This window comes from Oryzias latipes, chromosome 19, assembly GCF_053564925.1.
Source record: "Oryzias latipes strain Hd-rR chromosome 19, Olatipes_Hd-rR_3.1".
Lineage (NCBI taxonomy): Eukaryota > Metazoa > Chordata > Actinopteri > Beloniformes > Adrianichthyidae > Oryzias > Oryzias latipes.
Window position 1 is genome coordinate 1,107,961 of NC_136255.1, and position 121,220 is coordinate 1,229,180.

General features: G+C 44.9%; 6 protein-coding genes across 13 annotated transcripts; 4 read left to right on the forward strand and 2 right to left on the reverse strand.

Moving 5' to 3' along the window:
* The first annotated feature begins 7,346 nt into the window (after positions 1–7,346).
* Positions 7,347–14,961, forward strand: smim36 (small integral membrane protein 36). Of its 4 annotated transcripts, none has more exons than XM_078937713.1 (2): positions 7,347–7,888; positions 10,709–10,827. In XM_078937713.1, exon 1 carries the CDS (start codon positions 7,460–7,462, stop codon positions 7,787–7,789), a length of 330 nt encoding a protein of 109 aa, XP_078793839.1. In that variant the 5' UTR covers positions 7,347–7,459; the 3' UTR covers positions 7,790–7,888; positions 10,709–10,827. The 4 variants fall into 4 exon arrangements, with proteins under 4 accessions (XP_078793839.1, XP_078793838.1, XP_078793840.1 ...); XM_078937712.1 differs by lacking the exon at positions 10,709–10,827 and adding an exon at positions 9,721–9,858; XM_078937714.1 differs by lacking the exon at positions 10,709–10,827 and adding an exon at positions 8,005–8,184.
* A 7,817-nt stretch (positions 14,962–22,778) lies between these two features.
* Positions 22,779–65,049, reverse strand: stxbp4 (syntaxin binding protein 4). 5 transcript variants are annotated; one of them, XM_020712133.3, is made up of 21 exons: positions 64,871–65,046; positions 51,164–51,237; positions 49,551–49,646; positions 49,403–49,472; positions 48,697–48,771; positions 44,731–44,816; positions 43,271–43,379; positions 40,013–40,145; positions 38,912–39,018; positions 37,580–37,793; positions 35,909–35,990; positions 34,418–34,497; positions 32,562–32,658; positions 32,033–32,157; positions 30,891–30,980; positions 29,472–29,537; positions 29,027–29,227; positions 26,841–26,957; positions 25,830–25,879; positions 23,702–23,823; positions 22,779–23,564 (listed from the first exon to the last, which is right to left on the reverse strand). In XM_020712133.3, the coding sequence occupies exons 1-21, from the start codon at positions 64,924–64,926 to the stop codon at positions 23,551–23,553; spliced, it is 2,064 nt and encodes a 687-aa protein (XP_020567792.1). In that variant the 5' UTR covers positions 64,927–65,046; the 3' UTR covers positions 22,779–23,550. The 5 variants fall into 5 exon arrangements, with proteins under 5 accessions (XP_020567792.1, XP_011486861.1, XP_078793835.1 ...); XM_011488559.4 differs by having other exon boundaries at positions 43,271–43,424; XM_078937709.1 differs by lacking the exon at positions 64,871–65,046 and adding an exon at positions 51,454–51,676.
* Positions 65,050–67,722: 2,673 nt separating this feature from the next.
* LOC101172611 (chromobox protein homolog 2) lies at positions 67,723–75,656 on the reverse strand. The gene is made up of 5 exons (XM_004080794.5): positions 75,467–75,656; positions 75,348–75,391; positions 73,176–73,241; positions 70,940–71,009; positions 67,723–70,868 (listed from the first exon to the last, which is right to left on the reverse strand). Exons 1-5 carry the CDS (start codon positions 75,530–75,532, stop codon positions 69,603–69,605), a joined length of 1,512 nt encoding a protein of 503 aa, XP_004080842.1. The 5' UTR covers positions 75,533–75,656; the 3' UTR covers positions 67,723–69,602.
* A 2,399-nt stretch (positions 75,657–78,055) lies between these two features.
* cox11 (cytochrome c oxidase assembly homolog 11 (yeast)) lies at positions 78,056–80,635 on the forward strand. The gene is made up of 5 exons (XM_004080744.4): positions 78,056–78,177; positions 79,173–79,475; positions 79,543–79,698; positions 79,766–79,891; positions 79,955–80,635. The coding sequence occupies exons 2-5, from the start codon at positions 79,191–79,193 to the stop codon at positions 80,141–80,143; spliced, it is 756 nt and encodes a 251-aa protein (XP_004080792.1). The 5' UTR covers positions 78,056–78,177; positions 79,173–79,190; the 3' UTR covers positions 80,144–80,635.
* A 397-nt stretch (positions 80,636–81,032) lies between these two features.
* LOC101172363 (prolyl 4-hydroxylase subunit alpha-1) lies at positions 81,033–94,723 on the forward strand. The gene is made up of 15 exons (XM_023949095.2): positions 81,033–81,236; positions 81,822–81,907; positions 83,089–83,185; positions 83,294–83,445; positions 83,686–83,823; positions 83,917–84,165; positions 86,755–86,936; positions 87,007–87,183; positions 88,586–88,656; positions 91,713–91,812; positions 92,621–92,674; positions 92,780–92,845; positions 92,921–92,989; positions 93,735–93,831; positions 94,057–94,723. The coding sequence occupies exons 2-15, from the start codon at positions 81,835–81,837 to the stop codon at positions 94,125–94,127; spliced, it is 1,596 nt and encodes a 531-aa protein (XP_023804863.1). The 5' UTR covers positions 81,033–81,236; positions 81,822–81,834; the 3' UTR covers positions 94,128–94,723.
* Positions 94,724–100,652: 5,929 nt separating this feature from the next.
* Positions 100,653–118,310, forward strand: rab3gap1 (RAB3 GTPase activating protein subunit 1). The gene is made up of 24 exons (XM_004080742.5): positions 100,653–100,750; positions 100,829–100,884; positions 101,991–102,069; positions 102,149–102,281; positions 102,419–102,497; positions 102,755–102,874; positions 103,472–103,637; positions 105,025–105,124; positions 105,220–105,301; positions 105,539–105,607; positions 107,724–107,797; positions 108,712–108,804; positions 108,881–109,053; positions 109,591–109,692; positions 110,838–111,010; positions 111,201–111,255; positions 111,696–112,001; positions 112,079–112,216; positions 112,874–113,101; positions 113,425–113,521; positions 114,092–114,195; positions 114,611–114,723; positions 117,678–117,780; positions 117,994–118,310. Exons 1-24 carry the CDS (start codon positions 100,727–100,729, stop codon positions 118,198–118,200), a joined length of 2,874 nt encoding a protein of 957 aa, XP_004080790.1. The 5' UTR covers positions 100,653–100,726; the 3' UTR covers positions 118,201–118,310.
* The last annotated feature ends 2,910 nt before the right edge of the window (positions 118,311–121,220 follow it).

Below are 121,220 nucleotides of genomic sequence, written 5' to 3' on the forward strand. Positions count from 1 at the left end.
GATGTACAGTGCTCTAAAGGCAGTGCAACATTCATTAAAAAAAACAAAAGAATTTACCGCTAGTTTATTTGTAACTAATAAACAATGAATTATTTAGTCATTTTAAGAAAAACATGAAATAATTTGGAACTAATAGATAAAAAGTGATGTACTTGTTAATTAAAAACACAATTGCAACTAATTAATTTAAAACTACTAAAAGACGCACCAGTCATTAAAATCATGAATTTTCAATTAAAAGAAGCGCCAAAATATTGGATTGTTGATCTATTTTATCATACTGTTAAAAAGACTAGTTGTCATTCAGCAGGCCACACCCACCATCTGATCAACAGTGATCACCTGTGAGACTCAGCCAGCTTGCATTTCCCTCCCCCTCCAACCCCTACCAGGGGGAGAAGCTGTCCCAGCCAAATGCCCCCCACAGATCAGTCCATGGACGTGTGTTTTATTATTATCTTCAACCAAAAATGGATGATACATCATTCTATTCATTTGTTTCTGCATTAAATTACAGACATAGTCATCCACTAGTCAACTCAACAGCTCAACTCATAAATAAGAAGCCTGTGGAGTTTTGGGAGTTCAGTGTTTGAATGTGCCCCCCACCTAAGATGTATGGCGTTTCATCTCTGCCATAAAGTGAAAGGGCGTAAAGACAACTGAGCGGCGTGTTCAGGAACTGAGTGAACCTCACAACCACGCAGGCGCGATCCTGAACGAGTGACCCGGCATTTTACAACTGCAGGCCTCACTGAGCCGTGATCCAGCGCGGTCTGTTCCTGTTTGCGTCCTCACCTGGATTTATGCTCAGTGTTAAGGGGGCGTTTTGTCACTCAGGGGGTGGAAACCTGTCTGGTTGATCTGATTGGCTGCAATTTGCATGTCAAGTCCAGCGAGCCAGCGGGGCAGGACTTTCTTTTTTGGACTTTAATAGAAAAGAACCGGCGGCTCTAACCTGGATTAAAATGGTAACAAATGCAGTGATTTCCACATGAGAAAAACTTACAGCACAGAAAACCCCGCTGCACTTTCTGACCTTTGTCTTGGGTCGTTGGTTAACGTTTTAATCCACGTTACATCCGCGTTTTTTTCTATTAAAACCTTTTAACACTAACAGGGGTGGAGAACACGTTTGACATGGACAGACATGACAGATGGACATGAGAAGATTCCAAACACCCTGAAACTGTGCTGCAGCTTTAAGGACCATCCTGCCGTTTAAAAAGACCGGTTCGACTCAGAACAGGCGTTGCCATGGTCGGCCAAAGACTGAGTGTACGTTCTCGGACTCACGTCCAAAGGTGGTTTTAGAAACAGACATGAATGCATCGAGCATTGCTGCAGAGGTTAAAGGGATGGGGAGGGGAACTTGTCAGTGTTCAGACAATCCGCCGCACACTGCATCAAATAGCCGTCCATGGCTGTTGTCCTGAAGAAAGCCTTTTCTAAAGAAGAAAGCCTGGAAACAGTTTGAAGAGAAGCTGACTAAGGACGTGGATTACATGTCTTGTGGTCTGAGGAGACAAAGATAAACCCATTTGGTTCAGATGATGTTGCACACTTCTGGTGTCCAGGTGAGGAGTGCAGCTCAGTGGCCTTGTGGTAGAGTCACTCTGTGACAGATGATGGGACTTTAACTTAAACTTCTACAAAGACACGTGTGGGCAGGGCAGCATTCCAGCATGATGATAAGCCCAAACACATCTCCATCACCACTGCCTTGCTTAAGGGAGTGAGGGAATGGCCAAGCATGTCTCCAGATTGAAACCTTATTGAACATCTTTGGGATGTCCTAAAAAGGAAGGCGGTGGAGCGTCAAGCCTCTGTGAAGTCTTCATGGAGGCATGGAAGAGGATTACACCAGAGAAGGTCTAGGGAACGCCCAGGAGAGTTGAGGCAGTCCTGGACACACAACATTGAGCATTTTTGTTACCAGGGGTTTGGCTATTGAGTTATTTTGAAGGAAAAATATGTTTAAACTCCTTTAGATAAACACTGACTACTTTTATTGTGCCAAAGAGTAGTTTCTGCAGAGTTTTCTCGTGAAAAGACATATCTGCAGAAATGTGAGGGGTTATACTTTCATTTGTGAAGTACTGTTAGTTGTTTTGTTGTTGTCATTGTTTTCACGTTTGAGACTCATCTTCTGAAGACCTCATGAGCTCCTCAGTTTCTGTTTGAGCAGGACCATCTGGACGCCGGTGTTCACGCCGCAGTGTCCCTTATCTTGCAGACTCACCTTGTTCCTGCTCTTCATTGCTGCCGTCTTCGTCATGTCTGTGGTCACGGGGCACATCCAGTTCAACTCCTCGGAGAGGCAGCTTTCGCCTGTTCATCTCCTCAGAAGAAACCAGGCGTCCAGGAGATATCAAACCCCCTACTGGTCCAGAACTCCACCGGTAAGTCTGCAGGTCTAGTTTAGAGGCTGCAGAGTGGAGATGAACTGAATCTCTGTTTTTACAGTCTCTGACATCTCTGACTTTCTCCATAACCAGCAGCCTCAGGATATCCAAGTGGAGCTGATGACGCAGAGCGACCACATGTCTGCAGCTCCTCACAGCGCCGCCATCCGTGTCACTCGACCCAAAAAGGTCTTCATACTGAATCTGTCTGATTCTGACTGATTGCAGTTACAGAGGAGGAGATTCAAAGTGCAGACCTTTATTGCAAATGGAATGTGAAAAATAGATTTTTTTTTGTCTGTAGCACAGTAGTGTTTTTTTTTGGCAGGATGCTCCATCGTCTGAGACCCCGCTTCTCGAATTCTGTGCTCCTGCAGGACTTCCAGTACACCATGGCCTTTAACAGCACCACTCTGCACGCTCTGCCAATGGTGGTCAACATCCTGACCAATGCTGTCCTGAGAGGACTGAATAGAACCGGCCAGATCCGAACCTTGTGAGTGAGCTGGAGAGATGCACAGCTTTGAGATGAATACGGATTCAGACTCTAAAGCTCAGCTGCTTTTCCTGCAGAAAATCCTGGATGTCGCCTACCCAGGTCTTCATTGAGGCCATCGTGTTGGGAATGCTGGCGGGGGGGCCATTTCGCAGTGGATCACACGCAAGACCAAGAGGTCAACCTGTTCACGTCTGATGGATCCTTTTGAGCTGGACTTTACAGCTCAGCGTCATCACATTAGGACTGAAGAGTTGTCGGTTGTGGTGGTCTAAATATATAAGAGCAAAGAGCAGGACTGACCTGCATTGATGGAGGTGATGTCATCTGAGCAGCTCTGTGACCATGGAAACTAACTTGTGTTTCTTCTCCTCAGATCAAGTGTCGCTCCACACTCAGAGTCTCCGGTCTGCTGCCATCAGAGTACTGGTGCGGTAATTGACATCACAGCTGTTTTCAAACCCAGAATCAGTCAGTCTGCCTATTTAAAGGGAGACAAATAGTCACGTTGCTGTTTGGTGAGAAGGTGTGAACTACACTAAACATGGACAACAGAAAGCCAAGGAGAGAATTGTCCCAGGACATTAGAAACCAAATTATAGACAAACATGGTAAAAGCTATAAAACCATCTCTAAGCAGCTTGAAGTTCCTGTGACCACAGTGGAACATATTATTTAGAAGTTTAAGACCCACGGGACAGTAGCCAACCTCCCTGGACGAAGAGGAACATTGATGACAAACTGAGGAGACAAAGAGTTGGGCCTGTATCCAAAGAGCCCAGAACAACCTCCAAAGACATTAAAAGTGAACTCCTAGATCAAGGTACATCAGTGTCAGATCGCACCATTCCTCGTTGTTTGAGCCAGAGTGGACTTCATGGGAGACGACCAAGGAGGACACCACTGTTAAAAGGAAATCAGAAAAAAGCCAGACTGGAATTTGCAAAAATTAATGTTGACAAGCCACAAAGCTTCTGGGAAAATGTCCTTTGGACAGAAGAGACAAAACTGGAGCTTTCTGGTAAGAAACATCAGCTCCATGTTGGTAGACTCAAAAATGAAGCATCCAACCAAAAGAACACTGTCCCTACTGTGAAACATGGAGGAGGCTCAGTTCTGTTTTGGGGCTGCTGTGCTGCATCTGCCACAGGGTGTCTGGAAGTTGTAAAGGTAACATGAAATCTCCAGATTATCAAGGCATTCTGCCTCAGGTGGGAGGAACCCACCAGTAGGATCTGTCTGAATCGGTGTTTAAATTCACGTTGTCCTTACATAAAAGATAAAAGTCTTTCTGGCACCAGCAGCAGTTGTTGTCCCTCTGGTTCTGTCCGTGACTGGTCTAACGGAGTCTCTGTAGTCCAGACCGTCCTGATTGTGGGCTGTTTAGGCCAGCCTCTCTTCAATCCGGGCAGAAAGCTGCTCCAAGTTGTTATCCATTTTCCCCACAAGTTCAAAGGTCGCGGGCACTCTTCTGGATTGGGCAACCGAAGCCCAGTGCCTTTGATCAGCTTGGGACAGTTTCTGGCTCAGAGAGACTGCCCAGTAAATCAGAAATCCTGCCATCCCAATCGCGAGGAATCCAATGACCATGAATCCGAATAGATGCACATCTTCAACGTCTTCCACAGACAGCTGGGACAGACACACCAGCCTCCACTGGCCCCACGGGTCGTTGCTGTATCCAGCAGCGGGGGTCCCCTCTGGGCAGGACGGGTCCGCTTTCCTGTTCCCCAGCGTGGAAAAAACGTTGTTGATCGAATTCAGAGACCAGCTGATCAGATCCATTGTCAGAGTGTGAAATGTGGAAGGGTGCACCAGAATAAATGAATTCAGGTTTTGGGGGAAGACGGGATAGGAGCCTTGGGAGGGGCAGAGGAGGAAAGAGAAGACGAAGCATTTCTCCTCGGTGAGAGCAGGAAGAGATTCCCCTCCAATCTGATGCTACAAGGAAGGACGTTTACTTTTCAGGAAGACGTGATCTCAGACGCATTAGCTCACACATTCCAGCCCACGTTATAGATAAGACGCCATGCTTGTGTCAGCGCGAACAGTTGAAACTGACCCCTGAAGGATAAGTACTGAGCTTGGAGGCCGTGTCACACAGCCACTACGTACATTTAGTGCATTTTCCATGTATGAAATTTCGGTCCTTCGTGATCCATGCGTGATAAACATAATTCATGGGTGTGCGCTGATGTCCCTCGAGGGTTACAGCTGATGGATCTTTACATGAATTCAGTTTTCAGCTACTCAAAAGTTTCGGTTGGGTTGAGAATTGCGCAGTTTATCCCTTGTGCAATCCTATGGGGTCCAGATGACCCCCCCCCCTTCCATTGACGTGTTCTCCCTACCATGACAAAGGTGGATAAAGGTGGAAAGATTTCATGTAATCCATGGACACCAGTGAAGATCACAAATCATTGAAGAAAAAACGTTCAGAGCACTGTCTAGTGGGTCTAGATGACCCAACTCTCAATGTTAAAGTGCCTAGGATAGAACAAGGGTTACTTGTATTTTACGAAGTTTATATGCAATTATTACGTAAATCTGATGCAATTGTTCTTGCTTTTTGCAAGATGCATTCGCAAATGTGTAGCTTTCCCGGACCGTTCCTCCAAACAGGCTTATCAAACTTTTCTATCGCGTCTACGGCGCACATGTCACGTCAAAATGACGTAATTAATCGCTAATGAATGGCATTTAAACAATCCAATAATCACGCACAGTTCATGTTTACGGTGATTCATGTGTTCTTTCCATTATTTGCATTTTTTGAAAAGTCAACATGAAAAGAACCATTTGCTCATTTGAGCTGCTAATTTTGTTTTATACCAAAGCAAATTCAATGAAATGATTTTTGTTTCAATGAACAAACAAGTTTACTGGGGAAGGAACACCAAAATCTTTGAGGTGGGGGTCATGTGTGAAGAGCAGTGACATCTTCTCTCTGGAAAAATTCCCCAAACCAGCAAATCCCAGAACCCGCAGACCTGATGTGACAGATGTGCTGCACCAACCGCACCTTTGGGGCCACATGTGTGCATTGACCCCCCCGGTGAACACGTGCGCTGAGCTGCTGGGTGAGATGGAACCTGAAACACCAGCTGGTGAGATTTTCAGGGCCACGGCGGACTGGAGGAGGTTTACAGGACCTGAATGTCTGCTGGTTCACCAATCTTCATGGTTGAATGGACTGGAACAGCTCTGCTGAGTCAGACCCACCCAGGTTCCATCCAGACTCTGACTTCAAGCCCCCAACACTTAGCTGATGAACATTTTAGTGCTGAGGAAGAGATCCTTCAGGAGGTGGACTCAAACATTTGAGGAAAAATAGGAGTCAAAGAAGAAGTTCCAAGTTTTGTCTTCATCCTAAACTATCTTTAGGGTTTGGACCTTAACAGAGAAGAAGCTTCCAGAAAGTTCACTTCAATTTTAGAAAACGAATTACTTGAAGGAACTCTTGACAGCTCACAGACGTTCAGAGCTGCTTAAGGAACTACCATATTTTTCGGAATATAAGTCACTGTGGAATATCAGGCTGCTCCAATCAGTTTGCACAAAGAGAACGGATGTTCTCTTTGTGCAAACTCCACTGTTCTCCACTGTTGTCTACGACCCTCCACGGCCCGGTCAACCCAAAAACCTGCAGCGCCCATACAGGTGGATCTGACTAACCCTTGTGCTATCTTAGGGCTGAGGCTTAAGAAAACGGATACGTTTTTAAAATCCTGCTATGAAGCATGACAGCGGCAGCATCATGCTGTGGGCAGCTCTGCCGAATGGAATAAACCTCATTAAAGGAGAGCAACAGCATGTCGTTCAGAGGACGCCGGCCCACATTTATCCCACAGCAAAGCAACAACTCCGTGAGGGATCACAACACGCCACACGCCGGCAGAACCTGGCTGAGTTTTCCTGCTCGGTACATGAATGTCACACCGCAGACACCAATCTGTCCTTAGCAGGAATAATCCCCCATGACAATCTTTAATGATCTGAAAATAAATAAGGTTCTGACAATGGAATTCATTTTTGCTTTGGTTTGAGGTCATTGCTTCACCTTTTTAGACACGTTCAGAGGACTGAGGAGAACGGAGCCGTTCTCTGATTCTGGTGGGGCAGCAGAACGTCAGGAGGCTGCCGTGACATTGCTGTCATGGAGAGATTATCTTCTGGATTTCCGTTTGCTTTTAAAGTAATTTGATGTCCCGCGTGACGGTTTTCTGACACGTGCAGATGCGTGGGGGTGGGGGGACAGGTGTGGGACACGGAGCTCTCTATTTAGCTGAGTAGGATTTTGTCACTGGGAGCAAACGGCAAAAACAGGGGCTTAAGTTATTAAAGCTGAGGAGGTTTAGTCATTGGCTGATGAAAGTTAAAGTTGAATGGGGGGGCGGTCAGGATTAATGGTGGTTGGAGCAAAGCCTCCCCCCCACCCCCTGTGGTCTTTCTCTCCATCTGTCTGCTGGTCCCGCTTCTCTTTTCATGCCTCTCTCCATCGGGCCGCTCTCCGGTTTGCGTCTCTCCCGTGGACCTTGGCGAGATATGAAGCGGCGCCATGGGTTTCATGGAATTCTACCTGGAGATTGACCCGGTCACCCTCAACCTCATCATCTTGGTGGCCAGCTACGTCATCCTGCTCCTGGTTTTCCTCATCTCCTGCATTCTGTATGACTGCCGTGGCAAAGACCCCACCAAGGAGTACACCCAGGACGCCACCCCGGCGCCACCCAGTCAGTCCCCCATCCGCCTGGTGGTCATGCAGAACTCGCCTGCCTCAGGCCGCTATGAGCCCAACGGCCCTTCGGGTCACGGCGAGCCGCAGACGCCCGACCTGAGCCGGGACAGAGCGGAGAGGGAGAGGGAGAAGAGGAGCACTCTGGTCTGAGGAAGAGGAGTTCAGGGTCTGACCTGACTTTTTACTCTGGATTTTTCTGAAAACTGTCTTTCCCGTTTCTAGAAGAGGAGCTGCCAAAGAGCCTGCAGGGTGAGTGAAACGCATGAAACACAGGACGTCAATGAAAAGGACTAACATATGTGTGTGTGTCTGTGTGTGTGTGTGGGTGTGTGGGTGTGTGGGTGTGTGTGTGTGTGTGTGTGCAGGGGTAACAAGTGATGAAGATGTCAGATGCAGCATCAGAGGATTAAACTAAAAAAATCATCCTGGTTGCAAAGACGGGAAACAAAAAGAAGCACATGAGAAGGAGTGGAAGTTCTCCTCAGAGCATTTCTGCATGTTTCCACTGTAACGGTGGATTTACCACCCGGCTGCACGTTAACCAGGTTAACTAGTCCTTCATCGTTTGTGCTACAGAACCGTCACCATTTCAGTTGGCGGTGCTCAGCTGCAAGGGATGTTGAGGCTTATGCTACGTTCACACCGGGCATGTGATACATGATCAAGAACGCGCTGACCCTTGTGCTGTCTAGTGGGGTCCAGATGACCCCCCCCTTCCATTGCCGTGTTCCCCCTACCATGACAAAGGTGGATAAAGCTGGAAAGATTTCATGTAATCCATGGACACCAGTGAAGATTACAAATCATTGAAGAAAAAAGGTTCAGAACACTGTCTAGTGGGTCTAGATGACTCCACTCCCATTGTTAACGTGCCTTTGAGGCACGTTAATAATGGGAGTGGGGTCACCTGGACCCTACCAGTTAGCACAAAGAACATGCGTTCATGAAGATGTGTTTAACATAGGTTGTTAACACTGGGAAAGCAGGGAGGGGCTTCTTTTCTACTCTTTACTATTTCGTGTTGGAAGAGGCTTGGTGTGAAATGTCAAAGCGGTCCAAATCTCCTTTCACAGCTCCATTCCAATGAATATTTTTTTTATTCTTTCTCTGGGAAGCACTTTGAGATGCCATATATCATGAAAAGCGCTATATAAATAAAGTTGAATTTGAATTTGAATGAAAACCTTGGTGTCATAGGTTGTGTCCGTATTCCTTCCCTACTCACCATGTACCGCGTTTTCCATTTCTAGTGCTGTGTCCGGATATACAATTCCATAATCCAGAGCCCTCAAAATTTCCCAGAAGTCTCTGCAGAAAACCAGTGTGCATTGATGCACTAGATCGGTGAATAAAGACCACAATGCAATGGGTTTGAACAATTTTTGCTAAAAAAAAGGTATTTAAATTTATTTTTTTAACGAAACGTCAATGTTTTTATCTTTATAAGACAGTGGACTCATAATCGTCGCAAAAATCCTCATAGCAATTAGATTTTTCCTTTATGAAATCAATGACATCATATCTGCCTTTTAAAATAAAAATTAATAAAGTAGTGAGCGTGGTGTCTGAGTTGCTTTTAAAATTCAGGGCACTACATAGTATTCACACTGTATAGTTTTTAGTAGTTAGAGGTTAGGGCAAAAATCCAGACATAGCCGTAGATTTCCAGGCCGACACAAACCAGAATTATTCATTTCTTCTTCATGTGGAGATGAAGACGTTTAAACGGTTGGTACTTCTGTGAATTCAAGGTGTCATCATCCATGCGTCAGTGCCAAATGTCCCAGATTGGTTAAACTTTGACCTGGTTTCGCGCGTTTCAAACTTAGAGCCAGAAAAGATGTGCATACGTTGCTGCACGGAAGCCCAAAACGCGTTTATATAGATTTTTCATTGGAAGTGCGTTGCGGGGGCGGTGTGGACATATCTCCATAACCAACATGTAATAATTTGTTTATGGTCTGTTTATGTCAAAGAAAGCAGTTCATCTCCAGACCACACAGACCCTTCTATTGTGTGTGCTCTTCATCTCAATCTGAATGATCCGTTAAGTCACAGCTGACCTCTTCATCCTCTGTCAGGATTCAACTGGACCATGATGAGACATTGACCTGTGAAGCTCTGTGGCTCTGAACACAGCTCCAATGCTACCAGCCTGATGGGTGGAAGAAGAGCGACCACAGAGACCCAACGATCCACAGTTTGGAACAAATGTACAAACATCTGGACATGTTGATTTATCCCTTGTGCTATCTAGTGGGGTCCAGACGACCCCACTCCCAATGTTTACGTGCAGAATAATGTTGGGAGTGGGGTCATCTGGACCCCACAAGATAGCACAAGGGATAAAGGAACAAAAAGCGCAGATATCAGGGCGTGGCTGGAAAGAATGTTGCATAAATGTAGAAGCTGAACATTTGATTGTGTGTGCACGTGATACAAAAGCGCCCATAGTGCGTCTGTGGGATGTTCACACAAACAACACTCTGATGGTCTGAATTTCCTCATTTCTAGCAGTCAGGAGCGTCCACTGATCATGTGACCAGCACTAAAGCGGCTCTTTGTGCGTCTGCAGGGTCAGAGGAGGGTCGACAAAGTCTTCTTCACACTTCCGTGTTGTTCAGTGTTCACTATGACCTCCTGCTCCCAGCAGGCCGTAGACAAACTGTGCACAAACATTTCCTCTTTACAGATTCACCAAGCAGTCTGGGATCTGAACATTTTCATTTTCATCAGATCTGGAAGGGCATCTGTGACTGAGGTTTAAAGTATCGATGAAGAGATACATATATTTATTATATTAACTTTAATCCCATTTAGCAATAGTATTAAGTAACATAGTGTTGTGCTTCAGATATCAACACACAACATGTTTACACACTAACCAAGTACCACACACTCACTATTGGTTTGATTTGACCCTCAGTGGCATTTAAATTCTCTAGATCAGGACAAAATGTTTCTTTGTAGATTTTATTCCTTTATTTATTCAGGAATTGTTCTGTCTGAGCTCACCTTTAACCCATTCCAGAGGTTACTGAACTGTCCTTTGTGGTTCTCACCAATCAGGATTTAATGTCCCACTAAGACTTGGATCCAGGATTTTGGGAGCAGAAATGAAGCAGCTGAGATGACAGAAACTGTCAGACATCGGATGAAGGCAGAAGACGGCAGCATCTCAACACAGGAAGACTTTTTTTGAGAGAGAAATTAGTTTCAAGGATCTGTTTTTCCTCAAAATCCAAGCTTTTGATGAGAGTTTCTGCTTCTGTGGAGATTTTTAAATGTAAATTAAAGACTCATCTTTTTAACTTGGCTTTTCAATTCCTCATTCAATCAAATGATTTATTTATTTGCTGGTCTTTTAAGTGTTTCACAGCTGCTAAGGTTTGTCATTTGTACGTTCTTACCCCGTCTATTCCAAGCAGCGCCTCTCAAAGTTTTAGCCAGAAGGTTTCCTTCTTTTATTGTTGTTGCTTTTAATCTATTGACTTTTTATTGTTTTATCTAATCTTTACATATGTCTTTTATCTCAAGCACCTTTACAGCATGTTGATGAAAAGAGCTACAGAAATAAAGGGATTGATTGATTGAAGATCTCATAGGAATAACACCAACAGACAAGAAAACATTAAAACATAACTTATAAAAAAAAACATGGTTTCCAGATTATAAGACAATAATCTTCCAGGTGTGACCAACAGGTCCAGAATACCAGAACTTCCTCTCAGTCTCTCCAGACCTCATGGTTCTGTTTGAGTCCATGACAGCAGTTTGAAGAGAAGATGAGGAAGATGAGAACTGACTGCATCTGCAGTGACCTCTTGACTTTTGGAACAAGTTGATGAACTCTGTTATAGGTTTGATAAAGGTTAATGTTTTAAGCCCAGACAAGAAGACAACCATTTTTTAAATCAAATCTTTAAAGTCAAAGGTGACGGTATCTGTCCGTCCGTCCGTCGTTCCTACCTGGTCCTGTGTGGGGTCACAGGCGTTGCTGGAGCCTTTCACAGTTCACCAGTGATTTCCAAAACATTTACAGAAGAAAATAATACATTTTTGTCTAGAAACAAACAAAAATTTCCAAAAAAAATTCTGTTTTATCCAATAAGGCCTCCAGGTGAAATGAATATACTCAGAGAACAGAATCAGAGTCAGACAGAGAGTTCTGAATGAAACACAGCAGGTTCCAGCCACAGTTCACCCTGGGATGTCCATAGAAAGGAAACATGTTTCCTCTTTGTGAGCGGCTTGTTAGGAAGCTGTGCCCCCACCCCCCACCCCCACCCCCCGTGCCCTCAGCCGCCACTTCAGCACAGACAAGTTACCAACAGATTCCATCTCTGAACGCATCCTGTAACGCTCTTAGAGCCTCCAGATGTTGGAGTTCAAAGAGCTGCTGCTGCTGCTGCTGCTTCTGCTGCTGCTGCTGCCGCTGCTGCCGCCGCTGCCGCCGCTGCCGCCGCTGCCGCCGCTGCCGCCGCTGCTGCCGCGCTGCTGCCGCTGCTGCCGCCGCTGCCGCCGCCGCTGCCGCCGCTGCCGCCGCCGCCGCCGCCGCTGCCGCCGCTGCCGCTGATGAACCCAGACTCCATGAGACGAATGGCAGGGCTTGTGGCCGCCCACATATCCAGGAGTCACTCTGTATTTTGCTTTTTGTGATTCAACGAGGAAACAAAGGTTCTGCTTGAATTTCAACGCCTGAATTTGTGCACAGCAGTGATTGGGCCAATGATGCTCATACTCTCACAAAGGCCAAACTCCAAGTACCATTATTTCTTCTCGTTATCACAGATTCCACTATTTTTATGATTTCCTGTTTTATGTTTTAGTGGTTTCATTTTTGGAATGTTTGGGTTTCATGTTTCTCTTGTTCCAGTGTTTTAATGTTTGGCTGTGGCTGCCTCTTGGTCGAACTCCAATGCAAAAGAGGATTTTAATCTCAATGGGAAAATCCTGGATAAAGGTTCATGATGATATTGATACATTTGTAATGATCTACTAGAACGGAGTGTAGAAAAAGGCTGAAGAATGGTTTGGCCTGGATGTTGGAGTCCCTGTGGGATTGTGTTCTCATCCTCAATTCTCATAGTTTGAAGTGGACTGAATGGGGCTGCCACAGATTGGGCCACGCTTGTCCCTGCCATCTCTTGTTCCGGGTCCTGGTGTGCCCATGTTGGGTGCACTGGACCTGGGGGTTGGGGGTCTGTGGGGCGGGTGTTGCTGGGATGAGTCGTGCTTGTGCTGCTTAGATGCTGACACCCCGGCCAACAGGAGGACAGCGCTTTCTGGGTTCTCTTTTCTTTAGCTCTGTCATTTCTCTTTTGTTTGTTTTTTGTGTATTTTATTATGAGGGGCTTATTTAATTATTTTATTACATGTGTAGGGATTTCTTTTATTGTATTCTTGTTTGTTTTTTTATGGAAAGCGCGGTCTGTCTGACATGAAAGGTGCTTTATAAATAAATTAATTTGAATTTGAATGGTTGCATTGAAACAGAACCTGGATTAGGTGTCGTCACTCAGACTGTTTGGATGTGACCAATCGGATTGAAATGGTTTTAGCGTGCGGCGTGACGGCGGCCTAAGGACTCAGTGGTTTGTCTCACATGACCTTTCTGCTGTGTTTCCAGGGTTTCAGCTGAACTCATGACTTCAGGACACCCTCCCACTCTGAACCGAGGTGGACTCGGGAAAGTGGACTGATCGGGACCGACCGATGGTCCACTGGAGCTCCAGAGTACCAGCATCAACCCTCGCTCACAAAACCCTCACCATCCTCAGAACTCAAGAACCAACGGTGGCTCGACGGACCCAACAGGAGGATGAGCCGTGTGGCGTTCGCTGACGTCACGGGGTTCTGGCGCTTTCTCATGGAAACAAAGAAGACCCAACATCCGCTGTGGTCCGAGATGAGTTTAGATCAGGATCCTCTCTGCGAGGAGTCCAAAGGGAGTCAAGGCTTCTCTCTGGACTGTCAGAATCTCAGGTCTGGTTCACTGCAGGACTCGTGCACGACGGCCCTCTCTGGATCAAATCCCCTTACATAAAAATGAAGCTGGCTGCATCCGACCAATCATGTGAATTGCACAGCCCCCCTCCCCCCTTTTCATGTTTAGGGATTATACGCTGCCCGCTGAAAAGTATTAAGAGCTTGTGTCATGTTGTGTTGTTTGTGTTCCCTCTCTGCTGTTTTCGCTGTCACTGGGGGAGGGGGGTTATATAAACTGGAGGATGTCAGAGATCTTGTGCAGTTTTGAACTGGCAGTTCATGTGATGTCATCATGAGGTTTAGAGGCATGACTTTCAGATCACTGATGAGTGTTTGCTCACAAATGTCTGAGTTCCTGCAAAAAAAAACAACACAAACCCAAAACAGATTCACATCCAGAACCACAGATTGTTGTTCTACTGCTACAGTTTCATAAACTGGACCCGGGACGAGCAAATTATGGCCCGGCAGCCATATATATATATTTACATACACACACACACACACACACACACATATATATATATATATTTATTTTTATTTTCAGACAAACATGCGTGTTTTGTGAGGTGGACAGACATTTGTCCCATGATTCCGACACCGCATGAACACAGCATTTCTCTAATTTGCTCTTTTCCCTGAAGGACATCAACACATTGGTGCAATTGACACAAAAATATGAACAAAAGCCAAAGGTTTGAAATAACTCTCCATTACGTTTCATTTTAAAGGCTTAAATTAAAATCAAAGCATGCTTTACTCCCTAAATTTCTCTGATGAGGTAGATTACCAAAGCTCTCAACTTCTGGTAAATTTTACAAACTGCTAGTTTGCCCACCCCTGAACTAGACCAATGTCTGGCTGTGCAACAGCTTGCATAGCTATCTATTAGTTGCACTCTTATGTAGTTTGGGGCAAAACTGTTTTGTTTTTTTTACCTTTTTCACGTTTTAGCTGAACTGTAAAACTATCTGTGAAAGTTAAAGCTGATTACAATTCTTGGTTTATGATTTAAATGACCAACTTTCTGTCTTTTTTTTTTCTTGTCACATTTACAGAAACTGGCTTTGATTTGATTTTTCCTTTAAATATGTAATATCTAGTCAATGATGTAATGACACCGCATAGTTTCTTTTACACTAAAAGTCTGTGAAGTGACTGAAACCCGTTCCAAAGGTGCAGATAAATGGAATACTGAAGGTTTGACCGCTTTTTTTCAATAGGGACATGTGGGGAGCTGAATTTAAACTGAACAGAATTTAAAAAGAACACAACAAATTGTGGACTATCTGTATTGATTTGAATAAAATTGGCTGCTATTTTTACTGACATAATTATTTGTGCCTCTGTTCACCAGGTTGTTAGCTGTTCCTGGCTTTTTTACAGAAAGGGCAGGAAAATCAGGCATCCATCTGTATGTAGGGGTAAACAACAGGGGTGCTACGACTCATTTTAACACCGATTTGATTCACTTTTGATTTAGGTTCCTTTTGAATGATTTGATTCACTGACCTTAAATGGATCCAGGACGTCTTTGGCCAATACTTCAACCAGTGTGACTCAGAGAGAAATACCTGGGTACTACAAAAAACAAGTGGTGTATGTTTGTATACGCTTTACTACCTTCCTAGAAGGCCCAAAGCACTTCACAGTCACAGTCCCATTCACCCATGAACACACACATGTACACTGATCAACACTGGCGCCAACTTATAACAGGCAGGAGCACTGTGAGTTTGACACATGGGTAAACAAGGCAGGAACTGAACCTGCGATCAGAGGTTGACCGCTCTACCACTGCACCACAGCCACTTTACTCCACCCTAGGAAGTTGTGACCACATGCTGGTTCTTGGAGAACATGATGCTCATGGCCGTTAGTGTCAAAGAAACCTAGAAAAGCTGTAATCCTGAGTTTCTCCTGCTGGGTTTGACATGGTTGGCTTGTGGCGTCACCATCAGCCAAGCAGGCAGGAACCCCTCGTGAACATTTATGTTGGTCTACAAATATTGATAAACAAAAATCTAAGAAACTCAAAATTTCACTGCGACAGGATTAGACCTTAACATCTAGAGAATAACTCTAGACGAGGTGACGCTGAGGACACGGGGGGGCCTCCTTACATGCAAGGAGCAGGATCTGCAGAAGTCACTGCCAGCCACTGCCTGTATAAGAGAACTGGACTGAGGGACCCTTTCCCTCTGGCGTTTCAAACAGGAAGTGCCTGCTGGTTTCAAGAAGCCAAAATCCCATAGACTTCTATAGAGAAAGAAACAGCTGTTACTTCGTCATTCTATTGATCAGAAGAACCATTCTTTATATGATACCTTTTTATTTAACATGTTCTTGACAATCCTCATTTTTTTCCTGATATTTTATGTGTAGTGCAAGTATTCAAGTTATAAACTGACCAATCAGATGCCTCGTCACGTTGAATATTCTAAACGTTTGATAACCAAATTTCGTGTACCCTGGTTTCAACAAGGTCACTCCTGTGTGGCGAGACTGGTCGCCATCAAAACGTTGACTCAGACCCGCTTGGACCAATCACTGCTTAGTGATTATTTCTGGTTTCAACGTGGCAACGCCGCCGTCACGATTTCATTTAGTTGGAACCGGAGGTAAGTCATTTTCTGTGGGTGATGTCACACTCACTCAGTCCAATTCGTCTGTGCAGACAATGCTGCCAGTCAGCAGAGACCAAAGCCAGGAGCCTGACCCTAACTCTGTGACTCATTCACTGAGTTCTGAAGATGGATGGAGAATGAGAAACTAAAAGCTGTTGTAAGAAAAGTTTTCCTTTTTACAACTGGTCAAGTCAGACGTCCCACACTAGTCTGAAGTGAGATATTCTTCCTTTTGAAGCCTCCATCCACACCCAAAAGGTGACTGAAAGTCACTACAGGGGTGATGCGGTCCTGTCTGGAAATGCAGGTTAAAAGATGTGAATCTGTCCTCTAGACTGGCAACAAGAGGTTAATCAAACACTGATATACTCCCAAATAAAGAGCATTACAAGAGCTAAATAAATGAGTAGGACATGGATTGTTGGCTCCGGAGGGTTAGAATCAACCGATGGAAGATTGAAGCCGTCCACCCAGACATGCACTGACCACCTTCATGCTGCTCTCTGCCTGCTGGGCCAGCAGGCGAAAAGCTGCTCGGTCAGTTGTGACGTCTGCACTGCTGGATTACCAGAACACCCTGATCTGCTGCTGTGTCTGATGAAATGCTCTTACATAAGCACAATGTCAGCTCTGTGGCTGGAACGCTGCTTTCAGATCTTCAGCATGCTGCCTCCATGCTGGGATTAAACAAAGACTCGTCATTTCCTTCACGGCCCCATCAATGATCCTTGTTGGGTTTCCAGGCAGAAGCCAGGATTACATGGAGTGATCTTGAAAACTGTTCCCCCAGAAGTCTGGAAACCAGTTTCTAATTCCAACCTTTAGGTAAAATAGTATTTTAGGTCATGTTTGCTGTAAGGCCAGACTGCTGACTAATAAAGCACTGTACAAATCCTTGCCTTGACCATCCAAATGTTTTTTCTTTACCTGTGGTTATTGGTGGAGGCAATTGTTTGCTTCAATTTACATTGTCTGATTAAAAAATAAACAAGAAGAAAAACAATGAGGTGGTGTTAGTCTGCAAAAGGAACACATCTTCAATTCAATTTGTCCTCACCTGTTGTCTCAAGGCACTGCAGTGGAGGCAGCAACAAGAAAACTACAATTATAAAGGTTCATCATTAAAGTTATTACAAATCCTTGAAAGGAAAATCAGTCCAGGTGATTCCAATATGGCCAGATTGTCTTCATTGTTCAATAAGTCTATTAAAGTGCCAAACAGATCAAAGGGTTTGAGGATATAGACATAAAACAACAAATCATGTTCAACCCAAAAGGTAATTCTAGCCCTTACAGAACTCTTTGATTTGTGAAGAGGATCAGAACATTTGGAAAACACGACTCAGCAGAACTGAGACTCTCATCAAAAAGCAAAAAGCAAAAATTCACATAGACTGCATCACGGACTATGTGAATTTTTGTGCGGAAAACACAGTGCAAACAAAATCAGTGCAGTGTTTTTCCAACAACAAGCCCTGGGTCACTCCTGAGCTGAAGACCCTCCTAAATGAAAAGAAGAGGTCTTTTCTCTCTGGGGTCAAGGAGGAGCTACGCAGAGTACAGAGGGACCTGAAATATAAGATCAGGAAGTGCAAAGACGCTACAGGAAGAAGCTGGAGCAGCGCCTGGAACAGAACAATATCCGTGATGTGTGGAGAGGTCTGAAACACATCTCAGGACATGCTGAGGCTGGAAATGGTCGCCAGGTCACAGGTGACCAAGCCTGGATAAATGAACTGAACCTGTTCTTTAACAGATTTGATTCTGCCCAGCCCCCAGTCTCCACCCACACGGCCCCCCCTTCACACCTTTCCAGCTCAGGCGTCTCCTCCCAGCTGCAGCTGTTACCACCTCAGCACCAAACAGTCCACTCTCCCCTTCTTCCAACAGAAGCAAAGGGACCCCCCCAATGACTCACAGCACCAGACCAGCCACCGCCCACCCATCCTCCAACCCCCCTCTGCCTCACCCTGAATCAGGTTAGGATGGAGTTAAGGAGAACAAAGGCCAGGAAGGCAACAGGCCCTGACAGCATCACCTCCAGGCTCCTCAGGGAGTGTGCAGACCAGCTCTGTGTGGTGATGCTGTTCATATTTAATATGAGCCTCAGACTGGAGAAGGTACCAGTCCTCTGGAGGACTTCCTGCCTGGTTCCGGTTCCAAAGGTACCTTGTCCTACGGAACCGAACCACTTCAGACCTGTCGCCTTGACTTCCCACCTGATGAAGGCTATGGAGAGGATCATCCTCAGCCATCTCCGCACTCAGGTGAGCTCAGCACTGGACCTGCTGCAGTTTGCATATCGAACAGGCATCGGGGTGGATGACGCCATCATCTACCAGCAGCATCGGGCCCTGTCTCACCTTGAGGCCCCTGGGAGCACTGTGACAGTTTTTTGATTTCTCCAGTGCTTTCAACACAATTCAGCCATCACTGCTGAGGAGGAAGCTGGAGGTTGCAGGTGTGGACCAACATCTCACTGCTTGGACCATCAACTACCTCACAGACAGACCACAGTTTGTGAGGCTGCGTGACTGTGTGTCTGATGTGGTGGTCTGCAGCACGGGGGCACCTCAAGGGACTGTGCTCTCCCCATTCCTGTTTACCCTGTACACATCAGACTTCACCTACGACTCCCACCACTGTCATCTGCAGAAGTTCTCAGACGACAGTGCCATTGTGGGCTGTGTATCAGGGGGGGATGAGCAGGAGTACAGGGGGGTCATCACTGACTTTGTTAGCTGGTGTGAAGTTAACCACCTGCTGCTTAACACCAGCAAGACAAAGGAGCTGATACTGGACTTCAGGAGGTCCTCACCATCACAGTCACCGGTGAACATCCAGGGTTCAGACATTGAGGTCGTGGACACATTTAAATATCTGGGTGTTCACCTGAACAACAGACTTGACTGGTCCAACAACACGGATGCTCTGTACAGGAGGGGCCAGAGTGGCATTCACCTGCTGAGGAGACTGAGGTCCTTTGGCGTGTGCAGACAGCTGCTAAGGACCTTTTACGACACTGTGGTGGCCTCAGTGGTCCTTTATGGAGTTGTGTGCTGGGCGGGGGGCAGTGCAGGCAGAGACTTGAAGAGGCTTAACAAACTGGTTAGGAAGGCCGGCTCTGTCCTGGGCTGCACACTTGAGTCCATCGAGGAGGTGGCGGACAGGAGGATGTTAGCTAAGCTGATATCCATCATGGATAACCCCTCCCACCCCCTGCACCAAACTGTAGAGGCGCTGACCAGCTCCTTCAGCACAAGACTGTTGCACCCTCAGTGTAAGAAGGAGCGCTACCGCAGGTCATTCCTCCCCACAGCCATCAGACTGTACAACACCGTGTCACAGTGACACTCCACGGTCCCAGGGGTGTTTTTCTGTTTAGTCATTGATTCATTTACTTTTGTTGTAGTTGTTGTTTTTCAATTTTAAATTGTTTTTTGTTCCTGAACAGTTGTTTGTTTTTGTTCTTGGTGTGAACTTCATTAGTTATCTCTGTATTTTTGAAAAAAATTTGTAATGTTTTTTTACAGTTTACATGTTTTGCAGACCGCATGTTTTTTTAACCTTTTGCAGCTGTATTTATTTGATATTTAATATTTAATTATTTATTTAATAAGAATCTAATTTTTGATAATTTTTTCATAATAATTTTAGAAATATTTTTAATTATTTAATATAAATGTCATTTGTCATTTGTCAATGTGATGTCCTTTATTGATGTTATATTATATAGATTATTTCTGAATGTCGTGTTGCTGCCACAGATAAATGAAATTTCCCCATTGTGGGATTAATAAAGTCATCTATCTATCTATCTATCTATCTATCTATCTATCTATCTATCTATCTATCTATCTATCTATCTATCTATCTATCTATCTATCTATCTATCAGTGCTGAGAACAAATGAGTCATTGTTTGTCTCCAGATAAAAGAGCAGACAGAAGTTCGAGCATGATGGAGGTCCTTCCTATGAATCTGCTCAAAATCATTCCATATTTAGTAAAATGCTTTATTGCTCTAACGTTGTTTTTCCTTTTTTGTGATTTACATGAACAACTCCTTCAATCTGTGCAGGAATGGAGACTGGGGCTGTCCGTGGTGCTGAATCCTCCTCCAGGAGTCACTCAGTCAAAGTTCAAATGTAAGTGTCAGGTCTATAACTGCCCCACAACAAATACCAGAAAATGACATCTAGAGTCAATGGTGCCTCCACAAAACCTTTGTGGGGGGGTAGGGTGGGGGTCACAAGGTCACCAAACCATAGAATGCATGAGTCTACAGTGTACAGGATCTTTCAGGCCGTTCCTGTATTTCTTTTTTAAACTTTGTTTTTATTGAGTGTTTTCCAGTTGTCAGTTTTTACAAATATTGATCAGCTATGGATCAACAACAAAAACAAAAATAAATATAATACACAATAGTTGGGCTGGTTTTTTGTAAGAAGTGTCTGATATTACTTTAGTTATGCTGTCTCTTTTTTGTGTTACAAATTAGGTTTACTGTCATTTCCTTTGTATAAAAGTCTTGAATTTGTAGGTATCTAAAGGCCTTTCATGTATTTACTTAAATTTTCTCATCATTACCTCCTTTTCTTTTCTTTTAGTAATTTATTTGGTTCTATTTTTGTATACTTCTGAGTTCCATTTTCTGTTCAACAATTATGTTATTTACTAAAACCCACCATGTATAAACTGCAGCTCACTGCAGCAGTGATGATGCTTCAGCACCTCCTACTGCTCTCACGTTTTCCCCATAGCATCACTCACAGGTCACCATCAGGACAAGCTAGTGTAGCGGTTAGCACTGCAGCCTGTTTGAATCCCAGCTGTGTGTGTGTGCATGTTTTCCTCATACATGTGTGGGTTTCCTCCAGGAACCTTGGCTCCCCCCTACAGTCCAATAGCCGATACAGGACGGACCTCTGCTTCATTGGCTGCAGACCCTCCTCCCAAAAGTCAGCAACAAGAACAGTGATGAGGATGGGAGGTCATCACCCCTGATGTATTGCTTCCCTTGCCAGGCAGCACTCAGCTGCAATGCTCTGGACGCCACACAGAAGTCCCAAGGATCTACTCTGCCGGCCTCACACTGACTTTCAGCCAGAGTCTGGATCTGGGAGACCAAAGACCTGACTGTCCCTGGCACAGCTGTCCCAGCATGTGTGTCTGTTGAAGGAGATGAGAGCACTGAGGGGCAAAAGTGCAAAAAAGAAATAATAAATGTTGATTTTCTTTTAGCCTGAACATGTTTAAAGTCTTCTCATGAACCAGTATGCTTGAGGGATTCCATCATTTCATCACTATCATTTTCATCATGTCTCTCAATATGAAACATCACTGAAAGTCATTTTATTTAAACGTCATTGAGGGAAATAAGTATTTGATCCCTAATAATCATCCAAAGTTCTGGTTCACAGACCAGTTCAAGTCTCCTAATCAACCTGAACTGAAGACACCTGTCCACAGAATCAGTCCATCTCTCCCACTGGTGCCAGCCTCCACTCCCACTGTATTCCAGTGGTGGGATGGTTTTTGACCCTGTCGTGAACACTAACAGGTCCTCATTTGGATTTGGGTCTTTTTGGTCATTATTGAAACATTTACACCAGACTGTGTCAGGTTAGTTTTCAGGTTTTTTTTCCCCTCTTAACCCATTACAACCAGCAGTTGTCACATAAAGGTTATTGACAGATTTTTATTAGTTTAATGCTGCTAAAGTGAAGCAGCAGCAGCAATGTTGTTTCCTCAGGAGCACCTGAGGAAGCAGATAGGTTTTAGGTTTTACTGCTGCTGCACTGCATGTCTGCATTCCTTGTCTGACTGTGAAGACTCACCTCTGTTTTCTGTGTCAGGAATGGTCCGCCAGCAAAAGAGGTCCCTAAGGGAACAAGAACCTTACATTGGTTCCGGGGAGGGAACCAAAATCATTGTGAAGTTAAGAGGGGGGATTTAGAGTAGTAATTTTATTATTTGAGTGAATTATTGAAATGGTTTAGAAACAGTTTAGTGAGTTCTATTTTTGTACGGGTAAATATTTATTTTTATAGGGTTTGGGGAAACTTTGAATGTATGTAATTTAATCTTTTGGGTAAATAGGTTTGTCTGTGGGAACCTGGGTGGATGGTAGCTCCCAGAGGAGAAATCGTATTAAGGTGGTAGTTGTAACCATTTGGGGGGGGTTGGTTAGAGGTTAGAGCTCAGGGCATTTCTGTGAAACGGTTATTAAAGAAATGGAAAATAGAGATTTGAGCTAAACCAAAGTCCTGAGACTCCACTTGTGCTTCTACCATGATGATGGCCTCCGAGACGACGAGCTGAACGTGACACCCCCACATCTAGGGAGGTTCTTTACAGTTCCAGGCATGAGACACTTCTTAATAACACTACCCACCTTTGAGGCCTGGAATTTGATCTCCATGATCCAAAGACCGGATCCAAGTCTCCAGAGAGACTAAAAAATAAAAAGCAGTTTTGAGATTTGCTTTTCTCAAACCAGATGCAGCAGTCAACACTCAAGAGTCCCCCAAAATCAGAACTCTTTATTTCACATCCATTACAGCCGAGCCGGTCCAACAGACACGTTACAGACTGGACTCAGAAGGCTCCGAGGACGGATTATGGCGTGCTCCTGTGCTGTTTGATGCTGCTTTGTCTGCTAGTCTAGGTCACAAAGATGGCGCTCAGCCACTCCAACACAAAGCTACACAATGAGCAGAAGTTAGTGGTGATCTAGCTGTCATACGTCTATACTGACTTCTAAAGGCGGACACATGAAGAAGGTGTTGACTGTTACAGAGACGGAGGCTGGGAGACAGCTGAAGGACAACACCAATGTCCCTTTCACTTATCAGTCAGGCACCTTGCTGATATCAATTTAAAGACATGTCTTTCCTCATTTTGGAAAAGATTTCAATAATAGTGCCATACGAAATGAATATTTATAAAAAGGTTAAAAAGACAAATTTGAAGCAACAGTTTTGGTTTGATTTGTTTCTGATTGTCTGATGAGTTCTGATCATTAATTGACAGAAGGATTGATGTGGTCCATCTGCTTTTCAGAGGTCGTGCTTTTATTGGTAAGTCTCTGCTGCCTGGGGGGGGGCAGCCCTCACTTCTGCAGCGTAAGACTTGCTGCTGGCAGCTTCTCCAGGGTGCAGACACTGTTCATGCTGGTTCACCAGTCCGTCAGTGGGAGGGGTCGATGAGGAACTGGCGGGAAAAACGGCAGCGAGGTTGGAGATGCCCACCCGTGTTTGGCCTTGCTGACTCAGCGTGTCGGTGACATGTTTTTCTAGAAGGTCAGCGCTGAAAGTTGGAGGACAGTCACTCACAGCAGCAGACGTTGGTTTGAGCTTCATCTGCTGGATGTGGCATGCAGGGTGGCACAGAGACAGAGGAGGAAGAGGAGGAGGACATGCAGCCTGCAGCTTAGTGTCACTTACAGTCCACCTCCAGGAAAGCTCTGACGCTCCGCGTCAGCTCCCTCGCCTCCTGGGCCAGTGTGGCCGCCGTCCATGGACTTCTCCTGGGGTGAGACAGGGGGGCCACCTTGATGTCTCCAGAGCTGTAAGAAACCAAAGATGAAAACGAAAAGAAACATAAGACAGATGGTCTTTTTCCACTGAGGACCCACCTAACCCTTAAAACCAGCGGCATGAAGACCCATCCAATCATCCTTTGATCTATTTTCAAAGAGTTCCCAGAGGTCTTTTCGGGAGGATTATGGTGTTTTCAGCCAAAATCATCTAGAACATAGTTTCTGCAGAGCAGCAGGAGTTCATAAGAAATTCACTTCTGAGTTGTGGGCAGGACTGTTTGTGCAGAGCAACCCCACCCACTCTTCCCGTCTATCATAGGTTTACCTCAACTATGAGAGACAAAATAAAAACAAATCCAGAAAACCACATTGTCTGATTTTTACAGACTTTATTTGCATATTCTGGTGGAAAATAAGTATTTGGTCACCAACAAACAAGCAATATTTCTGTCTCTCACAGACCTGTAACGTCTTCTGTAGAGGATCCTCTGTCCTCCACTGCTTACCTGTACTAATGACACCTGTTTGAACTGGTTATCTATAGAAAGTCACCTGTCCACAACCTCAGACAGTCACACTCCAAACTCCACTGGAGACCAAAGAGCTGTCTAAGGACACCAGAAACCAGACTGTGGACCTGCACCAGGCTGGGAGACTGAATCTGCAACAGGTAAACAGCTTGGACTGAAGAAATCACCTGTGGGGGCAATTATTGGCGGTGTAGTAACACATTACACCACCAGGGACTCAAACCCTGCAGGGCCAGACGTGTCCCCCTGCTAAAGCCAGTACATGTGCAGGTCCGTCTACAGTCTGCTAGAGAGCATTTGGAGGATCCAGGAGAGGATTGGGAGAATGTCCTGTGGTCAGATGAAACCACAATAGAACTTTTTGGTAAGAACTCTACTGTTTGGAGGAGAAAGAATGCTGATCTGCATCCAAAGAACACCAGACCTACTGTAAAGCATGGGGGTGGAAGCATCATGCTTTGGGGTTGTTTTTCAGCAAAGGGACCAGGACGACTGATCCGTGTAAAGGAAAGAATGAATGGAGCCATGTATGGTCAGATTTGGAGTGGAAACCTCCTTCCATCAGCATTAAAGATGAAACATGGCTACGTCTTTCAGCAGGACAACCAGCCCAAACACACGTTGCCCGGGTAACGTAGGAGTGGCTTTGTAACGAGTATTGAAGGGTCCTGGAGTGGCCTAGCCAGTCTCCAGATCTCAACCCCATTGAAAATCTATGGAGGGAGTTGAAAGTCTGTGTTGCCCAACAACAGCCCCAAAACATCACTGCTCTAGAGGAGATCTGCATGGAGGAATGGACCAAAACATCACTGCTCTAGAGGAGATCTGCATGGAGGAATGGACCAAAACACCACTGCTCTAGAGGAGATCTGCAGGGAGGAATGGACCAAAACATCACTGCTGTAGAGGAGATCTGCATGGAGGAATGGACCAAAACATCACTGCTCTAGAGGAGATCTGCATGGAGGAATGGACCAAAATATCACTGCTCTAGAGGAGATCTGCATGGAGGAATGGACCAAAATATCAGCAACAGTTTTTTACCTTGTGAAGACTTACAGAAAATGGAATATAACAAAGTACTGAGTTGAACTTTTGTTATTGACCAAACATTTATTTTCCACCATAATTTACAAATAAATTATTTAAAATCAGACAATGTGATTTTCTGGATTTTTTTCCCCTCATTTTGTCTCATAGTTGAGGTAAACCTATGATGAAAATTACAGGCATCTTTTTTCAGTTTAAGTGGGAGAACTTACACACTTAGAGGCTGACTAAATACTTTTTTGCCTCACTGTCTTTTCTAAACCACAAATAATCTCTTTTCCAACTGCATTTATTCATCTTCTCCTCATTTTTTACAGTTTGAATTAGAAATGCAATTTTAAGCTTAATTTTCTTTATGTCTTCCATCAGAAAAATGCAACAAGAACATGTTAAAAACACGATTTCTATGGAAGTGCGTCTTCAGGGTGCATCACAACAGAAAAGACTTTGTACCTGTAGCTCTTGGGGGGTCCATGACTTTCTAGTAGAAACTCCTGAACAGTCTGCAAACAAACAAACAAGAGTTTCTAACTCATTTGCAGAAAACAGTTAAGCCTTTATTATTGATTTATTTACAGCGATGAAAAACAATTCATTAATGCTTTTGCTTTTATCTAGATGCTAAATGAAGGTATTTCTGGAGTCAAAGTGGTTTGATGCATATTTGATTCAACAGGCATCAAATTAGGGAAAACAGAATCAAGTTCATTAGACAATTCAGGTCTTTTACTTGTAGAACTGTGAATTCTAAATATAGATTCTGATTCTTGGTGGGGGGGTCCGCAGCAGTGGCTCGATGGTTGAGGAGGTCGGCCAATGATTGACGGATTAAAGTTTCGATCCCCGCCCCCTCCAGCCAACTGTTGTCTGGTCCACTGGTGTGTGAATGTGTATGAATGTCCCGGTGATGCTCAGAGGGGGGGGTCGTAGGCGCGTCCTGGGAGCCACGCCCCTGTCAGTCCGCCCCAGGGCATCAGTAGCTTACCCTCACCAAGCATGGATGAATGATGGACACACGTTGTAAGGAATTGTTTACATTTAGCGCCTCATGGAGCTCTGCTTGTCTTTTGACATTTGAATGCCTCCACCAAAGTTCAAGCTAAAAAAAAAATACTGGTTTGCATGAAAACAAGTATTTTATACTTATATGCTTATAGTGAAAGCACGATGGGTGGACTTTAGGTCACAGACAACAGCAGCCTTTCACAACAGTTTATATACATATATATATGTATAGTCAGATGCTTTTGACTTGGTGTGATATCTCCAATAAGAGAAAACAAAAGTTAAAATATATGGATGGCCAACATTTATCTGAGAACATTGGCAAATGAATCCAATTTCATCCATCCTTAGATAAAATAATTAAACATAGTAAATACATATAGGTGGCACAAATTAAAGATTAATAGATAACAGTTTTGTTAATAGAACAGACAAGACATCTGTCTTTTCATCATTTACCTCAACAAAGCTTAGAAGTTTTCCTGTTGACATTTCAAAGCCCTTTCTGGCTGCTTCACTCTTCCTTAGCTGGCTTTCCAGGACCGTCACCCTCTTCTTCAGCTCCTCTGTCTGCTCCTGTGCCGGAAAGTTGAAGGGTGCAAAAACCAACACACCATGATGATAGTGATCATCCTGTCTGTCTATGTGGAGGAAAGAAATCGTCTTTCACTGACTCCAATCCCAGCTAGCAGTGAGGCAACAACCATCATCCGTTTTGACATCCTGACCCAGAAAACTTTGGCCAGTAATCTCACAGGAACCCTGCGGTCACGAGGGGCTCAGGGACTCACTTCTCTTGAACATCGGCTTTGATACCTTTCTGCTCATGAGCATCTCGTCTAAAAACCTTCTCCTCATGAAACGCTGTGATGGCAACACTCCGCTCAGAAGCCCTGAGCTCATGAATCTTCTGATTTTGAAAAATGTGCTCAAACCTTTCTTCTCTGAACTCTTCTTAGGAACCCATTTCTAAAGCCTTAGTCACGCCGCTCTGGGCCCAAAGAGAGGAGCAGCCAAATCTTAGGGGGGCCGCTGGTGTCTTGAGGCTTGTGTGGTGACCTCACAGGTCGTCATGAAAATGGAACGTACCATTGTCTTTTCTGAAATATTTATGAGGTTAATGTAAGTTGAACGCACTTATGAAGTCCAGCTGCTGCTTTCGTACGGTGTCCATGCACCACACTCTTGTCGTTAGGTGCAAGTACTGGTTCCTTACTGATGACGTGCAAATGCTGCGTGCACGGGGCGGGCACGTGATGAGCAAGCGCCCGTAGACTCCCTGAGGAATGACATCACAAACTTCTGTGTTTAATTTCCTCAATTCCAACAGTCAGCCTGCAAACAAAGATGCAGCAAAGGGGCGAACGCACCAACAGGTCCCTGTGCAGAACCTGGGGAGGGGGGCTGTAATCTGTATAACATGCCAGTGTCTCAGCTACTTCATCCTTACTTTCCCGTACGTGTTGTTTACGTGTTCACTCAAACCTGTCACCCGCTGCAAGCCTGTAGAAAAATGTTCAGGAACATCTTTGCTCTACGGCCTCACAGAGAGGTCTACAACCTTGATGTTTCGTGTGAACCACCTGTGTGTCCAGATAAGCCTATTTATTGCCCGCAGACAGCTGTTTCCACCCTTAAGGGCAGTTGTGGCCAAGCCTTATGATTATTCTGTTCAAAAACTCCTTAGAGGTGAATTCCTTTGGACAAATTGAGTGCAGACTGAGTGGTTTGGTTCATTTTCTTATTGCAATTTGGGTAGAACTATAGCACGTCCATAGAATCATTTGGGTGACAATTCCTGCTCCAACCGGCCAGAAATCACCAGGGTTTGGCAGCACAGCTGTGGAAAACCCATCACAGGGGTCCTGAGAGCCACAGCTGTTGTTGGGATACAGTTACACTTTTCTGAAAACCTTTTTGAATTTCCCCACCAGCTGTTTTGAAGTCTGTTTCACGTGTGCTGCTTGCTATTTTGCAGCTTAACACAGGAAACGTGTAGAGCTGATGACCAAACGTTTTCCAGCCGTGAAACCAGAAGTCCATTGAGACGACTAATACAGACGACTAATATAGTCGTCTCAATGGGCTTGGTACCGCTAATTGTAAAGTAAACATGAAATCATAAGGATCATGAAGTTCTGACTAACTAAACAGACTAAACTAAACTGGGCGTCCCTGCCTTAGACCCTCCTTCTCAGTAAAGTTTTTATGAGCTTTTTAACTTTGGGTTACTAACTTAGTGGTCAGAGAAGCTGTTTTAAGTCACATGACCCATCAAGACAGACTGATGTGGTGAACAGAATCTGGTCCAGATTCCAGCTGACTCGTCGGTGCTCCTACCCCTGGCTGTGGATCCGCTCATCTGCTGGACTATTTAAACACGTAGTTGTAGTGTTAGATAAGTTAATTCTCTCTATGAGTTCTGGTACATGGCCTGTCTGTCCTGGGGGAGGATCCCTCCTTCATGTGGACACCCCTGAGGTTTTTTCGTTTTTTCCCGTTTTCTTTAGGAGTTTTTCCTTACCGTGAAGGGGGGTCTAAGGGCAGTTAGTTCTGTTTAGCCATTACCTATTGAACTGTATGACCTAATTACTCCTGGACATCTTTCTTTTTAATCAAACCAAACAAAACAAGTGAAAATGCACCTTAGAAGTCCCACATTCCTCCTTTTTGGTTGATGCTGGGTGTTCCATCCTCTGGGTCTTTAGTTCTGCAATCTCAGCTTCCAGGAGGTGGATCACCTCTTCATAGTCCATCTCCATCCCCCTTGCCTGCTTCTGGGCTTCCTCGGCTTGCTGGATGCGAGTCCTGAGAGCTCTACTCTCCTCTGCTCCCACTTTAACATCCTGCAGAAAAGACAGAAGCACACAATCCTCACTGACAGTCATGGACACAACAAATACCAGCGTCACAATTTATTTAAAGAGAAATCTAAAAAGCAAAAAGAGAAAACAGAAACTGATTATCAACCTATCTGTAAATTTAACCTTTAACATTTATGCGGAGCTGCATCTTTGTTCTAAAACTATGCTGGAACTGATGAAAAGAGACAACTAGAGCTTTCACCAAAGACCTGCAGACGAGACTCACCTGCTTAGCTTTCTTGAGATCCTCCTCCAGGTCCTCCTGCGTTCTCTGGGACTGCAGGAGCTGTTCCTGTGAAGAAACACACCGATGAGCAGCTGAACCCTGACCTGAACGCCACATCTACTCCAGACCTGTAGCTTTGAAACAATAACAACTATTTGGTTGTTTTTTTATCTAAGCTACAGTTTTAAATGTTGAAATGAAATTTTAAACAACACACTAACTGTTGCCAGTAAAAGGGGGCGACTTGCTGCTCTGTAGGGTTCATATGTTTGTGAATCTGACTGATGACGTCAGTGCCTCACCAGCTGTGAACCTAACCACACGTCACTGTTGTTAATTTATTGCTGCAGTTGCAAAACCTCCATTTTGTGTTTTCCTTAGTAACTTTTGTCCAACAATTGCCGCAATCACTACACACATGTTCCGAATTTCCATCCATTTGCAAAAAGTGCAATGAGAATCTGAACCAAATAAAGGAAACCGTGCAGCCGTTTGAGTGCAGGGTAAAGTTTCAGGCTCTGTTGGGTTTACTCTCCTGCCATATTAAAGATGTGCTGCGCCTCAAGGCGTAAATGGCAGTAAGAAGTAAGAGGAATATAAAAAAATGTCCTTTGTTCCAGTTTGAGCTCTGATAAAATTCAAATCAAACAAATCAATCCCCTGAGATTGTTACGAACAATAAACGAAGCAACAAACACTCAAAAATGAGAATTCTTTTAGGTATATTTAGGTTGTGGGAAAAGTGACCAGCGAACTGCTGTGAAATCTCCCTCTAGTGCTCTTTTGAGAAACTAACATTTGGTCATTTTGACCAATTTGGGAAAGGAAGGTAGTGTTTGATTTTTAAAACAGCAATCAATGGATTTTAAAAGGAAACAAATCGGGGTGAAGAGAAGACCTTGTTTCCTTGGCATCAGCAGAGATACAGGAGAAGTGAGACAGTTAAAACAAAACTCATGTTTGAATCCTCCCTCAGGCGTGTTTGGCTGCTTTAAAAAAAGCACTTCTTTAGAAAAGCCTCTCAGCATTGATTTGACTCTGGGTCTGTGAGAAACAAATGGGAAGCCGTGCAAGAAGAAGACATAGCAACTGAAAAAAAGAATGGATCCGCAGAATGAGACACAGATGAACCTGTCCTAATAAAATTCTTTGATTGATTAATTGATCTGTTTCTTTTCAAGCAATTAAAAGAAAGTAAATAGATATCTCAAATCTATTTAGGACATTAATTCATAAATTGATTAGAAAATACAGGAACTAAAAGAAAATAATGTTTGCTTTGCAGTGCAAACATATATCACATTAAACATAATGATCATCAAATACTGTTTTGTTAATTGCTTGACAGGGAGTGGGATGAAGTGAATTCCCATCTCAATCATCTCTCTGTCATCACAGTGTTTGCTCATGGAATCGTACCTGCAGCCTTTTGATGTCCTTCAGAGCCTCGATGTGCTCCTTTCTCAGCTTCTCCATCTCTTCCAGATCCACAGAGTCTGACAGCATGAGCTGCACAGAAACACGCTGATGAAACCACAGTGGTGCTCCCAGAGCTGCACGCAGCATCAAAGATCCTCTCTTCACCTCATAACAAAGGTTAAAGAAAACGATGCAATCTCAAAGCTGTTACTGCATCAACTGTTGGTAAGAACTCCTCTGAGGAGACAAAGGTCTCAAACCTTCAAGCGCTTTGAGATCAGCGGCTCTACAAAGACCAGACGCTCTGATAAAAACAGCAGATCCAGGCGTGTTTGAGGTGAGCTCCCGTTCAGGACGCCCGCCTTGATGGGGAGCTTGTGCTTTCACTCACTGGATTAAGGTGGAACTGCTAAAAAGGTCACTTTCAGGCCATGGCTTTGTTAAAGCTACAGAACCATCCAGCATTTCCAGGAAACAACATGAATGTCCTTCTTGGCTTCACGCCGGCTCACGGCCTTGAACCTCGTCAGACAAACCCAACTGTTGGCCCTCGTCTGGTCCGTGCCTCTGGACACATTTTTCTCCTCAAAAACATGCTTCATTGATTATTTGGCGGTTCTAAGTCGTCCTTTAGGTGTTCTGGTTCTGGTCCCTTAGAGCAGCAGTACAGAGCAGGTCGTCCAACAACCGAGGAGTTGGTGGATCGATCCCCGCTCTCCCCAGCCACCTGTCGCCCCCCGAGCACAGCTCACCGACCCCCCCAGGGGATGGGTCAAAATGCGGAGAATTTCCCCATTGAGGGATCAATTACAGTATCAATTATTATTATTATTATTGAATGTGAGAGACTGAGGTTGTTTTGTCTCCATGTTTTATCCGATGGAGTGACGAACAGTCAAAGGTGTTGACAGTAATGGACCATTACTTGGGCTAGGCTCCAGCAACCCAGGAGTGAAGTGGGTTTAAAAAATGGATGGATGGATAGGAGGAGTTTGACAAATTGTTCAAACATTTTCACTTGAGGGTTTGCAGTTCTCCACAGGGGCAGGATGGGGGCTGCTGTAAAAACTCTGAACATTGAAATACTGTTTCTTTCCGTTGTGACTTGCAGAGGGTTTCTGAACATGTTTCTGTGCTGGTACCTGCGGATTGGAGCGTGACTCTGGTAGACTAGATAGGTCGTCAGGCGTAAACCTGGCCCCTGGTTGGGTGTTAATCAGCTCCTCCAGCTGAGGCTTAAACAGCTCCCGGATCAGGCTGTCAAACTCTGTGAAGACACACAACAAACCCGTGTGTTCACAACTGTGAACATGCTTTCTGTTGGTAGGTTCATGGCTGGGGGGTCTACAGCCCACTGAGAATTGACAGTGGATCATAAAAGAAGGCTCTGGTCATGAACAGCAGCTGTGCTCAGACCTTTGCTGCCTGTGATGAGAGCGGTTAAGAGGGAGCCTGGATCTGCACCGTCAGCATTAAAAAGAACCACACAGCCATGTTTCTGTCAGTCTTCCTGTCAAAGGTGGCTTTCTTCAGAAGGTACAATGAAACTTGTTTGAGATCACCATTGGTAGAACATAGAGCGGAGGCTGAACCACGTTGGTGTGTGACTGTGCATCACCTTGCGTGACCTGCACATACGTACGTGTGAGGGAATAAGTGAAGCCACCTCACCTGTGAAGGCCACTGTCCCAGCTGGGTCGGCTTGTAGTCTGGACATAAGTGTCTGTCGCTGAACCTCTGTGGGTTTCAGTCCAATCAGATCAAGAGCCTGAAAACACGAATGCACTCTATAATCTATGCAGACTCTGCCGAGGCAACAAACACAAACATCACCTCCTCCTGAACAGTAGGATCTATGACCTTCTCTTGTACAATGCAACCACAAAGGGGCAAAAAGAGCCTGTCCCAAGTCCGGGTGAAGGCAGAGGGTTGTGTCAGGAAGGGCATTCAGTGTAAAACCAAAGATCAAATCAATTTAGCAAATCAACAACAGAACTTTCTCACTGGGTCATGGTCTGGGTTAACAACAACTGCAACCGATGCTGATGGGAGACAGTTGGTGGAAGAAGGAGACAAAGAAGAGAAATTACATTCAAAGTAAGAACTTTGAACGTAGGAGCTTTGACAGGAACTAGAGAGTAGTCTGACATGATGGACAGAAGAAACGGAGATCTAGATGGAAAGAGAGCAAGGCTCATAGATTGGGAGCAGCTATTTCATCATGGTGTGGATGGAAAGGGGAACCGAGGAGGAGACATCCTGAAGGAGGAGTTTGATAAGAATGTTCTGGAGGTGAAGGGACTGTGATGATAGGGGGATGAGTCTGATGAATTTGAAGGCGTTGACTGCTGTCTGTGGTTCTTCCTTTCAGGTAGCTTGAAGAGCTGGAGAAGAAGGAGGGAATGGAGAAGAAGATTGTGGAAATCCATACAGAGGAGACAGCGGAGACTGAATCAGACTTTAACAGACATGTGGGGGAAGAAAATAGAAGTAATGAGGAAGAGATGGCTCCGTTTGGAGTTCAGAACCAGAATGCAGAAGAACACATAGTGGTGGAGTCTGCTAAAAGGTTTTTCCAGAAAAGAGAGGAGCGTGCAGTGACAGTAAGAGGGGGAGAGGAGCACAAGTTGGTCACATCTTGTAAATACTTCGTAATTGGAGATAATGTATGGTTCAGCATTGGGTGGTGGTGTAAGGATGACTGGTGCTCAGCTGACAGTCAGCGGCAGCCAGAGTATCTGTGTGTAAACGAGAGGACCTCAAGTAGAACGGCGAGGTTGCAGGTGAAGAAGGTGGAGGACTTTACCGGTGCTTAAGAGGCGTGCAGAAACAGGTCGGTGCAGGTGTAGGAAAGTTTCAGGTGTGATGTGTGACTAAAGAGGGTCACCCAGAATGAAAAGAAAGGTGAAGAAGACTGTGGTGAGAGCAGCCATGTTGGTGGTTTGAAAGACAGGAGGCAGAGCTGGAGGTGGAAAAGATGAAGATGCTGAGGTTCTCTTTGGGAGAGACCAGGATGGATCAGGAATGAATCCATCAGAGGACCAGTTGATGGTAGATGTTGTGGAGATGAGATGGTGTGGACACATTGGAAGACGGGACATTGATGACGTTGGTGACTCATTTATTCTGTCGCAGGGCACGTTGGCATGTTGCTTAATAGATAGAGAACACCGAAGAGGAGGTTGACGGGTGTGGTCAAGGAGGGACTGAGTGAGGAGGATGCAGAAGATAGAGCAAGGTGGGGGGGCAGATGATTTGCTGTTGCAAGCATGAACACATGCAGCAAAAAAGACAAAAAAGGAAGAAGACCTTCTCATGTAGGATGGATTTAAAGCTCTGAAAGACGAACGTGCACCAATGTTCAGGTCAGGCAGACTTCAGTGAAGTCATGCGGAAAGCTCAGAGAACCTCATAGATCAATCATCCGCCCCACATTTCCACTGCACGTCCTGCTGATGCATCACTCTGGATCTAAGGCTGTTGCATCTCATCTAATGCTGCCTAAGAAAGTGTAAAGAGACACTCACCTGCTCCAGCCGCTCCAGTTTGAGTCGACAGGTAGCGCTGAGCGAGCTCTTCCTCTGAAGGGGCAGACTAGCAGGGGTGTCTGAGGGCAGAAACAGTGGAATAAGAACCTTAGGCTGCAGAAACCAGGCTGCCCAACACTGACACAGCTCCTGAAGCTTTGAGATGGAAACACACCTTCAGCCCAAGTCCAAGCAGAAATTATATTCACAATATGTTTTTATCAATATTGACGGTTTTCTTCTGACTGCAAATTTATCCTCTTAATTTAAAGCCTTCAGTTAGAAAAAATGTAGTTTTTTGTACAACTTCCTTTCCGTTTGCTATAGTTTGCTGGAAGTCCTATACAAACAATAGACCTTAAAATGATGGAGACTCAAACTCATTCTCACTCTTCCAGTAGAGTTTTCAGTTTAATAGTTGCCTATAGTGAAATGTAACTATGTATTTAAAATAATATAATGACAGATTTATGGATTTTTCACCATTTTTAAACAGAAACAAACTGCAGTATGTTGGTTTGGATATTTGATGACTACAAAAAGAGAATTCTTTATTGTTTGCGTCGAAGAACGCTCCAGGAGGCCTCCAAAATCCACGCCTGAGGCATCCGACATGGCTTCTCTGGATGAGGAGGAGCAGCAGATCTACTCTGAGCTCTGTCCGGGTGACCGAGCTCCCCCACGATCTCTGTGGGAGCGCCCAGACACCCTGAGGAGGAAGGTTCTTTCAGTCGCTTGTCCCACCTTGTTCCTTCAGTCATGACCCAGAGCTCATGACTACATTAACCGGTAAATTGAGAGCTTTCTATGGCTCAGCTTTCTTCTCACCACAATGAACCAGCACAGCATAACAGCAGACGCCTCACCGTCCACCTGTCAATCTCACGCTCCGATCTTCCCTCACTTTTGAACAACACAACATACTTAAACTCCTCCCCCTGGGACACCCAGAGAGGAATGTGTTTTACTGGAATTTCAGGGAGTAATATTAATGTATTTTTTAATCCATTTATGTTTGATGTTTCTCCCTCAGATCAATATCACACTGACGATTGTAAAGACTGCAGTGTTTCACAGTAACAATGGAGTGGGCGTGGCTAAACTTTAAAGACTACTTTTATGGGCATGGTCAAGTTAGCATCTTTTCTAAACGTTCAGGTTCAACCATTTTATTTACCTTTATTTTTAACATTGAAATCAGCAGGTTTAGAAATGACACATAAACATAGAAAAATGCTGCCAAACGTTTACATTAACACATAGCTGTAACACTAAACTAGCATAGTTGTTAGTGAGGCTCCTCCCACTTGTCCGCAGAGTACAGCAAACTAAAGACAACGTCTTCTGAAGCACCTGGGGAAGGTTCTAGAATAGATTGGTTCTCATCTCCCTGATCTATTTCTTCAGAGAGAAGCTGTTGTTTTTGAAGCAAAGAGGACATTTTGGTTGCCAACTGAACGCAGAGAAGCTATTTGATAGAAACATACACACCGGGGGTTGTCACAGCAACGCCGTCACTCCGTGAAGCCAAGGACACGCAAGCCTGCTCTGTTCTGGCCGGAGACACTCGTACCTGCACACAGTCACACAGGGAGAGAGGCCATCATCTTCACCATCATTATCATCATCATCATCATCATCAATTTCATGCTTATATTCATCCCTGCCAGCGGTTGGAAAAGGATGGATGAAAGGTTAAAAGAATATTCCTGATCCCCTTTCAAATAAGATTGTATTTCTGGTGTTTTAACATGTAGCACAGAGAACAAATATAAAGAACATTAAGCTAAAAATTGCATTTATAAGTATTTCTATATTCAAATCGTTGTAATTCTGGAGCAGAAAAGTAGAAAATTAACGGCGGGGCCAAAAGCTCCCTGCTCTGCTCCATTCTGATCATCCACCGTCAGACCAACAGATCCATAAACGTCTTTGTTTTCCTGGTCTGAGCTGGAATCTGGATCAGATCTGGACGGAGGGACAGATCAGTTATTGCTCACCATTGTTGCTGCACCGCTAATGTTAGCTTGGAGATGAGAGGGCCTGTAAACAGATGGATTATGGGAAATGGGAGGGGCTTAATACACCTCAACGGCCCCCTCCACTACTTGGAGACAAACTTCTAATGAACTACTGCTGATCTGCAGAAACTATGACCTTGAAGATGACACAGGTTTTTAAAGGGTCAAATCAAAGCAATAGTGAGTGTGTGGTACTTGGTTAGTGTGTAAATGTGTTGTGTGTTGATATCGGATCCACACAACTTGATCCTATTACTAAATACTACTAAGATAATTAGACTAATCTGAACTGGGACTGCCACATATATTCATATAGATTTTTCTGCATTAATGTCAAATGTAAGGATCACATACTAAGAGTGGGATTAAAGTTAATATAATAAATATATGTATCTCTTCATCGATACTTTAAACCTCAGTCACAGATGCCCTTCCAGATCCGATGAAAATGAAAATGTTCAGATCCCAGACTGCTTGGTGAATCTGTAAAGAGGAAATGTTTGTGCACAGTTTGTCTACGGCCTGCTGGGAGCAGGAGGTCATAGTGAACACTGAACAACACGGAAGTGTGAAGAAGACTTTGTCGACCCTCCTCTGACCCTGCAGACGCACAAAGAGCCGCTTTAGTGCTGGTCACATGATCAGTGGACGCTCCTGACTGCTAGAAATGAGGAAATTCAGACCATCAGAGTGTTGTTTGTGTGAACATCCCACAGACGCACTATGGGCGCTTTTGTATCACGTGCACACACAATCAAATGTTCAGCTTCTACATTTATGCAACATTCTTTCCAGCCACGCCCTGATATCTGCAATCCTTCCATTGAGGTGTTCTCCCTACCATGACAAAGGTGGACAAAGGTGCAAAGATTTCATGTAATCCATGGACACCAGTGAAGATCACAAATCATTGAAGAAAAAAGGTTCAGAGCACTGTCTAGTGGTTCTAGATGACCCAACTCCCAACGTTCACGTGCCAAAGCACAAAGGCTACCAAAAGATTTGTTTTATTGATGGGCATCAGTTTGAACCCTTCTACTCTCTCACTGCAATCCCTTTTAGTGCCACCTTCAAGACCAGCTGGACATTCAACCTTCTGATGATGAAAATGCTATCAGAGCTGTGTGGGGGGGGGTCACACCTGGGTTACATTGACCGCTGGGAGCGTCTCACAGTGGGGGTTTCTGCTGGAGGTGATCTTGGCCACCGTGGGAAGCTGGGGGGGCATGGTGAACAGTCCTGGGGCCTTCCCCCCTCCACTCTCCCCCTGCTGGCAGATGGGGCTGTGCGAGCCGCTGCTGGAACTGGACGACGACCTCCTCCTGATGAAGGCGATTTCCACAGTGGGATCCGGTCTGGAAGGCATGCACAGGTATGTTTTTGCAGTCATGCCTTTCTGCTCCTGAATGCAACAGTTTCTGACGTGTTCCAGTGGTCCTGTCTTGTTCCTTTTTTATTTAGGAGCCCTACTGATCACAGAGCAGCCCCCTCACTGAGTGTGTGGTCCTGCACTGCGTTTCTTTTGACCTTTGCTTGGTAAATATGGAGATTACACCCTTTGATGTAATCTTTGGGTCACTTATAGAGCCTATGATGGAAATACAATAAAACAATCTGCCCATTGATGTTAAATGGGTGCAGCATGGTGGTGTAGTGGTTAGCGTACCATCAATGTCATCCACAACCTGTCAATCAGGTGACAAATACTGTCAAACCTCTACAACACAAGACTGTGAAAGAGAATTATGCTTAAAAAATTGTTAAATGTAATAAAATATCTTAACTACAGCATAATAAAACTAGTATGATGGGTTTTTCACTTCATTCTAAACATCATGATCTATCATCGCTTCACTTTGAACCAGCAGCTAAACGGCCCACCTTCTTCTCAGCCAATCACAATCCTGTTTTAGCCTTTAAATGCATGAATGGTTGTCTCTCTGCATTCTCAGTTTGCTGTCCCCCCTCCACCTCCTCCTCCACCTGGAGTGATCATTCCCTATGGTCTGGACTCTAACCCTCTTCAGCGTCTAGGCTCTGACATTTATTCATTCAGTCTGAATTCGTCCCAACAACGCTAGACGATGTCGGCCCAGAGCCCCCACCACCAAAGATTATGGATTCATTTCATTAAAAAATGTTTCTAACTCACATTCCTAATCTCTCCTTATTGAAATGTCATTACAGTTACTCTCCCATTGTCTTTTAGATTCATTTAGATTTAAAGGCTGATCAAATCCTTAAATTACTTTAACAATCATGAACATTTGATTTACTTCCATTTTTATGCTTCAAGCTTTTCTTACTCATTTGGGGTTTTTGTGAACACAGACCTATTCAATCATGTCTGCATATGTTTGAACCCAATTTAAGCAGAATTACATAAAAAACGTCACCCTGTGATCTGCTCATTACATATACGGGTGTATTGTGAGCAGTTGTGGGGGTCGTGAGTGTGTGTTGGGGAGACAACCTCAGCTTGGTGCGTGTCAGGATGCTCCTTGCCTCCTCATATGTCACTCCGATCAGAGACTCTTTGTTGATTGACACCAGCTGATCCCCCACTTGCAACCTGCCATCCTAAAACAGAGTGAGAGCGGCGAGAACGCAAAGAATGAGCAACACGCAAACGAAGGTGTAGCACAGCAGCTTCACAACAGACACACAAAAGCAGTTCAACTCTGTGCAACAGCCAAGTGACAGATACGCCACACAAGAGCTGCAGATTTTCAGATCATAGTTGTCTACAGTCATGACTCAAACATGTGGTCTGTTAGCAGAGATGTGATGGAAGTGTTTAAACAATATTATACTTAAAAACGTTAACATAACAACTTTGTGATATCCGAAAAGGGTCAACATTTTTGTGACCTTTGGCGACCGAATGATCATTTTGTTTGGTTTCAATTGATGACAAAATTCTTTAAAAAAGTAAAAGTTTTAAATATTCAAGCTAAGTTTATTTATAAAAAAACAATCCTTTTGTTTTTGTTTATGCGTTGTTTACCCGCACCTCTCATTTAATTGCATCCCAACATTAAGTCAAGAAAAAAAGAAGGATTAAAAAAAATGAAGGGAAGACAAAAATGGTTTAAAAATGTGTAGTTTAAACATTTGATAAACACCAATGAATGTAAAAAGTCAATAAAATGTCCTGGTTAGTAAAATAAAAGCAAAACAAACAACTGCAAAAGACAGAAGACCCTGGCACCAAAAAAAGGGCCAACCGGCAGAAACTGTCTATTAAACTGAAACTGAAATACAACAGAAACTATTCAGAAACTGTCCAGAAGTCATCAGTCTAAATTATAATAACAAAGGGACATAAATTCCAGCTAAAAGTGCCACATTTTCCATCACAGACCTCCTTAGAACCTTTCACAGCTTTTACATTCTCTGGACCAGATGTGCTATTGTGGCTCGCTTGGGGCAGGTAGAAAACGTTGGTCCAAAGAGGGGCAGATCTCAAACACACAACACATGTAGCATGATGCACAAAGTTGACTTGTTCTGCTGTTTTCAATTAACAAAACTGTTTTCTCCTGAAAATGTTGCATCAAGTGAGCAAGCTCACCTTCTGACAGTCTCCTCCATTCACAATTTCCTGAATGAACACCATTGGTCCTTCAGCTCGGTTAGCTCCGCCCCTGATGACGAGCCCCAGGCCTGTTCCCTTGGCAACACAGATCAGCTGGATGATACTGTCACTGGAGAGGGAGAGGAGTCCAGAAGGAGGATGAGGTCCCATGTTTACACAAACGTGTTTGCTCTCTGACTGTCACAGCAGCACTACAGGTTTTTCATTATTTATTTGACATAACTATGTCCAGCTAATTATTATTTGAATGTACAAAACTTAAAAACGATAAAGGAATGTTAGAATTATTTATTAACTACATTTAAGATCAAGAGATTATTCAATTATTGAAAATGGTTAAATTGATTGATTTCTAATGATTTTACTTCACTTACTCCAAAAATGGATTCATGACTTTTCCTTATGAAACATAATTTTCACATATTTTAACTTTTGATACTTGATCAGTTTTTGCTATGAAGTTTAGTGTTGTGTCTATTTTACTGATATAGTATTATTGTTAATCATATACATCATTTTTATAATTAACATAATCTGAATATATTTTACATAACTGATCAGCATTTGCCATGTTGATTTCTAAAAAGGTATTCTTTACAAAATAATTAAGTAATTCATCTTTGTCATGTGATTATTGATATTTCAGGATTCTTAATTCTGTCTGATAAAGTTATGAACCAGATAATGATGAATCATATAATAAAATAGTTACAGTAGAACAGGGGTGGATTATAGAAGTTCTCTTCCTTCCACTCCCTTTCAAGCAATATTTATTAATATGTCTAATTATCCTAATTTGGATTTGTCATTGTCTGAATGTATAACTGATGATTCTATTGTTTTGTATATTATTTATATCTGATTGCTTGAAATAAACCATTTCAAATCAAAATATCAAATCAAAAAGATGAAATCATGTACAAATAAGACAAAAAGCAAAGTACGTCAAATAATTTTTTAAAGAGTTAAGTAAAAAAGATAAAAGCGTGAACAACTGAACATTTTAAAAAATGTATAAAAATTAACTGACGTGGAGTAATTTAGTAAAGACCGAATAAAGTTTTTGAATTCATCAACAATAACAAAAATAAAGGAACAACTGAAAAAAGGAGAGATGATCATCAATTTATGAACAAAGGAGTAAAGGAATAAAGTTTGTGTATATTATATATATATTAAAAAAGTGGATGAAAGATTAAACAAACAAATTAACAAAGTGTCGTGTGAATATTTTTTTTTTAAAATTAAGATTTTAGGATTATAATACAATGTATTAAATAAATAGTTAACTAAAATAAATATATATGCAATTATGTTCATACTTTGCCTTTATGCTGTAAAGTATAATTTAAAAAACAGGAAAACAGCATCAAGAAGTACTAATGATGGCAAATCAATTTTTCAATGCATAAAATCAGATTAAAATCAAATCAATTATTCAAGTTCTTCCACCTAAAAAGATGAGAGAGGCCTGATTTTTGATGAATTTATTTGTAAATTATGGATTACAGTAAACCCTTGTTTTTCGCGGGGGTTCCATTCCAAAAAGAACCCGTGATAGGCGCAATCCGTGAAGTAGAAACCTCTCTTTTTTTAAATTATTATACAATTAAAAACTCTATTATACATTGAAAGAGAGAACAAACCATTTTACAGGCTCAAGCATTTGTTTCACAAATGAAAGTACTTTAGAAACGTTTTTTTCAACAAATAACTTCTGTACTGTACTGTCAAATAATAATTTTAATCATCGATGTGAACAGTTAGAAGGCTTCAAATCCTGGAGATTAGCCCCGCCCACCGAGACCCGAGTAATTGGATTAAACGGGAGAAAATTTAAAATGATTATAAAAAATACAAAGTACAGTTGGACAAATAGTGACTCAGGTGTATTTCACTGCTCTTCAGACTGAGTCGCTGCATCCTGACTCCGCTCTGCAGTGTTTTCTTCTTTTGAAGCCCGCAGTGCAGCTGTGTTTGTTCGGGAGAAGAACATAGTGATAGGCAGTTGTTGCTCTTTTTTCTATGGGTTTTAGAGAAACTCGAAAATGCAAGAGAATTTGCACGTACGTGCTGTTAATTTGGCGAGCTGTTTTACGTATTAAACTGCAACGTTATTGACGCACAGGTAGAGAAGAAGCGGAGTGACTTTTTAGCCAATCAGAATGCAGAACACAATGCACGATGCAAATCTGTGAAGTAGCGAAACCGTGAAAAGTAAACCACGTAATAGCGAGGGATCACTGTTTTAGTATTATTATTAGTAAGTATTTGGTTCAACTCAGTACTTTCTTATATACCATTTGTTGGCAATAACAGCTGTCAAACATTTTCAAACACTTTCTGTTAGTCTTCAAAAGATTTTCAGAAAGTGTTACTGACGATTTGGTCCATTCCTCCATGCAGATCTCCTCTACAGCAGTGATGTTTCACGGCTCTCGCTGGGCAAAACAGACTTTCATCCCCCTCCAAAGATTGTCTATGGGGTTGAGATCTGGAGACTGGCTAGGCCACTCCAGGACCTTGAAATACTTCATACTGAGCCACTCCTTCGTTACCCGGGCAGTCTGTTTGTCTTCCTGGACTGGTGCAGTTCAACAATGTGGTTTCTGGTGTCCTGAGACAGCTCTTTGGTCTTGGTCATGGTAGAGTTTGGAGTGTGACTGTTTGAGGTTGTGGACAGGTGTCTTTTTTATATAGATAACCATTTTCATCCAAAAATTTCAGTCCTCTCTCGGCTTTATGAGTGGGAGAACTTGGACCATTGGTGGCTGACTAATGCATATATACACACGCACACACACACCCACACACGTACACACACACACACACATACACACACACACCTACACACACACACACACACACTCACAAACATATATACAGTATAAAACCACCGATACATACAAGGCTGTGTTGGTACAAGGATATAAAATCAATCGGCAATTGGTTTCAGGCAAAGTTAAATAATTTCTCTTTACTGTCTTGGTGCAAAGCTGATATGAAATCTCGCTTTACTCTGCGTTAGAATCAGCTGACTCACACTGATTGCATAAACCTGTGAAGAGTTACGGTAGGTTAAAGAGCGTGTGTTATTTAGGTGTCGCCGGCCACATGTTTGGTGTTAAAGATTTAAACTAAAGGCAAACGAAAAAGTCCAAATATGCGTAGGTCTATTGGGGAATCTAAATGGATGCATGAAAACATCACTGCATTGTCCAGACACCCTCTTACCTGAAGTTGTGCACAGGTGTGTGCACAGTGTAGGAGGGGTTTGCTGTGTAGTGTGGAGCCTGCATGTAGGATGTGACTCCCTCTTTGGGACTGAGCAGCTGGGGGCTTTCTGATCGAGAGGAGGAGGAAGAGGAGGCTGTGTCCGTTAGTTTTCCTGAACATCAACAGACGAGGAGAAAGAGGTGAGGAGAAAGACTTGAGAGAAAACAAGAGCAGATCAAAGTAAAAAAAACAGCACCAGCAAAGAATGTTAGGAATCATAAATGTTTTGAAGAGCAGGATTGTTAGAAAAGCTCTATAGAACCGTATTCATTATTTATGTTCAAAATAATGTAAATATCATGGCTGTTGTCCACTCGGTGACCCGGTAGAGCTAAAATGTTCATGCACTCTTTTCCTACGGCCATGCAGACACACAGATGTAGCGAACACTTCTGTGCTGACATGGAGCCGTGGGTTTGGTTGGTTCTGATTAGTCACTATGACCAGGGTTATATTTTGTTGTCTAGTTATATGTCAACCTTCCATGAAATGGATTTTTTTTTATTAAAGAAATAGGTATTTAGGTAGGTAGGCTGGTATTGTGGTGGTGGTGGGGGGGGGAGCTGTGTGGTTCTGCTTGTGTGAGTTCAATATCCAGGGTGCCTTTAGTTCATTTTTCTGGCCTCTGGTGAGCCCCAACTTCAACAAAGTACTTTGTTGGTAGCTGCATTTTTAAGGGTTGGATTTTATCCATTTCTGTTTTTGTATTTCTTTACTTTTTAAACTGACATGTCAGTAAACTTTAAAATCTCTTCCTGCCTCCAGAGATCAGTTATGTTCTTGTGGTTTTTAACTCTTGGCATAACATCTTAAGGTGGCGTTGCCTCAAATCCCCTTAAGGTGCACTGTAGAGGCACCATACAGCTGTCAGAATTGTTTTTATTTTCTCTTGGTTTATACTGACGCTACTTTCCTTTTGTCCTAGTTTTATGCCATAAACATGTCAATGTGAGTGGGCATAAAAAAACTAAAAGTTACTTGAATCCCTGGGCCTCAAGACCCTGCACTTCCTGCTGCTGATTACCTGGATCAGGTGTGTTTAGTCCATCAGAATGTTAAAACAGCCGAGTCAGCCAATCAGGGGCAAGGATGGAAGGGAGCTGGAAACCGCCCAGGATCATGGCTCTCAAGGAGCCCAGCCTCAGTTAAAGACTGAGACTGAGCTTATGTTTCTGTTTATGCTGATTACCTTCCATCTACTTAAGTTCCGGGTTTTCCCTTTGTCCTTGTCAGATCATCTGTTGTCCCCTTTCTTCTGTGTTTCCTAGTTCTGTCACGTTTATGATCATTCATTATTATTATTCATCCGCCACCAATCCCAGTCTCTGATGGCTTCTGGGTCCTTTCCTGACCTTCCTGACAGACAGCCTGTAGGTTTTAGTTTCTGTTTGTGAGCTTCAGCTGCTCCCTCACTTTACCTGATGATAACTGAGTGGGAGAAATCCGTCCTGAAGCTGTGGTGTTGCTTGAGCCGTATTTTTCCATCAACTCTGCAAACTCCCTCCTGAAAGACATCAAAACTATTTTCATTATCAGAAAGACTTTTAATGAACAGGCTTAGGAAATAAAAAGTTTGAGCATTAAAGAATATCCACATTTAATATACTATAAGGAGAAATGAGTAGTAACCATGGAGGCCTGGAGCCTTTGTGCTAGAGGGGCAGCCAACAGATCAGTGAGTGTTTGTCTCCCTCGCATGGAGGTCAGCCGGACTCACACTGCTGACCAGCCCTGGCTGTTCCAGGCCAGGTCTGATTCCCTCCTAATGCAGTTTAAACCGGATCTGTGAGGGGCTCATGAAAAACATCTGCAGATCAGAGTCTGCACACCAGTGTTCCGTCACAGATCAAAGACTTTAAGCCACCAGCTTCTCTGTCCTTTCCGCCACGTCAGGTACAAGTCTTTTGGCGGCAGAACCAAGCCTTCTATTCTGACCCACTTTGGGCTTCTGCAGTCCCTCACTGGCTTTTGTGCATTGCGGTCTGTCCTCTTTGGTCTCATGAGCTCATTGATGTTGTTCCATGCAGGTCTTGATGTTTGTCTGGATCCAGGCTGGTGACCCTGAGATGTTCTATGGTTTTTTGAGCCTTCACACTAGGCCTGCTCTTACAACTTTTATCTTGTAGCTGACAAAATATTCCTGTTTTATTTGGGTTCTTGAGAAAGACGAGTGTCTTGTTTTGGATGAACTGGCATGGACGTCATTCCTGGAGGGTTGACTGTTGTAAATATTCCTCGTCACTGTGGACTCGTGTGGGTAAGCAGAGCGGCAGGCTAAGCAAACCCTGCTTTTGTTATTAGTAGGGGTGTAACAATTCATTTAAATAAGGATTCAGATCATATCGTAATTTATGGTTGTCCATATGATTCAGAGTCGATATTGGTTCATTTCGAACGATCCGATTGGATCCGATTCAACAACTTAAAATGGATCCGGAACATCTTTAGCAAAAACTTTAACCGGCGACAAAAATTCCTGCTACTGAACAGTTTTCCAGATTCTTGGATTTCTTCCAGATCATCAAGTGGAAATGAAATCTGTCTCCAAACCAACAAGTAAACTAGAATGAATGTCAAATCCATTCACATGTTAGTTTCTAAAGTTCAACATTCTTAGAACATTCTAGACACTGGATGGTCACATGACTTTCTTCAGTCTGTCCATACATTGGACTGGAATGATGGACTGATCCGTTTTAGATTATAATAAATAAACCGACAGTGCCCCATCCAAATGGTATTTTCCAAAATCAATACAATCAATTTATTTCATTTTGAAATGATTTATAGGTTGATTCAATCAGCAACTTTCCTCAGACAGATCGATCTGGTTGGATCGTAGGAATATAAATCCTCTCATTGATTAAGTTGATGAATAGTCACAGCCCTAAGTTGTAAAAGCAGAGTTTGTGAGAAAGTGAGGATGAATTCATGGGTGATGATGATCAGCAACTTCTTTTTATTCTTCATTTCTCTTTTTTTCATATAAAGTTGGCCAAAAGTTTAATGCTATGATCAATTACCCCCACTTCAAGGCATATATACAGCATGAAGGGTCACTATGATGTTTCCCTGCAGTCTGGGCTGGTGCCCTGCTTGTTCTCACAGATACACTATACTACCATGAGTATTGGCTCACATGCTCTGACTAACATATGAACTGAGGTGCCGTCCCATTCCTAACCCATAGAGTTCAGTGTGATGTGGCTCCACCTTTAGCAGTGATTACAGCTTCAACTCTTCTGGGAAGGCTGTCCACGAGGTTCAGGAGTGTTTCTAGGAGTTTCTGACCATTCTTCCAAAAGGTCATTGGTGAGGTCACACACTGATGTTGGTGGAGAGGGAAGGCCTGGCTCTCAGTCTCTGCTCTAATTCATCCCAAAGGTCAGGTCAGGACTCTCTCCAGTTCATCCACACCAGACTCTGTCCTCCATGTCTTCATGGACCTTGCTTTGGTCACTGCTGCACAGTCATGGTGGAAGAGGAAGGGGCCGCTCCAAACTGTTCCCACAAGGTTGGGATGATGGAATTGTCCAAAATGTTTTGGTGTCCTGGTATCCCATTGCACTTTGTGATGTGTGGCTTGGATGCAGCTGCTCGGCCATGGAAACCATTCCGTGTAGCTCTCTGTTTGCTGTACTGCGGCTGATCTGAAGGTCACATGAGGTTTGGAGCTCTGTAGCCATTGACTGTACAGGAAGTCGCTGACCTCTCCGAGCTTCAGCATCCGCTGACCCCTCTCCGTCGGTTTGCGTGTTTACATAGTTGCTGTTGTTCCCAACTCTTCCTTTTTGTTCTGATAGAGCTGACAGTTGATTTAGGAGCGAGGACATTTCACTACTGGATTAGTTGCACAAGTGGCATCCTATGAGAGTTCCACGCTGAAGTTCTCTGAGCTCCTGAAAGCAGCCAATTCTTTCATAAATGTTTGTAAAAACAGTGATTTTTCACACCTGTGGTCAGACCAAATGATCAGGACACCTGATTCTGATCATCTTTTTAAATGATTGGGATTGACATGTTAAATTTAGTAATTTTACAGATGTCCTCTTCACTCATCTGATCCATAAACAGAAGAGTTTAGGGATCACTCCCTTTCACTGTGCACACAATCAGACTTTAGGAAAGTCATTTCTGCCTCTGTCTCATCTTTATCTGATAGTTCACCAAATAACCAGGGCCATAAAATAAAACCCCAAGCAGAAAATGAAGATCAGCTTTTAGAATCAAACCAGTCTTGCCCATTGGGGGGGCAATGTCCTAAAACAAAAATATGAAAATTGATTTCTGGTGCTGCAGCTTAAAAAGCATAATCTTTTAAAAGCCCTCCCCCCCCAATTCCATTCAATTCAGTTTCTCATGGATTCCCCCTCATGGAGGAGCTTTAGCTCCTTGTGGTTCCTGCAGCATCCAGAAATCCTCCAGCTTCATTTTGTCCCGGCAGGATGACCTCAAATGTTTTTGTGTCCTTACAGACAACTTCAGCTATTTATATGGGTTTGGCTTTCCTCTCCACCTGCAGGACACCCCCTTAATACAACGTAAACAGGTTCATGTGACCCCCCCCCCCCCCCCCCCCCCTTCAACAGTGAGAGCAGGTCAAGTTGGAGGGGTTATTGCACAGAGCTACCTTCACAACAAGTGAAGCGGGGGGAGAGCCGACTTTCTTTGTGCAGTCAAAACAACACGTGATTGTTGTCCATTGCGTGTTCAGCTCCATCTGTTCCCCTCACCCTGACTGAGGACACACAGGGGGGGCGGAGCAGGCTGCAAGACTGCCTTCTAGAACAGGAGCTTACTGAAGACTAGTCGTTTCATGCTCCCGTTTCTGGCCGTCCGTTCACCTCAAACAGCTTCAGCCCGGTTTTCTGCTCAGCAACTTCTCTAACGGGCAGATGTCGCCCCCCCAGCAGAGAGCTGGTGCACACAAAGCACTGCGTCCCGATTGTGTCAGGCTGCGTTTGAATCCACACAGCAGAGCGGGTGCCAGGTCGGTGGCTCCACCCGTCTGTCAGCTCAGACCTCAACCTGAGGACTCTGAGCTGTGGGTCGCTTTCCACACAGACTCAAGTCTGAAGGAGAGAAGGGCGCGAAGCAAAGACACTAAAGATTTATGACCATCTATGGCATCTCTGTGCTTTGGAAATAAAAAAATATATTAAAAAAAAACCTAATCACAGAAGAATCATTGAAAATGACAATCCAAACAAATCGCAATTTAAAGAAACCCTGACGGAAGAAAACTACAGTTTGAACAAAGCAGGGTAACTATCAGCAATTTAAAGAAACTCTGATCAGAACAAACCGCCATATTAACCAACCATGATCAGAACTAACGTATTTGAACAAACCATGGTGTGTTAAGCGTGGTTTCAGTTTCTCACCTGGACTCTTCATCCCGGGCGATCAACAAGGACATGTGGTTGGAGAGGGAGGCTGTCCTTAGGATCTCCACTGCCCTGTCAGGACACAGATGAAGCATTCATGACAACGACTGCAACCTCAGAAGACTGTGGCTGAAGGCCCTCTGCACATGTGGATGATCCAACTCATCACAGGATTTCTACTGTCTTTGCTGAAGCTGCATCTCAGGTTTGGGGACATTGATAATATCATAACACAGGATAATCACCACAGGCCACCATTAACCCCCAACATGCTACGAGCAACAGCCTGAAACCTGAATTTCACAGACAAAACCCCCAAAGACTGACGCTACAACAGAGAAGAGCGGTTTGTAGCTCTCCTGGGTTCCTGTTTGGTGCTCTAAATGCCAGATAAGGAACTTCTACTAAAAATTGCACATGGGCTCATTGCATCACCTTCACACAAACACAGGATTATGCCTCATCTGCTGCAGCTATGATCGTTTGTCCTTCAGTTTGTGCATGTGTGCACATATTCACTTTAAATCTGAGTCAGAATTAAACTTAGATCAATAAGTCACATGACCAAAGTCCTTGAAATTGGAAAAAACATCATTCTGCCCCATCTGTGTGCACGTGACACCAATGAGCGTGCACTTGATTATGGGATGCTCACTGTGTAGTTGCCTCCGAAACAGAAGAGGGAAATCTGCTGTGAACTCACCTCTCATTGGTCGCTCCAATCAGACTGATATTATTGACATCCAGAATCAGGTCACCTGACTTAAGCCTCCCTGGAACAGAAGGGCAGACGGGGCAGAGTCAGGTGAGGGGATAATGACAATCATGCTCTTTGCTGTGGAAATTCATACCGTCCAGGGCAGCCAGGCCGCCGGCGATCACCCGCTTGATGAAGATGCCGAACTCTTCGCCTGTCAGCTCTTTGTAACCTCCGATGATTTTAACACCTGAGGATGCGGAGTGCACAGACAACAACAGGGCAGACTTAGACGGCAGCGGTTTACAGCTGCCACACCTCTGGCGTGTTTCTATTCTAGCATGGAAATCCCTGGTCAGTTCCCTGAAAGAACTGAAAGTGAGCCAAAGTGGTTTCTGTAAAAGGATGATGTTAGAGTTCAGGACAGTTCAGAGCAATTACATGGACTCTAAACATTTTGGATAAACCCTCCAGGGCCTTTGCCTGGCTTTAGACGGGCCCAAAACAAATGAGCATGTCACATGGTCCACAGGGTTGATATGCCTCCCATCCAAGCAGTCTGACATCTCTCACTTAGTGTGGACCATCATTACGCAGCAGACATTGCTGTTTAAGGATGCAGTCGTCAGACGCCAGCAGAGTGAGACGGCAGTGTTTGTTTCATGTTCCTTCTCTTTTTGTCTTGTCTGCATGTTCCTCGCCATGACAACCACCCCCTGAAGCTGCTGTTGTTCAGAAACGCAGAAGCCAGCTTAGTGCTCTAAAGACAAACTGGCAAGATTAAAAAAAAGGACATTTTTGAATGCACTTATCCGCTTATGATATAAACATTTGAAGGTAAGTGGCCCTGCTGATGCACCATAGATCAATGTTGGGGCTGTTCGTAAACTCCTTTCTTTGAAGACGATACTGTGCTGCGCTGTAGCGTGAACGCCTTGAAGTCTGACTCCGATCATCTTCTGATCTATTGTAAAATAATTCCCAGTTATGTGGTAATTATGCAGTTTTTAGCCAAAATGAAAAAAACCTGTGTTGTTCTCTTGGGCAACACAGGTTTCTATTTTCTGCAGAGTGGCAGGAATTCATTAGAAATGCACCTCTGAGTGATGGACAGGTCTGTTGGTGTGGAGCAACCCGGGAGAGCGTATAAACCATGTTCTGTTTATATGCTCTCCTGCTAGCTTACAGCCCCTACATGTGCCAATCTAACATTTCTAGTCCAACAAAAATGGCCATCAATGTTGGGGGACTGGTATCCAGGTGTAGAGTTTTGATCCAGATGTCATCTGGGACGAGGAAAACGAAGACGTACATGGACCTAGTTGTTTGGAGTTTCTATGTCACAACTACAGGTTTTTCAAACAACATTTTGTCTGCCTCTGATTCACAATGATTTGAATAAAAAATTACTCAAAAATGCAACTTTAAGCTTAATGCTTTTCTCTATGTCCTTCATCGTCAGACAAATGCCATAAGAACATGTTGTAAAGACCATTTTCATTGGAGTGGGTCGTTGAGATGTTCTCAACTCTGGTTGGAGAGGTTTTGAAGCAGCTCACGTTGGAGTACAACTCGAATCATCTCTCTTCTTAAAAGTTAAATGTACAGATGCTTGAAGCTCCAGCATGAGCTGGAGGACAATCTGTCTGCAGGTTTAACATCTCTTTTTTGCTAGTTTTGGCCCCTTTTCCCTTCACTTTTTTTAACGCTTTCCAGTACCATGAGAGCTTTGCCATGCTGAAGGAAAGTGGAATTTTCCTTGCTCACCGAGTCCTTTCTTGCAGTCGGCAAACTCCAGTCTCTGGACGGCTCTGTTGATGCCATGTGGGCCCATGATTGTCCTGGCAACAAGTGAAAACACAAAAGGTTCAGTAACGCGTCAACATCCTGCCTCAGTTAAAGCCTCTGTGTGTGTGAGTGTGTCCTTGGGACTCCGCTGCAGAAAATAATCAAATCATCACAGGATTTTGTTGCCGTCTACCTCCCTCCCTTCATACACTGACATGCAACCAATGAAATCTCTTCTCCCAAACGCCACATGCAGCCATGGAACTCACTCCAACAGCGATTCAGAATGATGAGGGGGAGAAAACAGATGAACCGAAGCCTCCATGGCCGGTCCAAACGGGCTGCAGGTCCAGATGAAAGCTGCTCCTCAGACGGGTGAGCCTGGTGCTGTCTGCTGGTCCTGACCCGAGGCTCAGCTCCGCGTCACAGCAGATTTCTCTCACAAGCTCACATCTGTGCGTGTGTGTGAAAAGCTTTGTGCCGACACTGACTGAACTGCAGAGGCTTCGCAGTCCACCCCACCCTCGGGTCTGCTCTGTTCTGCTGACACGCTTGGTTGCTTTTGTCATGTCCTGACATGACTCACTTTTGAACACTTAAGCCTAACTCACTGCAATGAGAGTAAAGGGGTGTCAGGGTTTTAAACTAATGTGTCTTACACATCTATGAAATGCTGTGGGAGGCTAGACAAAAGCCTCTCCAAAGCCTACACCTTTGACGGTCAAGGAAATAAATATTTGATCCCTTGCTGATTTTGTAGGTTTGCCCACCCAAAAAGAAACTGTCATCCTAATAATAGGTCCATTTGAACACAAAGAGATTTTTTTAAAAATCACAAAAAACATAAAGAAATTGACTTTAAAGAATGGACATACATTTATTATGTGAAATAAGTATAGATCCCCTAGTAACCATTAAGAGTTGTGGTTCACACAGACCAGCTAGACTCTCCTAACGAACCTGTCACCTGAACTGAAGACTCCTGTTTGAACTGATCACCTGTAGAAAAGACACCTGTCCACAGAATCAGTCCATCAGTCAGACTCCAACATGGAAAGACTAAAGAGCTTTTGGTGGGTTTTGGGGAGATGATTGTGGACTTGCACAAGACGGGAATGGACTACAAAACCATCAGCAACAAGCTGGGGGTTAAGGGGACAACTGTTGGTGCAACGTGACCATCAATCCACCTTTTGGTCTGGGCCTTCAAAGCAGATCTGACCTGGTGGGTTTTCCATGATCACGAGAGCAGAGAGAAATCAGCCTAAAACAACACGGCAGGAGTTAGTGGATGATCTCAAAGCAGCTGGAACCACAGTCACCAAGAAACCATTGGGAATAGTTTACGCTCCCCCTGCTGAAGAAGACACATGTGCAGACTGAAGTTACCAATGAACACCTTCAGGATGTAGAGAGAGACTGAGAGAAGGAGCTGTGGTCAGATCAGACCAACATGGAGCTCTTTGGCATCAACTCAACCCCTCGTGTTTGGAGGAAGAGAAATGCTGCCTATGAGCCCATCTCCACTGTAAAGCATGGAGGTGGAAACATCATGCTCTGGGGGGGTTTCTTTGAGGAGACCAGGAGACTTAAAATGGGTGGTGGATGGGTCTTGGATAACAAACCAAAACAGTCAGCCAAGACAACCAAGCAATGGCTGAAGAAGAAACATATCAAGGTCATTGAGTGGTCCAGGTGCTCTCTGGAGCTCAATCCTATAGAAAACCTATTGAAAAAGCTGAAGCTTAGAGTAGCTAAGCAACAGCCACCAAATCTTAACGATTTAAGAGTCATGTGTAAAGAAAAGTGGACAAAATTCCTGATATGTGCAGAAACCTGCTCATCAACAAAAAAATTCCTCTGACCTCTGTCCTGAGAAGAAGGCTTTAGCCACTAAGTACCAACCAAGTTTTTTCAGCAATAGGGTTCAAAGACTTACGTCCATCAATGAAACGCAAATCAAATATATACATTTTTAAAGACAATTATTTTTTTTATTTTCTGTGTGATTTTCTATCCCTCACTGCTAAAATAAATGTACAATGAGGACAGACTATCAATTTTCCTCCACTGTTCACCTTTGAATACTTCTTTAGGTTAGGAATTGTTCTCGTCTGTTTCTGTCAATAAACCAAATCCAAACCCTGCTGTCTGATGAGGTTACAAGCTCATTAGATTCACCTTCGGAAAGACCTGGCTAAACGGATGAGTTCTGATCCTGGATGTAGGCAGACCCTTAAGGAATTGTTCATTTGACCCATTTGGAAGTATCCTGGACTTGCACTGACACATTGTGAGGTTTTCTTTTCTATGTGAATGAATGTGAAAAAGCAGCAGCAGCATCCTGAACAAAAGAATTCTCCAAAGTGCTGGAAGCTGACGGCAGGCCCACGACGACGCAGCAATTAAACTGATCACTTAAAGCCTGATAATCTGCATTAGCTTTCACAAATCACACACACACACACAAACCAAATCACTAACTTCAGTCAAAGACAGGCCTGGGGTGTTGATATGGGCGAGCATTTTTAACAAACACACCTTCAGCCGACCACACGTCACCTAAAAGTGCAACCATCACAGAACTAATCTGATAAAGTGGCTTCAGTCTATGATCTGATTCAGTTATGAGGGACACTCATTGCTGTCAGACACTCTAAAGGCTGGTATCCTGGGATGGATCAGAACCATAACTGGAGCAATGTTATGATTCAGTCACAACTGCCTATATGGGTAGGGCTGTCTGCGGGCGTGAAATGGGCACATCTGTACAGGGCACCATGGTGACCCCCATTCAATTATAAGACCGTAGACAGCTGCGTGTTCCTGTAGAGCAGAAATGTTCATGCAGTTTTTCTACAGGCATGCTGTGAGCGACAGGTCAGAGTAAACACAACACTTCAGGGTAAGTAAGGGTGAAGTAGGTGAGCCGCAGGCGTGTCAAATAGATTTGACCTTTTTTCACCCCCCAATACCTGTGCACTGCGCAAGGAGCCTGTTGGTGCTGATCAAATGATAAGTGTGCACTGATTGAGCTTTTTCTTTCCAACCTGACCATTAAAATGTAGTAAATTAGAGAGAGTGTAGTGAGTAGACGTTCTACAGGCGTCCTCTGTGGACTTGCGTATCACCTGGACACCCTGTGTGCTCGCAGTCAGGACGGACCCAATGCACACACTTTACTACTACTAGAGTGCAGCTTAAGGACACCTTACAGCTGTACATCATAAGAGCAGGTATCTTACATTATTATTACAAATGTTTCACAACACATTTACAACATGCACAACAAAGGTATGTACCATGTTCCTTGCGTCCCTTAAAGTCGCCATACAAGCCTCAATGGAACTGAGAGACACACCTGCACTCACCTCTCTACGACCTCCCACAGGCCCAGACAACCCAAAAATCAGCAGCACTCGTACAGGGCTCCCCTATATTATGCATGCATGTGATTAATGCACAAATGACACGAGCAGCTGAAGTTTCAGATGAACTTTGTACAAGAATGTCTCACTTTGGCTGAAAGAGGCCTTCTCTGTGAAGGGGACACGATTATGGAAGGACTTTCTAAATGTTGCTCATTCTTCTCCCATCAGAGGTGGCCGTGGTGCAGCGCTGGGGCGTCACGGCGGCTAAAGAAAACAGGCAGGTGTTTTGCTCAGACTTTCACTTTAAACCCTCCCACCACTCCAACTTCTAAGATCTTTATTTTGTATTAGATGGGCATTTGGGTGAGGGCGCCACTCAAAACTCATCAAGCAACTAAACAACAAAGTTTTGACAACCTTCTCTGGACTTTATCTCATCGGGTTTCCTCTTCAGATGTCATTGGATCATTTCTGCAGCAAAATGTACAGATTTATGATAGTGTGCTTCATCTGTGCTCATCCTGCTGCTTCCATTGACTCCAAACTGAATATCTTAGACTGCAGAGAGGATGACTAAGCTTTTATGTGAGGAAGAGCTGCACCCTCCCAGGATTACTGCTTGCATATTTAATCTGCTCCTGTCTGTGTTGTGCTGCTTCCCACAAATGCTCAAGAGTTGAGCAGAAAAAAAGCAAATAAAAGAAGGAACTGGGGGGAAAACGGATTTCTGACTTTTGAAAAAAATTCTCCTATGATCATATTTCACATTTCAATAACTTCCACATATTTGAAATGTTCTTACATGTTAGTGTCTATCATGGGTCACTTTTCGTTTTTCAAGGTCATTAGTCTGGAAGTCAAGGTCATGTCTAGAGTGGGAGCTCGCCATTATTTCAATGTCACATTAGCCTGCTGGTCATTTTTGGGATTTGTTCAAACATTTTTTGGACAAGGATTTCTCCAGTCATGTCAGGAGAAAGCAGCTGGAAAAGGGGAAGAGTAACAAAGCTGGAGGTGAGGTGATAATAACTTCAGAGTCCAAAGGCGTTCTTCAGCTATGTGGGGTCTGCAGCACCTCCTGAACCACACCAGAGCAAAGTTCTAGCACAATAGAAGACATTCTGTCTCATTCCAGAACCTATAAAGTATCATCATTCTGACCTGAAGCTCTATAGACTGATTGCCTTAACTTCAAACATGAAAATCTTGGAGAGACTAATATTGGTCCACTTAAGTAGACAAATAAATTGGAGCCAAAGATCCCGTTATAGACCGGCATCAACAGACCGGACAAAACAGGCCACACTGTGAGAGCCAAATCCTTTGATTTCTGCATTAAATCAAATGAAAATGGCACTAAAAATCAATGCATGTTATTTAAAAAGTACCTTTCAAAACACCAAAGGACACCACACACAGGGTTAGATTCAGCATTAAAAATCAACAGTTACAATATAAAAAACAGGCAAGATATGGACATAGAATGATTTTTAAAAAAAACAGTTTTCTACTCCTGGTGGGGCTGAGATGGACAAGAGGAACGGGGAAGTGGGGGGGAGACTATCGGAGAAAGAAGGTGAAGGCAGCAATGTGGAGGAGGACAAAGAAGAGAAGTGGTGCAGAGTTCTGGAGCATCTGGAGTTTATGGAGGAATTTTGTTAAAGCCCCCCAAAAAAACGAGAGTGGCAGTCAATAATTCAGGAATGAACAAGTGCAGAAGCAGAAAGGGAGGTGGGAAAGAGTCAGTAGGCCCTCTGAAGAGGACAAATGAGGTCACACGACCTGGGACTTTATGATACAGGGGTGCTATGACCCAACTCTTAAGATGAGGAAAATCACAAAGGTTCCAGGAGGTAGAGGAGCACAGTTGATTTGCCAAATAAAAGATTGACACAATCTTTTCACATGTAATGATCCTTTGTTAAGGTGAAAATGGACACGTGAAGAAATTCCAGCCACAGGTCTGTAAATGTTTCGGGGTAATAAAGAGCCATATCTTTCCTGTCTTGCTCTCTAGTATTTTACGCTGCTTTCCATCGATTATCTGCTTTATTTACTTCTGTTTACCTTTACTGCTATACCCTGCAGTTTAGTAGTGTAGTGGTCAGCACTCTAATGCCTTGGTTCAAATCCGGGCTGGGCCTTTCCATGTGGGGTTAGCATGTTCTCCTCATGCAAACATTCCTGGGTTTTCTATGGGAACTCCAGTCTCATTGTGAAAATGTAAAAGCATTTCTATCAACCATTTTATTTGTCAAATTAGATATTTTTAGTTGAATTTTACTACACATTTACCAGAGAACTTTTTTTAAATCAATGTCAAATACCATTTTCTTTATTATTTTAATGAAGGGACAGAAGGAGGGGTGTTGAAGAAGACAGCACCGCTTTTTTTGTTCTTCTTCTCGAAGAAGAACAAATAAAGCCGTTTCTCTAATTGTATTTTTTTTTTCATTTTATGTTTGAGTCAACTAATGCAGCTTATTGTGAAAATGAAAAAGTATTTATGGTAATGACTTTTATTTTGAAATACGAGACACATATGCTTCTATAATGGGACACTTTTAGAATCTAAATATAAAATGTAGTTAAATCCTCAGGCTATCCTCATCAAATGAGCCTTTAAAAAGAAAGCCGAGTCTTTACAATCATTGGGTTGCTATTTATCTGAGGTAGAAACAACACGGACATAACTGTCTCCAAAATGTAATTTGACTATGAAATTCCAGTAGAAGGCATTGCTCTCTAAAGGTGGGTGGAGAGCCCCGCCCCCTGCCCCAGGTAGAGGATTTTAAGTACCTTGAGGTCTTGTAACTAAATAAGGAAGATTGCGGGACGAGACCAACAGGTCAGGTGAGCTGGTTTGGAGAGGATTCAAACTTTGTGAAGCTCAAAAGGTCCCAGTGCTCAAACCACCACGTGTCCAGGTCCATGTAAAGTTCACCAAATAGCATCTGAATGATCCAGAGGAGGATTGGGAGAATGTCATGTGGTCAAATGTAACCGGGATAACTTTTATCTTTCTCTATAATAGCACAAAATCTGTTCAAGTGTTACCATACCTGGGAGATCTCTAACGAACTGCTGCATTACACTCCAAGTCATAGCCTCTCCTTCCTTCTTCTTTTGACCCCCCTATATGATCCAAAGGGTACTGTTGCCCTCCCCTTTCTGTACGATCTCCTGTCAGAGAGGTGAGTCCCATCATCCTAACATAATTCAATTCAATTCAATTTTATTTGTATAGCCCAAAATCACAACAACAGTCGTCTCGATGGGCTTCGAAGTAAAACATGAACTCAAAAGGATCACGAATACAAAGAGTTCAATAGAAAAATACTAAAATGAACTAACAAACTGACTAAGCTATACTGGCATCCCTGCCCTTAGACCCCCCTTCGCGGTAAGGAAAAACTCCCAAAAAAACGGATTCCGTAAAAAACGAAGAAACCTCAGGGGTGCCCACATGAAGGAGGGATCCTCCCCCAGGACGGACAGGCGATTTACCAGAAATCTTAGAGAAGAATTAACTTATCTAAATCTACAACTACATATATAAAAGTCCAGCAGACGAGCTTCATCCAGCCGTGGTTGGGGGGACAGTCAAAGGCGCGAGTCGAGCCAGAGACAGGAACCACAGCCAGGTGTAGGAGCAGGAGCAAAGGCGAGGTACTCGGTCAGGTACAGAGCAGAGACGAGCCAGAGATGAGCCAGAGGCAGGAACCACAGCCAGGTGTAGGAGCAGGAGCAAAGGCGAGGTACTCGGTCAGGTACAGAGCAGAGACGAGCCAGAGATGAGCCAGAGGCAGGAACCACAGCCAGGTGTAGGAGCAGGAGCAAAGGCGAGGTACTCGGTCAGGAACTGGAGCACGGATGAACCAACTGGAGTCTGGAAGCACTCCCACTCCCCAGGAGGGAAAGAGGGACAATACATGAATCACTGCACCAAACAGAGGCATGGAGAACTAAATGATGAATAATGATCAAGAATAGAGGATAGGAAGGGTAGAAGTAAAAACAGGAAAGAGGACAGAACCCCAGTGCACCATAGTTACCCCAGCTTCAACTTCTAGCAGCCTTTTAAAAGAAATAGTTATTAAGTTTAATTTAAACAAATTAACATTAAGTTAAATAATCTCTAAATACTAACTAGTCTGATAATAAGCCTGTCCACAGAGGAATGTTTTCAGTCTAACTTTGAATGTAGAAACTGAGTCGGCCTCTCTTACATGAGCTGGGAGTTTATTCCATAAGACAGGGGCTTGGTGGCTAAACGCTCTACCTCCAACCGTACTTTGACTAATTCTAGGAACCACAAGCAGTCCTGCTTACAAATTACATAACATAATTTGTTATCCAAATCCATCCTGTTGTTTATTGTCCTTTTTGGTGTTAATTTTTATTTGTATTATTACAACAATATTTGTTTCTAACTTGTGATGTGATGATTACAAGGTTTGATGGTTTAGGAGAGATATTTTGGGGGTTCACTGTTAAATCTTAAATTTTGATGTGTGTTGTTTGTGTAGGAACTGGAGTGGACAGGATCATACAGTGTATTGTTTTCTGTTTGTTACCAGAAATAAAGGGAGCCTTCTCTCCAGGAGTTAACATTGTCACGCCAAATAATTAACCAGCACAACGAAGAGAGCGACCGGTTACACAAATGAAACAAAAATGGGAGAAGAAATGCTTTTCTGCAAAGAGGACAAGATGACTGATTATTACTTAAATAAAACATTAATATGTTAAGAACATTGTGGATAGGACAAGCTGGGTCTTCCAAACTCATCGCCCAGGCAAAGAAGAAGTAGCTATGTAGAAACATCTCAAGGTTCTGGAGTGTTCTAGCCAGTCTCTGGACCTCAATCCAATACAGAATCTGTGGAGGAAGATGAAAGTCTGTGCTGAGCAACAGCCTCAAAACATCCCAGTTCTTGAAAAATGGACCAAAATCGCAGCTTAAGAGCAAACCTGCTAAAGATCTACAGGAAGTGTTTCAGGAAGTGTTTGACCTCTGTCAGTGACAACCACAGTAACATAACAAAATATTCAGCTGAACTTTTGTCATTGATCAAACACTTTTCTGCCCCAATATACAAATACTTTAACAATCAGTGTGATTTCCTGAATTACTTTTTACATAAAGGCCGCATTTCCACTGCATGGTTCAAGTGACCCAATTCCGATCTTTTCCTCTCATGTGGCACAGATCGGATATGACCGGTGAACATGTAAGCAGGAAAAAAGCGCATGGATTCCGTTTTTCTCAGATCGGATACAGGCCTCATTCATGTGTGGAAATAAATCAGATACGAATCGGATACATGCATTAGCGTGTCCCATGTAAGCAGACAAATCGGATATTCCCCAGTAAATGCGAGGCGTACGTCAGTGACGTCAACTCAGGACACCATCAACAGGGATCACATGATTCAGGTGCTTTTGTGCACTGATTTTGCTGTCAGCTGTTCCCTGTCAGCCTCAGGCTTCAGACCGTAGTCGGAAACCGCTGTTATTTCCGGTCCGGTCCCGGTCGGGACGCAAACGGTAACCAATCAAGCAGGACAGCGTTGCTCTGGAACAGGCTAGAAGCCGGTTATATCTTTGCTTGTGTTGTTGCGGAGTGGGGGCGTGTATGATGGGGACGGCGTGTGGTGTGTGGGTGTGTGTGTTAAGAGAGGAGAGGGGGTGTGACCGCGGAGCGGGAGAGTGTCGGAGAACCGTAAATTAAAAATAAGGTGTCTCCCCCAAAAGTTTTGGAGTCTTTCTTAACCCACTCTGGAGGCTGAGGGTTCAGAACGGGAAAGTGAACCCCGAAGGAGAATCCGCCTTCGCCCAGGAGAAAATCTCCCGTGCGTTTCTGACCACAGTCGGAAAAAGAGAAGTCATCGCGCAGGAAAGATTCAACACTTGGATCAAACTGTTAGTACAGCACGTCTGCAAACACTTCCTCATTCAAAATTCAGAGAGTGCCGAGCAGCCCTCCTTTTTTTCCTCTCCCCTCTGGAGCGCCCAAGGCAACGCCTCCTTCGTCGCTGCGTTGCCTCCATGACAACCGCAGTCACAAAACTCAGAAGGAGGTCCGCGGAAGGCGGAAATGCTGCTACGTAGTCGTCAGGATGTCTACGTTTGATATTTTCAGTATTGTATAGTGTAAATGCAAAAATCGGATACGGGTCACTTTTAAAAGATGATGTAAGCGGGTCGTCAAAAAAATCGGATATAGTCAGAAAATCGGATATGAGCATCAAGACCTGCAGTGGAAATGCAGCCTAAGTCTCCGACAGTTAAAGTGTATCTATGATGAACATTATAGAACAACCACTAGTTTTCAAGTGGAACAACTTGGAGAATTTGTGACCAACAAATAATTTTTGTACCACAGTATATTCATACCAACAAACGTAATCAAAAAAGAATATACATTGTATACATCACACTTAACTGCACACATACAACTATCTGCATGTGTGCAGATGTGTACAAATAAAAATGTGCCTACTAGAGTCTTCCTCTCTACTAAATGTACAATGAGTGGTGTGGACCCCAGACCCCCCTGCACAGAGCCCACAGCAGGCAGTAAGGGCCTCCCACTTCCCCACCCCAAAAGTACCCAAAGAACCTTAATCCCCTTGACAACCCAATACAGCCACTTAGGACAACACAGACTATCGCGCAAGAGCGTAGAGGCATGGAAAGCACAAGTCCCAGCCCGGACAAAGGCTACAGACCCAGAAGGCCATGGCCATGTCGAAGGCTACACATGCTAAAGTTCCCTTACAGACCAAACAAAAGGCTCAAAATTGCTCGTGAGTCCTGAACAACAACCATCGTTTCTAGAAGCAGTCTGTTGGAACTCCAACATAAATGGTAAATGGCGTTTACTTGTATAGCGCTTTCCTAACTTCTCAGAAGGCCCAAAGGGCTTCCAGTCACAGTCCCATTCAGCTACGGATAGTGGCTCTGATGCCCAACACTGACACCAACCTATACTCACCAGGAGCATGGTGGGCTTCATTGTCTTGCCCAAGGACACTTTGACACATGGGCGGGCAAGGCAGGAACCAAACCAGCGATCTTCCGATCAGAGGTCGACCAATCTACCTCTACACAATGGCCGCCCCGCATGCAGATCACCAGCCAGCCCCCAGAGAGGTGTGACACGGGACAAAGACAAGGACAACCCCTTCTTCTCCAGAGACACCCGACTGGGAGAAAGAGTTTCAAACCAAGGCCAGCCAGGCTCCAGTACTGACCAACCCATCACATGCTGGAGGGGACATGAAAACAGCCTGCTGGGTCCAAGACCCTCTCAGGTAAGATGTAATATCATCTCCAAGTCATGAATCACTGGGATTACCTTTCCCAAGTGGAGATGAGTCCATGGGTGGCTGTGGTGCAGAGGTAGAGTGGTCAGCCTCTGAACTTCTGATCACCGAAGATCACCAGCTCGATTTCTGCCCTGCCCGCCTATTGAAGTGTCCTTGAGCAAGACACTGAGGCCCACATTGCTCCTGGTAGTATAGTGCCAGTGTTAGGCAGAAGAGCCACCATCAGGGGCGGCAGGGGCGTCCATTGATCGAAGGGTCGGTGGTTCGATCCCCGCTCCCCCCAGCCAACTGTTTATTGTGTCTTTGGGCAAGACACTCCACTGTGGCTCCACTGTGGCTCCACTGGTGTGTGAATGTGTATGAATGTCCCGGTGATGGTCACAGGGGCCGTAGGCGCAAACTGGCAGCCACGCCTCTGTCAGTCTGCCCCAGGACAGCTGTGGTACATCAGTAGCTACATCACCAAGAACGAATGAGGAGTGAATGAATAATGGACACAATGTAAGCACTTAGAGCACCAAGAAAAAGTGCAATTAATCTAATCCATTATTATTATTATTGTGTGAATGTGTGTGTAGAGCTGTGACGGTGTCGGATTTTTCATCACCGCGGTGATGAACCACCAGGGGGCGCGGTGTCGCGGTTAACCGCAGCCCCCCCCCCCCCCCCCCCCAAAAAAAAAAAAACAAAAAAAAAAAAAAAAAATACAATTACAACGTAGTATTCTTTATTATAAAATAACAGTAACAACTAACTACTACCAAACTAATGAACTAACTATATATAAAGCCCATATAGGTGTTGTGGGTTGACTGTGACTGTGTGGGTCAGCGCTGCATGTACGTAGGAGGAAGGTGCGCACATGTTTGTTGGTGGTGCGTGTTGATCCCTCTGCAGCGGACCGCTCTCTAGCTGCACGCGAGCCTTCACCCGTGCTCTTTGGCACACACATTTTCTCAGAATATTAAATATTGCCCAGTAATAAACAGACTGCAGACACTTTTTTCACTTTTCCGGTAGCCATGAAGAACACGGGCCAGGAGGCTCCGCCTTTGTTTATACAGACACGTAACGTTACGCTGCAAAAAATAGTTCCCAAACAAAACATGTAGTGATATTCATGGAAATCTAACAGCGCGCGTTCATGTTTGGAGTGAAGGTGAACCCTAATAACCCCCCCCCCCCCCTCCCTACACACAAAATCCTCCGGCGGGCGGCCGTTTCGCGCGCCCTTAAGAACGCATGCAGCTTGAAACGGAAATGAATACAATGTAAATTAACAATTAGAACGCGGTAAATTTGTCATATTTCCTCGCGAGACGAAAACTTCTGTTGTAGAATGAGTTTGTGTGCTTCTGAAAGCGCGCTCCTGTGTGTAAAGGGAGCAGCGTGGCACGTGCAGCGCGGAGGCACTGAGAGCGCGCGCCTATGAGAGAGAGCGGTGGGAGAGAAGGAGAAAACAGTCTGAAAGAAAGAAGGAAAGTCTGAACACAGGACTAGCAGAAAAAGTCAATTATCAGGAAAGATGAATGTGTTTAATGTGTTTATTATGGCTCCATTGACGCGCCATATGCAAAACTTAACAAAAACAAACAAAAAAAAAACGTGCGGTGATACGGTTATCGTCACATCCCTATGTGTGTGTGCATGGGTGAATGGGACTGTGACTGTAGGGTGCTTTGGGCTTTTAAGGAAGGTAGTAGAGTCCTGCATAAGCAAACGCCATTTACCTGGTCCAAAGAGCCAATACACCACGGACACATCCCTGCAATTCAATTCAATTCAATTCAATTTTATTTCTATAGCCCAAATTCACAACAACAGTCGTCTCAATGGGCTTCATACCAGTAACTGTAAGGTAAACATACTATCAAAAAGGATCATAAATGCATAGAATTCAATAGGATAATAAACTTTAACTAAACAGACTAAACTAAACTGGCATCCCTGCCCTTAGACCCTCCTTCTATAGGGAAAAACTCCTAAAAAAAACGGATTTCGGAAAAAATGAAGAAACCTCAGGGGGGTCCACATGAAGGAGGGATCCTCCCCCAGGACGGACAGGCGATTTACCAGAACTCATAGATAAGAACTAACTGATCTAACTCAACAACTACATATTAAAATGGTCCAGCAGATGATCTTCATCCATGCTGGTGCCTCCTACATGGGATGGAGTAGATTCTCCTTTTGCATTTGAGGGCCTTCAAAATGCTTTCTCTGCACTAAACAATAACAACCTGGACACGTGGATAAAGCAGATTTTTAAGCCAAATTGCAGTTTAAAATGTTTAGAGCCAGTATGGTGATGCGTAAAAGACATTGTGCACATTCTTCAGATGCAGGAAGAATAGTTTTCCTTTAACTTTGGTGATGCTGCACTGTGGTGGAAGAGGAGGAGTGAGGATCAGCACACGACCTGCAGCAAACAAAGCGGCTCTATTATTAACTCATTACCTGAACTGACATGTCATCATGAGCTCACAGTCAGATTATGCTGCGCGTGCGTGCCTTCATGCATCCATGCACGCCGTGCACCAAAAAGCTAAGTGAGTGAAATTATATAAAGAGATCAGGAAGATGTTTTTATTGTTTTATTGAAAGAAGAACACTGAACCTTAAGTCACTTTGACTTGTTTCTGTTAGGATCAGACTGAAACACCTGCACGAGCCGTGACTTGGCCACGTGAAAGGAAAAATACTCCTTAAATGTGTGACTTCAAAAATAAACACTGCTGTCATCTGAAGGAGAAAGGAAAAGAAGAACCGTCAACTTTGTTCCTTATTTTTCCAAGCGTGTTCCCAAAAATATTTGAAGGCGACCATTGAACCACGCTGGAAAAGGAGCACAACCCCACAATGACAACACGAACTGAAGACGCGCGCGTGCAAGCAGCAACAAACAATCATGTCCGTATTACTAACACGCAAACACGTTCTGGTGACCCGCGACTGTCTTAAAGGGGGCGGGGGGCACTCACCAGTACAACAGCGACAGTCCATCGAAGCGTTCCGCGTCCTGGGGGAGGAACGGCATCGCCGCCGCGGGGGTGTGACTGACCCCGCCTCACAAAAACACACAGATGAGCTCGGCGGCTCCGAGCGGCTCTCTGGCTGAGAGCGCGCGCGGCGCCGGGGCAGCTAGCAAATCCTCCTGCAGGCGCGCGCGCGCTCTTATCTTTTCCCGCTAATCCAAGTTGAACGCTCCCGAGAGCAGGTGAAAACTTCAGGAAAGGAACGCGCCGCTGCTCACGGACTAAGGTCAGCAATTATCAGAAAGGAAAAAAAAACAGTTTAACATTCAGAAACATAAAAAATTCAGAGAGTACGACGCTAATAAACAATTTACAGCTAAAAAACTTTTGCTTTCATTTATCTATATGTAAAGCAGGTTTGGCGTCTGCTGATCTTTTTAGCGAAATCCCAATTCCCTCCAGACTCCCTGACTACTAAAAATCTATACATTGTGCAGAACTATCTAGCGACATGGATTTTAAGAGCAATTTGAACACAATGTGTGCAACTTTTTTTAAACGACAATTATGACGTCACAGATTTCCCAAAGTAGAAACCTAATGAATTATTTAGGAAGACTATTTATGAATCCTGTGTTCTGAGGATGAAAACTTGGGTGCATGGTTTAAAAAATTAAAATACATTTTGAACATGAAAAAAATCGTTCAAGCGTAATTCCTTGTGGTCTATATTGGGCAAATCTTCTGAGCATAGATGATGTCCACTGGTATTTTGCAGAGACTTCTGGGAAATGTAAATAGGATGGCAACTGGAGCAGACCATTGTCCGTAAAATAAGGACTGGACTGAACTACCTCTCCCCTTCCCGTTCCAAATAGTACTAAGATACTCTGTGGAACCCGCTGGTTCCAAAAGCCAAAATCCTGTAGACTTCTATTAATGAATGAACAGCTATTACTCTGCCATTATGTTAGTCAGAATAACCGTTCTTGTTCTACTGCCTATTATTAACATGTTATTGCTAATTCTGTTTTTTTTTTCATGATATTTTTGCTGGAGCACAAGTTATCAACTGACCATTCAGATGCCTCAATAAAAGCCTGGCATCAAACATTTGAAGCATTGGATTGACAGATTGTTCGGAGCCCGCTTTCAGTGGTAGGGGTGTGGCCTTCTAACTTAATCACTCCTGATTGGAGAGAGTGGTTGCCATTGAAATAGACAGGCCAATCCTCCATCCTCACTGAGGATGTGTGGTTCCAAAATGGGAAAGGAGTCAAAATGGCGACTGAATTGACTTTGTTCGGTTGGAACCGGAAGCAAGGCATTTTCTATGGGTGATGTCCCATGCGATTGTCCAGCTATATACAGTCAATGGAGCAGACCCAACCTTTGTCACCTGACCTCAGAGTAGCCCTAATAGAATGGCACGATTGTGGATCTTGAGAGTGTCATGTTAGCGGAGAACGGTTACAGACCCAGACCCGGAAAGATCACGGAAGAGATCAAGAGAAACTGGTATTCTGGAGAGGTGTTCTGTGGCTGGAGGAGGAAGCCACGATGATGGGATGATGGAAGAGCGTGAGTCCCAGTGGAGGAGGAAGTGAGTGCTGGATGCAGTCCAAGACGGTGAATGGAGTAGTCCTCGTTTTGTGGCGATGCACAGACAATAGCTGTCCCAATTCCCACCCTAACAACTAAAAAACTATATAGTATCCTGAATAGTAAAACCAATACGGACACCATGCTCACTCCTTTTTTATTTTTTAAACGTCATCGATTTCACGAAGGTGGTACCTCCGTAGAGGGCAGATGAACTGGCGATGAACACAGGAACAGGAACATCTTAAATAGAGCTCAGAGCAGGAATGCTGAAGAGGGGAGCAGCTGAGTCCAATGGTGGGACACACAGAGTAAATTCTGCATGGGGGGGGAGAAGGAGTAGATACCCCGGGGCACCATGACAGTATAGTACCTGTATAGTACCTGTGTCTGAACAGCAACCAAATGTAGGAGTTTGGCTTTTCTGCTTTTTAGTTACAAGACTGAAATTCAGCATTGTGATCCCCTTTTTCCTGATTTCTTTCATAATCTAAGATAAGAAGTAAAATAGTTTACTAGGTGCCTCATAGGAAATGATAACTGTGTATATACTAGTGATGAGGACATCTCAAGGAGTGTACAGACACATTACCTAAACTGTTACTCCCTCTCTAGTGACCCCTGCAGTATTTCTCCAATCATTGCAGGTAAATGAAGAAAAAAAACAACAATTGGACTTTTGAAAAAGCTAGCTGAAAATGGTGATTTTGGAGTTTTTAACATGTTCTTGTGGCACTTTTCCTTATGATGGGGGATATATATATATATAAAGGAAATAAACATTAAACTGGGTTATTGACCAATTCTTTGTTCAAAGTGGTGAATCAGAAGGATACAAAAAAATGTCATTTGAAAAATCTTGTAGTTGTTACTTAGAAACAACAATCTGTGGGCCACAAGCTCCCGACTCCACTCCATGAGGGGATCTGGCTGCAGACAAGATGGCGCTCGGACATCATTAACCAGAAGTGGAAATTCTACAATATTTCAGAATCGTACCACCTTCCATTAAAACCTTTTACTGTGAGATAAGCGGTTTAGTGTACAGTTGACATTGGTGTAGTAGTTGATAAGGTAAAGGATCAAAATGTGCTAAATCTACGACTATTTCTGGCACTGACTTGTCAAAAGTTCAATAATTAATTGTTTTCTATAGAGTGTGTTTCTGCTATGTAAATCAATAGAATTTCTTTCCATAACTAAATTTACATGATAAAAAACTGTATTTTTCTTGAAAATCAGCAGGACGCCTGAAGTGTTTCATATCTGAACCTTTATTTTCCTTCAAACATCAGGGAGGCACAAAGCAACAAGACTCTGAAGCTCAGAGCCAACATGAGCACCAGGACTCAGAGTCACATCATATAAAGACATATTTACAAATATAAATAACATGTTTAAGCTGAAGAAGACACTGTCATGAAAAACATGTACAGTACAAACATGGCATGTACAAGAGATCAATAGTAACCAAGGCCAGCTTACCTTAGCTTAGTGCAAAACAATACAAACATTTATGAAGGTATGAGCTGAACACAACACCTTTGGTCCAAAACCAGAGCATCAAAAAGAAACCTGACAGGAGTCGCTGGGTTTGGCCTCAAGTACGAATGTGATCCGAACCTGAGGAACAGGAGACAGGAAGGTTTAAAACCCGAGGTCCACATGGAGAGACGCTGGAAGAGGATCCGCTTTTAGAAAAGGCCATAAAAACCAGAAGCGCTGGAGACAAAGTCAGCTGAGATTCCTGCACAGTTTGTGAAACCAGAAGAAGCTGCAGGAAGGAAATACTTCAGTTGTTGCTCCCCAGACTAAAGGCTGGTGACTCTGAGTTTGAACACATAATAGCAGAATTGCTGTCCTCATTTAAATGACTATAATTCCTTCATCAAACACCAGATGGCCGTTCAGGATCATTAGTTTAGTCAGTTAACAGTTTTTCAAATGTCAAATAAATGCTTGTCCCTATAAAAAAACAACACAGTGTTTTTAGAACCATGTCTCACCGCCATCGCCACTCTAAGACGTCAATAAGCTGTGGAAATCAAAAATCAAAGTGAAGCTGTAATACATTCAAAGATCTTGTAGTGTCCCAAGAAGCGACAGCTGACGGTGAAGACAAACACGAACTTTCCTGATCACACAACTTCAGCTTTGGTCCAGTGACAGCTTGTTTTCCAGCTGACTCCACTTTTGGATCTGGATGTTGGTGCCAGGTGTGCTCAGTCACCTGATCCCGTTATCGGGAAAGCAAGCTTTGCTGTCAAAGACTCAGGGGGCGGGGCTTAAATAAACCTTCCAGATTCCATGACGTAGAACCCAAAACAAATCAAATAAAGCAAAAACGTACGTTGTCATTCCAGAAGTATTAAAAGGCAGTTTCTGCATAAATGAGTCTGTGTAAAACCTATTAGATTAACAGCACAGGTGGCTTTCTGCACACCTGCTGCAGCGCCCGTTAACCCTTCAACACCAGAACTGTTGCAACCGTGAACTTTGAACTCTTCAACTATTTACACAATTAACATGGAACCAACAGATTCTGATGCAGAGAACAGCGTCTTCGTGTCCCAATCCACTGTACATCACATAAACACTCCACTACTGTAAAGTGTTGCATGTCAACGCAAAGCTTCTGTTGTTGGAATGATGTTAAATATGTAAAGAGTTGAACACCGCAGCTAAAGCTCTGCTGTCTAAGGGTTAAGCTGACCTTGTACCTCTGGAGATGGGCTAGCACTTTGGGTCTCTGTCACAGGAATGCTGCCCCCTCCTGGTATAAAACAGTACAACAAATGTTAGCACACAAATGTCATGAATTTCCTGTGAAGTAGCAGATTAGAGTGACACACCATCACAAGCCCCACTTTCACTGGTGAGTCTGTGGACTGAGTTTCTATTGCAGAACCTGGAGTTCGGGCCTCCGTGGCCGTCAGCGCTGCAAGGCTCCGCCTCCTGCCTCTTCAGTGTGGTGGCTTGTAGAAATCGGCCCCCTGAAACATGGCAGTGGCCCCTGGGTGAAAGCTGGGCTTCGACCACATAGTTCCTTCATGACTCAGAGTTTCAGTGGGGTCACTGGTGCCGCACAACAAAACCACCAGAAAATGTGGGCGTGGCCCAGTTCGGCCGACGTCCCTCAATGATTCCGGGAATTAAAGAACCCTACACTGGTGGGCGACTCCTTCACCGTCACCGTGATGAAGTTGGCCGTGACGTCGGTGACGGAGACGTGTTCCAGGAGGCACCGCTCGGGTCGCCAGTCCGTTTCTGTGTCTGAGTCGGTGGCGCTGGCGCCGAGGCTGGGCCGGATTTTGTCGGGGAACAGGGCGGCACCACGTTCGGACTCGCTGCTGCTGACCTCGTCAGAGTCCCCGGTGCTGAGCTCATTCAGGCCGCGATCCTGAGAGCCGCTCCGCTGATTACGCCTGTCCCTCAGGGCGCCGTCGCGCCTTATCGCTGGCTCTCTGTCCCGCCCTCGTTCTGCACCGCCGCCAGCTGACAGGCCGCTCCGCGGGCCCCCTTTAGCAGTCCCACTCCTGAAGTCGGTGCTGCCGTGCGCGCCCCCGGCGTAGGTCTTGCCGACACTCTGCAGGTTGAGGGCTCTGAGGTTCAGCGCCTGGCTGGCTCGGTCCCGAAGGAAGGGAGACGACGATGAAGGCTTGGACAGCACGGGATTCTGCTGCTTGTGTTGAACCACTCCTGTCTTCGCTGCCTGACCTTCTGGTCGCTTTTGACCAGGGGCGGGGCTCTGAATCCCCACCTGGCCCCCACTGAAGCTGCCATGCGCCCCAGGGGAGCTCGAGGTTCCACCTGGTTTGACAGCAGACATTTTTAAGCCGTCTGCTCGGCTCCCCCCTCCACTCTCTGAGAAGGAGCGCTTCAGGTAAGAGTTTTTCTGGGACAAGCTGGTCTTGGAGGAGGACGGAGAGGAGGCAGACAGGGAGCGGCCCACCCACATGCTGATGGACCCCACCTTAGAAGCTGCACTCTGGGAGAAAGCAAGGGAAGGGGCCGCGGCCTCTTCTCTGGACGTCCTGCTCAGGTACGTAAAGCTGGCCGGCTGCAGGGGCTTCTTTATGCCGGGTCGCGTGTCCTCCCTGGGTAGCCTGATCGGCTGGTGGTGGCGTGGAGGAGGAGGAGGAGGAGGAGGAGGAGGAGAAGGTCGGTTCTTTACCTGCCGCAACGCCTTCAGGTCAGGAGGTAGCGGCTTCCTCCCACGTTTCTTCTTATGAGGGGGGTCTGCTTTGGCCAGCATGATATGAGGCCTCTTCTGTGGGACAGGGCTGGGCTTGGCCTTTTTTGTGTGCTCTTCATCTTCTGATGAAGAGGAGGAACGTGGCGATGAGAGGCCAGAAGAAGAGCACGATGAAGACCGGCTGTCCTTGTCTGGAGTGAGGGGTGGCTGAAGACACAAGGAGTGAGGATGAGGAGGAGGCTGGGGCCTTAACATAGGAGGAAGAGATCGGGTCTCACCAAAATCTTCCGGGGTCTTCCTCGTGGGCGCTTCCCTTTCTTCTGGAACAGAAGCTCTCGCTCTTGTTCTCTGAAACCATAAAGAGACACTCAGAAAAACCTTCTTCTGAAGCAGTAAGTAACTGAGGTACCCGTGTGTTCTGAACCGGGACTACTGACCCGCACAGATCACGGTTCAGCCCTGATCCATGATCTGTACCCCTAAGATCAGAGACCTAAAGGGGAGCACCCACTGACCCTCCATGAGAACTGGACTGACTGACTGACTGACACGTCACTCTTAGGCTCCAACCAAATCAAAGTCAATTCAGTCGCCATTGATTCGTGATAAAGACAACGCCATGTTGGTGCCAGACGCTGTCAGTAAGCAGTGATTGGTCCGAGTCTGTCTGAGTCATCGTTTCTATGACAACCACTCATCCAGTCCACTCCCCTACCACTCTGGAGAATCTGTCAATCAAACGGTTCAAACGTTCGAGGTTTAGTTTAGAACTTGAATAACTTTTACTAATTGAAAAATACATATATCATGAAAAAATGAGGATTATCAAGAACATGGTAGAAAAAGAAAACGGTATCAGATCCAGAACGGTTCTTCAGAGCAATAGAAGGACTGAGGAACAGCTGTTCATTTCTCTAGAAAGGTCTTTGGCGTTTTGGCTTCTTGGAGCCAGCAGGTACTTCCTGTTTGAAACGCCAGAGGAGAGGGATCACTCAGTCCAGTTCCTATATACACCTACAGCAGGGGTCGGGAACCTTTTTGACCAAGAGAGCCATAAACGCCACATATTTTTAAATGTAATTTTGAAAGAGCCATACAATAATGTAGCGTCCCTTTCCCACACTGAGGCACGGAGACTTAACCTCTTTTAAGGTTCTTTATTCTGGTTACTGCAGACCGCAACAAACGCCGTACAATTAATTCAGCAACTCCTTATTCTCGCCCGCCGAGACGAGACGAGAGCGCTTCTCTCAACTTTATATTCCCCTGCTCCCGCTGCAGCCCCTCCCATTTCCCTTATTCGGCCCATAGCTGAACCCCATTGGTCCAAACTCCCTAACAACAGGCTGAGCGACAGAACTGAGAGCCAATCAGATCACTGCTTGATCGATGCGTTCCATGAACTCCAGAACTTTTAACGAGGCCCAACAGCCAAGTTAAACTCAGTCCGCGACAATATTTTTAAAACTAAAAATACAAATGAATGTGTGCATTTGATGTAATTTTAACACTTTTAAAGTACAATAAGTCATCATTATGCTGTTGCTAATAAATGATTCGTGGTAGTTCTGCTGATGGTCTTGTCCGGTTGATACGTGGTGAGTTTCTGCTTCATGCAGGCGTTGAGACTTTAAACGTGATCGTAGGTCTGAATGTTCTGTAGATGTGAGACAGACTGATCACATGCAGACCTGGAGACAAACACACACTCACACGCTGCAGTGAGTGACGGGCAGCGGGATTCACCTGCTGCCCCCCCCCCCCCCCCCCCCTCTGCTTTCTCCCTCACACATCCCGTCCCCGCAACTGCGCGCTCTTTCTCAGAGACGGGAGCGCGCCGTTTTAGGTACGTCAATTCACAGGTTTCCGGGTGGTACAAACTCTGTGAAATAATAGATAATAGTAAACTGATAGTTTTTTCTCCAAGCAACGCTACTACTGCGCGCCTCTGGCATCGCATCGCGCCCGAGGACTGGTCTAATGAAAAAAAAAAGTATAATTAAAGATTTGTCTGCGAGCCACATGTGACCATCAAAAGAGCCATATATGGCTCGCGAGCCATAGGTTCCCGACCCCTGACCTACAGGATCGATGTGCTGGTTGTGTTGGGATGGATTGACACTTTGGCCTGAATCCTTATGGACAAAGTGAGGCTAGACAGGAAGTCAGAACCAGGAGAACGGTTGAGATTTAGCTCAGACTGACTGCTGAGAGGAGGACCAGATGGGGAGGACCCAAAGTTTCAACATTAAACCCACTGACAAATAGTCTGCGCCCAGAATCCATAAAAAATGTCATAAGAACTTTAGACTAGGACTGTGTGATTATCTATCATCACTCTGAATGTTGAGACATTTAAATATTCCATTCATTCATTAAAATGCTCTAGAAAAGCATTAGATTTACAAACAGACATCTGTCTTTGGTCTGCCCATCCTACATCCATTTAGTTCAAAGGTACATCATTCATCCCCACGAAGAATGAAGGAAACAGGACGGACCTGAGCCGCTCACCTCTTATGAAATGCAGCCAAAAGCCGGGGGTCCAGGATGTTCTCCTCCGGCTCCCAGCTGTTGTGCCTGCAGATGTTAATTCCACATTTCAAAGTCTCATAACTCAAACTGGACACTGGAGCGTAGAATTAGGACTCTGCTTTTTCAAACCGTAACTAATGGTCAGCACCGAATCTGCATTGAGCACAGTTTGAGTTGGGTCTAGATGACCCCACTCCCAATGGTAAAGGGCCTAGGATAGCACAACAGCACACAGGGTAGAGGAGGACCTTATTCCATATGCCTCACCCCCCCCCCCCCCCCACTGTTAACCACACGTTTCACTCAACCACTAGAACCACAACCAAACTTTCTGATCACATGCCGTCCATTTGTGCTGAAAGGCGTTTCGTTCTCAGTGGTAGAAGTAGATTCTGTCTATTGATGAAGTGAGAGCAGAATTATTCTTCAAACAGAACAGTTACTGAAAAATTGGTTACATGGTCCTATTTTAGAATCTGATGTCTCAATTTTTCTGATTTTTATCAAACGTAGATATTTGATGATATGATGTATGATGTATGTATAGTTTTACTACGTTTTATGTGCGTTTACACAGTTTAAAGTCCCACTCTGATCATCTTTTGATCTATTCTCAAAGTCTTCCCAGTGGTCTTTTCATTATGATGCCGTTTTTAAACCAAAATCCAAAAACCTGTCATTTTCTGGGATGTAGTTTCTGCAGAGCAGTGGAAACAGTGGACGGGACTGTTGGAGGTGAGGCCTCGGCTGACATCCCATCATCCCTTTGTTTACACGCTCTCCTGCTAGCTTACAGCCCCTCACGACCCCAACCTAACATTATGCAACAAAATGGGGAACAACGTCAGAGCCGTCCAGCCGTCCAGTCTGCAGCTCAGAGGAGGCAAACAAGGACGTTCATGGGTCTACTGGTCTGCAAGGGGATGCATCGGAATAGAGCAGAGCAGGGAGCTTGTGGCTCGCCCAGCGTTTTTCTAACGTAACCAATACGTTACAAGCTTTCTTCCAATACAAGATTTCTTCTGTCTGTTCCTGATTTACAATCATTTAGAAAAAGAAATACTCAGAAATGCAAATCTGAGCTTAATTTTCTTTCTATCCTCCATCATCAGAAAATGTAAAAATGTGTCATGGGAGTTGGTCTTTAAGAGGAAGTCACTTTGAGACACTGAAGTGACTCTTTAAATATATTTTATGACTATATAATTGCTGTTGAGGCACTTGGGTGCCACCTGAGGCTGATTGAGCAGATAAAATTCCAACAGAACCGACTTTCTCAACATCCTCCCAGCTTTGAGAGGAGCCGGGCTGCACAGAAACACATCTGGGGAGCCAGAAAATGCAGTACTTTTAAGCCCAAATCCTTTTTTTTTTTTTTTTTTTTTGGGGGGGGGGGGGGGGGGGGGGGGGGGGTTCAAATGTAAACACTTTAACGAGCAAACTTCTAATAAATGAGCTATTTTAATTTACTGGAGGCAGGTATTTGTCTATTTATTCTATATCTGCATTCAGTTTAATAAAAATCTTCAATTTGATAGGTAGCCTTTTTTTTTAAAAAACTTTATTGATTCTGTGAATGGACAGAGTGAACAGTCTGTGGTCCTGATGAAGATGATGGGCCACCTCTGACAGGGTGAAGGTGAACTGTGACCCTACAGCTGGGCTGACGTTTCCTGCTCTTCCGGGTCAACGCGCATCTCCTGAACTCCCACACAGCTCTGAGCCTCCAGCACCAGAACTGTCTGGTTCTGCTGGTACCGCCCACACTTTGGAAAGTAAACATGTTTAAATAAAGGTTTGAAGCGTCCTTCAAAAACACAAGCAGCCAAAGAAACTCAAATCGTTTGGGTCTCCATAAAGCAGATTGTGAGGCGTTCAAATGCTGCAGATTCTGACCCGTTTCGGTTCGGTTGGTCCGGGTTCGTCCACTTCCAGCCTCTGGAGCGTGGAAAGCGGACGAACGAGGAGACGAATTAAAGCAACGTTTTTACCGGAAAAACTACTCGGCGCCTCGAAGCGAAGCTGAGGGGTTTCCGGTTCGGTTCGGATGCCAAACTCCCGGCAGCGGAGCCAGCACCGAGCCGCCACGGGCTTTGTTCGGGGCCATTTTCGGTGTGATTTGTTAGCTACGCGCGGCTAGCAGCTACTCACTTGGACGACCAGCCTCTCCACTTCACCAGATACTCGAACTTTCCCTGCGGAGACACACAGCAGCGTCAGAACCGGCGGAACCGGTCCGCGGGGGAGCACGGTTCGGCGCTGGTGTTTACCTTTCTGGACCGCTTGCTCAGAATGCACTCCGCGTCGAATACCTGGCCCACCGTGACCCCCTCCATGACAGCAGCAGCAGCGGGAGGTTTGACCGCGCACGGCCACCGTACTCCCTCCTACAACCGCGTTCGCGCAGGCTTTCATACATAATGATAATAACATAATAATAGCACTTGCAAAACAAAAAACCCAGGGATACTACAAACTAAAGATAAAAAATGAACTATTTAAATTTAAAAATAGAGACGTAGAAACAAATGAAGGAATTATTGTTTTACAGAAAAATCTCTTTTAAACAAATTAGGTCTTAAAAAAACCCAAAATGATGTATTTTTTACTTAAAAACTGGAGGTGATTGAATGCCAAGGATGAGCTCTGCTCTCCATGGTTCTGACGTGTACAGAAGTGTGGATGGAGCATGAGGGTCTCCAGGTGAGTCCTGCAGGTATTTGGACAGGGGTCTGCAACCTTCAACACTTAAAGAGCCATTTGGGTCCATTTCTGAAAACTGCAACCCAGGAGGAGCCACAAAGTCTGACTTCACCCTTTAGAAAACAAGACACTGATTTGTATTTAAGGTATTGCTACTATTTTGATAAATGTAAATAAACTACTGTTTTTTCCCTGCATAAATAAAACATAAATTTAAACATTTTCCCCCCCAAAATATAAAATGCAGTAGTTTTTAACTTTTGATAACATGGATTCCTTTCTAAATTAAAGACACCCTGGACCACATAGGATCGTCTCAAAGCAGCAAATGTAATAGTAGGTTGTGTGATGTCAACAGGGAATTTTTTTAATTAAACGGTTTATTTTATTTATTTATTTGTTTATTTTTGTGCATCTTAGCCAAAAAACTATGAATCTAACATATTAACTTTAAATCAGAGCTAATTAAGTGAAGCTTATGTAACAGATCATATGGTATTCTTAAAATCATTAAATTTTGTTCAATAATTGACTGTGCGCTTTATAATCTGGCGCGCCTTGAGGTGGAATTCTGCTTGAGCTTCCTGACCTCAAATAGATTTACTGTGGTACACAAAACTAAAAAATCTGTCAAAATGTGTGGCTTCAGTAAACTACAGTATAAAGTCGTACTGCTTGTGGATTGTTGGAGCATTATGGGTATTGTAGTCAGGACCCTGGCGGAGTGACACGTACTCTGTTACGTAATGAGTTGAATAAAGTTCGATTCGTCTGAATGTTTTGACATTTAATCCAAAACATACCTCGTTTTTTACAATTACACATGTTTTCTTTTCTTTAACCAGAGAGCCATGGCTGAGGGGTCACAGAGCCACAGGTGGTTCAGGAGCCTCAGGTTGCAGACCGTCGTACTTCAGGGTTGTCTTGGACAACAAGCTGGACCGGACTACCAATACAGACCAGCTCTACAAAAAGAGCCGGTCCAGGCTGTACTTTCTCTGCAGGCTGAGCTCATTCAACATCTGCAGGACAGAGGACTGTGTCCAGGTTCAGGGCCAACTAACCCCTAACTCACCCCCCCTGCATGAGGAATTAACCAGGAGGAGGAGTTTGGCAGCAGACTTCTGTCCCACCACTGCTTCACAGACAGACTGAGGAAGTCTTTGTACCTTGTGTTATTAGACAGTACAGCTCCCAGAGCAAACACCCAAAAAAATCAATAATAATAATAATAATTGCATTGCTTTCTCGTGTTTTTAAATGATGTATTTGATGTGTGAGTGTTGTTGCAAGCAGATGGCTTCTGTTCAATTATCTTTGGGATGGATAAAGATTCCATCTATCTGATAGCAGGTCCAGATGGAGAAAGTCAGACCATTATGGAGTTGAGAGAGGGTGCATGGCCTTTGAAAGTGTAGGAAAGATTTTTGAAAGAAATTCTGAAATAATCAGGGAGCCAATTGAGTTATTTCAGGATGGGGTCTGAGAAAAAGGAGTCTGGATCAGGTCGTATGAAAGTTTTTGTGGAAGAACGTAAAAAAGTGCTAATTGATGGTGGAGGGGACAAGACAGAGGGGGGTGGGAGACTGAGGAAGAATCATGGACTACAGTCAATGGGGAGAATCAACACTGACAGAAAAATGCTTAACTTCTGAAGAGGGGATTCGGTGCCCTCACTGTTTCCTTTATCTTCTACTTGCCTGATCCTGCCTCTCTGCCTTATGCACGAGCATTGAAAGCAAATGCCAGTTTAGTTTGGCTGCACATGTGGAAAGTGGGAAAGATCTGACACTAATGTCCAAGTGTCAATAAAAAGCCTGTAAGAACAATTTATGGATGCTGTTTTCATTGTTTCTCCCTGGAGAAAATATTATTCTGCACTTAGTTGCAGATTGTTAATATTTTTTGTTGCTGTTGTTCTAATTTTAAATAGCCACAAAGTTCATTTGTCATTATGAGTGAATATAGAACACATACATTAATATTGTTGTTCTGTTGTTTTGTTAGTTTTCCCCTAAAAGGGCTTTTGCACCGAAATGCTCTTTGATGTCTAAAATTAATTAAATATTTTTGAAAACAAGCTTATTTTAACTTTTCCATTTAGGATAGAAGAAACAAAATAACAACATAAAAATATTAAAATAACGAAGATACGTATTTTATGTTTCTTTACAAAACGGAACCTTTCTTGGACCCTTGTATGTGCACGGACGTGTTTGTGTGGTGCTCCACATTTCATAAGATCGCTGCGGTGAAGTTTGGTGTACCCTTTCATCAGGTTAGAGTCTCCGTTCTTATCATGTAATCTCTGTTTAATGTTGGGCGTTTTGGTTTTTCCTCTTTCTGAAAGCTTTAAGCACAGACGACAACAAAGTCGGAACGTTTAAATCTGTCTTCCGACCGAGTCACGGTTATCCGGTAACCCGGAAAATAAAGATGATGTCATCATTTCAGTTTACAGGAGATGCTTGTAGACTTTGGGCTCCATAAATGTAAACGTACTCTTTAGATGGTTGTGTTGGTCACGTGTCACGTACCGTTTTGTGCTAAAGTCCCTGTGCTGCCTTCTTGGTCTGATGGGAATTCTGGAACTTCTGCTGCTGCAGCTTTTCCTTATCATGCACTGTTCCTTGACCACACTACCCAGAATGCTTTTCTGCACCAAACTCTTCATTTGTGAATAAAGAATTGAAGCAAACTGAATTCACCTAAAATGGAGCATTTCTTTCATGCTGTCGCTCAACACAAGACATTTATTATTCTTATATATGAAGTTCTATAAGACCACATTTTTTAGAAATGAATCAGTAAACACAAAAGGTGATTCTCATGTCTATTTAAATTATACTGTCTGGTACGAAGTTAAACCGGAATTTTGCTGTGTTCAACACACAGTTTGTGCTTCACTTCAGGGATTTGTTGTTCTGTGAACCCAAACTAGTCTTGATCAAGACTCACCTGAAGAATTCTCACCTGAGTTGTGGCTCCTCCCACCTGTCGGCAGGATCAGGGAGAAATGACTTTGATGATTTTGAATCAGAAATGTTTGACATAAATGTGCCTTTAGTCGATGTGGTGCTGATGTAGAGGACCAGAACATGTCAGCAGCTGGTGCAGTGAACACAGAGAGTCCAAATCTTATGACAGAATTCTTCTCCAGTGTGGGATCACTGGAAACGGCGGCCCCTCCAAGTGAGGAATCATTTTGGTGGGGGCCTTGTGGGGTCAGAGAAGCGCTTGCGTGGAGTTAGCAGCTGTGCCGTTGTTCCTCAGGTGTGACCACCGCCATCCATGCTGCTGCCTCCGTCGCTGCACTGCCGCAGAGCCTGCCCCCTGCTGGCGGGATGCGTGCGGACGCTGTACTCCGGCCGTCCCAGAGCACTGCGCCCCCTGACAGAATTGTTGCTGCGAAGGCGGCCTCCGTCTCGCCTTGACGCTCGCTTTAGGAGCAGGAAGAGCCAGGAGGAGGAGTGGAGGAACAGGAACAGGACGGTGCTGACGTACATCGCTGCAGCCGGCGTTGGGATGATCGGCCTGTCCTACGCCTCAGTGCCGCTCTACCGTCTCTACTGTCAGGTACGTCTTTCTTCTTCTGTGTTTGCGCGCACGCGTCCTGATTCTGACTTCTCCGCTCGTCTGACAGGCAACCGGACTCGGCGGCACGGCGGTGGCCGGCCACAATGCAGACCAGGTGGAGACGATGAAGCCGGTGAGGGAGAGGGTCATAAAGGTCACCTTCAACGCCGACACCCACGCCAGCATCCAGTGGAACTTCAGGCCTCAGCAGACAGAGATCTATGTATGCCGCTGCTCTCCGTTGCGCCTCCTGTTTCCCCGACCGTCGCTGAACTAAGCTGTTCCTGCAGGTAGTTCCAGGTGAGACGGCGCTCGCCTTCTACAGAGCCAAAAACCCCACCGACAAACCCATCATCGGCATCTCCACCTACAACGTGGTGCCCTTTGACGCCGGGCAGTACTTCAACAAGATCCAGGTGAGCCTCAGCTGAGATCTCCACGTTCCAGAACGTCCTCCGCCAACTCCTGTCCTTCCTCAGTGCTTCTGCTTCGAGGAGCAGCGGCTGAACCCTCGCGAGGAGGTCGACATGCCCGTCTTCTTCTACATCGACCCGGAATTCGACGACGATCCTAGAATGGCACGGGTGGACACCATCACCCTCTCCTACACCTTCTTTGAGGCCAAGGAAGGGCAACAGTTGCCGCTGCCTGGATACAGTCATAACTGATCGTTGTTCAGTGACGTCCAGCAGAAGGTCAGACTGCTCACATCCACCGGACGGCACCCTGATGGCTGAGGGGCGGCTGTCCAGCACCTGTGGGGCTGTGCTGCAGCGGTTGGCTCACATCTGGAAGATGGAGGGAAACCACCACTGACTTCCTGCTCAGCCAGACGCTTCCTGGATGAGCCTCAAACATCGGTTTGTGGGATGGACTTAAAAACAAGAGTTAAGCAGAAAACTGAATCAAAGTTAATAAATTGTGTGTAAACATGTAAACACAGCAGACCTTCAGGTAAACAACTGAAGATGAACGAGAAGAAAAAAAACTGGGAAATATTTATTAAAGAAGACAGGAGATGCAGTGATTTTGGATGTATGGACTTCTTTCTGCCTTTTCACTCATCTTGTTTAAATGTAAATATTTTAGACAAACGTTTGTGTTAAAAAGTTGAAAAAAGAAAATGAAAAAAGACAAAAATAAACTGAATTTCAATTAAATTATAGTTGTTTTCTATTTTGTTCTAAAAGAATGCAGTGTTTAAACATCGAAAGGTGAAACAATGTTTTTATATTTTTATTTTAATGATTCAACAGTTGTGACGTGTTGAGAAAAAATAGTTAAAATGTGAAGAACCCAAATATTCAGGCTCTGGAATAAATCTGCATGTTTATTATCTCACATTTGGAAATTGATTAAAACAGATTAGATTGGATTTCTGTCACATGAAAACAGATGTTGAAATAAACTTTTTAAACATTTAAATTTTACATCAAATCTGTCTCCACAGCACAATTTATTTTTTAAATCGTAATTGCATTTCCTATAACAGAAAAACAGACCCTGCAGTTCCTTTCCGCGCCATCAGGGGGCGAAACGACGTCCTGGCTGAAGGAGCAGAAGCTCAGGCGTAGGAAGAAGAAGAAGACCGTGCAGAGTTTGTTTTGGTTCTGTGGTCCCTGTCGCTAATTCTTTGGTTTTGGTTCCGGATTTAAATGGTAACGTCCAGCTGACCGTGGTCCCGTGAAGCCCAGAAGAGGCGCGTGGACTCACCGCTAGTGGATCTGTGCAGAACTTCCCGCTTCACATCGGCGCGTGCTGGTTTGTCTGAAAGTTTGTGCTTAAAAGACGAGAATTCCGACAATTAAAACAAAATGAACAAAAAAACGTTCCAAGGTTTTCGTTGTTACTGATTAAATAACAGGTGATCCATACGTTTCCTGGCTCTGGCATGACGTGCCTGGGTTTGTTTACGTGGCCACGCCCCCATGAAATTCAAAATAAAACTTTATGTAAAACTAAACAGAAAAAAATCCATAACTAAGCAATAAATAAACAAAACAAAAAACCCAATAAAGACTAATACTAATCCTCATTCATACTTTTTCTTTTCCTAAATTAATTAAACAACTTTTTTTCAGCACACCATGCTTTGTAAATAAAGGAGGATTAACTATTTGGCCTTTTCTGGGTTTTAGGAATAGACTGGATCTTTAGTAATAACAGAAATGGGAAACTCTGTGGACTTTTACCATGAGTTATCATAACAGAAACAATATGTATTCAAGACACATTTCTATCACAAATATTTAAAACGTTTGTTTTAGCGGATCAGTGCTCTGCTTGTTTGTCTTTTTCTTTGTGCACAAAAATGTTTTGTCTGTTGTTTCCTTCCAATCTGCCCAGGAAGAAGAGGAGGATGCTTCTCTGCTGCTTCATCCACCTTCTCCTCTTCCCCTCCCCCGCTCAGAGCGACCTCTTCACCTCCATCGGTGAGTCCATCCTCTCCTTCAGTCTTCCTCCTGAGCGGGACAGAGAACTTTTGCAAGAAGTGAATATCGTAAATGGAAGCTAAACCCTTCCAGAAAGAAGCGTCTTTAATGACCACACCCCTCAGAGGGGGGGGGGACATCCATGTTCAGAGTTCAGAGGTCTTCGTTTTCCCTGAGTGTGCTGCAGTAAGAAAGTGTTGGATAGGATCGAGTAAAAAGTCTTAAATATACCCACACAAAAGCAAATTTCAATGTAATTTCTTTGTTCCCATCTCATCTGGACTATTAATGAATAATTTGTCTGAAATGTTTAGTGATGTTTTCCTCCAGTGGCTCTTTGGCTTTGAAGAAAAATGTTAGCGATTAGAAGAAGTTATTGTTTTGTAGTTTGATTTAATTTCTCTTTGTTCCTTCACTTTGTGGTGGTTTGCTATTAGAATAATCATGGAGAATATATTCAACATTTGCTTCTTAAAGTGTGCAATTGCATTTACATGTATAGATTTTTTAAATTTCATACCTAATATTCTTATAATTATAAAATGAGAGAAAGGATGAGCAAAATCACAATAATAGAAAATGCCACGTTTGTCTTTATTCTTGCATTTTTAAGTCAAGTAAATCTGCCACATCAGGAGCATCTCATTTGAAACAGGGGGTATTTTATTTTGAAAGGAACTTTCATATGCTGTTGTCAAGACAAGACGAGATTAGACTTTATTTATCCCAGGATGGGGCAATTCTTTTGTCTGCACAGCAGCAAAGTGACATTCAGTACAGTGCAGCGGTGTAAAAGAACAGACAAACATCTGCAACTGACACCACAGAAATCAATTCAATCAAAATTAAAATTAATACCAGTGCTGGGCAGCTATGATCATTTTAAATGCATAATTTTCTGTGATTAATCACAACCCATGGCTGTAATATGATTTATATTCAATAATAGCTAACTTAAATTATTAACTAACCAACTTAATTATTTTTAGTTTCATAAATCGTGTCTCTTATCTCAACAAATCTGCTTCAGTAGCAAATAATGACTACCCAGAATGCCTAGAGGGGCAAGAGGCTGAGGATTGTTTTCCAAAAGAGACTTTTATAAAATGTAGAGAAAAAAAGTGTGTTCAACTTAAAATAATCTTGTTGTCTCTAATGAATTCAGTCCTGCTGCCCTGCAGGTCAGATGACGGACCTGCTGATCATGGAGAAGGACCTGCTTTCCTCACTGAAGGACTACATCTCTGCAGAGGAGCAAAAGCTGCGGCGCATTAAACAGTGAGACGCCTCAGCCAGGAAACACCAAATCTCTGCACAAAGTGCCACGTACCTGTGCGTGTGTGTGTGTGTGTGTGTGTGTGTGTGTGTGTGTGTGCTCACATTCAGGTGGGCGGAGCGACTGGACGTCCTCTCAGCTGCGTCCTCGGAGGATGCGGAGGGTTTCCTCGGTCACCCTGTGAATGCCTTCAAACTGGTGAAAAGACTCAACACGGAGTGGGCGGAGCTTGAGAATCTGGTGCTGACGGACATGTCAGATGGTGCGTATTCCAGCCCCCCCCCCCCCCCCCCCCCCCACACACACACACACACATGTGCAGAGAATCTTTCCCAGAAGTCTTTTTGACCCACAGAAGCTTCCATCTGCAGCTGAAGGAGCTTCTTTTTTTTTAACTTCAGACCAAATGTGCCGTAAGAGAAAGACGCAAACGTTGGACAGCAGCTTCCACTCTTTGTTTGTACGCTGTTGCAGCCACTCCTCTTCATCTGCGCTGTTTCAGCTTTCATCGCCAACCTCACCATCCAGAGGCAGTTCTTCCCCAACGACGAAGACCAGGCGGGGGCGGCCAAAGCTCTGATGAGGCTGCAGGACACCTATCAGCTGGAGACCAGCATCATCTCCAGTGGACAGCTGCCGGGTCTGCAGAATCTGACAGAACTTCAGCCAAATTCTGTGTTTTCACATGATTTTCTTTTTTTTTAAAGGTTTATTTACACCCTTGTCTCCTCAGGCTCAGACGCTTTACCGCGCAGTGTCCTGACGGCAGATGACTGCTACGACCTGGGAAAGGTGGCGTACTCGGAGGCTGATTACTTCCACACAAAGCTGTGGATGACTCAGGCTCTGAGGCAGCTGGAGCAGGGGGAGGCGTCCAGCACCGTGGACACAGCCACCGTGCTAGACTACCTGAGTTACTCCGTCTACCAGCAGGGGGAGCTACAGGCAGCGCTGGACTTCACCAAGCGGCTTCTGGAGCTCGGTGGGTTCAGCTAAACACGTTTCTTGTGTGAGAATGACGCTCAAAATACCAAACCATTCATATAAACTGTATATTTTTAAAAAAAGACTCGTTCTTGGTTTTTCTACAGTGAGGGTCTCGTATAAAAAGCAAGACTGACTGGAGCTTCATAGTTGCTTCCAGCTTTCCTTGATTGTTAAACCAGTAAACTTTAATTTTCTCTCATAAAGGAAAATAGAGCATTATGATTTTCTTTATCGACGTTGTCACTTCGTAAACGGACAAAAACTCCCCGTCTATTACAAACAGTTAATCTGTGGTAACCAGGGGCTGAAAGTAGATTATTTCTCATCCTGGTACTATGAAAAATTATTTCCAAATATATTTTTCAAAAGCAAAAAAATTGTAGTTAATATTAAATTTTGACATGTATAGATGAGCCGTTTTTGTGTAAATATTTTTGAATTGAACATGAAAAATGTGAACATCTGAACTGATGCTTAGTTAGCTGAAGGAGGCCGGTAATGTTCCCGGTCAGTTCTAGGGGAACCGCGTGCCGTGCTGCTTGTTGTGTGCGCTGGTTTCCCGCCGTTTTCTAGCCGGGGTTTGACGTGTGGCATTGGGAGTTCTGTGATGAACAGGAGGTTCGAGGCCCTTTTTGTCGTCATGGTGCCTCTGAGATCAGTCATGTCATTTATTGTGCTAAACCCTCTTTTCCAGTCTGCATTACTGGCTGAGAGAGTGTCCACTGCAAAAAATAGTGTATTTGATTGAGGGGAGGGCTTCTCCATCCTCTAGCCTTGAACTCAACAAGAAGCTCATTCATGTTGTTCACACAAAGATCCGACTTCCTCTTCTCCAAATCGAGGATTGTCTTGATCCCAGTTGTCTGGGTGAAGGACTGCCGTTTGATTGATTAGGCTGTTGCGGTCAGCTGTCACGCTACTTAGAGCTCTGTTGACTGTTGCTGTGAACAGTCTTTCCTTCATGCTCTGCACCAGTTACAGAGAGAGCAGAGTCGATGGGGGGAGACCGGTTGTTGCGTCAACGGGAGGTTTTCCTGGACGGGTTCAGGCTCTCAATGCGCTTCAGGCCATGATCTCACCACCCTTTGGAATGGAAGTTTTTCTGTTTCTGAGAATGTCAGACAATTTCTTTAGTTCAGGGAGACCCTCCCCTTCAGTGCCAGACTTTTGGAGAATATTAACAGAGCACAAGTTGGACAGCGGCACACTGAGCTTAGCTCTCCTGATGCCTCCTGGAAATGTTGTGCCAACATGAGGGCACTGACTGCCGTCTAGGATGAAGGCGAAGCACGTTTATTAGTGTACACAAAGCAATTCAAAGTGCTTCACAAAACAGGAAAATGCATTAAAATCACAATACATAACAGTGCAAAGATATAATCACTATAGAATTTACTTTAAAAGTAAGGAAATGACAAATATCATTAATAATATTCTAAATGTATGTGGTTATTTTGAATTTCAGACGTAGCACTACTGAAGGTCCAGGTGTGTAATGAACGGGCCGCCACTGAGTCAGGGAGTAGGGTGGAAATTCATACGTAGCCATAGAGGAGAATCTGATTGTTCTCACCTTATCAAGTAGCACTGAAAGCAGCCGCCATTCAGACGCAGCTCCTGTAGTAGACGGAGCGGTGGGAGAGGAGAGTCACAGATCCCAGACAGGGAGACGCGATCACTGATGTTTTTGTAGAGTTCTTCAAAATAAATCAACTTGATCTCTAAACATGGCCCGTGTCTTTTATGCACCGTGTTATAGACGTAAAGTCAATGCTTCCATGTTGTCACAGAACAGGCAGGCGGCTGGTTCCAGATGCAGCAGGTTTATCAGCTCAGCTAAAAGTCCATAAAGCTGAAACAGGGTCAGACAGGAAGGGGTCAATAACAGGCATGAGATCATCAGAGGAGAGACAGGGGTAGTCAGGATCCAGGTCGGGTCAGGAAATGAGAAGATCAGGTCTGGATAGACCGCTGGGTAATGCAGGCAGAGTGGCAATACTTTGCACTGAGTGAGGCTCAGTGCAGTGATTATATAGCATACTGTGAGTGACTGCAAATGAAAGCCAGCTGTGTGGCATCCAGAAACTGTGCGCCAGGGTTGCAGACCCGGCTGCTGAGTTCTGACGTGTGACAGCGACGAGGCTAAACACTTTAAAACAGTTCCTCCTCCACTCAAATTTATGAACACATTTTTGGACGAGCATCAAATTTGACACATGAATTGTGTTTGGTGTGAACACAGCATTATCCTGGGCTTGGTGGAGTTGTTCAGAAGCGTTGCACTTGGGACCTATACATGATTTTTTTTCTGTTTCGTCATGAATTTTCTTGCTCCAAACAACTTACAGTCTGAAAAATACAATAATTGGAGGGTACATTCTTTTTCTTCTCTCGGTGTCATGTTCATACAAACCTAAACATTGGAGGACAGACATGACTAAACCTTTGTGTAGAGCGCCCTCTTTAGTCAAAGTGAACTGAGTTTTATAAAAACTGCAGCTAGTACATTTCAGGCCTGATGGAGCAATCTACTGTTGTGGAAAGTGTCTCAAAGTAACCAGAAGTTCTGGTTTGGCCCAGTTAGACCCAACTCACCAGCGAGCTAATGGCAACCTGAAGTATTTTGAGTACCAGCTGTCCAAGCAAAAGAAGGCGGTCCAGATGAACGAGAGCGAGGAGGATCAGAAGGGGGCTCAAGCTGACGACGAATACTTACTAGAGAGGAGGAAGTACGAGCAGCTCTGTCGTGGCCAAGGTGCCCTGATGGTGAGTTCACAAAACCGTGGTTCAAATCCCTCTTGCTGTCAGAAAAGCTCCACTCTTCGCTCTCTGTCAGACTCCTCGCAGGCTTAGCCGCCTCTTCTGCCGTTACTTCAACAACCACGGACATCCGAACTACCTGATCGGCCCAGTGAAGCAGGAGGACGAGTGGGACAGTCCGTACATTGTTCGATACCATGACGTTGCGTCAGAAAAAGAGATGGAGACGGTGAAGGAGCTCGCCAAACCTAGAGTAAGTCCATCTGCTGATGATCCTCTGATGTCCAGCTGTGTCTGCGTCAGTTTGAGCTCTGGTCCAGTCCATCCAGCATTTCAATCACTCCTGGGAGGGGTTTGATGAAACAAAAGCATTTAGGTGACAATGTTTGACACTTCATTACAAAGGGCCAGTTAACAAACAGATTTTTTTATATTACGACTTTAAAGTCCTAAAAAATGCAAAAACTGCAAAATTATGAGACTATTTAGCCTGTGACTTTAAAAGTCATTGGCTTCAGCTTTAAAACAAGTAAATATATGAGAAAAGGTTAAAAATCAACGAGGAAAAAACACCAAAGTTGTCTGTTTATTGCAGCCATGCTCAAAGCTGAAAGATGTTGAGCAGTTTGTGAAGCTGTATTTCTGGAAGGGTTTTAAAAAGCAAAGAAATTCTGAACCTTTTGGCGATTCCAAATGAAATGATTGTTAGTTTAGCCGGCTTTGCTTGGTTCTGAGTGGGTAATGCAGAGTTTACATCTAAAATAAGGAGCTCAGAGACACGACGGGGTGAAGAGGACCGCTGCTTCCTTTTCATTCACATACCCAGAAGTCCATTTGTTTCCTCATGACATGTAACCGTCATGCACACAAGGAACACGGAAGGGGAATGAAAATAGTGATATCTACAGGAATACCCATCATTTTTGTTCCGCACCAGATTTAAAGGCGCACCTTTAATGAATGGTCTATTTTTAAGTTATATACATGTTTTGACATTTATGCGTCACATAGAACTTCAGGACGGATCAAGTGAACCAAAAGAGTCAGAGAGAAGTCCATCTGTCAGACTTTATGAACTGAGTTCACTCTAGAGCTCGTTTGTAACACGCTACACGTTAGCACCGTTAAAAGTGTTTTCACAACACGTAAAAGCAGACGGACACCGCTACTGTAAGTACACTAACTCCCAACCAATAATCTGGCAAGAATAAAAATCTAAGCTGGTTTTCTGCTCGTGTTTTAGAAGTAGTTCTGAAATGAAGGGATCATAGTTCAGTCAGCTGAAAAGGTCACAGGAGCAAGTGGGACATGTTCTGCTTTTGCTAGGAATGAAGGTTTCTGACCAAACTGTTCCACACAGTCTGATCTGAACTCTCATTAAGCTTTCGTGGGGGCAGCAGGGCAACCAGCCTGATTATCCCCCTTGATGTTTCCTTTCCTACTCTGGCTGGTGCAGGAGTTCAGCTGCATAACTGAGAATCTGAACCTCTGCTTCTCTTGACCTTCTCATCATCTAGAATTAACAGAAAGACCTGTTTGATTCCTGGAGCAGCGATGGCTCCTTCCTACTGCCTTCCTGCCTGCAGCATTGCTGCAGCTTCAGTGACTTTCCTCTTCCTCTTTCCTTGTCTTTGTGTAACTTAATGCTGACTTAGCTCAGACGAGCCACGGTGCATGACCCTCAGACAGGAAAACTGACCACGGCGCAGTACAGAGTCTCCAAGAGGTAAGGGGCACTGAGCTGCATGTCGGTTTGTGCTGCACCAACGGCAGGAGCTCGGTGGGAAAAATGCAGAAGCAGTTTGTGTCGTCTCGGGTTCACACACCTAGAAGCTGCAGAGTAAAAAGGTTAAAGTCCCGCCTAAAGTCTGAGCATGCACCACAACTGTGGCTCAAGGGGGGGCTGTCGTCTCCCTGAATGGTTGTTGGTTGGATTTCTGGCTACCACAGTTCCATGTCAAAGTGTCTGTGGGGAGGACACCCAACCTTTAAGTTGCTTCTGGCTTGTTTGGTCTCCATAGGTGAAGACTTGTTTGTGTGGACATCCTACGTGCACTTCCATAGCGCACGCACACCCCGGTCATGCAGGATCTGTGCACGGTCATTAAGGAGTAGTAAGGAGTTGGAACCCGCACCTTGCCAGCAAGTAGAGGGTGGCACAAGGGCACCAAATGAAGGCATCAGCCGTACTTCATGAGGTTGTGCATGGTCCTCACAAATACCTCACGATACACGCATGACCATGGTATGTTCTATTCATGATGTCTCTTTAGGTGGCCGCAGGTGAACTGTAAGACACACCTGAGCTGACCGCTCCTCAGGCCTGGACAGCCCTGACGCCCCTTTAAGGGGCATGTGACTCAAACTTTACAGTTAGAGGAGCTTTTCAGCCATGAATCATAAATCTTATTCAAATACTAACAAAGTAACCCTAATTATTTAAAACGTTTAGAGATTATCCTAATAATTAAATATTAATATGTTAAAATAGTAAAACCTAAAAAGAGACTACCTCAAACCTCCCCATGAATCCATAAAACATGAGAGAAGACACTGAACAGAAACGCCAATGAAGTTGGTGGTGAACACGGCAATGGCTGAATTCTCTTCCTTGAGTGGATGCCCAGCATCATCACAGTTAAAGGGCCTCCTCCATGCAAAATCCTCTTTTTGAGCTTTCAAGTGTTTTATGATTTTAACTCCTCACAAAAAACAACAACAAAAACATTGAGGCGGTTTGCAGCCGAGTGTGAAGCGGCTGGGATGAGGGTCAGCACCGCTAAATCTGAGGCCATAGTTCTTGACCGGAGAAGGTAGTTTACCATCTCTGGGTGGGTGGAGTGTCCCTGCCCCAGGTTGGAGGAGTTTAAATATCTCACTCATGAATATATATGTTCATGAGTGAGGGAAGACTGGAGCGTGAGATTGACAGGCGGATCAGAGCGGCGTTCGTAGTTTATGCGGTCGTTGTATCGGTCCGTTGTGAAGAAGAGAGAGCTAAGACAAAAAGCAAAGCTCTCAATTTACCGGTCGATCTTTGTTCTAACACTCACCTATGGTCATGAGCTCTGGGTCATGACCCAAAGAACCCAAAGAACCAGGAATAAAAGCGGGTGAAATGAGCTTCCTCCGTAGGGTGGCGGGGCGCTCCCTTAGAGATAGGGTGAGATGCTCGGAGTAGAACCGCTTCTCCTCCACATCGAAAGGAGGCAGTTGAGGTGGCTCGGGCATCTAGTCCGGATTTCTCCTGGACTCCTACCTGGAGAGGTGTTCCGGGCATGTCCCACTGGGTGGAGGCCCCGGGGAAGACCCAGGACACGCTAGAGAGACCATGTCTGTCAGCTGGCCTGGGAACGCCTCATGGTCCCGCCAATGGAGCGGGAGGAAGTGGCTGGGGCGAGGGAAGTCTGGGCATCTCTGCTTAGACTGCTGCCCTGCGACCCGGTCCCAGACAAGCGGAGTAAGGTGGATGGTCAAAAAAAACCCATAGAACTATTTTAATCCATTCACGCATTTCTGAGCATTCCTCTAAAACCCTGTGCTCAGAGCACCAGCCCCTCCCCATCCTCCAAAACGAGCAGATTCACACATATGTTGTGTCTGAATGCCTTCACTACTCACTATACAGTGCACTATATAGACTAGAGCGTTCACCATTTTCTAGTGCTGTCCGAATCTACAATTCCAAAATCGAGTTCCCTAGAAATTTCTCAGAAGTCTCTGCAAAAAACCAGTGTTTATCGATGCTCACTAGATCGGTAAATACGGACCACAATGCATTGCAGCGGAAGAATTTTTGCCCAAATTGAGTGGATTCATAGATCGTCATCCTAAAACGAGATTTTAACTTTGTGAAATCAATGACGTCATGTGTGAGCATGGTGTCCGAAGTGCTTTTAAAATCCAGGGCACTGCATAGTGCCACACTATAGTTTTTTTGTAGTTAGGGGTCAGGGGGGGAATACGGAAACAGCCAGTGTGGTATAGATAAGTGAGGAACAGCCCCTTCCAGGAAGAGTCTGTGCTCTTCTAGCTCCGCCCCCAGGCTAACACACACACACCCTTTCTCTGTGGAGACAGCGGTGATCTGCAAAACGTTAATATGCACCATACGCACATCCATCTTTGTTGGTTGTTTCCATGGGCGAAACGCAGACACGCTCCCGAGGGCGGCTCTAGGTTGACAGCATGAAATGGGCGGAACCCACAAGGAGAGAAAGGCGGAGCCTCAGAGATTGAGTCGTCTTACTTCCGGGTAGGAAAAGGAGCTTCAAAAATAACTCCTATGTCTTTTTTAAAAATCGTTCTTTAGCGTACCAAAGATAATATCCTATGGATGGATATAGTTTGTTCTGAACGGCAGGATAGAGACACTTCAAGCAATGAGCCGGGTCCCCAGGTGGGACAACAGCCCCACCCAGACGGGTTTTAAATGTTTAAACCTAAACATTTAAAAGTATGAAATACTAGAATGAATGATTCTTAATTTTTAATGAAAGGCAAATTATATAAGTGGGTTTTGAGCTTTTTTTTGTCAATATCCACACTCTCACACGCCCCTCGATGCTCAGGCAGACTGTTTCATAAACTGGGAGCAAAATGCTGAAAAGATGAAGAGAGAGAAACCACTGAAGACTTTCCCACATTGCTTCTGCATCTTTCCCCGGCTTTTAGGAGGATTTTAGAGCTAACATAGCTGCGTGGTTCTAAATAATCAGCAGCAGCATGCGGGTGAACAGATTCGTCTCCAGCAGCAGCTCTCCCTCTGTCCTTCTCTCCCAGCGCCTGGCTCGGATCGCATGAGCATCCCATAGTGGACAGGATCAACCAGAGGATTGAGGACATCACAGGCCTGGACGTCAGTACGGCCGAAGACCTGCAGGTGACTGCTTACCTATGGAGGGATGTTTATGCCACCACGTTGCACACAAAACTTTCTAAGTCGCAAAGGAAAATGTGGAATATAATTTTTTCTTTTTTTATTCCAAACTTTTTTTTTCTTGCTTTCAAATTTTTATTTTTGCTTTCATGAAGTATTTTTGCGTTTGCAAAACAAATGTTTTCGCATTCGTTGTGTGTCGTCTCGCTTTTTTCTTATCTTTGATTTTGCTCACATGTGTCAGTTTAGTGAGACAAATCAAGATAGGAAAAAAGCGAGATGACACACAACACATGCAAAAATATTTGTTTTGTAAACGCAAAAATATTCCATGAAAGCAAAAAAATAGAAAGCAAATATTTAATATTTTCATAAATATCACTCCATACTTACTTGCCAAGTCAGGCCCTTTCCACGCCTGCAGGACAAATGCTTTTTCCTGGGCTTTACTGACACTGCAGCCAACAATAACATAGCAGTGGAAGACGTTCATAAAGATGTCAAGACAAACTTTAATGCTTGACTTTAACACAAATGTCCGTTTCATGGATAACTCAAGAAAAATCCAAGTTTAAAGGAGATTTTTTGTGTCATGGAGAAAAGGTTGAAGCTTTAAAACATTCAACTAAAAAGATGAGTTTACGTCCTGGTTCAGACTTTACTGCATATAAATAGTGATGTGGCTGCTCCAGAGTGCTTAAGGTCTCTGAAGTCAAGTTTGATGCCCTTTTAAGACGTTTCTGCTTTCATTTTGAAGCTAAAAAGAGAATGTATGTGGTGAACACTTGTTGTTTTCGTGTTTTTGGTGTAGGTGGCGAACTATGGCGTCGGGGGCCAGTATGAGCCTCATTTTGACTTTGGACGGGTAAGTGCTGTGGTTCTGTGAAAGAGAGCAGGACAAAGCCGGAGCCCGGCCTTCATAACTGTTTGTCTTTGGTAAAAGTCCACAAGAACTTCCTGTCTTTGGCAGAAAGACGAGGCGGATGCGTTTGAGGAGTTGGGCACCGGGAACCGAATTGCCACCTGGCTGCTCTACGTCAGTGATCTCCTGTGTTGGTGTTGTCACTTCCTGTATGATCGTCCGCTGATGCTGTCCTCCTTCCTGATGCAGATGAGCGACGTGCAGGCGGGGGGCAACACTGTCTTCACGGACATTGGTGCTGTTGTTTGGCCCAAAAAGGTGTGTAAGTCAGAGAGCAGACCTGTTTAAAGGACCATGCTTTGGTTAGATTCGGTCATTCTCTGGCTTCAACCAGAGAATCTGTGTTTTGAAATGGTTGGCGCCGTCCGTACATCACCAAATCCCCCCAAACTGGTTTCACTTTCAACATGCACATACGGAGAATCTTTTTGATGAATTTCAATCTGGCTTCAGCAGAAATCAGATTCAGATGAAAAGTCTGTTAATAAGAGTTTTTGTAGATTATAAATTATATATCTTTATAGACCCAGTTTGAGGAAAATCAAAAACACTGTATGAAGAAAATTGACCTTAAAATTGCATTTCTGCGTTTTTCTTTTTTCACATTGTTGTGAACCTGGAGCAGACTGATGTCGATGTCACCTCACTTAAGCCTAAAGTCTAAAAAGTTCCAGGTGTGACGGCGTTTTTCTCATGTCAGCCATCATGGTGGTCTTGTAAAAAGATACAAAAAGTACATTTTTCCATTACACATCATCAAAGTCTTCCGTCTTTAGTTCATGTTGGTTTCCTTTGACTTGTTGGTTTCTCTCCGTCTCTGAGGTGTGCATGATTCAGGTTCAGCTTTAGGAGATTTCAGATTCTTCTTGAAGAACAAAAGTGGATGGAGATGGTTGCTTGTTTGGGTTTTTAATTGAAAAAACATAAAATTAAAAAATGTTTCCACGTTGAGTTGAATCCTGACACACGACGCTTGAAGCTGATGCTTGTGTCATGTGACCAGGGGACGGCGGTATTCTGGTACAATCTGCACCGGAGCGGAGAAGGAGACTATCGAACTCGACATGCAGCCTGTCCAGTTCTGGTCGGGAACAAGTGGGGTGAGTCCACGTTTCTCCACAGCGTCTGTTTAGTCCACAGACAGAATCCGGACAGATCCTCTCTGACTTCACCCGGAGGATCCAGAACGGGGAGAAGGAACCCAGAAGTAGGACAAAAAGGCTTTTTAACCAGAGTTTCCCCCCCTAACTCAACAGCATGGATGTGGTTGTATCCTTCAACAGCTGGAGGACATAAATGCTCCTGTCCTCGTCTTCCTCCTGCAGTGTCCAACAAATGGATCCATGAACGGGGACAGGAGTTCAGGAGGCGCTGCGGCCTTCAGCTGTCAGAATGACCACCGACACTCCGCCTTCGCTGGACAGTCTTCCTCCTCTGAATGTTTTCCTGTGTGTCTGCATCTCCACAGACGGTGTGAAGAGCAGGGATATAGTGACCTGGCTGCTGCTCCTCTTCTTTCTGTTTGTCCACCAGAACCACATCTATTGATTTTATAAGTTAAACCGGGTTTGGGTCTTTCCTGAGCTGAGTCAAACGTGTGATGAACCAGCACGTTTTTAGTCTAAAGGTCTTCACTAAACAAAAACAATTTTCATAACTTATTGTTAGTTACTGCAGAAATGCATCACCTTTAAATACATACGTTTCCATGACAACCACAGCATCACTCGGGCTGCCTTTTTAGTCAGGCCCCGCCCACTGTTCAGCCAGGAGATAAATCGTTGAACCTGAAACATGTGAAGAATTAAATAAAAAGGATAAACACTGGATATGAAATGTATAAAATGTATAAACTGTACGTATTTAAAGGGAAAGACTCACGTCTAAAAAACTTTAACAAAAAAGGCTTTAAGTGACAAATTTCTTAAGAGGAATTCTTGGTTTTTGCACTTTATTTGTCAATAATAAAAATAAAGTTTGCTAAATATCAAAGGTCTTTATCATCTTTTTCCTTTGAAGTGTGTTGATGTTCTCAACTTTGAGATTTTTCATGTATTCATTTTCATTAACCAAAGCAGCGAATAATAAATAAAAAGCAGCTAAATAATACAAAAGTCCTGAACATCAAAACTAGAATCTTCTGAAGGAGCTAAATGTTTTCAAACCTCAGTGGTTGAAGCAGCTGAAAGCATGAAGGAATTTTAGCGGAGGATCTCTGTTCACGCTGAATCTTCACAGTGTAGCCGGCTGGGTGGGCCTCACCGCCAGCTCACCTGCAGCTCACCTGCAGCTCAGGTGCTGTCAGTTTGGCTCCTCCTGTTGTTTGGGTGCTGCTGGAGCTGCATAGAAACAATCAGAGCCCCTCCATAGGAGTGGGACCACTTGCTGGCCCTCATTTTCTGTATCATTCTCTTTGGCATTGCTGTGACCTGTTTTACCAGGATCTGGGGGCTGCTCCGCCCACTTTGTTGTTCCCTGTCAGCCTGCTGCTTCCATCTGCTCCAACGTCCAATCATTTGTCAGGGAGGGTTTATTTTAATCACCTTCCCATCGTTGCTGGTGTTGGGGAGCTGCTGCTGTTTTCCCTGACCTGCTCAGAAAAACCCTTATGCCCTTCACTGCAGTCAGCTGTCCACCAGGTAGTGCGCCATGTGTCCACCAGGGGGAGCCTTTGGTCTGGACGAATTCTACCCGCCCGTTGGTCCATCGCAGGCATCCCACCATGGGTTCTTTGGAGCTAGCAACCTCTCCTAATAATTTTATTTAAAACAATCTATTATTTTTGTTATCCAGAGAAGCAACGCTTCACAAGAACTGAGCTGACCCTTGTCCTATCTTGTAGTGTGACCCCACCCTTACATTGATGTGTTATCTCTCCAGGGCACGTTAACGTTGGGTCTGGGGTCATCTAGACCCCACAAGACAGTGCGCTGAACCTTTTTTCTTCAATGATTTTTGGTCTTCACTGGTGTCCATGCACAAGGGTTAAAGCAGGTGGTGTAAACGTACAGAAGGTTGTGTTTGTATATTTGTTGCTAACCCTCTGTATCTCAAAAGCCAAACGTTGAAGGAGTGTCTGCCTGGTGTAAACCCACGTAGAATATTATACCCTCCATCCCCACCACAGAAAGTGAACACTTCAGGTAAAACAATTTAGTGAAACAATTCAGGAGAATAAAGAAAAAGGGAAATCTGACTTTGTTCGTAGAATTATGACAGGGATGAAAGATGGGAGAGACGTTGTGTCTGACCTGGTTATGGACATTTGTGCCCATCTCATGTTCACATGGGAAGGAAAGTGGACGCATTGATCTAAGAATCTCTTATTTTCCTATTCCTCCAAGAAAACTCCCCAAATTCTTTTGAAAGGTTTCCTGGATTGTTGGGACTTCCTAAACAAACGTGCGCTTCCCTTGATTGAACAAGTGCTTTTTGGTCGTGTACACAGACTTTCCCTCTCGTTTCCTGTAGTTTGTGTGCAGACAAGAACGCAACATTTTGATGGAGACACGAGACATCTCTGCAGAAGACTGGGACGACCTTGTGGAAGTTCTGGATGGTTCTGGTTGCAGAAGACGAATCTGACGTGAAGCACACAGGACCTTGTTCAAAAAACAATGTTATTAACTATTGGTCAAGTTTTATTGTTGTTTTTCTGTTCAAAACACAAAAATGAAACGGTCAATGAATCCAGCAGCAAAACGACTTGTGTCAGATCCTTTTTATTTTATTTTGCACAATAGTCATAGAAAATGTGAAAAGAGAATCTCGTTGTTTCCAGAAATCTAACATTTTTTTTTTCCAACATCAATTATAAAAGATTATTTGTTTGCCTGATTCTGCGTTTTCAGGTGAATAAAAATGATTTATGTAATAATATCCACTTGTGATAATCAATAAGCAGTTCATCTTGGTTGTTTGATAAATAATTTGCATTTGGACCAAAAACATTTGAACTTTAAAATGATGTTGAGAACTGGAAACTATATAAAAATGATATAAACCCTCAGTGACCTCAGTGGTTAGTTTGTCAATCACATTGGGTGTTTACAGTGATGTAGGAATGATGCAGACCCCCCCCCCCCCCCCACATGAGTATAGGGTTAGGGTTTTTGTTTAAAATTTGAATTTAATTGTATTTTCAGATAATTTAAATTAGGGTGTATTATAATCAACATTTCTATTAAAAATAAAAAAGAAGACGCTGGGGTTGTGCTAAAAAGATCGATATAAAGCATGGCAAGAAATGTTTTAGAGATAAATTATTTTAACAAATTGTAAAATTAAAATTAAAATGCACTAAAAGGCCTCGGACTACTAAGGGTCACAAAAAAAGTTAAACATAATAGGGGTGGAAATAAATAAGTTTACATGTTCCCACTCCATTTCAAGCAAATATTTGACAATCGATATGTCTATTTATGATTAGGAGCAATCATCTAGCCACAGGGGTTGCAAGCCAGTTGCCTCTGTGCCGGTCCCAAGCCCGGATAAATAGAGAGGGTTGCGTCAGGAAGGGCATCCGGCGTAAAAAATTGCCAAAATAACCATGCGAATCATCCACAACACTTTAGACATACCGGATCGGTCGAGGCCCGGGTTAACAACGACCGCCACCGATGCTGTTAACCTACAGGGTGTCGGTGGAAATTTGACTACTGTTGGTGGAAGAAAGAGGGGAGGCAGAAGGGCCCGTGGCCAGAGAGAGAAGGGAAAAGGCAGGAACATAGGTTTGAGAATAGGGACTCTTAACGTTGGTACAATGACAGGGAAAGGCAGAGAGCTGGCAGACATGATGGAGAGAAGGAAGGTAGATGTACTGTGTGTGCAGGAGACAAGGTGGAAGGGCAGCAAGGCACGTAGTATTGGAGGAGGATACAAACTGTTCTATCATGGTGTTGATAGGAAGAGAAACGGGGTAGGTGTGATTCTGAAGGGGGAGTTTGTAAACAGTGTTCTAGAGGTGAAAAGAGTCTCAGACAGGATGATGAGCCTAAAGTTAGAAATTGAAGGGGTGATGGTGAATGTAGTCAGTGGGTATGCGCCACAGGTTGGCTGTGAGTTAGAAGTGAAGGAGAGATTCTGGAGTGAGTTGGATGAGGTCATAGAGAGTTTTCCCAGAGGAGAGAGAGTTGTTATTGGAGCAGACTTTAATGGGCATGTTGGTGAGGGCAACAGAGGTGATGAGGAGGTGATGGGCAGGTTTGGTGTGAAGGAAAGGAATCTGGAGGGACAGATGGTGGTGGACTTTGTGAAGAGGATGGAAATGGCTGTAGTCAACACTTACTTCCAGAAGAAAGAGGAACATAGAGTGACATACAGAAGTGGAGGTAGGAGTACTCAGGTGGACTACATCCTATGTAGACGAGGTCATTTGAGAGAGGTTAATGACTGCAAAGTGGTGGTAGGAGAGAGTGTAGCCAAACAGCACCGCATGGTGGTGTGTAAGATGACTCTGGAGGTCAGGAAGAAGAAGAGAGGGAAAACAGAAAAGAAGACCAAGTGGTGGAAGCTACAGAATGAAGAAACTTGTGAGGAATTTAGGCAGAAGTTGAGGCAGGTCCTGGGTGGTCAGGATGAGCTTCCAGATGACTGGGAAACTACAGCAGAGGTTATCAGGGAAACAGGTAGGAAGGTGCTAGGTGTGTCATCTGGAAAGAGGAAAGACGGTAAAGACACTTGGTGGTGGAATGAGGAAGTACAGGAATGCGTCCAGAGGAAGAGGTTGGCTAAAAGGAAGTGGGATGTAGAAAGGACTGAGGAAGGTAGACAGGAGTACAAGGAAGCGCAGCGTAGAGTGAAGAGAGAGGTGGCAAAGGCCAAACAGAAAGCTTACGATGAGCTATATGACAGGTTAGACACAAAGGAAGGAGAGAAGGACTTGTACAGGCTAGCCAGACAGAGAGACAGAGATGGGAAGGACGTGCTACAGATAAGGGTGATTAAGGACAGAGATGGAAAGGTGCTAACAACCCAGGAGAGTGTACAGAAAAGATGGAAGGAGTATTTTGAGGAGCTGATGAACTTAGAAAATGACAGGGAAAGAAGGGAGGAAGATGTGGTTGTTGTGGAGCAGGAAGTAGCAGAGATTGGAAAGGATGAGGTTAGGAAGGCTCTGAAAAGGATGAAGAGCGGAAAGGCCGTTGGTCCTGATGACGTACCTGTGGAGGTATGGAAGTGCTTAGGAGAGACAGCAGTGGAATTTCTAACAAGGTTGTTCAATAGGATTCTAGAGAGTGAGAAGATGCCTGAGGGATGGAGGAGAAGCGTTCTGGTCCCGATCTTTAAGAACAAGGGTGACACGCAGAACTGCAGCAACTATAGAGGAATAAAGTTGATGAGCCACACAATGAAGCTGTGGGAAAGAGTAGTGGAAGCCAGGCTTAGGAAGAAGGTGGAGATCTGTGAGCAGCAGTATGGTTTCATGCCCCGTAAGAGCACCACTGATGCCATTTTTGCTTTGAGAATGTTGATGGAAAAGTACAGAGATGGTCAGAAGGAGCTGCATTGTGTGTTCGTAGATTTAGAGAAGGCGTATGACAGGGTGCCGAGGGAGGAGCTGTGGTACTGTATGAGGTCGTCTGGAGTGGCAGAGAAGTATGTCAGAGTAGTTCAGGACATGTATGAGAGAAGTATGACGGTGGTGAGATGTGCTGTAGGTCAGACAGAGGAGTTCAAGGTGGAGGTGGGACTACACCAAGGATCAGCTTTGAGTCCTTTTTTGTTTGCTATGCTGATGGACAGGCTGACAGACGAGGTAAGACAGGAATCTCCCTGGACAATGATGTTTGCGGATGACATTGTAATTTGCAGTGAGAGTAGAGAGCAGGTGGAGGAACAGCTAGAGAGGTGGAGGTTTGCTCTGGAAAGAAGAGGCATGAAGGTCAGTCGTAGTAAGACAGAATACATGTGTCTGAACGAGAGGGATCAAGGTAGAAGCGTTAGGTTACAGGGGGCTGAGGTGAAGAAGGTGCAGGAGTTTAAGTACATGGGGTCAACAGTTCAGTGTGATGGGGAGTGTGGAAAAGAGGTGAAGAGGCGAGTGCAGGCAGGTTGGAGCGGGTGGAGGAAAGTGTCAGGAGTGTTGTGTGACAGAAGAGTGTCAGCAAGACTCAAAGGAAAGGTGTACAAGACAGTGGTGAGACCAGCTCTGCTCTATGGGTTAGAGACGGTAGCAGTGAGACAGAGACAAGAGGCTGAGATGGAGGTAGCGGAGATGAAGATGTTGAGGTTCTCCTTAGGAGTGACCAGGTTAGACAGGATAAGGAACGAGTACATCAGAGGGACGGCTCATGTTGCCTGTGTTAGCGACAAAGTCAGAGAAGCCAGACTGAGATGGTTTGGACATGTTCAGAGGAGGGATAGTGGATTTATTGGTAGAAGGATGTTGGAGATGGAGCTGCCTGGCAGGAGGACAAGAGGACGGCCAAAGAGGAGATACATGGATGTCTTAACAGAGGACATGAAGTTGGCTAATGTTAGGGTAGAAGATGTTCATGATAGAGTGAGGTGGAAAAGGATGATTCGCTGTGGCGACCCCTGATGGGAAAAGCCGAAAGAGAAAGAAGAAGATGATTAGGAGCAATCATAATATCAAAAAGATTACATTATTTGCTTTCATTTATCTTCTCATCTTTATAGTAAACATAGTAAACATCTTTACAGTAAACATACGGCCTTATGGAACGCCTGGACAAATCTAAGAACTCAATCATCATGTCTCTGACTGATCCCAAAAGAAGCTCATGCCGCTACACTTCTGCCCTGAGGAAACACTGGATACAGCGATTATACTCTTTTTAATTTACATCTTTTTACTTTTTATTATGTATACTGTATTTGTATCTTTTTCTATGGACCACATCTGAGTCTGAAAAAAAAAGTGTGTTTAATATTTAATCCACCCTGTAGGGGGCGCTAGAGAGGCGCTGGGTTTTTCTCCGTCCGACAGAGCGAAGAGGAAGAAGAAGAGCATCAACAACATCCGCGGCGGTCATGGTGATGGCGGCTGACAGCGATGTGGGTTGATGGTTTGTTATCAAAGTGACGTCATACAGGTGTCAGAGGCGCGTGGGTAACGTACTTTCTGTGTTCCAGCACGAGGCTGACGTGTTTGAGATCACCGACTTCACCACCGCGTCCGAGTGGGAACGGTAAGCGGCCGTGGTGACGTCAGAAAGAAACGCCGCTCTGTGGCCACAACCATGCATGCGTAACTTCACCCCATTAAGTGCATTCTTTTTCTAATAATGCTTCTTCCTTATAATTCCTGTGTTTGTTGTCGATCTTGGTCCTATTCTGACTGCAACGTAAGCAGCGAATGACGTCATGACGCTAATCATTCTCTTCCGGCAACAACTTTTCTCTTCAGTTTAACTGACTGTTCTAAATCGAAATGACGTCACACCTTCATGCACACATTATTACAGTTCAAACGGCTTCAGAAAACATGTGGTATTAAATATCATGAGAAAAATGGAATTCCCTGACTGTCAGCCCACCTCCAGTTAAGGACGTTTTTCCAAGACTTCAAAATAAAAGGATTTCCATCAAAAAAACACAAACAAATGTAGTTAACGTTGTAACTATATTATTATATTAAAGCTGTGAGCTGTGTTGTCTGCCCCCCTCAGCAAACATTAGTCTGTAATGTTCTATAAAGGTACAGTCATGGCCAAACGTTTTGAGAATGTTTGGGCATGACTGTACCTTTATAGAGTACTATACAGAGTATAGAGTGCTATACAAATAAAATGTATTATTATTATATATACAATGTTGACAAAAATTAAATACAAACATTTTTTTGAAGAAAATATTTTAACATGATTTGATTTTTTTCAAGTATTATAAAAATAATCGAATATTGCCATAAAAAATTACAAAACAGAAACATTAAAACCATTTCAGATTAATTCTATCAATGAATACATTAAAAAAAGAAGAAAAATGGACAAAGTAGATAGAAAATGATGCAGTATTCTTGAAAGTGTAATTACTCCTGATCACAAAAGTACTTTTTTTGCAGTACTGCGTACATACAGTACTGCGTACATACAGTACTCACACAATTCTTTAAGGAATCAAAGAAGCTCATCAAGCAGGAAGTCATTTCTCCAGCAGGAATGGAGGATTTAAGTTTGATGAGTGAATGAAGTGATTGAAGTCCAGTCCCTGTGTGTGTGTGTGGTGTGTGTGTGGTGTGTGTGTGTGTGGTGTGTATTTAAGTGGGCAGCACTGATGAGACTCTTTCCTTCAGGTTTGTGTCCAGAGTTGAAGAAGTGCTGAACGACTGGAAGCTGACTGACAGCTCCGTGGACAGGTCCGCTCCACAGAAGGTGATCTGGTCTCCCGTGGGGTTGGGGTCTTTGGGCTCTCTGCGCCGTCACTCACAGTGGTGCGTTTGGGTGACTGCAGGGGGATTTCACCACGGGCTCATGGGAAGAGGAGTCCAAGGAGATCCACTTCGCCGACTTCAAGTTCCTAATTACACACTACCTTCTGAAAAAAGAGTCGAAGAATAATGAGGAGCAGGACAAGCAGGCAGAAGGTACAGGTGTTTACCTTCAGATGTACAGCCTGCAGCTCTGGTCTGTCGTTTTGAGTCTGAAAGGAGTTCCTCTCTGTCTAATTTATGTTGACTCTGTTGGCTTCACTTTTTGATGTGACATGTTTTTCTGGGTGCAGATGCATTACCTGCAGCCATGCAGGACCTCCTTTGCATGCAGAATGACTTCCCTCCACGAGCTCACTGCTTGGTCAGATGGTGAGTTTCATGCAGCCATGACTCTTTCAAACCTGAAACACATCTGCAGGCGTATCGGGGAGACCCGATAGAGACGCTTTGTTAGCTCTGGAGTTTCAATTGGAAAGGAACCTTTGAAAATAGTTTGAGATTTTGAAAAATGCCTCCCAGATCCTGGAGTGGGCACAAACACATCAGAGAGGGTCTTCACCTTTGTACTAACGCCCATTGGGTTGGGGGTGCTCCTGTTCATTTCCTGTCTGTGTTTGTGGGGGCAGGTATGGCCTGCAGGAGTTTGTGGTCATCACCCCTGCAACCAACAGCGAGGCCATCATCAGCGAGTCCAAGTGCAACCTGCTCCTCAGCTCCGTCTCCATATCCCTGTCAAACAGTGGCTGGTGAGCGCCCACTACAGCACACACACTGTGTGTCAGACACACACACTCAGTGTCAGATCTGCTGATCATTTCTTGAATAGAATGCGTTAGTCTGAGGTGATCTTATAACAAAGCTGTGTTCGTGGCTGCATCAGTAGCTGCATCAGTAGCTGCATCTTCAGCTGCGTCTTCAACAGTAGCTGCGTCTGCAACAGTAGCTGCATTTTCAGCTGCGTCTGCAACAGTAGCTGCGTCTGCAACAGTAGCTGCATCTTCAGCTGCGTCTGCAACAGTAACCGCATCTTCAGATGCGTCTGCAACAGTAGCTGCATCTGCAACAGTAGCTGCGTCTGCAACAGTAGCTGCATTTTCAGCTGCGTCTGCAACAGTAGCTGCATCTGCAACAGTAGCTGCATCAGTATCTGCATCTTCAGCTGCGTCTGCAACAGTAGCTGCGTCTGCATCAGTAGCTGCGTCTGTTGCTGCAGCTACTGACGGCTACAAAGTCACTAAACCAAAAAGTTGTCTTAAGAAGTTTCCTTAGAATTTATTGAGTTTCTTTGTCCTGAACACAGACCTTTGGGCTCACATCTCCTCCCACTGTGTGCTTGGATTCAGTCAGGTCCCGGTGTTTGTCCAGATCCAGCAGAAGTGGAGGCGCATCTATGCCGGGGAGTGCCAAGGACCAGGAGTTCGTACAGACTTTGAGATCGTCCACCTGCGAAGAGTACCCAGCCAGTACAACCACCTGTCCGGGCTGCTGGACATCTTTAAGTCTAAGATAGTGAGTTGAAAGCTCTTCTTGTCAGAGGAAACCGTCTCCTCATCCTTTAATAGAGATGAACCTTCACCAACACTCCTGCTGGAAAGCCCAGAGGCGCGTTAATGTGCTCACAAAAATTCTGGAAATGAAGGAAAAATGTCTGTATATGTGAGAATAAAGGTGAAGAACATTTTATTCCTGCAGTGAAACTTGGGTGAAGCCCCCGTTTCCCACACAGGTATTAGTTGCATCATCCACCCATAGTAGAGGATGTGATTGACATCCTGACCCACTTGTAAATAAAGACTTACGCAATAGTCATTGGATAGGATTGACCCCTAAAGGGTGGTGGGTTTTGGGGTTGTTGTTGGTCATAGAGAGGAAGGGCTTTAGCTTAAAGGGAGCACAGGTGTTTCCTGCAGTTCCCTTGAGACTCATTGGTAATAGAAGATACAGACGATAGACATGCTCGTGGTAAATGTATCATGACGTATCTGTCAGGCTACACGCACTTATGATCCACGGGTGATGCTTTTGTACGCTGTCCTTACCCCACACTCTATCAGTCTTCAGTGAGGTGTGAGGACTGACCCCTCACTCAGCGGTGTGCAGAGGATGCCTTATTAACCGAAGGATGTCTACACAAAACCACACTTCCACTGTCTCATTACCTACTTTTTAACACGCCACACGCCTCTCATGTGAACAGCACTAACTTGTCCAGTTTGCATGATTATAGGGAGGGGATAAAAAAAGAAATGCGTACGACACGCCTGCGTCTCACCTACTTCCCCCTTCTTTACCTTTACGTGCTGTTGACGTCTTCACTACGACCTGTGTGTGGACATTTTCACTCTACAGGTGAGCAACTGAGCAGTCTATAAGCTTGATATTTTATACGGGCCACGTCGCAGACAGACTGTAGCTGTGACTGAGGCATCAACACAGATAAGGAAAGATATAGATGAGAAAAGTCAGAAAAACACACAGAAGTAAGAATAAAGCCGTTTCATTGGGCCACAGAGTAAACCCACAAGTCAGCAGAAGCTACAGGAGGTTGTGGGAGTCAAGGTGGCCTCCATCTTCACCTGTCATGCAATATATTCAGATAAGGACCAAAAGAATCCCATTCTGTGAGTCAAACATGGAAATGTGTGCTTTGTAGCTTCAGAGGAGCTCCTGCATGGATCTGTCCTTGCTCCTCCTCCTCTGCTAACATCTGCTGAGCTAAAGCCTCCCGTCCGTCTGTCTCCTAACAACACGGACTTGGAGGATAATGGGAGGAAGTTTTATTACCTGAACACGGACCTCAGTCTGCAGCATTTTCTGGGGGGTGAATTGAAGCCCAGTTTTTAACACTAGCAGTCCCTACTGACTTGATCATGTCTGTGTTTGTGTCTTGTGTCAGGGCTGTAACATGCTCCCTTTACCTCCAGTGGACATCGCCATTCGTTTTACATACGTCCTGCAGGACTGGCAGCAGTATTCTTGGCCCCAGCAGCCTCCAGGTAGGCAGAAAAATAGCTTTCATTCCTGAAAAGCAGACTAAAGCGTCCAGAGAAGTCAAGGCTGAACGGCACATGACTGGAGCCGCTTCTTGCAGACTTTGACGCGCTCCTCGGTGGCGAGGTTGGAGGAGTTGAAATTGGGAAGCTTCCGTTTGGAGCCTGTGAGGAATCCATCAGGTAGGTTCCTTTTAGCAAACCCCCATGAACACCATCAGCTGGAGCAACAGCAGTAGTGTGGGCGGGGCCAAACTGTTCTACTGACAACCAACAAGCCTTGTTTTTTTTGTCATGCATGGAGGCCAGACTTACAGTACAGAGCAAAGGTGCAAATCATCCAGCTGAGAAACCTTCACGGATGTGATGATGATGTGATTTCTTGTGTGTAATTGTGTGAGTTGTGTTGTCTTCTTGAAGTGAGCTTCACCTTGCTGCCACCTGGCCTCACGTGACAGAGGGCATCGTCGTGGACAACGATGTGTACAGGTGAGAGGGCTCAGCAGGTGTGTGTCTGTTGGATTGGATCACATTTATCAACCCTTGTGCTGTCTTGTGGGGTCCAGATGACCCCACTCCCAATGTTAACATGCCTGCAAGGCACTTTACCATTGGGAGGTGGGTCATCTAGACCCACTAGACAGTGCTCTGAACCTTTTTTCTTCAATGATTTGTGATCTTCACTGGTGTCCATGGATTACATGAAATCTTTCCACCTTTATCCACCTTTGTCATGGTAGGAAGAACACCTCAATGGAAGGGGGGGGGGGTCATCTGGACCCCATAGGATAGCACAAAGGATTGTTGCACTGCAGGGAAATCACTCCAGAGAAGTTGTGCAGCACAAAAACATTTTTTTTTTAAAGGGGGTCTTTGAAAAATGCTAAAAAAATGGATTAGATGCTAGAGGCCCTTTAATTAAATGATAAACCAATTGATTGAATCCCAGAGGGTTGACATGTGGGGTGAGTGTGGGGGGGCTCTGGACTCTAGCACAGCTCTGTGGAGTTTGCTCTGACTCTGCCTCCATTGGTTTATAACATTTTCCGTTTCTGATTTTCTAAACCTTTTATCCTCATTTAAGGTTTTGATGATGTGCTGATATTTGTATCTGAGTTCAGAGGAAAAAACAGCAAATTTCTAGCAGAAAAAATACGGCTTGAACCTTTTTCTGGACTTTATTTCTGCAGAAGCTGCAGTAGTTTGTGGTTGAACATCATAAAAATGCCTAATCAGTTATTTCTTTGTTTATGATTTAGTGTAATTCATCGATAGTAAGAAAAACATTTGAACTCTGAGGCTGTTTGAATTCCCTCCCTTCTCCCTAAACACTAAAAAAACATCTAGTGCCCCGGATTTTAAAAGCAATTCAGACATTTTCACTGCTTTTTTGTTCTTAACCTAAATATGACGTCACTGATTTCACGACGTAAAAACCCAATAAGTGTGAACATTTATGAAGACTATCAATGCTGTGTTCTGATGAGGAAAACGATGACGGTTAACAAAAAATGTAATTAAAATACTTTTTCCCCCACAACAATTGTTACAAAGCAATGCATTGTGGTCTATATCCGCCAGTCCAGTGAGCATCGATGCACATCGAGGTTTTGCAGGGACTTCTGGGAAATTTAAAGGGCACTCGGTTTTGGAATTGTAGATTTGGACAGCTCTGCAAAATGAAAAAAAAGCACAATAGAGTAGAGAAGGACCTCAGACTTAGCCTGAGCTGTTAAGCTGATGTCATTTGGTGAATTAAATCAAGGCTGGGAAGAAACAATGAGCTACCATTTGTCAGATATCAAGTTCTACACCAAGAATTGTGTCTTTTGTTTTTGTGGACTGTCCTGTTATCAGTTTGTGCAGTAAACTCTGCATCAGGGGTCCGTCTGCACCTTGTGGCTCTTTTCGCCCTCTATTGTGTTGGCTTTGAAGGAAAAAAACAATTTCAATTGATAATATTGTTTTGGGGAATTTGTTTGAGTTAGTTTAGTCATTTCTGTTTTTAACTCGTCAGTTGAAGCCACAGCAAAAGTCCTAAAAATAGAAAATATCATGTTTGGCTCTTCTGCTGCAGCAGGAGGATCTTATCTTATTTAACACACGTATTTGGGCCTCTTTTACTTTGAAACAAACATGCATGTGCTGCTTTAACATTCAAAGAACATAAACTTTGTATAGAAAAAGCATCACAGTTTAACTTCAATTGTTAAATTTTAAAACAGTTTTATACAGAAATGTCCTAAAGGCCACAGAAACATAAAAAAGTGTTTTAAAACCCTGAATTATATTTTTTCAACCAGATCAGAAGCGGATATAGCACCCAATGTTGCAGTTTTTCAGTTAGTTTTGGATGAGGCAACTTTATAAGAACTTTTTTTTTCTTTCGGTGGACTGTGTGGCTCTCACCGGGTTTTGGTTTGTAACAAACTGAGCCAAATGGCTCTTTTATTGTGAAAGGCTGCAGACCCCTGCTCTGCATGTTTAGTGGGGAATAAAGCAGATGTTGGTGCTTCTGTTCTTTGAATGAGTCAATCTAGATTTCCAGTTTGTTTGTATTATATGAGTTTTCTTCAGTTTGGTGTCTCCGCTTTGTGTCCAACAGTGACCTGGACCCGCTCCAGGCTCCTCACTGGTCTGTACGAGTGCGGATGGCGGAGAACCCGCAGTGTTTGCTGGGTAAGCAGGAGCGCGGGGTTTCCTTGGTGCTTTTTCAGGGGCGGAGGTTTGAGGCCGTCTTGTTGGGGCAGATTCTGATCTAAAAAGCTCCAGGCAAACATTTGTCTGCAGTCGTTTCACTCGGAAGTGGAAGATTATTGCAGCAGTTTAGACCTTTGCAAACTGGAACAAGGAGACGTTTAGGTGCTCAGCTTTTCATTCGTCTTAGTTTGTACCTCATGCTGTCATACTTTCATGTCTTAAGGTTTATTTAAAGAAACCCTTAGGGGTAAACAGAGGAACCACACCTGCCAAGCTGCTGCGTTTGACCTTCCTCATCTTGATCATGGAAGAAGGAGAGTCTGCTTTGGTTGGACTGATGCTTGAAGTTACGTCGCCTGAACCTTTCGATTCTCTCAGACTTTCAGCACTGCCACACACTAAAACTCCACTTCATTTTCTGGTGAAAAAAGTTCGTCCAAGTGATGGAGACACGACTCGAATGCTGACATCTTCCTTGAATAGAAAGAATAAAATAGACCCACCAGCGCAGAAACGTTTTTTATTCATGTGGTTTATGGTCTTCAGTCATTCTCCTTCAGTTATACATTCATCAATTCCTTGAAGTTACAATCTTTGATGGTTTTAAGGCTGTTGATTAGATCCATCAAGACTAGGGACGCACCGAAATGAAGACGTGTGGCGAATACTGAATAGTTACTGAATAATGGCTATTTACCTCTCAATGGGAGGCTATGGAATTTAGGCTTTTTGGAGCCAGCGGGTTCTTCCTGCTGAAACACCAGCAGTTCTCAGACGCAGTATCGGTAAATGGTTTGAACATTTCTGTCATGAAGAGAGTAAATTTGAAGGACGGGGGATCAGTTGAACTGTGGGTGAAGAGCTTCCCTGATGCTGTTTCTTTCCTCCTGCAGGAGAATACCTGACTGAGTTCTTCAGGCTGTGCTGCAGGAAGGAGTCTGTGGAGGATGTTCTGGGCATAGGCCTGACAGACGAAGAGGGGAGAGGTGGGTTTCCTGCTTCACGCCGCTGCTCGTCTCGAGAGCTCCGGCGTGGTGTTTGATGCGTGGTTGTCCCCCGCAGAGACGGGCGACATCAGCTCCGCTCTGTCCAAGCTGACGGAGCCGGCGGCGGCCGTGCCCATCAGCAGACTGTCCGTGTCCAGCATGGTGCACAGCGCACGCAAACGCATCCACCGCCGCCGCCACATCCACGAGTCGCCGCTCAGCAATGAGATCCTGAACTCCATTCTTCTGGTGAGTTTGACAAAGGTGGAGGCGTTCCCTCCATCTGAGCGGTGGGCCGAGCTAGAACATTTGATATGGGAGTTATGTAGGGTGGCAAATGAGAACAGCAGAGTGGAAGGCCATTACAAATGATCGGATACGCATTTTTAATAATACTCATTTTTATTTATTTAAAGCTTTAATTTTTTATTTGCAATGCTGTTTGCAAAGACTCCGCCCACAATTTAGAGGCTTTAGGGGGCAGGACTGATTGTTTAGGCAGCTGAAGGGGGGGGGCCTTCTGATCAAATCTGAACTGGTTTTGTGTTTCTGAGGCTGAAAACAAATCTGTGGATCAAATAATCACTAAATCCAAAAGAATCAACTAACGAGCAGAAATGAAATCAACAGAAAAATGAGACATGGAATTAAAATCTGACTTTGATTGGATGGGTTCATTTCAAATCTTCTTTGATCTCTGCAGAAACCCCTTTGATGTGAAAATCACAGCAGCTTCCTGAAGGATTCTCTTCTCTTCTGGCCGTCTAAGTCTGTTCCTGTCCTCAGTTTCTGTTCCCAGATGCTGCTGTGGAGAAATCCGACAGTCTGAAGGACAAAGCTGCGAGTCTGAACTCCAAGACGGCAGAGAAGGAGTGGAGCGCCGAGGAGGTGAGTTTGACCTCCTTTCTCTCTCTGTAACGACCAAAGGGAAGTTGGAGACCAGACGAGGAGGAAGGAGCCGACAAGCTATTTAAAAAAATGTGACCGTTAAGCGAGGCAGAGTCAGAGTTCTTCCCCCACCTACCCCTACATTTAGCCCTCCAAGCAGAGAGTTATGGAAAGTGTCCTCAAAAATTCAGACGACCCTCAATGACGCCATCAATAGTCGCCGGTCAGCTACGGAAATTACATAACATCTGGCCTAAGACAGAAATATGTTCTGTTGAAGGAGCACAGCATGAAGGGAGACCTTACTCAGATTTGATACTGCTGTAGTGAAATATTTAAAGCACCTATGTCGTGTAAAATCAATATATTGAGCTTTAAAGTGTCATCATTCCTCACATAAAACAATCCAAAGCGGTGTTTGGATGTGCTCATGGATTTCTGAGTATTCCTCTAAAAATCTGCCCTCTGAGCAGCAGCCCACGAAAACGAAGGTGGGGGAACTGCCCCCTCCGCACGGCCCCTCGGCACGCCCCCCAGGCTAACACTCACACCCACGGAGCCTGTGGGTTTTGGACGGCTCCACAATACGCATCTTTGCAAAAGTTCGGATGTTGTTTGTTTTCGTGGGACAAACGCAGAAACGCTGCCGAGGTTGACATCATGAAATGGGCGGCACCCACAAGGAGCGAAAGGCGGAGCCTCGGAGTCAGATTGTCTTACTTCCGGGTAGGAAAATGAGCTGCAAAAAGAACAAATATCTACTAAAAGAATGTGTTCTCTAGTATGCCAAAGGTCATGTAGGATCCTATTTACGGTTCTAGTTTACTCTGAGAGGCTTAAGAAAAGCAGGATTTAGGCGCCTTAAGGTTTGTTGCAATGTCCAAACAATCCGAAATGGTAAATCTCTTCAAGTACTTGATGAGAAACTCCCCAAAGAAGTGATTTGTGTCTGATTTGAACGTTTTATGGTATTTTTGTCTGAATTGGTTACTGATTCGTGTTCCCTATTAGGATTTATTTAAACTGGACAAATGAATGTTTACTACCGTTTTGTGTTGAAGGGTTTAAAGACAAACCTTTTCCTGCCCTCTGTCCTGCCTGTTGCCCTCACGGGGGCATCGTTTATGTCTCTGCTCCCTCCTCAGAGCCTGTTCCTGCAGCTGAAGTCGGCCCCCCCTGACAGCCTCACCTACCGCCTGGCGTTGTGCGTCTTTCTAGTCAACTACAGCTACGGCGGCCTTGCGGGCGTGGCTCACCTGTGGCAGGAGTTTGTGTTGGAGCTGCGGTACCGCTGGGAGAACACCTGCCTCGTTTATGGGTTTGTAGCACAACGGAGCTTCACAGAGGCGTCAGCTTTCCTCGCTCATTTACTTCTTTTGATAATTACATTTATCCAACTTGAGGCTAAACAGGACAGAAGAGATGGCAGAAAAGAGGAAAACCAGATGAATCGCTGCTGTTTGTTGCTTTCTGCCTCCATGAAATAAGGAATGTGGACTTTCTTGCAGCTTAGAGGCTGGACCTCCTGACCTTCGCTGCTGTCTTCTGCATCAGAAGCTGCAGGTAAGAAAAATGTCTTTGTGAGAAGGAAATCCGTTGAAGCTACCTGACAGCTGGCAATTTAAAAGCTTCTCAATAAACCTTTTGAAAAATGTTTTGTTAAAAAAATATAGAGTTCTGTGTCTGATTTATCTAAAGTTCTTTTTGCACAATATCAGCAAAAAGCCATGAATCCAAAACCAGTTTGTTTCTGATCTGGTGGAAACATTTGGAGTTTGGATTTTTGATGGTGAAACTTTATTTAGTTGTTGAAAATACTATAAAACTGCTTAAACATTGGAGAAAATCTAAAGACAGACGAAAGACGGAGCTCACGGAGTTCAGTCAGTTTCTCAGATTTGTTAACCTCCAAACCCTCTGAGATGTTGATCTTTGTGGCATATGCCGCTTTTTTGATCCCCTGTAACCTGAACATCCATTCACTCCTTGTGGTCACTGGACAGATGCTGAACTGCTGCATAGAGAGGAGGAGGGCCAGAGACGAAGCTCGCAAAGCTCAGGAGGCCACCAAGCAGAGCAAGGAGGCGGAGTCTGAGCTCAGCGCCAAAGAAACGAGTCAGGGAAAGTCGTGGGAGTCCTGGAGCGACAGCGAGGAGGAGTTCTATGAATGTCTGAGTGAGCAGGGGGAGGACGGTCCCCAGACGGAGGCGGGGCAGAATGGGGCGAGCAGAGCGGAGGGCCGGCTCCACCCCTACAACAACCTGACGCTACTGCACTCCTCAGAGCCGCTCTACGTCCCCGTCACGCAGGTACCCCCCACCCTTTTCTGCTGAGTTCAGTCCCAGAACTGTGGGCAGAGACACACTGACTTCTGATTGGCTGTCAGGAGCCCGCCCCCATGACGGAGGATCAACTGGAGGAGCAGTCTGAGGTTTTGGCCAAACTGGGAACAACGGCCGAAGGGACGCACCTGCGCGCTCGCATGCAGAGCGCCTGTCTGCTCTCAGACATGGAGTCCTTCAAGGTACGACCCAGCAGGACGTGGCGTTCACGTGAACACGGAGTAACCTGCAGGCGCCTGCGGGTTACTCCTGCAGCATGTTCTGCAATGAAGTCACTGTTTCTGACAGGTCTTCACAAATATTTAATGCTATAGATTCATTATTATCTCTAAAATATAAGCACAGATATCATTAGTAAAGGAACAGAAAGATTTTGGAAGTGTTTGCTGTGATCGACATGTATAGGAAACAAAGTGTAACGCTACGTTCACACCGCCCTCGCCAACGCGCGTTCAGGAGGCCCCGTCCAATAGGAAGTCTATGTAAAGACGCGTTCAGGCCTCTGTGTTCAAAACTCTCCCGTTTACGCATAGCTAGGCAAGTATTTTCCGACCGTTTTCGGGCTCTGCGTTCAACCAGGTGCAACTTGGATGAGTCATAGACTGAGGTTAGATAGGGATGCAGTGAAACTCCCCACAGTGACGCAAACATGCTCTGGTAAAGAGCAGAAAAAGAGGAAGAAGCCCCTCCCTGCTTGCCCAGTGTGAACACCATGAGCTCAAACCGCGTTCAAGAAAGCCCAGTGTGTATGTAGCTTGATGGAGGCAGCTTCTGTGGACTTTCTTAAGGTTTCACATTCAAAGTCTTTTAAAAAAAGCTTTTTTTTCTGATCTTTGCAGGCAGCGAACCCCGGCTGCGTCCTGGAGGACTTTGTGCGCTGGTACTCACCCAGAGACTACGTCATGGAGGAGGTGGTGGATGAGAAGGGCAACAAGGTCACCAGAGGAGAGCTTAGCACCAGGATGAAGATCGCTGGCAACATGTGGGTGGAGGCGTGGGAGACTGCCAGAGTGACACCCGCTCGCCGCCAGAAAAGACTGTTCGATGACACCAAGGAGGCAGAGAAGGTACCTTCATGGTCAGGGCTCCTCAGACCTGCTTGAAAGGCCCCCCTGAAATAACACTTTTGTTCAGTTTGTTATTTATCAATGAGGATGAATGATACTCATATATGAGAAAAGATTCATCACTTTAATGATTCCTCACAATAATCATCAACAATGACAACAAGGCGGGAAACAGACATCAATATTCAGGCTTGTGCATTGTGCAGAACAACATCGCTTTGATGTTCTGCACTTACAGGGATTTTTTTAAGTCTTTCTCTTTTTCTGAACTGAAGAAGAGCAGCTGATGGGCTTTAGATCCATCTTTGTTCTGTTTTTTTCAGGTCCTGCACTATTTTGCAATGCAGAAACCAGGAGATGTGGCTTGTCATCTCTTCTCCTGTGTGATCCACGCTGCTCTGCTCAAACTGAAGCAGGAGGGTGAGACTTCTTCTTCATAGACCAGCCCTGCTGTCAGGTTCTGACCACAGCGTATCGTCATCAATGGAGAGATGCTGCTGCACGAGAGGAAATCCCGTTTTTTTGGAAATAAGAGAAACAGAATCTGTTCTGCTGAATGTAGAATTGGCAGTAGGAAAAACTCACACAAACCCGGTGGTATCGTCAAGATTTAGGAACTAAAAATCGCCACCTGTTGTGGGCGAGAGGTCTGTAAGAGAGAAAAGAACTGCATGATGGGAAACATGGGGGACGCACCCACCCTGAGGACTGGAGACGGACGATGTCTGGCAGCTGTGACTGAGAACCTCAGGACGAGGAACCAGGAGAAGCCCCCGCCAACCTGCACTGAAACCAAATGAAACCCAATAAAAAGAGCTATAACAGGAGGAGAAAACTAGAGGCACAAGCCTTCAAAGAACCTTTAAAATACCACCTTTCCTCTAGATCTCTTCAAGTTTGAACGTCTGATCCAGAGTTCAAACGTTTCTTTTTTACATTTCCTTCTTTTGTTTTAATCATCATTCCTCCATATTTGTTCCTGGGCCTCAGAGGCAGCAGAGAATGTTCCAGCCGTGAGGAAAAGCATTCAACAAGCTGCCAGTCAGGTCAACAAGCTGCTGCACTCCACCAACCTAGACTACAAGAGGTTTGAGGTTAGTGACAGTGAGTCCAGCGGCGTTTCCTCATCATGGATGGATCTTCACTCATCAGCTTCATTTTCATTCTAAATGCTTAACAGCCACAAAACTGCTTTTTATTCAAGTCCCACTCTGACATCTTTTGGTATCCAATTTTGTGTTTCCTGTAGCTTTTTAACAAGAAATATGCAGTTTTTAGCCTAGATACAGAAACGAAGTTTCTGCAGAGTAGCAGGAGTTCGTTAGAAATTCACCTCAGAGTTTTACAAACTGCGGATAAATTCTCTGATTTGATAAGTTGATCATTATTGAAGCTTCTTCTTTTCAGTTCTGTTTTTTTCCCACAGTTTTTGAAATATTTGATGAAATGACTTTCTATGATGAAATGGGTTAGGGTTATTTTTTCCTGAACTAGTCTGTCTGCCTGCAGGAGTTTGTGAAGCAACTGGCAGGAATGGAAACGGCCATCGCTCAGGCTCGATCGCTGAAGGCCAAGTTCACCTTCAACAATGAAGACCAGAGCGAGGCCACCGAGCTCAAGAAGTGAGTCTGACTTAGGGGGTGGAGCCTGAGTGTGGAGGTGGAGCCTGACTTTGAGGGTGGAGCCTGGCTGTGAGGGTGGAGCCTGACTGTGAGGGTGGGGCCTGGCTGTGAGGGTGGAGCCTGGCTGTGTGGGTGGAGCCTGGCTGTGAGGGTGGAGCCTGACTGTGAGGGTGGAGCCTGGCTGTGAGGGTGGAGCCTGGCTGTGTGGGTGGAGCCTGGCTGTGAGGGTGGAGCCTGGCTGTGTCGGTGGAGCCTTGCTGTGATGGTGGAGCCTTGCTGTGATGGTGGAGCCTGGCTGTGAGGGTGGAGCCTGGCTGTGAGGGTGGAGCCTGGCTGTGTGGGTGGAGCCTGGCTGTGAGGGTGGAGCCTGACTGTGAGGGTGGAGCCTGGCTGTGAGGGTGGAGCCTGGCTGTGTGGGTGGAGCCTGGCTGTGAGGGTGGAGCCTGGCTGTGTCGGTGGAGCCTTGCTGTGATGGTGGAGCCTTGCTGTGATGGTGGAGCCTGGCTGTGAGGGTGGAGCCTGACTGTGAGGGTGGAGCCTGGCTGTGAGGGTGGAGCCTGGCTGTGAGGGTGGAGCCTGGCTGTGAGGGTGGAGCCTGACTGTGAGGGTGGAGCCTGGCTGTGAGGGTGGAGCCTGGCTGTGAGGGTGGAGCCTGACTGTGAGGGTGGAGCCTGGCTGTGAGGGTGGAGCCTGGCTGTGTGGGTGGAGCCTTGCCGTGAGGGTGGAGCCTTGCCGTGAGAGTGGAGCCTTGCCGTGAGGGTGGAGCCTTGCCGTGATGGTGGAGCCTGGCTGTGATGGTGGAGCCTGGCTGTGAGGGTGGGGTCTGACTGTGAGGGTGGGGCCTTGCTGTGAGGGTGGGGCCTTGCTGTGAGGGTGGAGCCTGACTGTGAGGGTGGAGCCTGGCTGTGTGGGTGGGGCCTGGCTGTGAGGGTGGAGCCTGGCTGTGTGGGTGGAGCTTTGCTGTGATGGTGGAGCCTGGCTGTGAGGGTGGAGCCTTGCTGTGATGGTGGAGCCTGGCTGTGAGGGTGGAGCCTGGCTGTGAGGGTGGAGCCTGGCTGTGAGGGTGGAGCCTGGCTGTGTCGGTGGAGCCTTGCTGTGATGGTGGAGCCTGGCTGTGAGGGTGGAGCCTGACTGTGAGGGTGGAGCCTGGCTGTGAGGGTGGAGCCTGGCTGTGAGGGTGGAGCCTGACTGTGAGGGTGGAGCCTGGCTGTGAGGGTGGAGCCTGGCTGTGAGGGTGGAGCCTGACTGTGAGGGTGGAGCCTGGCTGTGAGGGTGGAGCCTGGCTGTGTGGGTGGAGCCTTGCTGTGAGGGTGGAGCCTTGCCGTGAGAGTGGAGCCTTGCCGTGAGGGTGGAGCCTTGCCGTGATGGTGGAGCCTGGCTGTGATGGTGGAGCCTGGCTGTGAGGGTGGGGTCTGACTGTGAGGGTGGGGCCTTGCTGTGAGGGTGGAGCCTTGCTGTGAGGGTGGAGCCTGACTGTGAGGGTGGAGCCTGGCTGTGTGGGTGGGGCCTGGCTGTGAGGGTGGAGCCTGGCTGTGTGGGTGGAGCTTTGCTGTGATGGTGGAGCCTGGCTGTGAGGGTGGAGCCTTGCTGTGATGGTGGAGCCTTGCTGTGAGGGTGGAGCCTGGCTGTGATGGTGGAGCCTGGCTGTGTGGGTGGAGCCCTGCTGTGAGGGTGGAGCCTGGCTGTGTGGGTGGAGCCTGGCTGTGAGGGTGGAGCCTGGCTGTGAGGGTGGAGCCTGGCTTAGTGGGTGGAGCCTTGCTGTGAGGGTGGGGCCTTGCTGTGAGGGTGGAGCCTGGCTGTGAGGGTGGAGCATGACTGTGAGGGTGGAGCCTGACTGTGAGGGTGGAGCCTGGCTGTAAGGGTGGAGCATGACTGTGAGGGTGGAGCCTGACTGTGAGGGTGGAGCCTGGCTGTGAGGGTGGAGCCTGGCTGTGTGGGTGGAGCCTGGCTGTGAGGGTGGAGCCTGGCTGTGTGGGTGGAGCCTGGCTGTGAGGGTGGGGCCTGGCTGTGAGGGTGGAGCCTGACTGTGAGGGTGGAGCCTGGCTTAGTGGGTGGAGGCTTGCCGGGAGAGTGGAGCCTTGCCGTGAGGGTGGAGCCTGGCCGTGAGGGTGGAGCCTGACTGTGAGGGTGGAGCCTGGCTTAGTGGGTGGAGCCTTGCTGTGAGGGTGGGGCCTTGCTGTGAGGGTGGGGCCTTGCTGTGAGGGTGGAGCCTGGCTGTGAGGGTGGAGCATGACTGTGAGGGTGGAGCCTGGCTGTGAGGGTGGAGCCTGGCTGTGTGGGTGGAGCCTGGCTGTGAGGGTGGAGCCTGGCTGTGAGGGTGGAGCCTGGCTGTGAGGGTGGAGCCTGGCTGTGAGGGTGGGGCCTGACTGTGAGGGTGGAGCCTGGCTGTGTGGGTGGAGCCTGGCTGTGAGGGTGGAGCCTGGCTGTGAGGGTGGAGCCTGGCTGTGTGGGTGGAGCCTGGCTGTGAGGGTGGGGCCTGACTGTGAGGATGGAATGGCTGTGAGGGTGGGGCCTGGCTGTGAGGGTGGAGCCTGACTGTGAGGGTGGGGCCTTGCTGTGAGGGTGGAGCCCTGCTGTGTGGGTGGAGCCCTGCTGTGTGGGTGGAGCCCTGCTGTGAGGGTGGAGCCTGGCTGTGTGGGTGGAGCCTGGCTGTGTGGGTGGAGCCTGGCTGTGTGGGTGGAGCCTTGCTGTGAGGGTGGAGCCTGACTGTGGGGATGGAGCCTGACTGTGAGAGTCCAGAGTTTATCTTCCAGCTCCCAGAATTCAAACTGACCGATGTGAAGCGTTCCTGCCATTAAAATCCCATCGATTCAACTGAAAGAAGGCTGGGCCTCTAGAGTATGTTGTCGAGTGAGCGATGTTGCTGTGGAAACAGCATGACGTGCTTTTACATCCCTGTCTGCCTCTTTAACTAGCGGTTCCAGAACCTTCATGAGAACTCCTGTGTCTTAAAGGTTTGTGAGCTCCCTGCTGGAGGAGCCTGAGGTGGAGGTGACCGGAGCTGGACAGGGACCAGCCGGCCGCATCATTCACAGGCTTTTTGTCAATGCACAGCAGGTACGCAACCCCACCCTTCTCAGAGTGTCCGCCCACCCCCCTGGTGGTTGGTGCTGATGTTGTCCAGCCTTTGTAATATTTAGGGGCGTTGGGATGTGAACTTTTAATGTAAAGGTGTTTCTTCCCTAAGCTGCTCTAATTTCATGAGCTTCACACTCTGGTTCCTGACTGCTTTGTCCTGCTGCGTTTGACCTTTGACCTCTGATCCTTCAGGCAGCGCTCCTCCCTTTGCCAGACGAGGATGTGGGAGGGGACAAAAAGGATTTCCCACCCCCAGCGGGCCGAGAGATCCTTCTGCGCACGTGCGTCCCTCGGCCGGCGCCGTACTCCCGGTCGCTGCCTCAGAGGCTCTTCTGCGTGCTGATGAGGGAGGAGTTCCGGCTGGCGGGGGCCTTCTCCTCAGACACATCCTTCTTCTGATGCCTTGATGAGCCGCAGCACCCTCGGTCTGTCGGGGGGAACCCTGGCTGAACACATTCCTCTAGAAAACTGCTCTTAAATAAAAGCTGGCTGCAGACCCACCACTCAAACGCTGCTGTGTCTCACTGTCCCAATGTCTGATCTGTAGTCTCAGAGCTCCGCCTCCACGAGGAGGTCAAACCATCAAGCGTTCATGTTACATTCAGGTCCGGCAGCAGCAGACGAGAAGCATCCATCACCTTTTTGTGTAGTTCTGTGGAGGCAGAGATGGTAGGTATTTGTGGAACATGGGAAGCCAGCGGAGAATCTGGAGGATGAATGTTATGTTTTTGAGTTTCCACACTCATCGGGAGAAACTGCATGGATCCGGATTTGAGAAGCTACAACCTGCTAAATCAACTAAATCAGCAACGCACCAGCACCATGACGTTGATTCTTACGATACACGGGAAACAACAGAACAGAACATATTCCCAGAAGCATAAGCATCTTTTGCTCTCCTTCCTTGGTGAAAAACTGGCCACTAACTTGAAGAACAATCTCCATGAGAGGTTTTCAGCTCTGGAGAAGGTCACTGCTCTGTCAATGGCAACCTTGTTGGACCCAAGGTTTAAAGAGCTGGGGTTCTGCAGCCAAGGCTCTGCCCACACGGCCATAGAGCGACTCACTAAAGAGTGTGCTGCAACAATGCAGGCGCTACTTCCAGAGGCACAGCCACAGTCGCCACCTAGAGAAGGTCCTTCAAGTCAGCAGGAAGATGGTGGTCTCTGGGCCCTGCTGGACAGGCATGTGGGGGTTCAACAGCAGGTGACCAGCACAACTGCCAGTGCAACAGTGGAGGTTTAGAGGTACAGTAAAGATTAGAATCCTCATCATAACTTCTGCTCATTTTAGACTGGTGCATGACAATAGGCTATTAATGTCCTTCTAGGTACTTAAACGAACCTCACATCCCAAGGACTCAGGACCCACTGAGATACTGGGTTACCCACAAGGTTTTATACCCACATCTCTACAAGCTGGCAATGAAGTTTTTATGCACACCAGCTTCATCTGTGCCTTGTGAGAGGATCTTCTCCAAGGCTGGCGAAATCGTCAGCCAAAGACGAAACAGGCTGAAGCCCAGCACAGTGGAGAAAATTCTGTTTTTAAATAAAGATCTATAACATGTATCCCACCCAGTCATGTTAGACCCTGGTTCACAATCACTCATTCTCACTTTATACATGGCATTCACAATGTAACACAAGCACTTCTCACAAATCTTCAAACATTGTCTTTGTTTTATTTCCACACTGAAGTGTTACAAGGGCAAGGAACTTAGTGGAGTAGATGATTTATGTCCTGTCTGCCACCAGATGCCGCTGTTCTGTGTGGTTTCGAAGCCCCAAATGCTTCATTCATTTTTCTGGCACATTTACACGAAGCCCCATGAGAGCTTCATGGGGCTTCGATTCCCATCCCTAGTTTTCTGGCTCCCACAGTCTAAAAACATGCTTCATAGAAGCTGAGCCTCGAACCCGGAACCTCAGCATTCACATGTCACTGATTTTTCCACTGAGCTATCTGTTTCAGTTCTTAGTGTGCCATTAGTTGGATATATTCTTATTACCAATACAAGGTGGATTGAAGGCTTGATTTGCCGACTGCGGAGTTTCAACATGATGAACGGAGCGGAGATGTCGCATCATGGAGGATGTACCATCATTAAATGCAAATTCATGTTTGCAAATCAAACATTGCACCTAAAAAAAAAAAATGGAAAGAATAAAAATGATTCCTTTCAACTGACAGACATACCTATAAAACTGACATAATCAGCAATGGCTACTAATAAAATAACGTTAATAGTGTATTACCTTATTTGGAGAAATCAAGTTGAAATGATCCCAAGCCACAGAACGCTTTTTACCGGGTGCCATGACGTTGATTCTTACGATACACGGGAAACAACAGAACTGGTCGGGAAACGTTGTTTGGGATTCATCTGTATTTATAGACAACAGCGCGCCCTTCTGATCAAACACACCTGAGATCTGAAACCTGGTTCAGGTGAGTGATGCATTTGGCGCGTCATACGTCATCAATCACGTGATCTGCGCTGGTTGACACACGCTTTGAAACATTGTGCCGAAACACTCTGTTTCATGAAGGTGAACCGCGCGCCGAAGCCCCGTGTCAAACGGGCCATCCCTACAGAAAACCCATGTGTGCACGAGGAGAACATGCAAACATCCAAACAAAAAGAAGTCAGCCGGGATTTGAACCAGAGCCTTCTCTCTGTGAGCGCTAACCACTTTATTATTGTGTCGCCCCAAACACCAAGCCCTGTTTGTAAAATGGGTTTAGAACTTCAGTGGTTCTAATTCAGAAAATTCTAACTACATTCTGGGAGACGGGACGAAGAATATCAGCTGTGTTGAAAGTGAGCCCCCGTTTCTGCAAAAAAAAAAGAGCTGAATGGTGACTCCGGTCAGAGCTTTCTGTAGGTTAAAAAAACTGGAAAATTAATATTTTGTAATATGATACTACAAAAATGTGTCAAGATTTACATATACAGTGATCCCTCGCTATAACACGGTTTACTTTTCACGGTTTCGCTACTTCACAGATTTGCATCGTGCATTGTGCTCTGCATTCTGATTGGCTAAAAAGTCACTCCGCTTCTTCTCTACCTGCGCGTCAATAACGTTGCAGTTTAATATGCACACGTACGTAAATCAGCTTCCCAAATTTACATTACGTACTAGCAAATTCTCTTGCAATTTCGAGTTTCTCCCAAACCCATAGAAAAAGAGCGACAACAGAACAGCTGTCAATCACTATGTTCTTCTCCCGAACAAACACAGCTGCACCGCGGGCTTCAAAAGAAGAAAACACTGCAGAGCGGAGTCAGGATGCAGCGGCTCAGTATGACGAACAGTGAAATACACCTGAGTCACTATTTGTCCCACTGTACTTTGTATTTTTCATAATCATTTTATATTTTCTCCCGTTAAACCAATTCTTCGGGTCGCGGT

Excerpts from the sequence above, each read along its gene's own strand:
- LOC101172363 (XM_023949095.2), top strand. The coding sequence starts at position 81,835 with ATGCTTCTCTGCTGCTTCATCCACCTTCTCCTCTTCCCCTCCCCCGCT. Across the intron at positions 92,675-92,779 it reads CTCATTTTGACTTTGGACGG|AAAGACGAGGCGGATGCGTT; the intron begins GTAAGTGCTGTG and ends TGTCTTTGGCAG. Across the intron at positions 93,832-94,056 it reads TCTGGTCGGGAACAAGTGGG|TGTCCAACAAATGGATCCAT; the intron begins GTGAGTCCACGT and ends TTCCTCCTGCAG.
- cox11 (XM_004080744.4), top strand. The coding sequence starts at position 79,191 with ATGCTGCTGCCTCCGTCGCTGCACTGCCGCAGAGCCTGCCCCCTGCTG. Across the intron at positions 79,699-79,765 it reads CTCAGCAGACAGAGATCTAT|GTAGTTCCAGGTGAGACGGC; the intron begins GTATGCCGCTGC and ends CTGTTCCTGCAG. Across the intron at positions 79,892-79,954 it reads AGTACTTCAACAAGATCCAG|TGCTTCTGCTTCGAGGAGCA; the intron begins GTGAGCCTCAGC and ends GTCCTTCCTCAG.
- LOC101172611 (XM_004080794.5), bottom strand. The coding sequence starts at position 75,532 with ATGGAGGGGGTCACGGTGGGCCAGGTATTCGACGCGGAGTGCATTCTG. Across the intron at positions 75,392-75,466 it reads TGAGCAAGCGGTCCAGAAAG|GGAAAGTTCGAGTATCTGGT; the intron begins GTAAACACCAGC and ends GTGTCTCCGCAG. Across the intron at positions 71,010-73,175 it reads TTGGCTGCATTTCATAAGAG|AGAACAAGAGCGAGAGCTTC; the intron begins GTGAGCGGCTCA and ends TTATGGTTTCAG.
- smim36 (XM_078937713.1), top strand. The coding sequence starts at position 7,460 with ATGGGTTTCATGGAATTCTACCTGGAGATTGACCCGGTCACCCTCAAC.
- stxbp4 (XM_011488559.4), bottom strand. The coding sequence starts at position 64,926 with ATGCCGTTCCTCCCCCAGGACGCGGAACGCTTCGATGGACTGTCGCTG. Across the intron at positions 49,473-49,550 it reads CGGCCTGGCTGCCCTGGACG|GGAGGCTTAAGTCAGGTGAC; the intron begins GTATGAATTTCC and ends CTTCTGTTCCAG. Across the intron at positions 43,425-44,730 it reads TCCCACTCAGTTATCATCAG|GAAAACTAACGGACACAGCC; the intron begins GTAAAGTGAGGG and ends GTTGATGTTCAG.
- rab3gap1 (XM_004080742.5), top strand. The coding sequence starts at position 100,727 with ATGGTGATGGCGGCTGACAGCGAT. Across the intron at positions 102,282-102,418 it reads GCAGGACAAGCAGGCAGAAG|ATGCATTACCTGCAGCCATG; the intron begins GTACAGGTGTTT and ends TTCTGGGTGCAG. Across the intron at positions 112,002-112,078 it reads TCTACGTCCCCGTCACGCAG|GAGCCCGCCCCCATGACGGA; the intron begins GTACCCCCCACC and ends ATTGGCTGTCAG.